At 45.6% G+C, this 121,239-nt stretch overlaps 5 protein-coding genes, 1 long non-coding RNA gene and 5 pseudogenes across 13 annotated transcripts; 5 read left to right on the forward strand and 6 right to left on the reverse strand.

Annotated features, from left to right (window-relative positions):
* Positions 1–1,453: 1,453 nt before the first annotated feature.
* LOC136552053 (uncharacterized) lies at positions 1,454–2,842 on the forward strand. Its single transcript, XM_066543602.1, has 2 exons — positions 1,454–1,781; positions 1,902–2,842. The coding sequence occupies exons 1-2, from the start codon at positions 1,614–1,616 to the stop codon at positions 2,508–2,510; spliced, it is 777 nt and encodes a 258-aa protein (XP_066399699.1). The 5' UTR covers positions 1,454–1,613; the 3' UTR covers positions 2,511–2,842.
* A 1,261-nt stretch (positions 2,843–4,103) lies between these two features.
* LOC136548786 (transcription factor TGAL10-like) lies at positions 4,104–8,822 on the forward strand (annotated as a pseudogene).
* A 1,647-nt stretch (positions 8,823–10,469) lies between these two features.
* LOC136549957 (uncharacterized) lies at positions 10,470–20,480 on the reverse strand (annotated as a pseudogene).
* Positions 20,481–26,275: 5,795 nt separating this feature from the next.
* LOC136548787 (pentatricopeptide repeat-containing protein At3g09650, chloroplastic-like) lies at positions 26,276–43,195 on the reverse strand (annotated as a pseudogene).
* Positions 43,196–45,478: 2,283 nt separating this feature from the next.
* On the forward strand, positions 45,479–53,746 carry LOC136549958 (probable mitochondrial adenine nucleotide transporter BTL1). 4 transcript variants are annotated; one of them, XM_066541391.1, is made up of 7 exons: positions 45,841–45,954; positions 49,101–49,256; positions 50,034–50,217; positions 50,971–51,125; positions 52,266–52,599; positions 52,715–52,952; positions 53,123–53,746. In XM_066541391.1, exons 3-7 carry the CDS (start codon positions 50,191–50,193, stop codon positions 53,377–53,379), a joined length of 1,011 nt encoding a protein of 336 aa, XP_066397488.1. In that variant the 5' UTR covers positions 45,841–45,954; positions 49,101–49,256; positions 50,034–50,190; the 3' UTR covers positions 53,380–53,746. The 4 variants fall into 4 exon arrangements, with proteins under 4 accessions (XP_066397484.1, XP_066397488.1, XP_066397486.1 ...); XM_066541389.1 differs by lacking the exon at positions 49,101–49,256 and adding an exon at positions 47,171–47,265 and having other exon boundaries at positions 45,910–45,954; XM_066541390.1 differs by lacking the exon at positions 45,841–45,954 and adding an exon at positions 47,171–47,265.
* Positions 48,206–52,023, reverse strand: LOC136549960 (uncharacterized; annotated as a pseudogene).
* Positions 53,747–56,163: 2,417 nt separating the features above from the next.
* LOC136549961 (uncharacterized) lies at positions 56,164–59,395 on the forward strand. Its single transcript, XM_066541393.1, has 8 exons — positions 56,164–56,494; positions 56,715–56,808; positions 57,058–57,177; positions 57,277–57,325; positions 58,008–58,107; positions 58,201–58,262; positions 58,362–58,423; positions 59,090–59,395. The coding sequence occupies exons 1-8, from the start codon at positions 56,334–56,336 to the stop codon at positions 59,195–59,197; spliced, it is 756 nt and encodes a 251-aa protein (XP_066397490.1). The 5' UTR covers positions 56,164–56,333; the 3' UTR covers positions 59,198–59,395.
* A 487-nt stretch (positions 59,396–59,882) lies between these two features.
* LOC136549959 (senescence-specific cysteine protease SAG12-like) lies at positions 59,883–61,413 on the reverse strand. Its single transcript, XM_066541392.1, has 4 exons — positions 61,009–61,413; positions 60,781–60,880; positions 60,494–60,697; positions 59,883–60,391 (listed from the first exon to the last, which is right to left on the reverse strand). Exons 1-4 carry the CDS (start codon positions 61,396–61,398, stop codon positions 59,976–59,978), a joined length of 1,110 nt encoding a protein of 369 aa, XP_066397489.1. The 5' UTR covers positions 61,399–61,413; the 3' UTR covers positions 59,883–59,975.
* Positions 61,414–61,980: 567 nt separating this feature from the next.
* Positions 61,981–65,385, reverse strand: LOC136549962 (uncharacterized). Of its 2 annotated transcripts, XM_066541395.1 has the most exons (6): positions 65,265–65,367; positions 65,021–65,179; positions 63,924–64,157; positions 63,403–63,551; positions 62,701–62,837; positions 61,981–62,438 (listed from the first exon to the last, which is right to left on the reverse strand). In XM_066541395.1, the coding sequence occupies exons 3-6, from the start codon at positions 64,151–64,153 to the stop codon at positions 62,271–62,273; spliced, it is 684 nt and encodes a 227-aa protein (XP_066397492.1). In that variant the 5' UTR covers positions 64,154–64,157; positions 65,021–65,179; positions 65,265–65,367; the 3' UTR covers positions 61,981–62,270. The 2 variants fall into 2 exon arrangements, with proteins under 2 accessions (XP_066397492.1, XP_066397491.1); XM_066541394.1 differs by lacking the exon at positions 65,021–65,179 and having other exon boundaries at positions 65,265–65,385.
* A 2,501-nt stretch (positions 65,386–67,886) lies between these two features.
* LOC136548788 (spindle pole body component 110-like) lies at positions 67,887–105,513 on the forward strand (annotated as a pseudogene).
* On the reverse strand, positions 98,782–102,144 carry LOC136552055 (uncharacterized). 4 transcript variants are annotated; one of them, XR_010782732.1, is made up of 5 exons: positions 101,461–102,144; positions 101,230–101,361; positions 100,873–100,960; positions 99,527–99,753; positions 98,782–99,019 (listed from the first exon to the last, which is right to left on the reverse strand). It is a non-coding gene; the product is annotated as an uncharacterized lncRNA (long non-coding RNA). The 4 variants fall into 4 exon arrangements; XR_010782731.1 differs by having other exon boundaries at positions 98,782–99,612; positions 99,710–99,753; positions 101,461–102,143; XR_010782730.1 differs by having other exon boundaries at positions 98,782–99,753; positions 101,461–101,724; positions 101,809–102,141.
* Positions 105,514–121,239: the final 15,726 nt, after the last annotated feature.

Below are 121,239 nucleotides of genomic sequence, written 5' to 3' on the forward strand. Positions count from 1 at the left end.
TCTACCCCTCTTCCCCTCTCTTCCTCCTCTCTAGTTCATGTACTAGGATAATCTACTTGTTTATGCCATGATTAGTGAAGTTTCCACTCGCTTATTTCTATCAGTAACATGACACATAGCTTTCGCATACCAGAATACTGGGAATAGCTTGCCGGGTTGTGACGAAGCTGCCCCCGGCTATTGGCAGCCAACGCAGACACGCATGAAAAACGACCGGACGGACACACAGCGGCAGGCGCGCCCCACACCATCTGCTACTCCAAACTGCATGCGCGCGTCGTACTTGCAAAGCTATCATAACGTATATGGATCTCTCCCGAATCCCGGCATCCGGTTCGGCCTGGCCGCCGGCTTTGAACATGCATGATGGATCGCAGGATCGTGGTCCTGGTCCATCACACTCCCACTGCAGGCTCCGGGTAGGCGATGGATCGGAGTTAGTGACGACTGACGAGCGAGGCAGCAGCTAGCTGATCGAGTGATCCCAGGGCGACCACCGTGGCGTGGAAGTCTTGGTCGTGACCAAAGTAGGAAGACGACTAGGGTCCCCATCCCCAACCAACGATCGTGGCTAAAGTGAAGTGACAAAGGCGCTCTCCTCTGCTTCACTCCTTTTCATTTCATTTTACAGCCGGCTTACCAGCCATGATACAGTATTTTTCTTTTACAACAAACCAGCACCAGCCGGGCTTATCAGCCTAAACCAACCAGCGTGTTCTTACAGTGAGACGAAGGTACCTACTAGGAAAGAATGCCCATATATATTTAGTTCAGATTTGAACCACATGACCCAGAAGAAGAAGAAAAAGATCGTCGGAGCAGTCCCCTCAATCCAAGCAAGCAAGCACCCTTGTAGTCGTAGCACAATGTCAGGTCTTAGTTACATCACCTGATGCCAGTGCCAGGAACGGAAAGGCGAAACGTACATGAGAGGAGAGCTGAAAGAAAATCCAAACGGAACCAAACATGGTGCGGCCATTCGGTTGCGAGCCAAACCAACGACGTCCGAAACGAAGAAAGGGTCACGTGATCGGATCGACCCGGCCGTGTGCCCGGGGCCCGGCACGGCAAGCATCGATGCTGCCTCCATGGCTCCATGGCGCATACGCGACGAGGAGATGGCATTCGTTCAGCCTACCTGCTTATCATCCGGCGGGCGGGCGCAGATTTTGCACTGATTACTGGAGCAGTACTCTGGTTTTCTCAAAAATGAGAGAGAGAGAGAGAAGAAGAAGCAGCAGCAGCAGCAGCAGCAGCTTACTACTCTGGCCATGGCCGGGTTTTTGCGTTGGTGTCGCTACTTTTAGCTACTGATTGCTCGCTACTAAGTTGGTCGCCTTTGTGTAAGATGCCACTACCTCTGCATCCTTCCTTCATTCACCGTATCTCTCTCTCTGACTGTGTGTGGAATTCGGCCGTTCCTGCTCTATATATATCGGCGCCCGGCCCGCACACAGACAGCTCCAGCAGACGCCGGATCGATCGGAAAGCAACGTTGCCCCAGTTGATCCGACGCTTAGCCAGGCATTCATTCTGCTTATAGCTAGCTAGCTAGCTAGCGTCGTTCCGTTGCTTGTGTGCGTTGCGTGCTTGCTCTGCTCGTTGGGTGGACCATGGAGTGGAGGGACAGCTTCTTGGACCTGGTGCTCATCCCGCTCAGCCTGCTCCTCCCCATGGCGTACCACGCCTGGCTGTGGCGCGAGGTCCGCCTCCGTCCGCTGCGCACGGCCGTCGGTATCAACGCCGCCGCGCGCCGCCTCTGGGCCATCGGCATGATGAAGGTACGCTACGCTACCGTTACGTTACGTATGCGGCGCGGCGCATTGTTTGTGAATTTTCTTTCTTTCATGGTTGGCTGATGATGCTAGCTCGCTCTCGCGGGAAATTAAATCTGCATGCAGGACAACGCCAAGAACGCGGTGACGGTGGTGCAGTCGGTGCGGAACGTGATCATGGGGTCGACGCTGATGGCGACGACGGCGATCCTCTTCTGCACGGGCGTGGCGGCGGTGCTCAGCAGCACCTACACCATCAAGAAGCCGCTGAGCGACACCGTGTTCGGCGCGCACGGCGAGTACATGATGGCGCTCAAGTACGTGGCGCTCATGCTGCTCTTCCTCTTCGCCTTCCTCTGCCACTCCCTCGCCATCTGCTTCCTCAACCAGGCCAGCTTCCTCATCAACACCTCGGGATGCCTCTTCTCCTCCGCCGCCGACGCCGACTCCGACTCCGACGCCGCCTCTGGCCTCCCGCTGCCGCACACCAGGGATTACGTCGGCGACGTCCTGGAGCGCGGGTTCACACTCAACCTCGTCGGCAACAGGCTCTTCTACGCCGGGGTGCCCCTCCTGCTCTGGATCTTCGGCCCGCTCCTCGCCTTCCTGTCCTCCATGGTCATGATCCCCATACTCTACAGCCTCGATGTCGTCAATCTCAGGGGGCACAGCGGATGCGTCGTCAGCAGCAAATCTGCAGAGATGAACGGGAGCGACTGCACGCATGCCGTCTGAAGCTGCCGGACTTGTCCTGAACAAACCATGCATGTGATCTGTATATGTGATTCAGTTGCGACTGTTGCCGCGCGCAACGGTCTGTGATGTGCAGCCTTCCTTGCCAGGAGACGGCAACGGCAACGGCAACTAGTGGGCCGTTCGTCGTTCTCATTCATGCCGGGCTAGGCGCGCTAGCCGCCGTAGTAGCTGATGTACTAGGAAAATCTTCGTTGCATGGATGACGTGGAACCCATACCCATGCGGTTCAGTTGCTTTGCTGCTCCTGATGCTCGACAAGTTGACAGTGTGTGCCACTACAAGACTACAACACATATTCCAAGTTCGCTTTATCTCTTCCTGCCCCTTTGTCTGGTTTATCTTGACATTTTTTTTGCCATGGCGGTTTGAACCAGCAGAAAGACAGCATGTGTTGGTGGCTGTTAGGCTATCTCCAACGGAGCCGACCTAAATTTCACCATTTTGGTCACGGTACAGTAAATAAGTGAGCTACACAAATTCTTTGGTTTCCAACAGCGAACGCAAAATATCTTCGGTCCTCTCTTCCTCTCTCTCCACGCGGCTGCCTTTCTCTCTTCCTCTCTCCCACGCGGCTGTGCAGGGCATGGCGACGGCGACGACGTGGGGCGCTGGCGCAGCGCCCGGATCCGGCCCCCCTCCCTCTCCTTCTTCTTCCCCGACCCTCCCTCTCCCCCGGCGGAGCTCGCCCCCGCGGCCCGGCCGAACTCGCGCCCGCGCCGGCGGATCTCGCGCCCGCGGCTCGGCGGAGCTCGCGCCCGCGCCCGACGGAGCTCGCGCCCGGCGGAGCTCGCCCCCGCGGCCCGGCCGAGCTCGCGCCCGCGCCCGCGGCTCGGCGGAGCTCACGGCCGCACCGGCGAAGCTCTTGCGTCGTCTTGCGGCAGAGATTTGCGTCGTCCGGCTGCCGAAGACGCTTATTTGTCTTTCCCTTCGACTGGTAGGCAAAATCGGTCGGCTGTTTGGGTCTTCTATTGGACAACATTTTTTGCCACGCAAACCACTGTTGAAGACGCATTTTGCGTTTGCGCTTGTTATTGGAGACAGTCTTAGCACGTGCAATGTAGAATTTGCACAATGTCAGTGAGTGCATGTCAGCTGTCGTCCATTACCATGCCCAAACAACAGATCATTGACGGGTGCAGCGTCAGCACGCTGGCACAGACCAGCACAGCAAGGCCCGTACGTGCGGATGCAATTTTTTTAAATATATTTTTGCAAAGCTAGGAAATCTCGCGAATAACATACTCCCTACATCATAAAATAAATAACTTTCTATGATTTAAAATTTATCTCAAAGACTCACAGGATATAAGGGAATTGGCACTCGCTCGGATTCATTTACCAGGTTCTAGGACTATATATGATCCAACATGCCTATAGTTTTCATTATAGTTTTATGCGGAGTAAATTATACGGCCGGTCCTTAAAGTATTGAACAGATTTCGTCTGGGTCCCAAACTATAAAATTACACTGTTAGCTCCTTAATGTACTTAATTCGGTCCATGTAGGTCCTAAACAGCCCAAGCAAATCTTCTCACTGGGTGTTGTAGCTCAGCTCGGTACGATTCTCCGTCTCCTCATGGCTTCAGATAATCATCACTGCGGGGGCCTTGGTTGGTTGCAGTTGTAGGCACAGCAGGACGACGTCCCGCCGCCAGTGGAAGAAGAAGCGCCGCCGCCGTCGTTGGATAGTGTCTGCCACGACGACGACGCCAGGCCAAGAGACAAGGTGAAATGGCCCCGACTGATGCATGATGGCCCAGTTGAATTATCCGCAGGGAAAATAATTCCTCGTCCGCTGATCTTCGCCCTCGCTCTGCTTTGCCTAGATTCAGAGATGGCTCGCGTAGAACAGAGAGGCAGCTCGGAAGAGCCGGCTACGGAAGAAGGTCAGCATCTCAGCCAAGAGCGATCACTCGTCGCATGCCAAGCAAATCTTCTTGCTTTTGTTCCTTCCAATTGTTACGTTATTCTCTACGTCAAATCATCAGTCGAATCAGCTCATCACTGATGATTGCTGCTTTTGTTGCATCCATTGATACGACACACACAGGCGTACATCCAAAATCTCGAGACGAGCCGTATGAAGCTGGCGCAGCTGGAGCAGGAGCTCACCATGGCCAGGTGCCAGCAGGTAGGGAATAATCCATGAGAGGGCATCGATCCGATAGATCACCACGCCGATGGAACAATCCAGGCGGGACGGCTAACAGCAACTGCCATTGCTGATGAACTCTGCTGCTGCAGCACGGCACGTACAACGTGGGAGGAGGAGGAGTCGCGCCGGCGGCGCCGGCGCCGGCACCCGTGGACCTGCGTGTGGCCGCGTTCGAGCTGGAGTATGCGTACTGGGTGGAGGAGCAGACCAGGCAGGCGACGGAGCTACGTGCGGCGCTGCAGTCGCACGCGCCGAACATGTAGCTGCGCGTGCTCGTCGACGTGGGGCTGGCGCACTACGGCGTGCTGTTCCAGGCCAAGGCACGTGCGGCGTGGTCCGACGCCTTCTTCGTGCTGTCTGGCGTGTGGCGGGCCCCCGCGGAGCGCTTCTTCCTCTTGATCGGTGGGTTCCGCCCCTCCGAGCTGCTCAAGGTGCTGGCGCCGCAGCTGGACCCGCTCTTGGAGCTCCAGGCCGCCGAGGTGCGCAAGCTACAGAACACGGCAAAGCAGCTGGAGGACGCGCTGTCGCAGAGCATGAACAAGCTGCAGCAGACGCTCGTCGAGACCCTGAAAGCTTTAGTTTGGTTTTGGTTAATCGATGAAATTCTAAGTGCTAACCTAGTTTATCAAAGTGATTATGAGATAGGTAGCACTACTTCAAGTGATGAAGCAATGGTGAAGATCATGACGATGGTGATGGCATGGTGATGATCAAATGCTTGAACTTGAAAAGAAGAAAGAGAAAAACAAAAGGCTCAAGGCAAAGATATAAATAGTAGGAGCCATTTTGTTTCGGTGATCAAGATACTTAGCGAGTGTGATCACATTTAGGTTAGATAGTCGTACTATTAAAAGGGGTAAAACTCGTATTGAAATACGGTTATCAAAGTGCCACTAGATGCTATAACTCACTGCATATGTATTTAGGATCTAGTGGAGTGCTAACACCCTTGGAAGTATTTTGTGAAAATATGCTAACACATGTGCACAAGGTGATACACTTGGTGATTAGCACATTTGAGCAAAGGTTAGGAACTTCACCGGCGGAGTGTCCGCCCGTAGAGTACGAACAGTCCGACGGTGCCACCGGCGCCCTATACAGAAAAGACAGAGGTTCACAGAGTAACCGGACGCTGGTGGTGCAGTGACCGGACACTGGGTTTAGAGTCCGGTCAGTGACAGCAGTAAGCACACGGTCTCGGTCTTGTGACCGGACGCTGGCATGTAAACTGACCGGACGCTCATGGTCTGAGTCCGGTCAATGCTGACGTACGCTGACGTGAGGCGCACAGAGAAAACGTTGAGTGACCGGACGCCGGGTGAGTCCGGTCGAGCAAGACCGGACACGTCCGGTCGTGAAATTTCATGTTTGGAACTTTACTGGAAACGACCGGACACTGGGGTCCCGCGTCTGGTCACTTTCTAACTGACGCATCCGGTCATCACTTGACCGTTGAGATCGGGCGATCGGCGTTTGAAGTCGATGACACGTGGCAAGCATCGGGCGACCGGATGCTAGGGTCCTGCGTCCGGTCGAACTGACCGGAGCGTCCGGTCACCCCGTGTTGTGCCCAGTGAAGGGGTACAACGGCTCTATTTCGTGGGGGCTTCTATTTAAGCCCCATGGCCGGCTCAAGCTCACTCTCTTGGCCATTTACATTGACATAGCAACTTTATAAGCTTAGTCAAAGCTCTCCCACTCATCTCCATCATTATTTCATTATCATTGTGAGATTGGGAGAGAATCCAAGTGCATTGCTTGAGTGATTGCATCTAGAGGCACTTGGCATTCGTGTTTCGCTGTGGGATTCACTTGTTACTTTTGGTGATTGCCGCCACCTAGACGGCTTGGAGCAGCGAGGATCGTTGAGCGGAGGTTGGTGATTGTCTCCGGTTCCGATCGTGGTGATTGTGAGGGGTCTTGTGCCTTCCCCGGCGGAGAGCCGAAAGGTAACTCTAGTGGATTGCTCGTGTCATTGAGTTACCTCACTTGAGGGTAGGTTCTTGTGGTATCCAATTATGTGGACGAGGTTCGTGCAACACCTCTTAGCCACCGAACCACCAAGTTTTGGTCGACACAACGGGGACTAGCGTGCCGGCAAGCACATGAACCTCGGAAGAAAAATTGGTTGTCTCTTGCCCTTTGGTATTCTCCTGGTGATTGATTTAGTATTCATCTTGTGATTGGTTCACTCCTCTACACGGCGGTATAATCACCCTACTCGTTCATTTATATTCTTGCAAACTAGTTATGGCAAACTCTTTAGTGTAATTAGAATTGAGATCTTGCTTTGTTATTTTAAGTTCATTTAGTGGAGCTCTTTAGAGTAGCAAGATTGATAGCTCTTAGTGAGTAGTAACATTGCAAGTTGTGTGCCTAGTAATTATTGCAACTAGAATTATTGGATAGGTGGCTTGCAACCCTTGTAGAGCTAGAGCAAGTTTGCATTTCGCTATTTGTCATACTAATCAAATTGCTCTAGTTGATTTGTAGATTTTAAATAGGCTATTCACCCCCCTCTAGCCATATTAGGACCTTTCAGACCCTCATGACTGTCGACGTCTCGCCGGACGGCGCCGCTGCCACCGGGTACGTGGTGCAGCAGATGGCCAGCGCCGTGGGCAATCTCGCCGGCCTCCAGCACCACGGCGACGCTCTAGAGCAGGCTGTGCATGTGCTACTACACGCAGTCGGCGCCGTGCGTGGCCGCGGCGGCGTGCGCCCACCGGCTGTCCCGTGGCTCCAGGCAGTGGCGGACATGCCCGAGGTCCGATTTAGGACCTACATATACTGAATTAAGTAGATTGAGGAGCCAACAGTGCGATTTCATAGTTTGGGGACTCAGACGAAATAAGCCCAATACTTTAAGGACCGGCCGTGTAATTTACTCTTTTATGCTTTAGCCTCCTTTTATAAGCACTTACTTGGCCCATGAGAGTCGATTTCAAGATGTCAACTTTGACTATCTCTCTCTTCTTACTTTACTTATCCCTTACATTACTTTACCTAGTAACTTTGAAATAGGCATATCCTGTCTACCTTCCATATACCCTAACATTTCTACTAGTTGTTTTCTTGCATATATCCAACCTAAAATACCATTTCTTCTTGTAGGTATTTACTTCTACTTTCTTGACTATAATTACCTATACTTGCCATCCCGTCTTTCTATTCCTTTTGAAAGTCAATTGTGACTGACCCAGCCCTCGAAGCTATGAAAAGACCTATTGTATAGAGCTTGACATGCCAAAACAATGTACAAAAACATGGGATTTTAATGCAAAAGCTATGCAAATGATAACTGCCAAATCCAGGAGATATTTTTCCAAAAAATGAAAAGAGATGAGAATACATATGTCATTTACCAGCGTCCTTAATCTACCTGAAATTTTACCCAAAGTTGTTTATTTTGGGATAGAGTAATGGACATAGTTGTCAGGATGACTTTGCAAAATCTTATCTTATGGAAGGATTAAATTGCTAAAGTCATATGCCCATAGTACAATTTTAATTAATTTAGTTCTATGAGAAAACAACATTTACTTTTGCAAATTAAAATGGCAATTTCTTAATGGAACTGTTTCCATCGGTAAGCAAAAACTTGAAGTCATTCTTTTTTTTATGGGAACTCAAAGTCATTCTACCACTGTATGACTTAGCCCTGTTCGCTTCGCTTCGCTGAAAAGCCAGGCTGAAAAGTATTGTTCGCTGATTTATTATGAGAGAAACATTATACCATAACTAATAAGTCAGGCTGATAAGTTCAAACGAACAGGACAATACCGTATGAGCACATTACCCCCAGCAGCCACAGACAGTTATGGAGGCCGGGACTAAGAGCAGCTCACACACTTTTTATGACACTTGATGAGCTTGCACAGGCCAAGGGGGAGGACCTGCCCCCTGACTCCCCTGAGGCCTAATTTGAAAACTCCAATCCCTCTAGGATCCTGGACTTTTCTCTAGATAGGTAATCCATGGGATATCATTCTAATTGTTATTCTAATTCTTAGTGGGGGTTTTTTATTCCTAGGTTTTGCTCCCCTTACTTTCAAAAGAGCCCTATGCTGAGGCTGGAGCCAGACATGCTGAGGCTGGAGCTGGACTTGCTGGTTTTCACTCTGACAGCGTTTAGCTGAAAAACAAGGTTGAAATGTATTCTCGCTGATTTGTTGTGAGAGAAAAACATTATATCATGACTAATAAATTCAAACGAACAGTGAGGTGTTCACTTAGGTCGTCTCAATGGTTCGAGCTGGGTGATGATCGCATCCCCCATCTTCCTCTTCCCTATATATCACTTGTATTTGATTCACTCCGGCAGGAAAGCTCAGTCGTATCCCCTGCGTGCATCAAATTTGGCTTATAATAACAGAACTCAACTCTGTTTCCTATTCTATCCTGTGCGTACATAAGTTATCGTGTTATCGAGGATCGCCAACGAGAACCTCACGAGTCACGTCCCAAGCCATCACCACCAGAGGCAACGAGAACCCCATGGGCCAAGAGCTTCGGTCGTAATTTGGCTGCACACCACACGCTATAACCATTCCATTTTAAGGACACCACCAGGCATGTTCAAATGCTAATCTGCGTTCTTGCTACAAGGGTGTTATTTACAAATATGTACAGTGCAAAATTGGCTTGGCTTCAACAAGCAGTATGATCGCTCTATTTGTCTCTGGTCCCATTTTGCTCGCATCCAAACGGATGAAAATGGGAAATAAAATGACGTAAGAAACAATTTACAGCCATCAAAAAAATTCCAGCACTTGGAAAAATCAGTTGCTACTGTATGGAGGGTGGGCTCCTTGGGGGGCACTGGATGTTTGTCAGTTGCTACACATACAGCTCCCAGAAAGCGAAACAATCCATTTTGCTGCATGACCAGTTGACCACATGCACTGAACCCAGCGCTACGCCCGCGCGCACTCGTCATGCTGCGGTCTGCACACGCTCAAAACCTCCTCCAACGGCACAAGCTTGCTTGGACCAAGAGATTTCGTTTGTTCTGACTTCTGACTGGATAATTGGATGGCGAATTCTTTCTTTCTAAATGATCAAATTCACACAGTAGATGGATCTATCGTCACCAGCTGGATTGTTGGGAGGACAGAAGGATCTATGCGGTTTCCATAGGGGCTCGCGATCGAACCGCACATCTACGGAACAAGAGGCTGTTAATGGCGGATTCATGCATCCATGCCGAGATCGACAACTAATTAACGACGACGACGGTTTCACTGCGGCTCTGGGTCATCCATCTGAACATCTCTGAACCTCTCGCTTGCTTGCAGGATCAGGAATTCAACAGGATGTAAAGTAGTGACGGACTGACGGCACGTACGCTACTACGGGTGGTGCTGACGATACGAAGCGACGGGCGGCGGCGGCGGTTAGCTTTTTCGTGACTGCTTCGTAATCATAGCAGCCAGACGACGCCGTACAGCTGCGGACTAAGGCTGCCGTTAAGCCGTTCATTTTCACCACGGCTGGTCGGTGCTGGACGCAGGAAAGGATGGTCGCCTTAGCTTTCGCCAAAAGCTGCAGCAGCCTGAGAGACGTTGTTGATTGATGAGGAGAGTCTCTATCTGACAGTCCTTGAACTGAATGATATCTCTTCGTTTTCATCTCACGAGTTCTGAATATATTCATTCCATGATCGACGTGTCTCACCGATCTAGCTACCATTTTCCAAGTCAGGTCAGCTTGCTAACTGCTACGCCAATCTGAAGCTATCTCACCATCTAACAGAATTCTTGCGCTTTTACTTTTTAGGCAACATTTTTCATCATGACGCATGTAGGACGTCAGAACAACTTATATATGTTTATTATTAAATCTTCATTATCATCAGTCCCCGCTCTGTCGGTTAACTGGGCCTTTGAGGAACACAACACAATATTCCTGTTGACCTTCTAGACCCAAGCTTCATCGAAGTCAGCTGATCCAGCCGAGTAAACAACTGCTGCTTCCCAAGTCAAACATGCTCCCTTCCCCTAGAACGAAGTAGAGAGTGCATATAACAAGCCTAATTAAAAGAAATGCAACTGACATCAACTACTCCAGGTGTAGCTAAGCTTCATTTGGTTGGACCTAGTAGCACCGCAATCCAGTAGGAGGCTAGTTTTAGCGGCATTATTCAGAACCAACGTGCTGTGCAAAGTCAACAATGCTAGTTTGTGCGAGTTCAAACTGCAAGCAGCATCAGCACGTATCAGAGAGTTGTCTGGTTCATTGACAGCGACTGAAGCAGTAGAAGCGGGTGTCGAGACATGCGCGCATGCCCATCTCTGCTGGCAAGTGAAATCATGCTTTACTTATAAGCCGTACTTTTTCGGTCAACGAATAGTATTTTTCTCTCACAACAAATCAGCCAATAGTATTTTCAGCCATGGCTTATCAGCCAAGCGAATAGGGCACAGGCAGTTAGCTTTCCTCTAATAGATTGCTTTGAAAGATGGAAAAACTCATAATCCAAGCACCATTGCTATACCAAAATTGCTTCACAAAAGCTGCCATACCCATGAGATTAGCCACCTGGTTACAATTTTACTGAAAAGTATGTTAGCTTCAGAATAGCATATCAAAACAATTGAAGTAAATCCGAACACAAATAAGAAGAGATGGAAACTTAGTACAAATACAAAGCTTCATTTTAAGGTATAAATATGTTAAATTGCTGTGGATATAGAATTACAAATGAATCAATTAATCAATCATATACAGTCACAGTATCAATGTCTAATAAAAAGAGCCAGAAATTTATAAATAACAAGCAGCAAAAATAAAAGATCAGACATGAGTACATGACAAACAGAAAAAGTAAGAGAGTTGCTATATTTAGGATGCCTGAATTTTTGGGAAACAATCTTACACAACCAACTGGTAGTACAATTAAAAGGACAATTCACAGTATTTTTCTATTAGCAAAACAATGACAATTGCCTGAATAACAACAAAAAAATCAGGCACCTAGCATATTGAAGTGAAAAATCAATGTGCAGCCTTCAACTATACTGAAGACATGAGTTCTGCACATAAAGCACAAGCGTCGGTAGACAACTTTTGAAGTCTAAATGGCAATGCACTGACTAGCAAAAAAGACATAAAACTAGTTCTGTTTTATCCAGAGCAAAGTTAAGGTATCATGAACTTGCCTTTGCTGGAGTCTTCTCATTTCAGTTTCTTAGTATGACAAGTTGAGGAAGGTTTCGTTGATGGTATAAGAGCTGAAGAAAGCAGAGTGTTGACATCCTCACGCTGTCGTTTCCTTTCTGCAACCAAATCTTTTTGACTATTTAACTTACTGGATTGGCTTTTTTTGAGTTCTGGCACATGGCTACTTGCTTCATCAAAATGAGATGGACGTGCAGGACCAACTGTCGTCGTACTGCAAGATTGGGTACGGCAATTTGTGTTGACCCTCTCATAGACCAGAGGAAGCAACTCAAGCAAACGAACACAAGATATCTGAAACAAAAGTTAGATATGAAGGTATAGGTGGAGATAACAACATGCACAATGTTGTTAAACTTTATAAGAAACACTGCTAGAGATTTATCCGACACTGTTTGAGACCTATTAGCTCCTTTCCTTCTCTTAGGCATGTAGAAATAAAAGGCCAGAGAGTTGCAGAAAGCAAAGTGCAGAACTTCTCCCAGTTAGTAATATCCACAGCATGTTCTGGTGGACTAGCTAGGACACTTGAATAGGGTTGTCGCAAGAAACCCGCTTCTGAAGGTTTTGCTGGCTGTGCAATTTGATGTCTTTGAACGACAACTTCCTTAAATAGTTTGCATATGACGAAAAGCAAGTGATGAAAACTATGAAAATCTGCCAAAACTGATCTTGTTCCCACCTGGATATTCCAACGAAGTAGATAATATTATTATTGACTATTTCCTACTCAAGGAGGGAAAAAAGGATACAACTGAATGAATAGGTAAGTGAAAAAATATGTTCTCCTTGATCCTCAAATTGAATAGAACTACAGCCCTTTAGAACTAAGAGATACCATAATTCCCATCTCAAAACTCAACAACAACAACAACAACAACAAAGCCTTTAAGTCCCAAACAAGTTAGGGTAGGCTAGAGTTGAAACCCAGCAGAAGCAATCAAGGTTCAGGCAAATTCCCATCCCAAAACTGTTTGTACAAAAATCAAATTTAGTGGTATGAGTATGTGTGTACTCAGGGTTCTTTAATACAATGAAACGCAGCTCTTCTACGTGTTCGAGAAAAACAGATTCTAAATATGACCAAATTGTTTCTGCTGGTATTCCTCCAGTAACTGCAAGAAACTGACAGTCTAACACCAACCAAACGAATTTCAAACTTGGGTTCATGCTTCAATTCCAAAGTCCAAAGTGATGATAAATACCAGAGACAAGGAGAGTCTGAAATTTTACCAGTTGCACTACATATCTTAGACCCAGAAAAACAGCAGTGAGTGAAGATGCACTCGAGCACAGAAATTGAAGCCCAGAAGTCAAACCCCGTGCTTGGGATACATGTTCCAAGATAGCTCTCCCAAATTGCCGCACGTCCTATAATAAGCAGAGTAATGAGTAATACTAAGCAGTTAGATGCAACAAGTAGGATTATAAAACATAATGGGAGTAACTTTACATCATTATTATCGACTAGCACCAATATCAAACTTTCTCCCATCATTGGTTCCCAAGTCCACAGCTTTTGGAGTCCACGTTGTTCAATTTGTATCATGACATGAATGGCTAACCTAAAAGATATTAATTTCATGTAAGTATGACATTCTGGTAGAAATACTTAGGACTTAAGGTTTGCAATCAGTAAATGGTATGCCAAATTGCCAGTGCAAGACATCAACATAGCATTTAAAACAAACTAAATAGATCGAATAAGATGAAAGATATAGATTTAATAAAATAGAACCAACCTTTTAAATATTCTCAGTAAGAGAGTGCAAAACTGTGACACCTTGAGAGCATTAACACAATCCTTCCCACCACCACCATCATCAGCACCATTTGGAACTTGCCATGTAAATGTTGAGGAAACTTCTCCAGCATGCGATGATAACCAAGCATTCACAGGTACTGACAACTCTGTAGCTAATTCAGGTTCTAAAACAGAAATATGAGATAACCCCCAAAGGACTGCTTTTGAAAATGCTATGGGTAGCTTAGAGGGTTCCAACTGAACCATTGTAAGATACCACAACAAAGGCACACATTTCCAATCCTTGCATTCCCGACTTGCCAACTTGTTCAGAACATTGAAGTCGTTCCAACAACTTTGAGACTTCTCTTCAGCATCATGCGAGAAAGGTAATTCATCATCGTCATCAACAAACATGACAGAATTGCTTTCATTGACCTTTTGAACAGCTCCATACTTCAATTTATAGTAAATCAAGGCAGAAGCATCAGAAATTATGATAATATAGATGAGAACAAGTGCAGGTTGCCGCAATGAATCATGTAAGGATGTATCCTCTATCGAACTGATCAAAGATGGGCCCCTATTAAAAATAGAGATCATAAGATGACATGAAAACAATAGATAAATGAAATTATCCAAAAAAAATGTAAGGATGTATCCACTATTGAACTGATCAGGCACTCTCTCCAAAAAAAATTCAGAGAAAATGGCAATCCAGAAGCAGTCCAAACATTAGTTTGCTTGAAACAAACTAACAAATATTAATCCACTATATTATTCAGACTAATTTGCCTAGTCGGAAATATGTGTGAGCAGTCAGTAAGACATAGACAGGGAATAGTTCGGGTTGGATCAGGTTATTTCACTCACGTAGCTCATCAAACCAAAATCAGTAAACTGGAACAGAAAAAAAAACCTAGCTCCGAAGACAATTAAATTCGTGAACAACCGGTAACATATATGTGTGTGGTGTTGCAAGTTTGCAACCCTGCTCAACCTGTAAACCCAGACCCATTTTATAATCCTGCTTTCCATATGGCCAATCTATATGCTAACTAAGATTAGTTCAGAGTGAAAATAGTTTGACAGCACATGTCCTAGGGCACCATACTATTTTCATACTGATTAATTTAGAAACAAGGCAGCTGAATAAGACATTTAAAATTAAAGACCAGGAACAATGTTCACCAAATAATATAGCACTTAACAAAAGCATGCATGACATTACAACATAACCCAAGAAACAATAAAAGCATATCTGCTATGAGATATTATGTGGGCAACAAATCATTGGTTTCCTCTCTGCTTCTATTAAATAGCATCACCATGAACTATTACCTCAATAGTCAATACATTATATAGCAATCTAATACATAAACTATTTGTCAGAATAAGCATCCGTGTTCATTACCACATATGGGCTCATTGTGTAGCCTCTTTGTACAATAAGAAGTGCAATCTGGAAGGTAAAGAGAGTTAGAAAAAACATCGCTAAGACCAACCAATCACAGTGTATGGTTTTTGCAATATCAGTAAATGCAATGAGAACCAACATAAAATTCGAACAACATAAAGAAAATCCTTTGGTAGCTTGGTTAGCTGTTTTTCCACTAAACAGTGATATACAATTTCAAAGATGGTTTAAACCTCCCATGACAGAATTTATTAAAGGATGGTTTATTTAAAACACCAAGATACTTCAACCATTTCATCACCAAAAGTCAATGATCCTGAATAGAGTGTTATTAATATGGAAAGTTGTCAAGGTCAATCATGCTTAATTTATTCCAAAGATCATGCTATTGCATGGATCTTCTGAAGCAAAAGGAAATCACCACACAAAAGTGTGTATGTGGGCATCGTGGATGACCTTTCAAACTAACACAAGAGGTGTTCTAGAAAGGTGGCACTCAATAGCCAGAAAAGAAAATGAGGGAATACAGGAAACAAAATTGTGAGGGGATTTAAATGGAAACTCAAATAACTTGAAAGGCAAAAAACACCAAGCTAACCTTAGTCGCAGTTTTTCTCATCAGAGCACTGAAATTATTACTCCTGGTAACCTGATGAAGAAGAAAATACAAAATGTTCCTCCTTTGCTTTTCATGTTTACCATCTTGTAGCGCTTCAAGTGACTGCATACAGATAACTGACCTATCATATTTACATAAACGTTTCCTAGATGAGGACAGTCAAGTAAAGGAATAACAAACATGCCTGAAGAAATGGGAGGAAAAGATAAAAAATTTCTTTGTGACTTTTCTCATTGCGCATATGAAAACAGTGACCCAGTAATGTGTTCCGCATAACACTAGGTGATAGTGTTGTTCTCAGCCAAAGCTTGCAACCTACAACAAGCGAATGTAAATCTTGCAACAGTGCAAGCATCACAGGTCAAAAGAAACTCAGCACACTTACCAAGCATTTCAAATGAAACCTTGAGGCAACTTACAGCACACGACAAATCAGATGTGTCAGTGTCATCACTGACATGGTTAAGTACAATATTCAGGAATGGGTACTTTTCCAGAACTCCATCTTCAAAAGCTGGAGCCTCAAGAAATCCAAGGCTGAAACAACCAAGTCAACAAATTAACAGGCATGATGTTTATAGAATACATATGCAGTGCGCCATGTTTTAAACTTGCATACAGTGATTTAAATCCAAGCCATATGTCGGCTCTTTTGAGCTGCACCCTAGGTCTCGAATGTTCTGATTTCTGAAGTAGATGGAAGAACTTCTGCTTCCAAAAAGGTAATATACTTTTGTAATAAGGGTTGCAATGGCTCCAAATCAACTGCTCTCCTGCAAATTATTGTCAACATATTTACATGTGATGACTTTATACTTAAACTGGAACAAAACAACATGTTAAATCCCAACTAAGTTAAAACGAGACTCAACATGCTTATGCCGAAACGTCATTAAAGCAATTGCTCAGGTACAGCTTGCATAGAGTTAAATAGTGAGTTGTATACAACAATAGTGTCATTGAATATAAGACCGTTATTTAATTGGTCTCGTCGAAGGATGGCTTGATGTGGATAGAGAAGCAGGAAGAGATGGGAGAATGATTTTCGGTTATAATATGGAAAGGATAAAGCAGAGGAAAGGACCATTTGTGTAACAGCAATATTAGATAATTACTAATTTTACCAATTCTCTTAATTTTTGTGCAAAGAGTTGAGGAACAACTAAATAGATGAAACAACTGAGGTGGTTTTAAGAAATTTATGAGTTTCCCAAACATTGTACATGAGTTCAAAGTCAGGGAAAATAGAGAATACATGTATAAATAAATGCAACGCCAATGCAACTTTTATCATAAGCTTTCCATTATATGAAAAATAAACTGAATTTGCCATGCTGTCATGACCATTTAGGGTCACTACCACTTAAGGACATGACAATTTATGTTCCATGGGTATTAAGACTTCAAGTATTAAGTACTAATAAACAATATGGTTGACAAAAAAACAGAAACTATCAACACAGTTAGGGCACCCGCAATGGTATAAGCTAATTACTAGCTCTAAGCCAACTTCTTCAATAGTGCCAACTTTTAGCATATAGCTTATAACATGGATAGCCCCACATGACACTCTCACATGTTCTTGGAATGTGTGTATGAGCCTAGCTCTTGATCAAGAGCTAGCTTTTCTCTCTCTTCTATTAAAATATGAAAAAAAATGCTTAGAGCTAGCTTATGAAGGGCGGGCCTGGTGCAAGCGGTAGAGTCTTACCACCTGTGACCGGAAGGTCCCGGGTTCAAGTCGCGGTCTCCTCGCATTGCACAGGCGAGGGTAAGGCTTGCCACTGACACCCTTCCCCAGACCCCGCACAGAGTGGGAGCTCTCTGCACTGGGTACGCCCTTTTTTAGCTTATGAGTCAGCCATTGCGGGTGCCCTTAACAGATCCTAGCACAGTTTCACCACCTGGACACCGTGCCCAACTAAAGCCCACATTGCCCAATTGAGTAGATCATTAGATGAATATTCCTATCTAGTACGTCCTTCAGAAATGTCTAGTAAGTTTTTTGGCTTAGGATGAACAGGCAAGTGGAGAGTGCGTTACCTCAGTTTCCCCATGGATCGAGCTAATCGAAGCCCAATAGCCCGAGCTGTACAACTTTTGAAGAAAAGTAGGGCATAGACACCCTAGATTTGAAAGTTTTAAAAACATTGTGAGATACAGGTGGAGAATCTTAACACTACTGTTTGAGCAATAGACTAAAATAATGGTGAGAAATATGTATCCTGAACTGCTTGATTATTCAGAACATATCCATCTTTTAAGGCTCCATTGCTCCAATACCCAACTGAGACATTATTAGCTGTGCTATGAGCAGGGTCAAGGGAAAAAGTTAGCTTACAGGGTATTGCTGATTAGTTGAAAGGCTCACTTCATACGTCTCATCGATTTTTTCAATGAACATCTGAAATTGATTAGCCAATGATTGGTCATCCAATAGAACAGGATACATCAAAACCTGCAAATATGAAGGAAATAGTATGTTATGGTTGTTACCGTATTGAAGAACCTGTGGGGTGGTTTTAAATATCTCAAAGAAAGAAAAAGGAAACAATAGTTTGTCATGGTTACTTGTTTTAAAAATAAAAGGACCAAGTTCATTGGCAGCAGCACACAATAAAAGAAGAGGGAAATAAGCTGTCATTTACTGGCCATTAACACAGTATAGCATATGCACAGGCTAATTATGTTCCCTATGTGTCGTCGATATAGCAATTGCATTGCATTTGATTAATTTGTTGGAATACATATGCAACCAATGGGTGTCAATCTTCACCTAATAACAAAAACAAAATCAGCTGCACAGATTATGTAATGATGGTAAGCATTGATAAATAATTGCCAGTTTATCTTTATACACTCTATGCAGTGTTGTGACCTGTTACTACTCCCTTCATTTCTTTTTATTGGGCATATTATAGGATTTGAAAAGCCTTTAAAATATATTTTGACCATCTGTTTATCTTATTCGAGTCGCGGTCTCCTCGCATTGCACAGGCGAGGGTAAGGCTTGCCACTGACACCCTTCCCCAGACCCCACACAGAGCGGGAGCTCTCTGCACTGGGTACGCCCATCTGTTTATCTTATGAAATATCATCAATTGCTACAAATAAATGCTGTATTAAAAGATCTGTGGAATACATTTATACAACTTTTGTACACTAAACATGCCTATAGTTTGACTAACTGTTAGTCCTTTTCAAATTCCAATGCACCCTATAGAAAAGAACTAGAAGTAATCTCAAGTTATAATTCATTGTTCATGTTCATACTTCTCAAGAAAAAAAGGTCAATAGAAGCAATCCATGTTTTACAAGAGGAAATCAATATGTTGCAAAAAGAGAAACTGAAAAGGCATCACACGAATGGAGCATACTTCGAACATTATGCTAACAACTTCTGCACCATGGCATGAAGGGTCATATTCTCTGAGCTGAATCTTTGTGTTGATCTGTATAAGATGTCCTGTTACCCTCTCTTCATCAAGAAGCCGCAATACTTTCAGAAGGGGGTCAACAGTATCTGACTGATATTCAGTATCAAAAAATCCTTGTGCCTGGTGGTGTTCACATACACATTGTGTGCAAATGCCCATTTCTCGGAAAACTCTTCTCCATATTATTCGAAGAGATGAGTTCTCATCTTCATCATCAAAGAAGACATGGAATGTTTCCAAGAAGGGGCTCATGATATCAGCATATCCACACCAAATATGATCTTCTTTTGGTATATTTATCAGAAAGGTATAGCAATGTGAAAACCTGCAGGTGATTAGACAAACATGAATGTAATATCTCATCTCAATGGGATAATAAGGGGAAATAAGAGGGAGCACCACAAAACTAGTATCTAAATGCTTTTGCTGTTCCGCCACAAGTCAAATTCTGATAGATGTCTTTCATTCGCAACCATAAATTACATCAGCTTTCACCCATGGGGGCAATGCCGCGGGGGCGGGTCTTTCACCCGCAGGTCAAGTTTTTTTTAAAAAAAAAGATTCTGTTTTTTTCCAAAAAAAAATCCTTAGTGCAAACGTTGTGTCGAATGGTCTACTTTTGAGCACATTACAAATGTCATATTATGTCTGCAATGACCGTTTAATAAAAAGTTAAGCTTCACAAAATCTAATCTAATTCCTATCAACTATGTCCCCAAACCAAACGCAACCTAAAAATACTGCCACTAGATATCCAACAGCATGGATTCCGTTACAACAATGATTGCATTCATGACGGTAATAGAACCTGAAACCTGCAAGTAATGTGAGAAGAAAGAGAGAAGCCATAGGCACATACATTCGCGTTGCACTATCCAACTTCCCAAAGCAAACCTCGAGCTTATTAAGGTCCAGCAAGCTGCTCGAATCATAATCTCAGTGCAATCCTAAACCCAGGACGACAACCCTAAACCCGCGGCCGATTACGAGTCGTACCAACCGCCACGCCGCCTTAAGAGGGCCTCAGCCACACTTACCACTCCTCCTTGGCGCGGATGAGTCGGCGGTGCTTGGCGGCGGACGACTCGCCGCCGTCATCGGCGTCCTCGTCCTCCTGGATCCCGCGCCATCGCTCGGCCAGGTCGAGCCGCCACACCGCCGCCATCGCCGCGGACGGCGGCGGTCCGTGATCGGCGCCGGCCCGGCGGGGTTCTAGGGTTCCGGCGAGGCGGCGAGCGCGCGCGCGATAGAAACGGGAATGCGAGAGCGCCGGAGTGCAGTTTCGGAACGGAAGGATTTGCGGAAGGTATCTGCCGGGCGAAGTTATAGGCAGTAGCTCGTTCCGAGGCCGTACCGATCAAGCAAGCGACGGGCTGAGTGGCGGCCTCTTGCGCGGAACCGCGCCTCCGTGCCCACCAGTTTGGGGAAGTACAATGGGCGTTCTCGCGCCTGGCGCAGTAGCCGAATTCGTGTTACTGTTTTTTCCTTTTTCTCATGTTTTTTTTAAACTTTTTTTCTCATCTCTACGGTAATCAATCAAAATTATACAGTTCCCTTCGAGAAAACGTCCCACGCTAAGAGCCTCCAACTATTATCCACTCAAAAAATTGTACACAAGAATTCGTCTCTATTAAAATTAAATGCTAATAAGATATCTAAATCAAATCTGATGGCCACGGTTTCATATGTGATGGCAGGCATCTCACCGTCTCACCCCGTGTGCACTCGCTCACGCGATCTCTGCACCATGCCCCACGCAAAACTTCACTTATAAACAGTAATTTTTCAATCAACAAATAATATTTTTTTTCTGCCAAACAATTATATGAACCGTACTTTCCGCCATGGCAAGCAAACAGGGCACTCGCGCGTCGCCCTCTCCTAATTTCCGGTTCAAAAAAATCTCTCCACTTCCTGATTTCCGGTTCCCAGAAGGGTGGCAGCTTGACGGCCACCGAGTTCGACACGATCAAGGAAGGCAAGGCCCCTGCGGGGTTCCCTGACTAGGCCAACAGCGTCTACGCCGCCGCCGGCGGCTGCGTGGGCGTGCAGTAACGCAAGCGTGGCGTGTTCAACTCTAGCGAGATGGTGGCGCAGATCAGGGAGGTGGCGGCGCTGGGGAAGGACCTCTTCGTCATGGGCAAGGTGCCAGGACTGCCGACGCTGCTCCGCCTCCGCTTTGCCTCTCCTAGGTTTCCGATGTCCGTGCCGCCGCCGTCACCTCACTCCTCGTCCCGGGCAAGAACGGTGCGGCTTCTCTTTGTTATCTACCGTTTGCTTGTGCTGTTGCGGCTCCGAGTCTTTTGGATCATGATGTTCTGTTCGTTTTCCTCCCAGGCGTTCTCGCTGATGTGGAGCTTGGATTCGACTCCCTGGATACGTACCTGGTGAGTTCTTGATAGATGCACGCTTATTTCTCGGAGACATCTGCTGGAGTGGAGTTAGAAGTCCGAGGGGATATCTTTTGTAAACACACAGCCGGCAGCGGTCACCAGAGGAATTTAGGAGGTGTTTGGTTTTCTGGACTAAATTTTAGTCCATGTCACATTGGATGTTCGGATGCTATTTAGGAGAACTAAATATGAGTTAATTATAAAATTAATTACATAGATGGAGATTAATTTACGAGACGAATTTATTAAACCTAATTAATCCGCCATTAGCACATATTTACTGTAGCACAACATTGTCAAATCATGGACTAATTAGGCTTAAAAAAATCGTCTCGCAAATTAGCCACAATCTGTGCAATTAGTAATTTTTTCGTCTATATTTAATACTTCATGCATGTGTCCAAACATTCGATGGGACAGGGACTAAAATTTTCATGTAGAAACCAAACACCCCTTTAGTTACTGTAGCTTGCATGGTGTTTGTGTACTTAAATACCACTGTTGGGACTCTATTTTACGATATTATACTACTTTTGTAAAAAAAATGGGCTTTTTACCCGTGTGCCATTATAAAAAATCCAAATGATATATGTACCATCGAATTTTTAAAAAGTTCCTCACCACCCTTGTTTAAAGTTTCTTTCGCCTGAATGCCAACAGAGCTGGCAGGCAACTAGACACGAAATGACTCCTTTGCCTATTACTGTGTCCGGTCAATTCCCCATCGTCCATGGGCTTCTTGTTGGACTCTCTGGTTCATTCCGCACTCCTATCCAAACCCTAAGCAGGCTAGCCACTCAGGTCGGCAGGGAGGGAGCTCGCGGGTGAGGCGCGGCCGCTGCAGGTGGTTCGCGCGTGCGGGGAGGATCCGCGCGGGCGCAGGTTTGCGCGTGGGGAAGCGAGTCGCGGCGCGGTGCGCTTCTGCAGGGCTTCGTGCGGGCGGGCGAGATGGCGTAGCGGCAGAGCGGAGACAGGCGAGCACGAGCGGGGGCACTCGCGGCCCCAGGGCACGAGCACGGTGCCCAGGCAGGCGGGCTCACGGGCCCTGAGGAGCAGAGGACCAGTGGAAGCACTTGGTGGCGCTCGCCATCGTCGCAATCCTCGGCCTCGTCCTCGTCGCCAGCCCCACCGGTTCGACGCCGCCCGTCGCGAAGAAGGTGAAGCCTCCCCTTTCTCACGCGCCCAATGCTTAGGAATGAGAGATTGCTGCCGCATCACCGGGCTGGCGGTGGCGGGGCAGATGTCCGGGCTGGAGCGGGAGGTGGGGCGCCTGCGGGCGGAGGCCGCAGCCAAGGACCGCGAGAATGCCGAGCTCCGGGAGCGGGTGGCGCTGCTCGACACCGCGTTGCAGGAGACCGACGCCAGGCTCCGCGCCCGGAGCTACTGGCCCTGCTCAATCTGTTCGCATTTGGCGTCTGCGTGCATTTGGGTTTCTGAACTTGGTGCTTGCAACGTTGTGGGTGCAGATTAAGCTCAGCAAGGAGTGGGACTCGCTGGCGCAGACGTCCAAGAAGCTAGCACGCGACCTGCTGAAGGTTCCTCCTGTCGACCTATCCTTCTCCTTGAGCATACATATTTGTAGGTGTAGTGTTGTGTTACTGTGTAGCTAGGATTGAAAATTCACGTATATTAGGAAAGTTATTAACCAAAGAGATTTGAACGGTTGGGTAAGGGTAACAATTGGACAATCTATTTGACCATTTATTAGTACAATATATATTTTGAGATCACCATGAGTGAGCTGGGTTGTCATTTCTTAGGCTGCCCAATGTTGTGGCTCAAGCGTTAGTCCTCCTTGATTGGGCTGGGGAGCTTATGGGATGGAAGGATATGTTCATGTTTTTTGGCCTGGTATACGGAAACGACGTAATTTTGGTTTTGGGCCTTTCGATCTGCATCTGTGCAGTTGAGGACCAAAGGAGCAGAGGAGGGAGGAATCGTTGTGGATTCATAAAAGATGGTGGACGGACGACCAGCTTGGCTTCCAGATGGGTGAGTGTCCCTTTTCTTCCTCAAATGCATACATTAGTTCTATGTTTTGGTGTTGTTTGGACTGAATTGAACTGCATAGATGTTAGTAAATCGTATTTGTTCATGTGTAGGAATGACATCGAGACCAGTTTCAATCTAGAAATCAGGATAATTAGTCCAACTATGCGAGGACCATGGTATGGCATTAATAAAGTTGTTGATTCAGACACCACAAATTTTAAAGACCTTGTTGATGAAATTCTGAATCAGTTTCCTTGCGGGTATGGTGATGTAGTGAAGCTGTTCTATTTTTGTGCTGATAGCAAGTTCAACATACAAATTCATTCAAACCAAGAGTTAATGCATATTCCCAAATGCAGAGCATAGAGTGCATGTGGCACTTGGTGCAGAATTTTAAGAAAAGGTTCAGTGGAAAAGTTTTTGATAAACATTTGTGGGCTGTTGCTTATTCTTGGAATTCATATATGTTTGAAAAGCATATCAAGGCCATGGCTGAAGCAAATCCAGCAACAATGACATACTTGCAGCAAACTCATACAAAACTATGGACAAGAAGTCAGTACTCTACATTATCAAAAGTTGACTATGTCACCAATAATTTAGCAGAAAGCTTCAACAATTGGATAAAAGCTGATAAGGGGCTGCATCTAGATGACTTGATGGATACTATAAGATAGAAGCTTCTAATCAAGTGGAACCAGAGGAAAAAAAATTGCACATAGAATGGAAGGAAAATTTTTGCCACACATCATAAGTCAGCTAAAGGAGCAAAGTAGGAACCTTGACATTGATGTTGTGACTAGCTCACTTGATGGCATTGCAGAGGTTATGGCAATGGGAGGTTCTACTTACAGGTTTGTTGTGAACCTAAAGGAAAGAACATGCTCTTGTAGAGCATGGGACGTTTCTAGATTACCATGTAAGCATACAATTGCCTACATCACCTCTATACCCGAAGAGAAGATAGAAGATCATGTGGACAACTACTACTCTGTACAGAGCTTCAGGGCTGCATATGATGGTACAATCCCTTCTATACCAGACAAATCCATGTGGCCCAAAAAAGAACTTGGTTTCTTCCTGCATCGTCCATTGTTGAAGTCAACAGCTAGTAGAAGAAGGCAAAATAGATACAAGGGCGTAGCAGAGGGTGGCAGCAAAGGAGGCAAGGGTAGGCATCAGTGTCCGATCTGTCAGCAATATGGACATCATTGGTACACTTGTAAGGATGGTGACCCAGCAGACATAGCAGCAATGCTTGCTGAAAAGGTAACATAGAAGTGCCAATTTATTCTACAATTATTTTCTTTTATAGTGCCAATTTATTCTGCAATTATTTCCTTTAGTGGTAGAAGACCATGTTCCTGTTCCATTTATGTTCGCAGCAAGTCTTGCTTCTACTTGTGCTCGTGCAAATGGCAATGTCTTTGTCTTCTAAGTTGCAGTTCAAGTACATTCTAGACATAAACTTGCATAACTTGAGGAACATAATAATAGTGTCAGTAACCTTTGTACCTAACCTGACATATGGGGCATAGAACCATGGAACTTGATCATCAGATTATGTTGTGGGCTTGATCATCCCAACTCTGCTTCTGCCCTTACTGATCTACACGGCCCCAATTCATAGTCTGTTATTTCATAGTGAGACTTTGTTGTTATTTTGACTGTTTGCTTACCCAGTATACTCTGAGGCTATATCCATTGTCTGTTATCATTTATGTATTTGAGACTATAATTACTGGATGTTTACATTGTTACTAACATATCTTTCCATGCAGAGGTCCACCTAAAAAGAAGAAGAAAAAGATAGAACTAGCTACTACTGAGACTAGCATTGTGCCTGCAGCACCACAAAGGATGGCCTTTCCAGTTCTACCTATTGCTGTGGATCTATCAAAGAAAAGGAAGAACAAATCATCCTCATCAACTCGTGCGAAGAAACAAAAAGAGTACTTCCAATACTTCAACTACTGAGGCTAGTGACCCCTCCGTGAGGTAAGCTAATTTTCTATAATTGTCTTTTCACCACTTTAATTGATAAGCCAACTGTTTTGTACTCATGTCTCTTTTTTCAGAGGATCTGGAACAGGATCAAATCAGCTAGACCCTTCAAGATCAAGTGAGCAGCACACAGCCGACAAAAGTGCAAGTCAGCACCAGCACAAGAAGAAGAGGGCCATTTAAAAAAAAATTGACTCCAAACAAGGGTAGTCCAGCCATGTCAACCCGTAGCAAGGCCCCTAGTTCCCCTTCTAGTCCGGCCATGGGAACTAGAAGCAAGAAAAAACTTGATCTATAATGAGTTTGCATCTCTGTGGCATACTTTTGTAGTGACCAGACAATGTTTAAACTAGCAATGAGGTCAATGTGACCATCTTTTGTGTGCAAACTTGATTCAGTAATCAAGCTGACTATGCACGTCATGATAAATTTGGACATCTATTATGTGTGAATGTACTTAGTTTAAATGTTTATTGTGGTTGTCGCAATTATCGAGTATTTTGTATGCATTTCAAATTTATTATAATTATTAAAGTTTACCACGTGCACACACAAGCTGTTACCGTGAATTTTTCATAATGGTATAGAGAAAAATGCGTAGTTTTTGGGATCACAGGAAGTGTTACAGTGGCATATGAGGAAAGAATGAAAATTTTGATGCATTCTATAACTGAGGGCAAAAGCGTCTTTTCCGCTGGCCGTTAGCTACTGTTAGAGGCAAAATAGACGGAAGTGGTAGATAGGTAAAAGAAACTTTAGACAAGGGTACTGAGAAACTTTTCAAAATTTTAATAGTACGTAGGTCATTTGGATCTTTTATAATGGCACACGGGTAAAAATCCCCAAAAAATAGACTGGTTCCAAATGAGTACCGATTTCTTTTCTGTATTTGTGCTTCTTAGTTCTTATTATTATGGGAGAATTGGTTCTGTAGCATCAAAAGATCACGAGAATCGGAAAATACCACTGAAAAAGCTATGTCACGTGAAATACCATCGAAAGATTTAAGCGTTAACCAAAATTAGCATTTTGTCACGTTTAGTCAATTTTGGGGTAACGACCATCATCTCCACCCGCACGAGCATGCGCTGTGATGCGCCCTTCTTCCTCCCCTGGCTTGCGCGCCATCGCGATGCCCTTCGCCAGGCTACCGTACGTCACCACGTCCAGCCGCACGCCGCGTTCCTTCATCCTCTCTACCACCTGCTTCGTCGTCTCCACCAGCCCTAGCTGGCAGTACCCTTCCACGAGCATGTTCCATGCCGCCCTGTCCACCGTCACCCTAGGGTCCCGCTCCATCTCCTCGAACACCTTGTGCGCCACCTTGGGCTGCCCCGACACAGCGAACGCCTTCATCAGCGTCGTGTAGCTCACCGTGGACGGCGCGATGCCCCGTGACCGCATCTCGTTGAAGAAGGCTAGCGCGACCGTGCTGTCGTCGCTGAGCACGCACCCGTCCATGAGGGTGTTGTATGTCACCACGCGCAGGCTGGATGCCGGCGTCCGTCACCATCTCCTCAAAGAGCTCCCTGGCCTTGCCGATCTGCAGCTGCTGGTAGTACCCCTTGAGCAGGACGTTGTAGGTGACACGGTTGGCTGGAACTCCAGCCGCGGCCATCTCGCCCAGCATGGCATGCGCGTGCGCCACATCGCCCGCACCGACAAGCGTTGTGTGTAAGTCACATGGTTCGGCCGCTTGCGGGTACCGTCAGCGCCTCTTGTCGCATCACGCGCAGCACGGCCACGACATCATCGGCGTGGCCTGCGTTCATGTATCCCTTCATCAATGTGGTGTACACCCTGGCGTTGGGCGGATAAACCTTGGGGAGCAGCGGCACCTCATCTGAGCCCTGTCCCTATTTAGCCTCAGCAACAATGTCGTCCAGCAGCGCGGCACCCTCCTCGACGTCAGTCGCACCGTCATAATCCATAGCGACAGCCCTAAGCAGTGAGCATATGTCTTTGCGCTCTTCCCGCATCGCCTGCACGATCCTCTCCGCCGTGGTGATGTCACCGAAGCCGACGAACAAGGCGACAAGGGAGTGGAAAGTGGTGGCGTAGGGGGCGAGGCCAGAGGAGAGCATGCGCTCAAGCACGCGCGCGACGAGGTCCTTTCGGTCGGCGCGCGCGCACATCTTGATGACGACGTTGTAGGTGAGTGCATCAGCGTCGGCGCTCCATTCGCTCATTGCGGGCAGTCCTCGGCGTCGGCGCAGGCGCTGAGCGCTGCATTGAATGCGGCCGCGTCAGGCAGGCAGGAGGGGTAGACGAGCTCTGGTGGTGCACGACGAAGGTGGTGGAGGACGGCGTCGAAGAGGCGGAGCGCCTTGGTGGGCGGCGTGAGGCGGGCGACGGCGGTGGTGTACGCGCGTCGGTCAGGGAGGAGGCCCTGACGGAGCATGTAAAGGAGGAGGGAGTGGGCGAGGCGGGCATCGCGGGAGCAGGCGGCGGCCGCGGCCGTGAGGGAGAGGGAGTTGGCGTCGAGGAGGTCGAGGGCGCCGTGGGCACGGAGGCTCTGGAGGAGGCAGGCGGCGCGGGAGATGTAACACCCCGGTGTTATGCCTGCATTTAGGCACTGCAAATCACGCATATCATGCATCTTCAAGCATCCAAATCATACATGCATAATCTTGCATATAACAACTGACACATTACTTCGAAACATACGAAACATGTTTGTGAAACGTAAATGGTACATACACTTATTATAGTTGTTTTGCCCTGATTTTGCTTGCTAGTTTAGTAGAAACTGTTTGGTTATGATTGTAAATCAGCTAGAATTGTTTAGCACAATTTTTGGAGCAAGGTTTGTATTTGAATTATTGCCAAATTTTGCTTTAAAAATAATTCCCCAAAATTAGGGTTTTGAGTTAAAATTTGACTTTGATTTTGTAATTCAAAATCTATAAGAAATTGGACTTTGGTCATGTAATCAAAGTTGTAGAGGATAAAATTTTGAGCAACTTTCATTTTTGGTCCAAAGTTTGAAACTGCTTTAATTTAGTCCAAAAATTCGTTTGAATGAAAAAGGGATTCAAATTAATTTGAAAAAAAAAAAGTCTGGTTTTACCTTCGTGGGCCTTGCGCCTCGCTTCTGGCCCGCCAGCCGAAGCCAGCCCAGCCCCGCACCGCGCTGGCCTGCTTCCGCGCTCCGCCTTGGCCCAGCAGCCGCCTCGCCAGCCCAGGCCCACGCCGCGCCCCCGCTCGCCCGCACTCGCGCGCCTGCGCCCTGACGCCGGCAGAAGCCGACCGCCGCGTGGCGCCACCCGTCGCCGAGCTCCTGACCGCGCGGCCACGCGCCACGGGCTTCCTGACGCTGCTGGCCGAGTCTTGAGCACCCCGCGCGCCCACCGCATTCCAGCGCTCCGCATTTCTCTCTCGCGCTGCCTCTCTGCCTCTCACCGCGCGCCCGTCATAGCCACCGCGCACCGCGCCTCGCCGGAGCAAGCTCGCCCGGCCGTCCTAGCTTGCCATTGAGCCCTCCATCTCGCCTGCATCTCCGACTCATCTTCGCGCACCTCGTGCTCGCCTCGGTAAGCAGCGAGAAGCTCCCTCTCCCTGGGAATCTCTCGCCGGAGTTGTGGCTGAGCTCACCGGAGCGCTCCGCTCCGTGGACCTCGCCCTCCGTCTTTCTTCCAGCTATCTTTTCGCACGCACGACCACCGCACGAGCTCAGTGAAGCTCCCGCTCCACTTTTCGCGCCCCTTCCTAGCCGGAGTTGGCCGGCGTACCTCGCGCAGCGCCGCCGCGACCGCCATTGCCGCCGCGCTCCATGGCTGGGGTGCTTGGGGGACAGTAGAGAGCAAGGGTAGAGTACCATTCGACGCGGTTCTTCACGTAGAGCACGCCGGTGCCGTCGGGTTCACCGGAGAGCTCGCCGTCGGCGAATTTCACGGCTGCCGCGCCGTCGTCTCCCTCCTTCCCCTGTTTCCTCTCGCTGACGCGCAGGTCCCGCATGTCAGTCGCCGAGCCGAGGAGAGCCAGGCTGGGCTGCGCCGTTCTGGGCCATGTGTGTGTGCGCACAGTAGTGGGCCAGTTCGTTTCCAGCGGGCCGGCCCAGTAGAGTTTTAAAGAATTGTTTTCCATTTATTCTTTATTATTTGAAAACAGAAATGGTTTGCAAAATGTTTGGATACTCAAACTTGCTCCAAATTTGTTGAAACAAATTTTGCTAGGTTCCTTATCAACAGATCTACTTGGGAAAATTATTGCATGTCATTTTTGAGATATTTTTCTGTAGGATTTTATTTAATCATGGATATTGCTGATAACTTGAAAAATATGTAGAAAAATCTATAGACTTCAGAAAAATATGATTTCAAGGTTGTTAATCTTATTATGTAATGTACTTCCTAGGAAAAATATATTTCATGCATGTGCTGTGGAAAAATTTTGAGGTGTAGTTCAAGCTCCTTTTATAACTGACTTTTGTTATTTTTGCTAGAGAGCAAACTTTGTATAAAACATGCATGTGGTAATTTTTGTACAGTCACTATATGCTATTAAGAACTTAGGAAAAATACTAATTCTGTTGTTTGATACTTTTCATAGTACAAAGTAATTTCATGCTCATTTTTATGCTATAGCTTGTCATTTTTGTGTAGGATGGTTTACTTATCCAAATGCCATGAAATTTTTATGGTAGTCTGTTTAGGGTAGTAGTATGCTACTGCAATTTTCTCAGATTTTTATGAGCATCAGAAATATAGGTTGCTATTCAAACCTATTATTAATTAGGGTTTAAGCAAGTGTTGCTTTAGGTGTGATTAAGAAAGTAGTAAAGCTTTGGTGTATCTTTGAAGCATTTCATAAGATAGGTTAACTTAACATATTAGTAGTAGAAGAGAGTGCAGTAGATGACATGTGCTTGTAGTATAGTTCTTAGATGATGTTGACTACCTTGCATTTCAACATATCCATTGCATTCATCTCCTTCGATGCACCGTTTGCATAATCACTTACACGCATTGCATCCTACAGGATCGCAAACCGAGAACCCAGTCGTCATCCCCGAGGAGCCCGAGGAGCAGCTCGAGGTGCAGCAGCAGGAAGTGCCAGAAGTCAACGAGGAGGACGTTGAGGAACTTCCGGAGTGCCCCGATCACCGTCCGAGCTCCTTCGAGAGAGGCAAGCCCCGGAGCATTTTTCTCCCGGTTTGCAATTAATCAATTAAATGCTTTACTTTAATTGATGCATTACGTTCAGGAGTTGTTTGCAACCGTTGCTGCATTATACCTTGTTTACCTTTGTTATACTATATCCTTGTTACCCTGGTATCCGCAGTCGAGTCAATGCTTAGCTGGCTTAGACCGGTAGAAGTCGGGTGATTTCCTGTCACCTGCGAGCTATAGGTGGTTACCTGGATCTGCTTGGATGACTATGAAGTCATAGTATAACTAAGTGTTAAATGAAGTTGAGACCGGACGGAGACTTGCAGAGTTTTGAACTGTAGTGTTTCCGTCTGTGTCGATTAAGGACCGACCGTTGTTGGGCCTCGAGTCATGTTGAACGCATGCCTTACATTTAGCTGGCCGGATAAAGTACCTTCCGACCGCGAAGCTGGGAGATTTTTCGGGCCGAGTAGATTGCCCGCAACGCACTGTACCGGAGCAGGTGTGGTAGGACACGGGGGCGGGATGATAAGACCAAAGTGCAGTCGGTCGGCCCCCGGGTACATGTGGTTCCTGGCAAACTCGAGATTCCTGGAAAGTTGACTCGGTGATCAATATCTCACTTTAGCGGGTGAGTGAGGTTTGTGTAAGGAATAAATCACCAGCTGGTTAGGAATCGATTCGAATCGCCATCGCTCCTGGATAGTGAGCACTTGACTTGAGTTACTTCATCGTAGTAAATGCTATGGAACACTTGGACAGTTATAGTGAATATGACAGTATGGAAGTTGTTTAATGATCATTGGTTATCATTCTCTGCTTAATCACATGTTTACTCTAGCATAGGTGCAAACCTAGTTGACAGGTTAATAATAATTAACTTGGCAATAATGCTTTTAGACAGGTTCTTGAATTGCTAAAAATGCTTCTTTTTGCAAATGAGTCAGCTACCCTACTATAAAGCCCTTCATAATCCTTGGTGTCATTATTTTCGGTTATGTCGGGTAAGTCTGGCTGAGTACATTCTCGTACTCAGGGTTTTATTCCCACTTGTTGCAGATGGGCAGATGTACTATGGCTACTGTGTCAACTGCCTGTATCCTGCGATGGGTGATGCTTAGGACCATGGGCAGGGTCATTCCTTACGTCTCATCTAATGCTTTTGTTGGAGATGATCATCCGCTGGCACTATATTTCAACTCTGTGTGTGTGTGTGTGATTTGAACAAAAGACTTCCGCTACTTTTTATTCGAACTGGTTTGTAATAACTATGTTGAAACTCTGATGTATCTGTTATGTGAACTTTTACGTAATATGTGATGGTGACCGCTAAACTTATTACGATCATGGCTGGGACACGAGTTGGTTTGAAATCCTTCGTGATTTCACGGACTACCGGGTTATACGGGCTTAAGTTTGCTCAATCGTCTGCTCTGGTGGATGATTTTCTTACTTAATTTCGTATAATTGGTCGGTTCTGTCACAGCTGGTATCAGAGCATGGTTTAGCGTGTTACTGTTCACAAGTGTATTTAAAACAAAAAGGCATTGGAAAACGTGATTTTAAAACTATAAAGTGTGCCAGTGATCATATCCTTTATGCCCAGTTAAGGACTTTAGGTGGCTTAATTAAGTACTGACTGGGGTTCTTGCATCATATTTCTCTTTCGTCGCTCATACGGCGTGCTATTGTATGAGTGCCACTTGTTTGAGTGGTAATGAATGGATCAATTGCCTCTACGCCTCGGTAAGTGTGAGTTGTGAGAGCATGATCGGATACACCGCCGATCTAGGGTGAATGCTTATATGATACTGGAGTAATTACATGTTCTACGCATGTTTTACCAAGGTATCTCATGTGAGGGTCTTCCGTCTGTGGAGGCGATGCCATCATTAGGATGATGATTCGGGTAGTTACTACCGTTGTACACGTATCTGGGGATTCGTGTAGAGCGTGTAGATAAAATTTTACTGCTTTTATGCATTCATTGGGAATTGGGCTGAAATGAATCTTCTGCAGGTACATAACAACGCTATCGTGTAGAACGTATTAGCTACGTAAATGAGAGATCGTTGTTATGCCACCGAATTTGTCGTTAGAAATTATTTATTTCCTAAGTTTGTGAGAACGTACGACCCGTACATACATCATGTTACTTGTGCATCTCATTCATCTCATGCATACCTCCCCTTATAAATTGATTATCTCATTTTGATAAAAGTTGTATCACCTAAAATATGTTTCCCCGAGGTAATAAGAGAACTTTTGCTACAGATGGCCCGCACGAAGCAGACCGCCCGTAAGTCCACCGGAGGAAGAGCACCCCGACGTCCGTTGGCCCTGAGGGAGCACCGCACCACGGACACCTTCTTGAGCGAGTTTGGCATGCCAACTTTGCTTTGGAGAGTGCTCCATGATGTGGGGTACCCAGAGGGTCAGGAGCCGGTGTACTCTTGGAATGAGAGCCAGTTAGCAGATGATGGACTTGCAGTGGTGGAGATCACGGTTCCTGCTCTCGGTGATGCTCCAGATTGGGATGGTTGGCATTTGGAGTTTGAGGGTCGCACTCCAGCTGAGGGTGCAGAGGGAGCAGCCTTCCGTGTCATCAGGGACATTATGAGCAGATTTCCCAGTGAGCTTGCAGCAGCTTTAGCTGGTACTTTTCCTAGGGATGATCCCCGCGATGCCATTTGGGTTCAGCCTGAAGGAAGCGCATTGGTCAGAGGTCCAGCTGAGGGACAGGCTAGCGACAACCAGGCAATGAGTGCTATGTTCGCCGCCATCAGAGCGTATGAGGGTCTTGAGAGTACCTACTGGACTTTGACTGGCTTGCGTAGTGAGGATAAGCTCAAAGGGAAGAAGCAGAAGAAGAGACAGGCTCGAGCTATAGCTAGCTTGCAGGAGCAGTTGGCTGATATGAATCTACAGCGAGATCAGGCGGTTGAAAGAGGTGATAGAGCTATGCAGCAAGTGCATACGTTGACTCAAGCCAACAACAATGCAGATCGCATGATTGGACAGTTGGTTCAGGAAAGGAATGAAGCCTGGAACGCAAGAAACCTTCTGTTGCAGAGAGTCGATGAGCTAGAGGAATACAACGGCTACTTGCACGAGGAGTTTCACGCGCTCTACAATGGGGTTGGCCCATATGCTCCACCGAACGCCGCTGGCATGGACATCGACGACGACAACCAGGATGAGCCTGTAGTTTCACCTGGAGGCGATGGTGACGTCTCCGATCCCGACGATGGCCCCGAGGAGTAGGCTAGTAGCTTTGCGCTAGTATCTAGGTCTTGTCGCGATGACCTTTCTTTTGTTGGCATGTAATCTATCGTATGTTGCTTCGAACGTATGAGAATTGGCATGTGTTTGGAACTTGATTTTCGAATGCGATATCTGAACGCATAAAAAGTCCAGTGTATGTATACTGGCAATGTGATTGTATGGACGCGATGTTTGCCGTTTAAGTAACTCGATTAAGTGCTGTTGTTTTAATTGGAATTGCGATTGTTGTGCCTCTGTTTTTATTGTATGAATTTATTCTCTCCAGTAAATTCAGTATGGCATAATTTTTCCCTCACTCGCAATTATTACAGCTTCACTCAATCATACTTGTTGCTGAAATATGCAGATGACAAACACTCGCCGAACCACGTATGAGGCCGCTGAGCCCGGTGCCAACGGTGCAGGGACCGGTGGTGGTGGTGGTGGTGGTGGAAACCACAGCAACAACAATGAACCTCCCCATGAACCGCATTTGCCACCTCCGCCCCCGTTTACCCCCGAAATGTTCCTCGCACAGCTACTCGGGAGTCAGCGCAACACAGAACAATCTCAGAAGAACATGGAGGATCTTCTCAGAACCATCGCCAACAACGTTCAACGTGGTAACAATCAAGGTGGTGGCATGGGAGTGAACCAATATAGTAGCTTCAAAGATTTCATGGACACCAGGCCACCAGTCTTCAAGGAAGCAACAGAGCCACTTGATGCTGAGGAATGGATCAACACGATGGAAGATAAATTCCGTGTGTTGAGAATGACTGAGGTGCTAAAAACGGAGTATGCTGCACTTCAATTGCAAGGACCGGCGGGAATGTGGTGGAAGCACCATCGCACCACCTTCCCTCCAAATGCTCAGATTTCTTGGAGAGAGTTTGCTGAGGCCTTCCGCGGAGTCTATATTCCACCCGGGCTGACAGAGATGAAGTTGGGAGAGTTTCTGGCATTGAACCAGGGTACCAAGACCGTGACGCAATACCTGCATGCTTTCAACAACTTATGTCGCTATGCTCCCGACATGGTTGACATAGATGCTAAGAGAATAGCCAGTTTTAAGAGGGGTCTCAATCCAAAAATGATGAAGCATGTTGGTACCAACAACCGCGTCAGATTCAACGATTTCATCAGTGACTGTCTGAAGCAGGAGAAGAATAACAACGCCAGCACCGCAGCCAAGACACGCAAGAGAGCCTTCGAAGGTGGGCCGTCTCAAGCTAGAGCACCTATGGGAGGTCGTCCTCCTTATCGCCCATTGGCACCTGGCGCTAGATTCAGGCCGCCTCAGCCAAGAAGCCAGAATTTCCGTGGACCTCAAAAGCCGTACAAAATGGCAGTACAGCCCAACAAAGCAGCCGTAACTGCGGTACAAGGCAGTTCTAAGGGAGCTGTGGGATCTGCCGGGACAGTGAGAGGACCCTGCTATAACTGCGATCAACCCGGTCATTTCTCGAGGTTTTGTCCATACCCGCCCAAGAAGAAGCAGCAGACTTATAATGCTAGAGTGCACAGTACAACAGTGGATGAAATTCCAGAGGGAGAGCCCGTCACTGCTGGTAAGTTTACTGTCAATGAAAACCCTGCAGTTGTTCTATTTGATTCCGGATCATCGCATTCTTTTATGAGTCAAGCATTTGCACAGAAATATGAACAACTATGCACAGAATTGAGTTATGGTTACCGTATAAGTTCAGCAGGGGCTGATGTTTTGACCAACCGGATGGTTCGAGGGGCAACCCTTGAATTAGGTAGCAGAAAGTTCTGAGTGAACTTGATAGTTATGCCTGGGTTAGTCTTGGATGTGATTATAGGGATGAATTGGATGAAGGATTGGGGAGCAGTCATAGATACTGGAGGTCGAGTACTTACCCTTAAGGATCCCCTGGGTGAGGGTACTTTCCAAGTACCATTGCCTCGAAGAACAGACCTTATAAGTGTTACATGCGCTACGGCAGTCATTCCTATTCATCAGATTCCGGTAGTGTGTGAATTCCCGGACGTATTCCCGGATGAGCTACCTGGTCTTCCGCCAGATAGAGAGATTGAGTTTGGAATTGAGTTAGTCCCCGGAACAGCTCCGATTTCAAGGAGGCCCTATCGGATGCCTCCCGACGAGTTAGCTGAGCTAAAGAAGCAATTAGAAGATTTGTCGAAAAAGGGGTTTATTCGGCCAAGCAAGTCTGAATGGGGATGTCCAGCTTTGTTTGTGAAGAAAAAGAAAGAGGGCACGTTGAGAATGTGCGTAGATTATAGGCCACTCAATGCTGTGACCGTCAAAAATAAGTATCCCTTGCCACATATTGATGTCCTGTTTGACCAATTATCCAAGGCCAAGGTGTTCTCAAAAATAGATTTGAGATCCGGTTATCATCAGATCAAGATTAGGCCACAGGATATACCAAAAACTGCATTTTCCACCAGATACGGGTTGTATGAGTATCTGGTCATGTCTTTTGGCTTGACAAATGCTCCCGCATATTTTATGTTCTTGATGAATACAGTTTTCATGCCAGAATTGGATAAGTTTGTGGTAGTATTCATCGATGACATTCTGGTGTACTCCGAGAATGCGAAAGATCACGAAGAGCATCTGAGAATTGTCTTGACCAGACTGAGAGATCATCAATTGTATGCTAAGTTTAGCAAATGCGAATTCTGGTTGAAGGAAGTCCCTTTCCTGGGTCACATTCTGTCAGAGAATGGAGTTTCAGTCGATCCAAGTAAGGTGCAAGAAGTTATGAATTGGAAAACACCGACCTCAGTTCCTGAGATTAGAAGTTTCTTAGGACTAGCGGGTTATTACCGTCGCTTTATACCAGATTTCTCAAAGATCGCCAAACCGATGACAAGCCTCCTACAGAAGGATCACAAGTTTGTGTGGACAGAGGAGTGTGAAGCAGCTTTCCACACTTTGCGGAAACTGTTGACCACTGCTCCTGTTCTAGCACAACCGGATATAGAGAAACCATTTGATGTGTTTTGCGACGCATCAAAGACTGGATTGGGTTGTGTTCTTATGCAAGAAAGGAGAGTCATAGCTTATGCATCACGTCAATTGAGGAAGCACGAGGTCAACTATCCAACACATGATCTTGAACTTGCTGCAGTTGTGCACGCCCTAAAAATTTGGAGACATTACCTACTTGGTAATGTGTGCAATATTTTCACGGATCACAAGAGTCTTAAGTATATCTTCACCCAACCAGAGCTAAACATGAGACAACGTAGATGGTTGGAATTGATCAAAGATTACAACTTGAATGTGCAATATCATCCTGGCAAAGCCAATGTAGTGGCAGATGCTTTGAGCAGGAAGTCACATTACTTGACTGTGCAGCCATTACTTGAAGATGGATTCGATCTAATGCATCCTGCTGTGTTAAATAGTATTCAGATTAGTTGCTCTTTGGAGAGTAAGATAATAGAAGGTCAGAAAACTGACAAGGGAATATTCCACATCAAAGAGAAAATAAAAGAAAAGCCGTCTCAACACTTTAAAGTGGATGAACAGGGCGTGTTGTGGTTTAACAACCGTCTTGTGGTTCCCAAGGATCGAGAGCTTAGGAATAAACTCATGGATGAAGCTCACCTGTCTAAGCTATCTATCCATCCTGGAAGTAGTAAGATGTATCAAGAACTAAGATCTCGCTATTGGTGGACCAAAATGAAGAAAGAAATTACAGCATATGTTGTCAGATGTGACACATGTTGTCGAGTGAAAGCCATTCACATGAAACCTACTGGTATGTTGCAACCCTTATCAGTCCCTAGTTGGAAGTGGGACGATATCAGTATGGATTTTATCACGGGTTTGCCCACTACCCAAAAAGGACATGATTCGATTTGGGTAATTGTGGACCGTTTTACCAAGACCGCTCATTTCTTGCCTGTCAAAACAGATTATCGACCACCTCAATATGTCGAGAAGTATATCGCAGAAATTGTGAGGTTGCATGGTATACCAAAGACCATAGTATCTGATAGAGGCTCACAGTTCACGGCTCATTTTTGGGAACATTTACACAAAGACTTAGGAACTAGTTTGATTCGCAGTACCGCTTATCATCCTCAGACAGATGGTCAGACTGAACGAGTAAATGCTGTTTTGGAGGATATGTTGAGAGACTGTGTATTGTCTTCTAAGGGATCATGGGAGTCATGGTTACCGTTAGCGGAGTTTTCTTATAATAATAGCTATCAAGAAAGCATCAAGATGGCCCCATTCGAAGCTTTATATGGCAGAAAATGTAGAACACCATTGAATTGGGTCGAGCCTGGTGATAGACGATATTATGGCATTGACTTTGTAGAAGAAGCCGAAAAGAAAGTTCATATTATTCAGCAGAATATGAAAGCTGCCCAATCACGCCAGAAAAGCTATGCAGACAAAAGAAGGAGACCCCTTGTGTTTGAAGTTGGAGACTATGTTTATCTGAAAGTTACACCAATGAAGAAGAAAAGGTTTGGAATCCGAAGAAAGCTTGCCGCGAGATTCGTAGGACCATACAAAATCTTGGAACGAAGAGGTCCGGTAGCCTACAGGCTAGAGTTACCTGAGACAATGAGTACAGTTTTCCCAGTTTTCCATGTATCACATCTCAAGAAATGTTTGCGTGTTCCGGAGGAAAGAATAGAACCTCGAGGTATTCAACTCAAATCAGATTTGGTGTATCGGGAACAACCAGTCCGAGTGTTAGACACTAAGGAACGTGCTACTCGGAATAGTGTGGTGAAAACTTATAAGATACAGTGGGATCATCATGATGAGGGAGATGCAACTTGGGAAACAGGAGAGTATCTACAAAAAGCTTATGAAGAATTTTATAACAAATGGTTCGTAACCCAAATCTCGGGACGAGATTTTTATAAGGGGGGAGGGCTGTAACACCCCGGTGTTATGCCTGCATTTAGGCACTGCAAATCACGCATATCATGCATCTTCAAGCATCCAAATCATACATGCATAATCTTGCATATAACAACTGACACATTACTTCGAAACATACGAAACATGTTTGTGAAACGTAAATGGTACATACACTTATTATAGTTGTTTTGCCCTGATTTTGCTTGCTAGTTTAGTAGAAACTGTTTGGTTATGATTGTAAATCAGCTAGAATTGTTTAGCACAATTTTTGGAGCAAGGTTTGTATTTGAATTATTGCCAAATTTTGCTTTAAAAATAATTCCCCAAAATTAGGGTTTTGAGTTAAAATTTGACTTTGATTTTGTAATTCAAAATCTATAAGAAATTGGACTTTGGTCATGTAATCAAAGTTGTAGAGGATAAAATTTTGAGCAACTTTCATTTTTGGTCCAAAGTTTGAAACTGCTTTAATTTAGTCCAAAAATTCGTTTGAATGAAAAAGGGATTCAAATTAATTTGAAAAAAAAAAGTCTGGTTTTACCTTCGTGGGCCTTGCGCCTCGCTTCTGGCCCGCCAGCCGAAGCCAGCCCAGCCCCGCACCGCGCTGGCCTGCTTCCGCGCTCCGCCTTGGCCCAGCAGCCGCCTCGCCAGCCCAGGCCCACGCCGCGCCCCCGCTCGCCCGCACTCGCGCGCCTGCGCCCTGACGCCGGCAGAAGCCGACCGCCGCGTGGCGCCACCCGTCGCCGAGCTCCTGACCGCGCGGCCACGCGCCACGGGCTTCCTGACGCTGCTGGCCGAGTCTTGAGCACCCCGCGCGCCCACCGCATTCCAGCGCTCCGCATTTCTCTCTCGCGCTGCCTCTCTGCCTCTCACCGCGCGCCCGTCATAGCCACCGCGCACCGCGCCTCGCCGGAGCAAGCTCGCCCGGCCGTCCTAGCTTGCCATTGAGCCCTCCATCTCGCCCGCATCTCCGACTCATCTTCGCGCACCTCGTGCTCGCCTCGGTAAGCAGCGAGAGGCTCCCTCTCCCTGGGAATCTCTCGCCGGAGTTGTGGCTGAGCTCACCGGAGCGCTCTGCTCCGTGGACCTCGCCCTCCGTCTTTCTTCCAGCTATCTTTTCGCGCGCACGACCACCGCACGAGCTCAGTGAAGCTCCCGCTCCACTTTTCGCGCCCCTTCCTAGCCGGAGTTGGCCGGCGTACCTCGCGCAGCGCCGCCGCGACCGCCATTGCCGCCGCGCTCCATGGCTGGGGTGCTTGGGGGACAGTAGAGAGCAAGGGTAGAGTACCATTCGACGCGGTTCTTCACGTAGAGCACGCCGGTGCCGTCGGGTTCACCGGAGAGCTCGCCGTCGGCGAATTTCACGGCTGCCGCGCCGTCGTCTCCCTCCTTCCCCTGTTTCCTCTCGCTGACGCGCAGGTCCCGCATGTCAGTCGCCGAGCCGAGGAGAGCCAGGCTGGGCTGCGCCGTTCTGGGCCATGTGTGTGTGCGCACAGTAGTGGGCCAGTTCGTTTCCAGCGGGCCGGCCCAGTAGAGTTTTAAAGAATTGTTTTCCATTTATTCTTTATTATTTGAAAACAGAAATGGTTTGCAAAATGTTTGGATACTCAAACTTGCTCCAAATTTGTTGAAACAAATTTTGCTAGGTTCCTTATCAACAGATCTACTTGGGAAAATTATTGCATGTCATTTTTGAGATATTTTTCTGTAGGATTTTATTTAATCATGGATATTGCTGATAACTTGAAAAATATGTAGAAAAATCTATAGACTTCAGAAAAATATGATTTCAAGGTTGTTAATCTTATTATGTAATGTACTTCCTAGGAAAAATATATTTCATGCATGTGCTGTGGAAAAATTTTGAGGTGTAGTTCAAGCTCCTTTTATAACTGACTTTTGTTATTTTTGCTAGAGAGCAAACTTTGTATAAAACATGCATGTGGTAATTTTTGTACAGTCACTATATGCTATTAAGAACTTAGGAAAAATACTAATTCTGTTGTTTGACACTTTTCATAGTACAAAGTAATTTCATGCTCATTTTTATGCTATAGCTTGTCATTTTTGTGTAGGATGGTTTACTTATCCAAATGCCATGAAATTTTTATGGTAGTCTGTTTAGGGTAGTAGTATGCTACTGCAATTTTCTCAGATTTTTATGAGCATCAGAAATATAGGTTGCTATTCAAACCTATTATTAATTAGGGTTTAAGCAAGTGTTGCTTTAGGTGTGATTAAGAAAGTAGTAAAGCTTTGGTGTATCTTTGAAGCATTTCATAAGATAGGTTAACTTAACATATTAGTAGTAGAAGAGAGTGCAGTAGATGACATGTGCTTGTAGTATAGTTCTTAGATGATGTTGACTACCTTGCATTTCAACATATCCATTGCATTCATCTCCTTCGATGCACCGTTTGCATAATCACTTACACGCATTGCATCCTACAGGATCGCAAACCGAGAACCCAGTCGTCATCCCCGAGGAGCCCGAGGAGCAGCTCGAGGTGCAGCAGCAGGAAGTGCCAGAAGTCAACGAGGAGGACGTTGAGGAACTTCCGGAGTGCCCCGATCACCGTCCGAGCTCCTTCGAGAGAGACAAGCCCCGGAGCATTTTTCTCCCGGTTTGCAATTAATCAATTAAATGCTTTACTTTAATTGATGCATTACGTTCAGGAGTTGTTTGCAACCGTTGCTGCATTATACCTTGTTTACCTTTGTTATACTATATCCTTGTTACCCTGGTATCCGTAGTCGAGTCAATGCTTAGCTGGCTTAGACCGGTAGAAGTCGGGTGATTTCCTGTCACCTGCGAGCTATAGGTGGTTACCTGGATCTGCTTGGATGACTATGAAGTCATAGTATAACTAAGTGTTAAATGAAGTTGAGACCGGACGGAGACTTGCAGAGTTTTGAACTGTAGTGTTTCCGTCTGTGTCGATTAAGGACCGACCGTTGTTGGGCCTCGAGTCATGTTGAACGCATGCCTTACATTTAGCTGGCCGGATAAAGTACCTTCCGACCGCGAAGCTGGGAGATTTTTCGGGCCGAGTAGATTGCCCGCAACGCACTGTACCGGAGCAGGTGTGGTAGGACACGGGGGCGGGATGATAAGACCAAAGTGCAGTCGGTCGGCCCCCGGGTACATGTGGTTCCTGGCAAACTCGAGATTCCTGGAAAGTTGACTCGGTGATCAATATCTCACTTTAGCGGGTGAGTGAGGTTTGTGTAAGGAATAAATCACCAGCTGGTTAGGAATCGATTCGAATCGCCATCGCTCCTGGATAGTGAGCACTTGACTTGAGTTACTTCATCGTAGTAAATGCTATGGAACACTTGGACAGTTATAGTGAATATGACAGTATGGAAGTTGTTTAATGATCATTGGTTATCATTCTCTGCTTAATCACATGTTTACTCTAGCATAGGTGCAAACCTAGTTGACAGGTTAATAATAATTAACTTAGCAATAATGCTTTTAGACAGGTTCTTGAATTGCTAAAAATGCTTCTTTTTGCAAATGAGTCAGCTACCCTACTATAAAGCCCTTCATAATCCTTGGTGTCATTATTTTCGGTTATGTCGGGTAAGTCTGGCTGAGTACATTCTCGTACTCAGGGTTTTATTCCCACTTGTTGCAGATGGGCAGATGTACTATGGCTACTGTGTCAACTGCCTGTATCCTGCGATGGGTGATGCTTAGGACCATGGGCAGGGTCATTCCTTACGTCTCATCTAATGCTTTTGTTGGAGATGATCATCCGCTGGCACTATATTTCAACTCTGTGTGTGTGTGTGTGATTTGAACAAAAGACTTCCGCTACTTTTTATTCGAACTGGTTTGTAATAACTATGTTGAAACTCTGATGTATCTGTTATGTGAACTTTTACGTAATATGTGATGGTGACCGCTAAACTTATTACGATCATGGCTGGGACACGAGTTGGTTTGAAATCCTTCGTGATTTCACGGACTACCGGGTTATACGGGCTTAAGTTTGCTCAATCGTCTGCTCTGGTGGATGATTTTCTTACTTAATTTCGTATAATTGGTCGGTTCTGTCACAGGAGAACGTATCGGGGCCGTTGGAATTGAAGGAGAGCTACGCGAGGAGGCGAGAGGCCATGGTGGGGGAGGAAGGGAGGGCAGAAGGCTTCGAGGAGAAGAGGCTATAGGCGGCATCAGTGTCATGGGCGCGGAGGAGCGCCAGGAGGGCGTCATCGGAGGCGCCATCTTCGTCATGGTCAGGCGTGTGGGTGAGTGGTGGGGTGGAACGGGAAGTAGCTGGGGACAAGGCGGCTGGCGGATGGAGCCTCTGGTGCTGGTTGCCGGAGGAGGAAGAAGGCGGGGAGCATGAGCATGAGCAAGAGCAGGTGGCGCCACCAGGGAAGGAGGGATGGGGTTGGAGGAGCTGGAGCGAGTAGCGCGTGCAGCATAGCATCCCTGGAGTACCACGTGGTTCCTCGACTCCAACGACCTCCAGCTCCTCACGGACGACATGTGGATGGCGGTGCGGCACGATGCTCGCGAGCGTGCGGACGGTGGCGTGGTGAGGCGACACTGCTCACAACTGACGAGCATGGGCAGCAAATGGACGGAGGAGGAAGAAGGGCACATCACAGCGCATGCTCGTGCGGGTGGAGATGGCGGCCGTTACCCCAAAATTGACTGAACATGGCGGAATGCTAATTTCGGTTAACGCTTACATCTTTTGATGGTATTTCATGTGACGGAGTTTTTTTAGTGGTATTTTCCGATTCTTGTGATCTTTTGATGCTACAGAACCAATTCTCCCAAAACACTATATCATGGTTGATAAGCCGGGTCAATAAGTTCTAAGGAAACAGGCGTTAAATGCCCGGTCTCTAGCTAAAGAACCTACCACAGGCGATAAAATATAATTTTGCGCATCACACCATTGTCGTTCGCTGCAACACGCCAACAATGTGCTGTTGACGGGTGAGGATAGAGGAGGCATCAACAGACAACCGACTCCAACGATTGCCTTAACAACATCCGGTGGTGGGTGGGGAATGGAGCAGGCTTAGGGGGCGGCTGGCTCTAGTGGCAGGTAGAGGGTGGAGGAGGCATCGATGATGGCCCTGGTGACCTTGGGTGCGTATGGAGGACAGAGGAGGTGTGGGCCGGTGGGGGCATAGGATGAACGACATGCGCCGAGCTCAATGTGTGGAGACAAGGCTTGTGAGTGGAGGCAGAGGAAATAGGGCCACCGAGATAGGCCTGGAGACGGGGTGCTAGGATGGATGAATGCCTGGAAGAAAACGAGAAGAAGACATGTGTGTGTAGAGCAATATAAAATTAGAGGCGTTTTTTTATAGTAGATATATAGCCATGTGTTGCACCGTTGTCGTAATTTTTTGAATTGGACCTCAGTGATCGGACACGTAAGCTCTGAGGACTTCACATCGGACGCACACACGTGTATCTGGTCTTTGTATCGGAACTACGTAGGACGTGCATGTGTGAGCTCCGAGTAGAGGATGATTCGTATCGGTCGTAGGCGCATGAATAGGGATCAAGATTTAGTATCACCGGGTACATGATGATGTTAGAGTCTTTTTAGGTGTAGAGTAGAGATAAGTGAAACCATATGTACTATGGGGACATGTCTTATGACATATGGAACCTAGCTCAAAGCTATTGAAGGTCTTAAGGCTTTGTTTGGACCCCATGGGCTAACAACTATTTACCTCGAGGATCAAGCAGGAGGACCGGTGGGCTAAAGTTTAGCTAAAGCCCCAATTAGTTGTTAGCCAACTTGTCCATCGAACCCAGCTAACAGGGCTAAAGTTTCACCCGATTGTGAAAAAACATCGATACCCCAACCCTATCCACGTGCACGCGTTTCCCCATCCTCCCGCAACCCTCGCTTCGGTCCTCTTCCAGACGAGCGCGCCTTTGTGCTTCATCTCCCTCGCTAGAGTCGCAACGTGGCGTCATGTGATCTACAGTCGTGTTGCGCCGTCGCTCTTCCTCCTGATGACCGCGCCCACCGAGGACGACTTACCGATGGGCGCGCTCACTGTCAGAGTTCCTACTCACGGCCGCGCCGACTGAGGAGGTGAGGATAACCTACCGACGGCCGCTACTGCCGCTGGAGTTCCTCCTCATGTCCGTGCCCGCCACCAGAGTTCCTCCAGGAGGCCACGCCCACACCTGAAGTTCCTCTAGGCGGCCGCACCCGCAACGACCTACCTTCAGTCGCCGACACCGACGAGCTTCCACCAACATCGAAAATAGACAACACTTCAGGGGTATAACAATATTTGTATTGAGATAGTACTACTTATATTAGCCAGTGGATCCAAAGAATGCCTAAATGATACGGATGTTGTAAGGTTAGTGTTTCTTTTTCGTTTAATTAATCGGATGCCACATAAACAATGGCACATCACTAAATTTGTAGAGACCAGAAATGAGAGGAGTTTCACCTAAAACCGGTGAACACTCTTTCCAAAACTTAGAAAATGTTCCAGCCTAGAGTTGAGGAGCAATTTTGTTTCATCCAGCAATCAGCTAATCCTATGTCACACGTAAATGCTACATGTATTTACATATGAAACAATAAAATTGAAACTATATATTAGAGGAGGCGGATTTATTTACCATCACAAATAATTTAACAAATAATTCTAGACGATGAGTATCGTTGGAAACACCGAAACGAAATTCCCATTAACATTATACTCTGAGGCGAGTTGCGCAGCCGTACCCCGTACGTGGGAGTCGGGCCTCGGGACTCGGGAGGAACCCGAACATTCGCACCCCTGCCCAAAACAGTCGTGCACACTCTTTGCTTCGTCTCTTTTGCGATCGCACCCCCCACAGGTTAGTGATTCACGCATCACCTGCCCACCCGGGACCGCAAAGCAAAGCAGTGCGCTGTGCGCGGCTGGGACAACGTTTGCACTCGCCACCCTGCATCCCCGTTATTAACACCTCTACCCCCAAAATCCAAAAGCAGCACCGCGAGGGAAGCGGTCACGCGCCGGCGCCGCCATGGGCTACCAGGATGCGCCGGGCGGCGGCGGGAAGCTATCGTTCGCTAGCGTGGGCTTCGCCGGCCCCGGCGCGGGGGCAGGAGGCGGGGGCGGCTACAAGGAACTGCTCGTCATGGAGCTGCCTATGGACGACGGCCTCGACAGCGCCAAGGTCGCGGAGGCCATCGGCGTCAGGCTACCGGACGTCGGAGGGGCCGTGAGGGTAAGGAAATCCCCACCTGATTTTACGTGGTTGCCATGTTTCTGGAGCGATGGAAGGGACGCGGCTTTCGATTTTGGCCAGTTATTTTTTTTTCTGAACTAATTGAAACTGGCGTACTGTGCTTCCCCCATTGGTTGCGTGGAGTTTTAGGCTTTTGATGCGATGATTCGTCACTCGTCAGAGAGTTTCAGATTCCTACGTTGTCACAAGGGCATGCCTTTTTTTTTTTTGCTGCTAAAGTGCTAAGTATGCGAACTGTGTTTGATCTAGGGAGATCTTCTCCCACCGTTTTTGCAAGTAAAACTTGCTGCGGTGAAGATGCTTTTGGTCATCTCAGATGCCGCCTCGTTGCAGAGTTTTGGCCCAGTTCAGCTTCCAACTAGTCTTGTGAACTGTAGGTGCCTCCTGTTCCTGTCGATATGGACTGTGCTTCTACGGTTCTACACCTACAGTACCTTTTATGCTTACATTCATCTCGGTGGCTTCATCCAAATAATCGTTTCCATTTTATTCTTTTCTGAGTCATAGGCCTTCTGTTAAATTTCCATTGATGTGCAACAATTAAGGTATGGATGATGCTATATTATCTTTAGGAGTTAGGACCACATCGTGCATACAATCCATGCGCGTGCACCTTTCCTTTTTTCTGTTTTTTCCTCAACCTAGGTCGATAGTTGTTTATCGAATCCCAAACGTAGGCTACAGTTGGAAATACTAATATTTTCTACTCACTGGCTAAGCGAAATAACTTTTACTCTACATACTCTTTACACCCATACTAGCTGGTTAAGATTGAAAACCTTGAAGAGAAGGTCAAACAGGCTTCCAGAAATCAAACGGAATAAACATATGTTAAGCCAAGTTAGAAAAAGGTATGGTTTGGTTTGAGATATCCGTTACAGGTCTGGACAAAATGTCTCTTTCACAGATGGCATGGTATCTGTCCTTCTCTGTTCATGCCTTCTGTGGTCTTCATCCACATACTTGGAAGATGTTTACTCATAAAAAATCAGTTGTCTCTGTTCCCCTTGCCCTTTTCATTCTTTAGTACATTGACAACCATACAATGCCAAAGCACTTGCAGTTGCAGGTAGACTTTCCGTAGAGAAGTTGCTTCGATTTCTATTCTCATAGATGCCTTATGAATTTACTTTGAAGCTAGTGATGATTTTTGACGGATTATTTAAGGCCTTCCCTTTTATCCAATTCACTGCAGACTATTTTGGAGAGCAGAGAGTCCAGAGAATTTGCCAGTGGAGCACTAGCTGGTGCTATGTCAAAGGCTATTCTTGCCCCTCTAGAGACTATTAGGTAGTCACTAACTTTTATCTCTACCTTTAACCTTTGCACTTGGCCAGTTAATTTATTTACGCATTACAACTCTAGATGCAAATCCTACAGCTAGTTTGCTCAACGTTGAAACTTTAAGCTTGGTTTTCATTGCTTCTTATGATGGACTTCATAGATGAGATATGCCACCAACCTGATAATTACCCATAGCACATTTATCTTTTGCATGATGCTTTGTTCTATAAGATGACATATACCGATAATTCACAAATTACTTAGTTTCTCCAGAGCACTACCTTAGTGATGTGCTAGAGATGTTTCTGGTATTGGGCCGCTTACACATCCAATTTGGAAAACAACTCTTTCTCTCTCTCCATGCAGTTTCTCATTATATTACTGCTGCATATAACCAAAGCTCTATACTCCCTCTATCCTGAAATATAAGGTATGCTAAGAATTCTAGGACAATTTTTGGGGTGAAACAAATGACAAATGCAACCTCTGTTAATCATGGAGAGATATTGTGCTTGCCGTATTTGGAGCCTAGTGGTTTGGTTGACAATAGACATTAATGGTAGGTAAGCATGTGATTGGGGCCTGGGGGCGTTATAAGTGAGGAGGAGTTAATTAACCTAAAATCCTTTATAATTTGGGACAAATTTTGAATAAGGATGAAGGGAGTATCAGTGAAAAGGGAGGAGTTTCTTGTCATGTATAAATATATTATTTTGTTTTGCGCACAGCAGATATTATTTTTAAAAATTTGCAGGTTATTTCAACTGTGGGTCTGCTTGGTTCTTTCACTGGCATCTTGCCTTGCTTAAAGGGCGTAGCCAGTGCAGAGAGCTCCCGCTCTGTGCGGGGTCTGGGGAAGGGTGTTAGTGGCAAGCCTTACCCTCGCCTGTGCAATGCGAGGAGACCGCGACTCGAACCCGGGACCTTCCGGTCACAGGCGGTAAGACTCTACCGCTTGCACCAGGCCCGACCATCTTGCCTTGCTTGGATGGGCAAAATGCCTTGCTTGGCAAGGTTAGCTGTGCCAAGAGGGTTGTTTGGTAGTTTTGTCAGGATGAGCAAGATTTCTTGGCAATCTGTTTGGTAACGTTGCTAGAAGCTTGTTTTTGCTGTCCAGGTTACTGTCACGCTTGTTTGGAACCCTTGCCCCAATAGCTGCCACTCAGCACTTTACCCTTTTAGGTGAGGTTACCACCATCCATTTAATATACAAGAAGACTTCAGCTTTAACACTAAATATTTGCAAAGTTAATTGTTCAAGAGTTAACAGTACAAGAACATTTCAAATCAAAGGAAACTTGCAACTCCATTGCAATCTTTACCACCAACAATTTCATATGGCCAAAATATGACATCTGCCATACTTGCATATGGCCCAAGTACACAGTGCTGCAAGTGTAGTTACATAATACCAAAATATATAGCATGCCATACACATATATTTATATGAGGCCAAAATATGCAACTTGCCGTATATAGTTAGACACTACTGCAAATACCGATGAGTCATCAGTAGACTTAAGCTTCAAATAACAATCACACAAGATAGTGATCCAAGACCCATCGTGCCACCCATTGCTTGACAGCTTCCTCCGGGCGCCCCTTCAACATGCTAGCAATGTGACGATTTTCAGCAAGATAAGTCTGTAAACCAAGCTGTACCAGCAAAGGATATTCCTCCATGGCATCGATGGCTTTGTAAATACTCTCATTTGGATCAGTGACATGAGTAAAGCGCATTGTTTTCTGACATAGCCTGCATGGAACCAGCAATTTCATGAACCATCTCATATTCTCATCAGCTTGCTTAGGCCACTTTCCTTTCTTCTCCTTTTGTTCAGGTTTGCGCTTAGAACCTACTGAGTTTGGACTATCATACTCTAGGAGGGTATCAGAATCATAGTGCTGAGATGGATCAATATCCAGATTCACTACTTCTTCAGCTGCTTTGACATTCCCAATGAGATCATCCTCTTGCCTTGCTGGGCGATCAAATGGTACTTGAAGAACACTAAACTCTCCAGTAGCATGTTTTCCAGTGAATACAAACTCCATCTCATCAAACAAGGGAATTGGAACATTGTAGTACTTGGCTCTCTTGTCACCATTCTACATTTACACAAAAGAAAAAAAAATTAAGATACAATCCAGTTTGCAACTGTAATTTATGTCACAATGATATTTAACATGTATACTTACTGCTTTCATCTTGACAACCTCTACATCATCATGGATTATCTTCTTTTGAATATCATCAAAACTAGCACCATTAGCAGAGTTTGCCTCCATGATCAGCTTCCATTCTGCTTTGAGCTTATGGTACTTGTTGAGTTGTTGTAGGTTTGTTTCCATGTGAAGTTGGTACCATACTTTTCATTAAGCCTTCGAGCACACTCTTCATGATGGGCCTCCCTTAGAACAAAGGCCCTCCCTGACTCTTGGATTTTCTCCTTGTGGTATAGAAGGAGATCCTCCACTTCCTTTTGCTGCCACATCACACTGTTCCCAGACATTCCTACAAATGACATACTTAAATTTGCAAGAATAATAAGAACCGTAGTACAGATAATTTTTAAATATGGTCCCAAAGCAACATACATCTCACATTACATCCAAATAATAGTCTTAATTTTCTGATACAATAAAGGCACAATAATAGTAGTACAAATGAAACTAATATCTCAAGCATTATCTCTAATAACTAAATGCCTATTCTCAATCATTTTATTAGCAATAACATCCCTAAGCTGTCATTTGCCTTTGTTCTGCTCCAGTGTGTTGACGGAAACGGTTTGAACGAGGATATAACTCTCTCCATAATTGTTCAGTGTATACGAACTGGTCAGCTCCACCATTTTGCAAAATCCAATTGTGAAGTATGCAGCGTGCTATGACAACCCTTGTGAAGGAAAGGGGTAGAATGGTCTACTCATGAGTACTTTGAATCTGTTCTTCAAGGTACCAAATGCTCTCTCAACAGTGGCGCGCAAAGAAGAGTGTCACAAATTGAAAAGTTCTTGTGGGGTCTGAGGCCTAAATGGTAACGAACTTGGGGATATGGTGTTAAAAATCCCAGCATTGCAGCATATCCAGCATCTGCGAGATAATACTTACCTAACATATGATTTGTTGTATGCACAAATGCATCGAAAGGAGCAACCAAACCTTCTGGAACACGGAGCCCATTTGGGTGATCCAGGGAGTGTCTCAAGACAGTAGAGTCATGTGCTGAACCTTCCCAACCAGCACTCACATATGTGAACAACAAATCAAAATCAACAGCTACTCGGACATTTTGGGTTGTGAATGGTTTTCTACCACGAAAACGATCTGCCATAATTACTGGAACATTGCAGGGGATATGGGTTCTGTCGATAGCACCAATGCAATAGTTTGTATAAATCAGAGAAGTTAGCACTTATATAAATTGATTTGTTACTTAACCAATCGTGTGTTTTTATTTTATTAGAAATGGTGAAGCATACCTCAAAATATGGGTAGAATCTTGTGTTGTTTTGGATTTTGGAGAGTACATCTGTTGATCTATGTCTAAGTATCTCAGGTCCAAGTTGGCCAATAGCATACAGAACTTCGTTGAAATATCTACTAATAGTTTCAGTAGATCTTGAAAAATGAAACTTTTTGTCCCTGTTCTTTTTCTTATGGCCAACTGTTTGAAGAAATGTGGCTACTTGTTCCTCAACTGAGCAGTGCCAAGTGTCACGAGGTGTATCATGGCTGATAAGCATGGCTGATACGATCAAGCGAACAGGGTGTAACTTTGTGCATAGATTGAAGAAGACATCTTTACTCATTCTAAGAAGATTAGTAGTGTCTGAATCTTGGCCGCAATATAATTTCTTTAGGTAAGCCATCATGTCCCTATTTTTCTCCAAAATAGAGTACCTTACAGGACCACTTTTATTGTGTAGGTAACAGATGACTGTCCAATTTGCCACCATAGATGCAACCATAAAAGCCAGTTTCCTACGGAAATCTGAAGTGTTGTCCATCTATATGAACAATAAAATCAGTTCTTTAGTTGCTCTTGCATGGGAAATAAAAAAGCATGAATTCATCCTAAAAGCTAATAGTCTCAAAGCAGGAATATCATTGGTCTCTCCTATTTCGTCCAAAAATTAAGCCTCTAGTACAGACTGAACTGCATTGTACTTATTTGTCCTACCACGAAATGCGCTATTGAGTTGTGCTTGCTACTACTTTCAGGCTTTTCCACTAAAAGAAAAGTTTCCACCCCCAAATCTTAGTACCCTTCAACTATATGGAAAAATAGATCTGTGCATCAAATCACAAAAGTCTTGAAGGGAAATACAAGTTTGTAAGTACAAGGAAAGAATCTGTGCATCAAATCGCAAAAAAAAATGGAGGAGAAATGCAACTTGAGTTACCTCTCAGGAAGGGCAGCCGGCCGTAATCTGCGATTGTGCAGAGATGGCCCCCAAATCCTAGATGTGGAGGACAGAGTGCACCAATCCAATCAACCTGATTAGTGATTTTACAGAGAGAAGGGATTAGAAGGGGAAAAACAGATGGGGTCATGGGGAGAACACAGAGAGGAGCAGAGAGCCCGAGAGGGAGTACCTGTGTTCTGCGAGTTGAGAAGAGGCGGAGAGCGGTGAGCAGACGCGTCCCGCCTTTTCTTCCTTGCTCGCGTGCTTTTGTTCACTCGACGCGCTCGCCTTGTCTGCGCAGGAGAGCCAATTTGGCTTGCCCAGGCTGTCAAGGATTTTCTTGCCAGCGGAGGTAAGCTCGCCTGGCATAGCTAGTTTTCTCTATGCATACCAAACAGGTATCCTTGCCTAGTTAGGCTAGGCCAGCAATTGTCTGGCTGAGCCAAGAAACCAAGCAGATCCTGTGTTGTTGAAACATGTAGTTCAACAAATGCTGTTGGCTGATTTGTTTCAACATCATACAAATATTTTCATAATTATCTATTGATTAAAGCAAAAGGAATGGTCACATATGCCATTGTGTACTAATTTCAGGACAAGAATGGTTGTAGGAGTAGGATCTACGCATATTTTTGGTAGTTTGGTGGAGATCATTGAACAAAATGGGTGGCAAGGGCTTTGGGCAGGAAATACAATCAACATGCTCCGCATTATTCCAACACAAGCAGTTGAACTCGGAACATTTGAATGTGTCAAGAGGAGCATGACAGAAGCTCAAGAGAAATGGAAAGAGGATGGATGCCCAAAGATACAACTTGGTAATCTGAAAATCGAGCTTCCACTTCACTTCTTGTCTCCGGTCGCTATTGCCGGTGCTGCTGCTGGAATAGCTGGCACATTGGCATGCCATCCTCTCGAAGTTATCAAGGTAATTGCTAAATTGAGCCCTTGTTGACAGATAGCGCTAGTTCTTCATCCGTATATTCAACTGTGAAAGTCTTATTGCATTGTTACTTAATGTCACATTATTGATGTTCTCACAGGATCGCTTGACTATCAATCGAGAGGTTTATCCAAGCATTAGCCTTGCCTTCAGCAAGATCTATCGGGCTGATGGTATAGGTGGTCTCTATGCTGGGCTCTGTCCAACACTAATTGGCATGCTTCCTTACAGCACATGCTACTTTTTTATGTATGATACAATCAAGACCTCTTACTGCCGCTTGCATAAGAAGTCATCTTTGAGTCACCCTGAGCTTCTAATTATTGGGGCTCTTTCAGGTAAATGAATCAGCATCTCATTGCATCTAGTTTCAGTCAGTCACCTGTGGCTTAGTACTTCAACATTTTGTCTTAAATTGACAACGAGATAGAAAAGTCAGGGCCATTCCGTTTCATGATAACTTGGAGTCTGAGCAAATAGGACTGACATTTTACTTTTGGATACACAGGTCTCACTGCAAGCACAATCAGCTTCCCGCTGGAAGTAGCAAGGAAGCGGCTGATGGTCGGCGCTCTGCAGGGGAAGTGCCCGCCTAACATGATTGCTGCTTTGTCAGAGGTGATCTGGGAGGAGGGGTTCCTGGGGCTTTACCGTGGGTGGGGGGCGAGCTGCCTGAAGGTCATGCCGAATTCCGGCATCACCTGGGTGTTCTACGAGACATGGAAGGATATTCTTCTGGCTGACAGGGACAAGCGGCGTGCTTAGCGAACAAGCTGTTAACATCCGGGAGGAGGGGTTCCTGGGGCTTTACCGTGGGTGGGGGGCGAGCTGCCTGAAGGTCATGCAGAATTCCGGCATCACCTGGGTGTTCTACGAGACATGGAAGGATATTCTTCTGGTTGACAGGGACGCTTAGCAAACTTTTTTTTTTCAATGGAAGCGGTGCCGTAGATGAGTTTGCTCCTTTGCTGGGATTTCTGATCCATTTTCAGTTTTGGAATCCCGCCTGTGCCGAATGGGTAGATAGGATGAGTTTATCTTTTTGGCTGAGTGGAAGCATTTGTTGCGTAATCGATTCTGAATATCTGATTGATTTTTGTTAAGTTAAGAAACGGATTTCATGAACTCCTAATCTATATCTATGTATCCTATATAAGTGGAACCGCTAAGTGTCTCTTCTCTGGTTATGCTATGTCATCACCATTGGTGTAGCTGTCCAAGCTTAGATGGAGCTCGTCGAGAAGTGGATGTGGACTCCCTTGAATATCTTCATTGTTCCTACAACCAATTGAAAACAAACAACTCGGAAACAAATGATTAGCGTTAGTGTTAGTGGTTAGCGTTGACGTAACTGCCTTGTGCAGAGATACATGCAGTACAAGGTACCTTATACAGGTCTAATATTAAGATTATAACCATTGGGCACATTTGTACAACTAACAATATCGTTTACAGGGTGCCAGACAATAAGAGACGGGAAGGTTGATGAGGTCTGGGTACAACGATATGGCAGTGAAGATGTGTTCATTGTATGAGTGGCGCTCGATCAACAGGGGTATGTCATGGACGATGAACACAGCGAACATCATGGCGAAGAAGCACCCGAAGGTCACGTTGAAGCTCCCCAGGGGACAGTAGGCCTGGCAGGACCCAAATATACTGAGTGAGATAGAAACGCATCATCAGGCAGGTAAGGAACTGTTCAAAACATTATGAAAGGAAAGAGAACCTGAATAATCAAGTAGAACAAAAACATGAGGACGTGGTTGATCAGGAAGGGGCAGTAGGTGGTGACTTGGTACTGCCTCATGGCTGCCCATAACGTGTAGATGATGAGGTTAATCATAGCAGCTCCTATAAGGACCGTAAATTGCAAAACCCCCCTACCTGGTAACATATAAAAATTGCAGATCATTAATAAGACAACAAACCTCCATAAAACATTAGACAGAGATACAAATAACATTTCAGCATTGCCTGAAAGCCACACAACTAAATTTTATTTGAATCTATACAATTGTGTAAGATGAACATGCGGTCCATGAGTTTCATAAACAAAAGTCAACCTCGACAGCCATGAAGACTTAATAAAACTCACACTTAACCTCAAGGCATGCCATGATACAGTAATGGTTTCTGCATGTAGATTTTATGTTCTATTGTCGAGTTGCTAAGGAGATCAAGCAACCGAGACTTAATCATCATCTAGATGAGAAATTATATTATTAGTTACTGCTGCAACAAAAAGCTCCTGACCAGTACAATTACTCACTAGCTAGCCTGGATTTTATGCATGCATGCATGTGTGTGTGTGTGCGTGCAGACAAAAACTACAAACCAATCTTAAACAACAAATAAACAAATGTCAATTGCTTAAAATTGAAACAATACTATGAATTTTCACTGTGTTTACCAAGTCACGAATATTTGAATGTATAGGACAAAAAATAGGCAAACCATCGTACGAGTTGTCCAATGCCCCAAGATAACCATAGATCAGGTTCAACCTCCGACATGGCGGCGAGCGAGGGTTTATGGGTTTGGGGCGTTCGGCCGGGGTCCTAGATGTTCGTAGCGTAGGGATCGACGTGAAAACTGAACTTTTTTTTTGAGGGGACGTGAAAACTGAACTTGCAAAGAAACAGAAAGGTGATACAAGTAACAAATAGGCGCGGGGGATACTGGAATACGCTACGGACTCGGCTATCGATCGGGCGATGATTTTCCAGTTGGTAAGTATAGGAGTATCCCAAAGATATAGAATAGTTTGTACTTCATGTTACCTGAATATATTTCCATTTTTCTCTCTTCGTTAATGTGGAAGGGATCACCTTCGGGTCTACATCATCTCCCTCTTCTCTCAGCGTCTGTCTTGCAGCCTGGATCGGCATGGCTGCCTATGGCCTTCCTCAAGGGTCGGGGGTCGGGGCACGGTGGCAACATGCCAACATGGCCTCTCTCTTGGCCCGTTCGCACGACGTGCTGGCTCAGCTCGCCCACGCGTTCGGTCGCCCGTGTGGCGCGGCGGCCCGTCCGTCCATGCGCACGTACGACGCGGCGCGCGCGGAGGCGGAGCGGTGACGCACTTGGCTTCCGGAGGAGCTCTCGCCTGCGTGCTTGGTCGCTTGAAGGAGCAGAGCGGCGCGGTCGCCGCGACAACTTCTTTGGTGACGAAGGAACCTCGCGGTGGCGGGCAACCCCGTTGCGGGCACGCGCATTGGCTACGGCGTCACTTACAGTGGCACGGTGGTTGCCCATGCGTGGCAGCGTGGGCTTGCTGCTGCGCGCTGTTGGGAAAGGGTAAGCGGATGAACTGCTCCCCCTTTCTTTTGAGGAACTGAGTGGTGTTTTTTTCCCCTCCTATTATTGGAGAAAGAGAATTGTAAAGGGTTCTCGAAAAGGGAAAAAAATGGAAAAGAAAGGGTGCTCGTGATACATGCAGCATGGGCCTATTTTCAGCGGTTCAATTACCTCTAAATGGGCCTCAACCTACCCGACCCAATGAACCACCTTCGTTTCTTAACCGAATCGGAAGACCGAAGACTTCTCCTTTTCTAATAGTCGTCACCTCAGCCTCGGCCCATCGATCCGCACTCGCACCGCCGCACGTGTGCCCACGCACACAGACCGCACCCTACCCGGCGAGCTCGCTGCCGTCCGCTGCTCTCCGCTCGACGCCGCCATCGGCCGCGCAGCTAGCGCCTACACTACCGGCGGCGATGGCGGAGGAGCTGGTGCTGGACACGGCGATCCGAGACTGGGTCCTGATCCCGCTCTCCGTGGTTATGGTCCTCATCGGCGTGCTCCGCTACTTTGTCTCCAAGCTCATGCGCTCCCCGGCGACCTCCCCGTCTCCCGACCCCAAGCTCGTTAAGGAAGGGTATGGCACTTCTCTTCTCCCCACGTCAATTCCCTCCCGATCTGTTCCCCGGTTCTCTTGGAGGGTTCGTTGGATCCGAGCGATCTAGATCCAGGAACCTCGTTTGGGGCTTAGTTTATAGTCAAATTTGCATCTGCGAGTGTATGGGAGGTTGTGACCTTAAGCTGCCGGTGCTCAGCTGTTGATTTACTAGCTGACGTGATGGTTTTGCGATCTGCAGGCAGGTGGTCATCAGGGCGAGGAACCTGAGGACCAACGCGCAGTTCATCCCGGCCAAGGCTTTCAAGGCACGCAAGGTTTATTACACCAACGAGGTAATCTTAATTCAAGTTCACCAAGGTCAATTAAGAAAGGATCAGGGAAACTGTTCAGCTTACCCTGTTTAGTGATGATAGAGTGTGCACAAACAATAGGTGTGGTAACAGGAATCACAAAGCTGTATAATTGCCACGGTGGTCCTGATGATGCTTAGTTATTATGATTTGAAACACTGATTGGACTATTCCACATGACTTCTCCAGTAGTCTAGTGTATATTGTGCTTACAATATCTAGTGATTGTAGGAAAATGGATTACTTCATGTTCCAAAGGAAGAGGCGCAGAAGGCTCAGGCAGCCATGTTTTCAGATCCAAACATGGCCATGGACATGATGAAGAAGAATCTATCCATGATAGTTCCTCAGGTCCTATGTTCTGCACATTGATTTATTTGTGTTGCAGTATAGTTGGCTATCTGTGTGGCATTCTACCTTATATTAACATGCTGTTTTGTCTTTTTGCAGACACTGACATTTGCATGGGTGAACTTTTTCTTTTCAGGTTTTGTTGCAGGTATGTCCATATTTGCTTAATATATATATGATTTGGGATACCTGATCTTCTCATATCTCAGCTACAAGTTTAATCCTCATATTAATTCCAATTCCATGCTATTATAAGATCACCTCTGTTAATTCCAGAAGCTCAATTCTACCTTTCGAGTCTCTGCAAAGTTATTGTATATAAACACACCTCAACTTTATCTTATGGTATCATCAATAGATGATGAAAATGATATTTTTTAACACATTTTGGTATGGCAATTTGCAATCTTTGGAAGAAACCTGATACCAAAACTATGTTCTGAAGTCGCCATTTCTTTTCACTTTTAAATTGAAAATGATAGGGTAAAATGCTATTTTATTGTCACGTTCTCAATCTAGCACTTTTCAATTCCTGGCTTGTGATCCCAATAAAACTTAGAGATGCATTGTTAAGAATTAAATACTTTTGATGAAATTAGTAGTTAGCAGATTTCACGTAATAGAGCAGACAAACACTGTTCTGGCTGATTTGTTGTGAGAGAAAAACACTGTTCTGGCTGAAAAAACAAGCTGAAAAGTACGGATTATAAGAGAAACGAACAGGGCCATATACCCATGTGTATTATTTGCTTTTGCTGTTTTGTTATCATGTCTTATCTCCAATTGTATGTAGTTGAAGCATGCTCACATATATGCCAATCTCTTTTCAGCGAAAATCCCCTTTCCGTTGACTCAGAGATTCAGGGGAATGCTGCAAAATGGGATTGACCTGAGCACTGTTGATGTCAGCTATGTCAGCAGCCGTTCATGGTATGTATAGAATTATTATCTTTGTGTCAAGGAATTACCTTGATGATAGTGACTAGGAGCTGTATGATCTCTAACGTTTGCTGTTATTGATAGGTATTTCCTCAATTTATTCGGCTTGAGGGGTCTTTTCAGTCTGATCCTTGGTGAAGAAAATGGTAATGATACTCACCTTTATCTCTGGAAAACTTGTTAGTGGTGTTTATTTATTGTTTTGCATTGCCTGGTGGTTTGATTATCTTTGCCTGGATGTGCAGCAACTGATGATGCACAAAAAATGATGCAAATGGGCGGTGGATTTGGATTTAACCCAACAATGGTAAGATGCTCTCTGTTATTTATGCAAATTCTTGGTGCTTGTTCCTGATTGATACATGATGATGCATGGTACATCACACACCACTTATTTTCACATTCAAAGGAAACAAAAACAGCTCTGCTTAGCATTTAGTCCTTCATTTTTTTTATTTGCCAGTCTCGTATTTAATTCAGCATTCTTAAAAACTAGATTAATTAATCTTACATAGAAGTTTGTGGTTAGGTGGAGTATTTGTGAATGAATTTTGAGTTGCATGTATGGCTAGTCGTTATGGTATGCAATTACAGTCAATCATCAACCTCCTACGAACGTTGCTCCAAGGATCCTATTGTACAGGGGAAATTGTAGCTGATTTCCTCTTGCTCTGGTGTCAAACATCTGATACTGCAAGAACTTGATGGCTCCTATGTCCAGCTTTTGGCATCTTTTGCATCTTGAGATATCTATTTTATGAACTTGGAAGTTTTCGTTGTTGTTTTTATTCTTCACTTAGTTGTTGGTGTCTTGCTGCCGTAGTTACCCAGAGCAGATTTCTTGATATGTACGATTACTGCATTTTGTTTGTTTATTTCACATGTCTATATCTGTGTCAATATAATTATCTGTTCTGAACTTGTGACTTGACAAGATTGAGACCTTACCTTTTTTTTGATTGGCTATTTCCAGAGTTTGGGTGCAGAGAAAGACAGCCTGGATATCATCCAGCATGACTGGGCTCTACCTAAGATGGAGCGGCATGCAGAAGATGTGTTGAAACAATTGCTGAAGAAATGACATGAATGGTGGCTTATGGGAAGTAATACTCGCGTCTTCCAGTTTTTGTTGTAGCCTGTTTGGACCAGGAATTTTACACATTTCAAATTGTATTATTTATAACTGGCTACGATAACACCCTTAGAAACTGGAGACCTAGGTTCACAAGAACTTTGGTGTTGTGATACTTATATAAGTAGAAAAGATGTAATTCTGTAACTTTCTTCTCCTGATATTTAAGAGCGGAAGGGCGGGCCTGGTGCAAGCGGTAGTCTTACCGCTTGTGACCGGAAGGTCCCTGGTTCGAGTCGCAGTCTTCTCGCATTACACAGGCGAGAGGGTAAGGCTTGCCACTGATATCTTTTCTCAGACCCCGCACAGAGTGGGAGCTCTCTGCACTGGGTACGCCCTTTTTCTTCTCCTGATATTTAAGAGCGTTGTTTTAGCAGTCCTGTTGTGATTTCTTCTGCTCATGGAATCTGCCAGGTTTCTTCTGCTCATGGAATCTGCCAGTTTTTTGACGGGATCTTAATGTTTACCAGTAATCTCAGCTTGATCGGTTGGCTGGTTCGTATCGTTGCTGGTTCGTTTATGTGAGAGAGAATTAGTGCAGGCTGGTTTATGTGAATAGTATCCATGTGAGGGGGCTGGCCGGCCAGCCACAGCCGATCGGGCTGCTTATCGATCGCCAAGATAAAACTGCATCTTATCCGAAAAGACGAACGCCCTTTGTTCAAAAGATGGCCAACATCATGATTGATTGTTCTTAGAGCTGCAGTTCTCAACTCTGGCAGCCGGCTCACATGACCGGGTAGCTCGGGAGCAGAGCGATGCCGCAGAGGCCGGACGCGACGCTGGCCTCGCGCTGCACGAGGATGTAGCCGGCGTCGCCCCACTCGGCCCCCCACGAGTTCTTGACGATCCAGTACTTCTGCCCGGGCACGCCGCTGCCGTCGCCGTCCGTGTCCCCCCCCTGGGTCTCGCCATACCCGACCACCGTGACGCCGTGGTTCAGGTCGGCAGTGCAGGGCCCCGTGAACACCCCTCCGCCGTAGAGCTGCCACACGAAGCTGCCGGCGTCCACGGCCACGGACACCGGCTGCGCCGCGGCGGCCCGCAGGAGGTCCGTCTCGCTGCTGGCCGTCACGTTCACGTACCCGGAGATGCTCACCGCGCTCTCCTTCAGCTTCGGCGTCTGGCAGGCGCCGTTCATCCCTGCACGCGAACGCAACGAACGTGGAGCTAGAAATGCAAATCCTTGATCTCTTGGTGCAGTGAAATGGAAGAGCATGAGCTTTCCAGTTTCCATGTACGTACCTTGGTAAGGGTAGTTCCGTTCGGTGGTGAGGCCACCGTTCTTCATGACGAACTCAAAGGCCCAGCTCATGTATCCACCGGCGCAGCCGACGGCCTTGGTGTCGCAGTCCACCAGCTCCTGCTCTGACAGGGACACCAGCTTCCCGTTCTTGATCTGGTTGATGCCCTCGATGGCCGCAACGGCAGAGAACGCCCAGCAAGAACCTGCAGACACGCAAAATCTCACCAAAAACAGGCGTCGCATCCATCATCCTTCAGATCATTTTTTCACTGATACTACCACTCACCACACTCCCCCTGGTTCTTCACCGGCGCGACAGCTCCTTTCTCTCGCCAATCGACGCTTTTCGGTAGTTCAGAATAACCTTGACCCAGTCCACTTCCAATCTATAACCAGCACAAACATCATGGGAAAACATAGCTGAGAAACTTTCGACGGCTACAGTCAATGATTGCTGTGATGCTGTTATTACTGACAATGCAAGCTCGTAGTTTCAGAGAAACAGAATACAAACACAAGCCACGGTGCTCGGCGTCGTGGTGTGCCCGGCTCTGCCGTGAGGCCGTCCGAAGCCCAGCATCTTGGCCCTGAACTCCTCGTTCGTCAGGTCGGCGAACTTGTTGTCAGCCAGCTTGTACCCGCCGTTGCTCATGGAGTTGAACGACTCAACCAGCTCAACGTTCCTCCGGTACACCTCGAGCCGCCTCTGCTTCTCCCCCGCGTCGGCGTACAGCCGGCCATGCCTGCCCATCCACTGCTCGAACCTCTCGAGCATCGGCTCGGCACGCGCTAGGGCCGCGCCGCTTATCCAGACGGCAGCCAGCAGCACGAGAAGCAGGGGAGACCTCGCCATTGCTGGAGCTTTGGCTTGGCCTGGGGAGGACGGCGATCGGCGATGGTGCATGCACGGACGGAGGCGCGATGATTGTGGAGTGTGGAAGTACTTATAGTCGTCCGTAACTTGCGACAGGCTGGGGACATTGCGAGAAGGTCGTTATGGACTGTCCTCATGCCGCGAGCGTGATTTGGGGGATGATCTGTTGCACAAGCTAGCATGCACCGTTGCATTGCATGTGAAGTGCGCTGGAAAGAAGAATGGTGCACAGGATTTTCGTTTTGTGACGGCAAGTTGTCTTGGCTGTTCCGTTTTTTTCGACCTTTACCTTGTTTCGTGAAGACATGCTTGCATTTAATAGATAGATTACTGTGCTTTGCCATAAAAGGAAAGGCAAGGACCCGGTATAGTAGTGTACACCGCTACATCTGGATTGCACTATTCCAGTAGTAATGAACCCTACAGTATAAAATACAGTGGATGCCCAAATATACTTTTTTTTTGCAATCAATCTACCTTCAAAAGACTGTAAATCATTCAGCATAAAACAATGTGGAAATAAGAATGATGTACTCCACCAGAACTTTTACTTACATCAAACACAAGATTGCCTATAAGCAGATGAGAGAACAATCCGGCAAATTATTCTGAAAAAACAAACCAGCAGTACTATTGGAAGCTCAAAATATAGAAACCAAGTATTGCTGAAAGTGCAGTATACACTGAACTAACTGTACAGGTGGCGAGTTGTATCAAAGGAGCTTCAAGGACTTACAAGAACACGAGTATTCCCAGTTTCCCCCTCAAACAACAGTTTAATGCTCTTGAAAGCTGTCAAGATGCTACATGTACATGAATCGTCCACTGGAATTGCCACTCTATGGCATCAGGCCTTGCCCTATGATACTTGTAAAGTGCACAACAGGAGCAACAACAGTGCATTAATGGCCAAGCCATGCAGAAGGCACCGGCTGAAACCTAGACTTAGCAGTTGATAGAGCATCATGGTACTCAGCCCCACTGAAACAGTCACGGAAGTCGGTGAACAGCTTGTCAAACACCCTCCACAGTACCTTATATGATCTGGAGTATGGGAATGGAAGGAAAAACTGCACATGAAAGGAGTACATAAGTGATCTGCTATGAATACTAGCATATCCAAACAACCATAAGTTGTCTATGATACGCCTTATCATACTATTATGCCAGTACTAAAACATGAACATCTACGTTAAAAAAAAATAAAACATGAACATCACCATGCATCAGAGTAGTACTTCTAGGGAATTTTATGCCTGTGTCCATTGTAACTGGGAAAGAGTGGGTATTGTTTTTTGCGAGTTAAAGAAAATGCAAACAAAATTATCTTACTTCTCCTTCTTGTGCAATGCGTTTTAACAGCACGAAAGTTTGCTGGTTTTCTTCCAAGCTGTCAATGACTGCAAGCCATATTTTTGAAGCAAGATCATGGGCCTTTTCTCCTGTATTACCACAAGCAATGAACTGATCTGTACAGAGGAGAAGGAAAGGCATGTTAATTCAGAGTTAGCATAAGCATGAGTATGAGCAATCCTCTGGGAGGATTATCTTAACTATTAAGTACAGAGAAGTATTGTGAACTCCAATATTTCCACTGAAGCAGCTATGGCCTATAAGAGAACTCAATGAGCCTATATGACAGGGGAAGGGACATGAATGCCAAGTGATGTCCTGTCCTCACAACCCTAAAACACCTGCAGTTGCTAATAAGCTGTGGTGTACATATAGCCCATGAACACCTCATTTGCTCGAGAATCCATCCAGCATACCTTAGACTGGAGCAGATAAATACTGTCTTAAAAGCACACTGAAGTATGCTTATACATTAACTCTTCTTATGGCACCAGACATATTCTATCAAAATATTCCACTAGTTGGTATGATTTCATTGCAGGATACCATTTTCTTTTTATCTTTGGAGCATGCTTTTGACCACTAATCCACTATCATCATTAAACACTGGAAGCGCACTGTCACTAAAAAAAAAATACAGATGAACTTCACTCTTGTGCAAGTTGGAACAGAAAACCTCACCAATGATGGTGCCATGAAGTATGCTGGAAGGAGGCATGGTATGGCGCTCAAGCTGTTCTTTTAAGTAGAGATAAGTATGACCAACAAGCTCATCAATCTCCCCACCAGATGGTACTAAGTTCTCACTGACATACAGTGCTTGAAATCTCCTAAAAGGACCCAAGAAACAATTTTCATTGGATGTTAAAGACACTAGAGCTAGATGATATCCCAAGAGAACGACTCCCCAGTTCTGAATTCTGTTCTAGCGAGTATGTATTGCATAAGCCAGTTCTTCTTTGTTTTCTTTTACTTTTTTTTTCTGAATGGGAGAACATGCTAGCTTATTGCGTTATACTTCACTTCAAAGTGAAATTGCCTAAATTAAATTCAAAGGACATGTAATCTAATAATGCAAGGAACAGAATTCAGGAATTCATGGAAACTAGAGAGAGCAGCATTTGGCAGTAGTTTGACTGTTTTCAACACCAACATTTAGGAGAGGACAGTAGGACACAACAACATTATATTACAGAACTCACCTCCTAGCAGAACCTCTAGGAATTGGACCAGGCCAGCGTTTTCGGAGACCAGCAGACGGCCAGTTCCTTGCAATAGCAGTTTGCCACATGTATTCTCCTTGGAATATGCTTGCCCAATGCTTGTTGACACATGCTAATTGCACCCACTCATAGACCGGTAAACGAATGAATATTTCTACGATAACATGTTCTGGGAGCCTCCCAATTGGTCCATCACTTTTGTCTGCCATAAGGCTATCAAACAGAAAATGAAGGTTAAGCATACATGCTTTCATGCCTAGTTCAACATAAAGATAAATCATTAAAATTCGCTTGTGACATACACCGAATGCCAGGTGCCAAAGACAAATGTACAAACTTTGGAACAAGATGCATCAGATAATAAATAAAATTTTAAGTGTGCAGGAAAAAAAACTAACAGCCTGTGTAGTCTATTTAATCAATGGTGGACAAATAGCAGACAATGTCTGTTGTATGCCCTTCCCTTAGCAAAAGGGACCCAAGGAAGTTGCCCAGCATGCTAAAAATGCTCCTACAAACAGAAATGCATTGTACCACGCTTGTGTGAAAGACAAAGTGATTGCAATTTTCAAGCTCTCTTTCTCACATTAGTAACCTAAAGCAAAGTGAATCTGAAAAACAAATTTCAGTTGTGCCAGATTATTTGCTGAATATATGCCCAAGGAGCCAAGCAGTGCCCTCCCTTTGTAACTAAAGAGCATAACTCAACTCCCTGTCTTCCTACAACTACAGTTAGGCTAGACAAGTATGGTACTGTGTAATTGGCACTACAGTCTAAAAACAGTGCCACACAGATCAACAAAATGAGCATACCATAAGAATCTAATGTCAATCACTCGGTCAGAAAAGGTTATAACTGATCTAAACTAGAGGAGATCAAATTGCAGTAGTGGGCAGGCTTCTGATTACATCCACACCAACAAATAAGAGACCCTGTACAAGTAAAGGACTATCCAAAAATAAAGCTATCTTGGTCACCACCCATCAGTCCAAGAAGGCGCCACAAAAGCTTAACCAAGATTGACCCCTATGACTCTATGAGAAACCGGAAGAACATCACCTGAACATACACATACCAGGTGCACTGACGGAGCAGAGCTGACCAGCCAACCGACCAACTAACAAGAGCCACAAAGAAACTTTATACTAGGCACCGCACAAATCCAAACAAAGTCACCGAGAAATCCTATCAAGATTCTCACTTCAGGTTGAGTCCGGGACGAGCGGGAGCATGTCTATGGGGATCAAACAACCACACTTCATCCAGACAGCTGAACTAAAATCAGACGATGGCACAGGCTGCAAGAACCAAGCGAGTACCTGGGGGGGAGAAGCGGTTCCTGGATCCTCAGACCGGTCTGCGGCCGGCGAAGAACGGGCGGATGAGCGGAGGCCGCCGAGTCGGGTGGATGGAGGAGGTGGAAAAGAGGGAGGTGCAGTCGTGCAGACACTGACGGCTCCGTTTTAGCTACCGCTGTCGTCTTCTCGTGGACCATCCTTCCTGCCCTGGGGGCGCGTACCGTCTCACCGGCCCAACCTGTTGGGCTGTAGCGCACTGGCCACGGTCCGTCCAACCTTCCGCGTTCGTTCGCGTGGTGGGCTGTGTCTGTCTGGTTGGGAGCATCTGTAGGCCCATCCACGGACTGGGCTTTATGGCCGGCATCAATTCGTCGCACGCCCCCACCGCACAACACCACGGCGTTTCCACACTTAAAAAAAAAGGGCTTTTACCTATGTGCCATTAAAAAAGTTTGAAATTATATACAAGCCATTAAAAAGTTGAGCTCCCACGAGTGCTATCGTTCTAAACTTGTTTGCTCTCCAAGCTATTCCGTCCGTTTTTTCTATTTAACGGTGTCAAACAGACATGTTAAATAACCATTTTACCCTACAGTGGATCCGTTTGTCAGTCACCTAAACTTTCTCTCTCTCTCTTTCTCTTGTGCCTCCATTCCGCGCTCCCCATGTTCCTGCTCGTCGTCGCGGCGCGGGCGGGGGCCGACGACCTCGCGAGCGATGCGTGGGCGCTCCTAGAGTTTCGTGACGCCGTGGGACGGCGCCTAGCGTGGAACGCCTCGGACGCCGCGGACGCGCTCGTGGACGGGGTCTCCCGCGAGAACGGCCGCGTGGTGGTGCTGCGGCTCCCCGAGGCGACGCTCCCGGGGGCGGTCCCCGCTGGGACGCTAGGGAACTTGACGGCCAGGCACCACAGGTAACAAGCAAGAGGATCTAGTCCAGCCAGGCACCTGCGCCTGCACGTTGCTCCCGAATTCCATTAGTTGCCGAGGACGGACATCTAAGCAAAGCCAGCAGGAGCAACAAGCAAGCAAGCGCAGGATGCGAGCCGGCGGCTGCGCGGTGCAGCAGGCGCTGGCCGTGGTGCGGCAGGGCGTGGCCCTGGCCCAGCGGCGCGGCCACGCTCAGGTGACCCTGCTCCATGTTGCTAGCGCCATGCTCTCGGTGGCGGGGCTCCTCCGCGCCGCCTGCCTCCGCTCCCACTCCCACCCTCTGCAGTGCAAGGCGCTTGAGCTCTGCTTCAACGTCGCGCTCAACCGCCTCCCCACAGTCGGCCCCCACCGTCGCCGTCATGTTCCACCCCCACCCCTCCACCATGGCGGGCATGGGAAGCAGCACACACCCATGCTGTCCAACGCGCTCGTCGCCGCGTTCAAGCGCGCGTAGGCACACCAGCGCCATGCCTCGTGGAATGAGGGCAGGCACAGGGACAACCGCCGCAGCCGGTGCTCGCCGCCAATGTCGACATTGAGCAGCTCATCATCTCCATCCTCGACGTCATGCGCGAGGCTAGCTTCTCCAGCTCCTAGGTCAAGGCCAACATTGAGAAGGCCGTCTCATCGTCGTCGTCACCGGAGCATCAACCGAACACGACGATACCATCCAGCGGCCACGCAATGAGCTCTCCTACACTAGGTTCTGGTCACCCAAGCAGCAGGCACCCCAACAAGTCCGACAACGATGCCATGCGCATGCTCTACTGCATGGCGAGTGGGACCAAGCGGTGTGTGGTGGTCGTCGGTGAGAGCGCGGCCACCACGGAGGTGGTGGTGAAGGCGGTGATGGACAGGGTGAGCAAATGGGAGCTGCTGCAGCGGCACGAGTGGCTCAAGAACCTCCAGTTCGTGCCCCCCCTCGGCTGTGTCCTTCTGACAGAAGCCGAGGGAGGAGCTCCGCCCGGCTGCCGCGAGCGTGAGCACGGGCGAGCGAGCTTTGCCCTGGTGCGGGCACGGGCGAGCGAGCTCCACCCCGGCATCGGCGTGGCGCGAGGCTGGAGCGTGGCGAGGAGGAAGGTGGAGCCGGGTGACTGACAGTTTAGCCCCACTAGACAGAGAGAGAAAGAAGCAAGATGATAAGACGAGAGAAGGGTATTTTGGACGTTTATGCTGATCGGGACCATATGTAAAGGCTGTCAAACGGTAAAAAAACGAATAAAAACAGACGGAATGACTTGGAGAGCAAAGATGTTTAGAACGACGACACTCGTGGGAGCTCAACTTTTTTAATGACTTGTGCGTAATTATGACTTTTTTTAATGGCACACGGATAAAAGCCTTGAAAAAACCGCTTCCCCTAAAAAAACTAAAAAAACAGCTCGGCCGGCACGGGGCACGGGCACGGGCACGGCGATCACGTGACACCCACCTCGTTGTCCCTTCCGCGGCCAGCCAGGCAGCCAGGGCCGGCCGGCGGAGGCAGCCGCGCCCACGTGCATCCCTCTTGGACGAAGCAGCGGGCCATGACGTGGCTTGGGGCGAGTAGGCGACTGACGAGTAGTAGAAGTAGAAGAAGTAGGCGAGCGACCGGCACGCCGCCCTGTCTCACCTCCCGACTTCTCCCTTCATCGTAGTAGTCTCCCACGACTACTCATCTCAGCGCTGAGGCGGGCGAGGAATTCGTGGTTCGTGCCCTGCTCACCTCGTGAGGATGCGGATCGCGAGGCGGCTATTCCTCGTGGCGCTGGCGCTGCTGTTGGGTCTGCTTCTGCTCGTCGCGGGGCCGGTGGCGGCGCAGGACGCGGCGGTGGAGGGCGTGGCGCCGGCGGCGGATGAGATCATGGCGAACGCGAGGGCCAAGGAGGCAGCGGTGCTGGCCGCCGAGCTGGGCCAGCTCAGGGCGAAGATGTCCGCGTTAGGTGCGTGCACGCTTACCTGATTCCGGCTCCGCTTCGTGCTATTCTGCTACGTTGTCGGTGGGGTTTAGCTGACTCACTAGGGTCCAGGTGGAAATTGAACATTATGTCGTGACGGAACGGGGTAATGCGAGATAGGGCGAGTTGGGTTGGGGGAGGGATTGGTGAGTACCTGATGGTTTGGCTGTTGTTTCACTGGGTTTACGTTTCGACTTGAGACGATTTCAAATGCTTTGACGAAGGCCAAGTTTATCTGACAAATGTTTCTGTTCAAACCTTGCAATTTAGAGCAAAATCCTTTGTCATTGTGCCTACATTCCCCTTGCAAGTTAGAGCACATTATGCTCATACCAATCTATCGTGTTTTGTAAGCTACAGTTTCAGCCTTTGTCTGAGAGTGAAGCAATTTGGGGGAAAATAGCCTGTGTAGCTGAGTGCAAGTTTGTACCAACTTCTAATCAGGACAAAATGCTTTGTCATTTTTCTTCTTAACATTTTGAACGGTGAGAAACTGGCATGATTGTTTTCATTCTGCAGAGTCGCATTGCAGAGCAGAACCTGGAGTTGAAGACCAAGAATGATGCAATTGAAACACTGGATATGATTGTCAAGGAAAAATCACAGAAGATAGCTACTATGCAGAATGAAGTAACTTCCCTCGAGGTTTAATAACAACGAATACACTATTGTAGCATTGTTTTATACCTTATTGGAGTAGCAATATTCATTACCTACTACCTATACAGGCCAGGGGGTCTTCAGCTAAAGAGGAGCAGGCAAGCAAGGCCAATGCACGGGCTATTGAGCTCGAGAAGCAGGTAGTGGGCTGGTAGAATTCCATGAACTGTTACTGTGACAGAATATTGTGGTTTCTGATCTAACTTCTTCTAGATTGAGAAGGTCAAGAAGGATATTACAACAACAACGACAAAGCCTTTAAGTCCCAAATAAGTTAGGGTAGGTTAGAGTTGAAACTCAGCAGAAGCAATCAAGGTTCAGGCACGTGAATAGCTGTTTTCGAAACATTCCTATCTAAGGCTAAGTCTTTAGATATATTACATCCTTTCAGGTCTCTTTTTATTGTCTTACCTTAAGTCAACCTCGATCTTCCTCTGCCTCTCTTCACGTTACTATCCTGGCTAGGGCTGTGGAGGCTAGGGCTGGTGATGCTGATAAGAAGGTGCAAGAGCTGAATACGAAGCTGGAGAAAGTAAGTGTGCAGCTGTGGTTGCGGAGTTATCTTCATTGCTACTACATTAGACTACAAATTTTTTTCTCTACTTCACTAAAATTTGCAATTACTTTTCATTGATAGCGGTCATGGTGAATCTTCTGTGGTTAGACAGCGAGCATACTTTCTGTGTTACGCTTACTGCTATTTTTTTTCCTTGTGTGAGGTTCCAGTACTGGTAGTGGTATGGTTCTTCTAATTGTAAGTGAATATGTAATTATACTACACATGAGTGACGAGTCATGGAAATTTGTGGTTGAATTACTCTTATCACTATTTGGTGATTGTAGTTACTTGATAAAAGAAGTTCTGACAGTTGTCAGAGTTCCATGGAATGAAAAATAGAGACCAGCCTAGGAGGAAGTTGGTGGCTTTATATTAAGAAAATAGGCACCCAAATTTGCCTCCGTAAGTTGAACCTAAGGTGGTCTAGGCATACATCCACACCCTCAACCTACCGAGTTAGGCTCAGTTTCCTAGAGTTCCATGGAATGACAGCGTACCACATGTTAGCATTTTCTTATTTATCTTAGGCCATGTTTAGTTCTACCAAATTCCTAACTTTGACACTATGTAAAAAGAAGATTCCCCGTCACATCAAACTTGCGGTACATGTATGGAGTACTAAATGTTGACGAAATCAAAAACTAATTGCACAGTTTGGTTGCACTTTGCGAGACGAACGTTTTGAGCCTAATTAGTCAACGATTGGACAATTATTACCAAATGAAAACAAACAGTGCAGCTACGGTTCGTTTGACGGCGCCGATCCGGCGGAACTAAACGTGGCCTTAAGTATAAATGGGGCTCATGTCTTGTTGAGTTGCAGTCAAGCTGTAAAGTCAAAAAAACGTTTGAGGTTATTGACGGACCAGATGGACTCTGGGATGGTCCACGATCTATTGAAGGACGCGAGATAAGGTGGCGTGGACTTCAAGCTATTCCAGATCAACTTAGTCGGTTTACTATCAAAGCTAGATTCTGTAATAGGACTAGAACTCCTCTTGTAATTGACTAGGACTAGATACGTGCTCTTACCCTCTCCCCTGTATAAAGAGGTATGGCGCACCCCTTATAACCCTAACAATCATATAATCAATCCAACACAAAAGGCTACACGTTGACTGGACATAAAGGCTATTACTCGATAAGAGGGCCCGAACCAGTATAAATCGTTCGCCTCTTTGCGTTTACTGTCGAGTTCTGCGTATGCCGAAGCCCTTCGAACATCGTCCTGGGTAACCCCGCGATGAGTTGCCGGTCATCAAACACCGACAGCTGGCGCGCCAGGTAGGGTCTTTCGGCGACTTTGCGATCGAGAGCTCGGCGGACCTTGACGACATGATTTTCTCGACGGGAACCACCTTCTTCTTCGGCTCCTGGACGACAACGGCAAGCTCCAAAGTCGTCTCATGGAGATCCCGACACCTCAAGCTTCCCCAGATGCCTCGATGATCACACTGATGTCCCTAATATTTGTAGATACACTAAGGAAAATAGGCTAGAATTTTACCAGCCTACTCACTCCCACTGACGTCCCTTTCTAACCCGGCAAGGCTACCATGCCACTCGGACGGATCACGCTCCCAGTAACGTTTGGTAGTCAACACAATTTTCAAATGGAGTTCATCCAGTTCGAGATAGCTGACTTCGAATCATCATACCATGCTATCTTTGGTTGACCTACTTTGGCCAAGTTCATGGCCGTACCTCATTACCGTACCTCTTGCTCAAGATGTCGGGTCCCAATGGCGTACTCGCCTTTTGAGGTGACCTCAAGCGCTCATATGACTGCGACACGAAAGCCGTCCAGATCGCAGCTAGAACATAGCAAGCCTATGAAGCACAGGAGATTGCCAACATTACACAACAAACTAAGCCGGAAGACATGGAGATCCGACTAAGAAGGCGGGAATCATTGCCCCACCCTCTAAGACGGATACCATCGAGATTGATCTAGGTACTGTTGATCCCTCTAAGACGGCTATCATCAGCGCCTATGTGGCAGAACCGCTTAATCTAATGTCTCCCAGGAGTACTCGTTTTCCATTAGACACTAAGTACTCAAGGGAGGACACCAAATCACGTGGTTCCGTCGAGCACACCCCAAGGGAGAACCCAAAAATCCACATTTTTCCATCAGGATCACAAATGAGAGAATAAAGCTTACAACATTTTTAACTATTTCTTATATCACTTTTAATACAACATCAGAGTATAATATATATTGTTATAACAATGGAATGTAATCATGTTATCAGAGCTATAAACAATTTAATTGAACAACAGGATATAAACATGTGATTAGAATTACAGCGGAAATAAATATCTATTCCTGACATGATGAAGTATTGATATATAAACTATGACAACAGATTATAAAACTTCTATTTATAAAAACATTTAGTGAGAGTTATAAATAAAAACTATGATCGCAGCATAAAGGAATCCTCTTTGAGCCCATCAGGAGGAATCCACACACAAAGGTCAGCTCTAGCATCCACCTGTCACCTACAACAGGGGGAAATGAAACCCTGAGTACGCAATTGTCCTCAACAAGACTTACCCGATAGGAGGAAAGAAAAAGACTCCAAGGATATGCAAGGCTATCTGCCTTATGGGTTATTGCATTTGTTGGAAGCATTACTAAATGTGCATCCTTATATTCGATTTTTATTAACAGCCACATTAGTTCATTAACTAACTATTCTATGTAAGCACCTGTGCTACTTTCAAGCAGGTGGTAAGCAATCAGAATTCTTTTTACCATCTTTCATCTTCCAGTTCTTACTATGATGCTAGAGTTTAGACAAGTCGTACCAAAACGCCGGCGATTCATGAATCAATGCCCCCAGCTAGGTACCCCGAAACCACACGCCCTGTAATGGGGACAGGGATCCCGATCTTCCGTTAGGTAGAGGTAACTATTGTTGTGGCAGAGAATGACACACCGATTCAGCTTTAGATCGAAAGATCGAACCCTGCAATCTTAGCACCACAGCTCCTCTAGTTATCAACCAAGTCACGGACCAGGTTGACCTCACCAAGAAGGCTAATCCCTACATGCACAATGAAGAACACAAGCAAGAACAAGAAAGAACACAACCAAATTATAGATGAATGATTAATCTCACGAAGTTGGGGTCTCACAAACCGATGAACGACGAAACTATTTTTGACAGAATAATCTAAGCAAAACCCAAAACCTAATAGCGGTAGCGGCGTATGATTATAAAGGTCTTAGGGTCGTAGCCTACCCTAGATGCGCCCCTAATGGGCCCAAACACGATACACGGTCCAACGGACCAAAAGACGGTGTCGCAGCACCTTGGCAGATTCTAGACGCCGATTTATTTTGACGATTCCCGTTGATTCTGAAGGGCTTTTGATGTGAGACCACTTGGATTGGCTTCCTTATCAAATTATATTTCCAACCATATATGGATCGTCGAAAATGGAGACCGGATACATCCTGGGTGACTAGTTTAAGGCAGACTGGTCCTGTAGGCCTAGGTAGACTCGAAATCATGTTGGACCGAGCCTTCGATTTCTGTTGGACGTCCTTGCTGGTCATCATCGCCTCCACCTCTTCCTCTAAGTCCCTCATGACACTCTCCAATGCTCCTAATTAATATAACATCATTAGGTAGCAATCTATTCTCAAAAGTATGAAAAGGATCACTTAAGAACAAGCTCACCTCTAAATTAAGTTGTCGCCGACGGTGGAGCAGCACCCTGATAGATTCTGGACGTCCACTTGTTTCTATGATTCCCGTTGACTCCGATCGAATTTTAAGGTGGGACTGGTGCCATTGGAAGCTCCATGAAATTATCTTTCCATCCATATAAAGAACACCCAAAACGGACACTATATACGACCTGGGCATCATTTTTAGTACTTGCTGCTCCTGGACTCCAAGACGGGCTCGAACTGTAGTTGCTTTGGGCCTCCACCTCGGAGACTCAAACCGAATTAGCCTCAGGCCTCCTTCTTGACTTGGACACCCTTGCTGGACTCGTAACCCTCCATACCATGCGCCAAACATGGTCATATGCATGGGTGTCATATCCTCATCATCCTCCCCTTCTTGACGAAAAGCCGTCCTCGATGTCGATTGTGCTTGAAACTGATCCTGCATAACATAAAGGAGAACGGGGTTGCGAAGATAAAGAGAACTAAAATAAGTGTGAGAAGGAACATGACCATGTTTTCAAGAAATTTCAGTAAGCATGTAAACTCCATGATCCGAATGCACACAATGTATGTCAATAGTATCCTACAAAAGACTTGAACTAACCAAAGACAATACAGGAATAGATGGTCTAGCAGACATAGGTAGGCACCAACAATGCTCCCCTTCTTGGAAGTAAACTTGTTTCTTTGAGGAACATGAGAAAATGTTTGTATTATTATGGCTGCCCTCTAAACGATCATAACCTTGTACAATAAAAGGAAAATTTATATTACTATGAATGTATACTCGATGTATCATATATTGTCCCTTATTGTTATATTTGCCAATAACATGATATGTGTGTTTAGAAAACCAAGGCAAATCAGCATATTTAAAAAGGCTCTCCTCCAAACAATCTAGGTTACACAAAACATCAAATTCAATGTAACCCAAAGTATGTAAAAAAGACAACAGTTTAAACTCATCCGTTTTAGTAGCAATATGAATAACATGTTTATTTTTAGCACAAGTGACTAGTTCTAAAACATGTAAAACTAAAGCATCATCAACTAATTCATCTTTATCACAAGGAACTTCAAGCACATTATCATAGGATAGAGATAAATCAAGAGAGGGTTCCACTAACAGTTGCTCTATGATAGCATGGTTTGTGAAAAAAATTAGTACATTAAAACAATTCTTACCTTTCGTGAGTGTAGCACCATGGGTATTACCTGTGTTCTCAGCAGGAGTAATAGGTGCATTGTGAAGTGATGGTTCTGAATTTGCATATGAGGTTGTGAGCTCCTCATTTTCTTCCATGTCATCCTCTCGCTTATGTATATTATCCTACAGAAGGTTAGTCATAGCAAGAGGAATAACAACAGACTCTTCCTCTAAATGGTGCACCTCAGCATATGAAGTCAAAATAGAAGGTGGATTAACAAAGGTTTCTCGTATAAAGAGTTTCATATCATTCCAAGTTTGAGATTTATCAGAAGGATCTAAAGACTCCCACCAAGATAAAGCAGAATGTCGCAAAACATTAGCTATATTTTTTACCTTCCTCCTTGTACACATAAAGCGAGTAGCAAATCTGTTATCTATGGCAATTTCTCACTCCATGTACTCATCAGCACCTATACCATCATAAGTCGGTGGATATGAACAATCTATCATTGTTAGAAGACAGCAAAAGACAATACAAAAGTATTATCCCTATCAAATGACTATGTGGTTGCAGTGGTGTCACTTTTCACAGCAAGTGGAAGCGTCTTACCAAGCTCTTATAATGTTCTTACCAACGCAAGCAGTGGACGGTACAACCGGCGGCTGGTTCGTGATACCTATGAGGCAGTGGTACCGAGATTGCAAGACTCTTTTTCTGTACTGATCTGAAGAGTTTGTGGAGCTTGAAAGGCACACCAAGAATAATATGTATATCTAGCACATAAATTAGTAACAGAAAGTAATACTAAATTATAGTCCAAAGTACTTGTTCTCGTTGCTAGTCTAAAATGTTCCAAGTACTAGGTGTGTGACAAACAAGTATGGTGGATAGCAAGGTGACAGGTGTGTGAAAAATAAGTATGGTGGATGGAAACAGCAACACAAATAAGGAACCAGACAGCACACGCTAACACAACTCATTTTGGTCTTCTCTTTGTGCTCCTCTAGATATTGCTCCTCTTTTGCCTCTATCTGTTTTCTATTTTTTTGGGTTGTCGTTGTTTTTTTGGGAAATTTTGATTTTTTTATTTTATTTTTTGATATTTTTTCCTTCACTTAGGAGCACAAAAGAAGTAACCACAGAAAATATGAGCTTAAAAAAATGAAAGACGTGGCCTGTGGAAATTTCAGAAGACATGCTCAAAATCGACAAAAAGCTTGTGACCACGAAAAGAGGATCTTGTGACCAGTTTTTGACCAATTTAAAATTTTCCAACCCCGGCAAAGCTTGGGATGGACAGATCCAATTTTTTTTCTAATCGATTTGGATATAGGGAACGTCGAAATCGGAGTTAGTATGCAAAAACTAGACCAGTTTTAAGAATTGGCTCCGAATTAGAGGATAAAATGGGAACAATATGCGCAAAATTGGTCACAGCAGCAAAGATTTGATGGAAACGATAGGGAAAACACACAAACTGGACTCTAACATGACCTAACTAGCAATAAGACCTTGACCCGGACACAAACTCAACACGACAGACTCTAAAACTGAAATATACAAAGGCTATGGCGTAGAAGGTTCTAGGACAAGAAATAAAAGTATGGCACTGAACTATGGGACGAATGTAAAACACTCAAAACTAGGGAATAAATGTGAACCTAATGGTATACCTTAGCTCTGATACCACTTAATGGGGACGGGGATCCCGATCTTTCGTCAGGTAGAGGTAACTATCGTTGTGGCGGAGAATGACACACCGATCCAGCTTCAGATCGAAAGATCGAACCCTGCAATCTTAGCACCATAGCTCCTTTGGTTATCAACCAAGTCACGGACCAGGTTGACCTTACTAAGAAGGCTAATCCCTGCCTGTGCAACAAAGAACACAAGCAAGAACAAAAAAGAACACAACCAAATTGCAGATGAATGATTAATCTCATGAAGTTGGAGTCTCACAAACCGATGAACGGCGAAACTGTTCTTAACAGAATAATCTAAGCAAAACCTAAAACCTAATAGCGGTGGCAGCGTATGATTATAAAGGTCTTAGGGTCATCGCCTACCCTGGACGTGCCCCCTAATGGGCCCAAACATGATACACGGTCCAACGGACCAAAAGACGTTGTCGCAGCACCCTGACAGATTCTGGACGCTGACTTGTTTTGACGATTCCTATTGATTTTGAAGGGCTTTTGATGTGAGACCACTTAGATTAACTTCCTTATCAAATTATCTTTCCATCCATATGTGGATCATTGAAAACAGAGTCCAGATGTATCCTAGGTGACCAGTTTAAGGCAGACTTGAAATCATGTTGGACCAGGCCTTCGGTTTCTATTGGACGTCCTTGCTAGTCATCATCGCCTCCACCTCTTCCTCTAAGTCCCTCATGACACTCTCCAATGTTCCTAATTAATATAACATCATTAGGTAGCAATCTATTCTCAGAAGTATGAAAAGGATCACTTAAGAACAAGCTCACCTCTAAATTAAGTTATCACCGACAGTGGAGCAGCACCTTGATAGATTCTAGATGTCCACTTGTTTCTATGATTCCCATTGACGCTGATCGAATTTTAAGGTGGGACTGGTGTCATTGGAAGCTCCATGAAATTATCTTTCCATCCATATAAAGAATGCCCAAAATGGACACTGTATGCGACCTGGGCATCATTTTTAGTACGTACTGCTCCTAGACTCTGAGACGGGCTCGAACTGTAGTTGCTTTGGGCCTCCACCTCGGAGACTCGAACCGAATTAGCCTCGGGCCTCCTTCTTGACTTAGACACCCTTGCTGGCCTCCTAACCCACCATACCATGTGTTAAACATGGTCATATGCATGGGTGTCATGTCCTCATCACCCCGCTTATACCCTAGGCACAAGCAGGACCAACCCACTATCCTCCTATCATGGGGTCTAGGTCCCCATCCAAACTGGGACTCTAAGCCTCCGCCCCTAAGTCCTAGACTCAATGCAGTGCAAGGACCTCCAATACCCAAAAACCACCATAATAGTCGGTCCGAAAAAAGCCAAAACCCATGACAAGAGAGTAACAAGTCTTCCCTACGCCCATTTCCATGTATGTGCCCAGGATAATAAGTCTATGACTTGCCTATCATCCAATGCAACGGCCGGTCCTTAACCGACACAGATAGGGAAAATAGTGTAACCAAGCTATGCTCCATTGGCCACAGGACACGACCTCTTACACCAACCAATACCCAAACCATATTCCTGCCCGGTCACCATTTATATTTTTCAAGTGATAATAATACAGTAATAAATTTTCTATCTCTCTCGAGTGACAGGCAATCACTCGACTTCTATCAGAGTCCTATAACATAGCACTCTACATGATCCTGTCATACTAGTAAGACTCATAGGATAAAGATATATATATATATATATATATATATATATATATATATATATATATATATATATGCAAGTGGGTTTCATTCAACTCCTTAAAACTTAATGCACAAATTTAATTTAAAGTATAGAAAAGTAGGGGTTATGCACCAGAGCTTGCCTGGGTAAGATTTAATCAGAAGTTAGCTCTCCATCATGGCGACACGATCTACAAAAGCACTATTTTTCTAGCAACTCCTGATGACTCCATGATCCATCGACGTCCCTATTATGATATGCAATGCGATGCAATGCAAAAACATAATTAATCGACTACAACCGTGACTTATAAAATATGATTTACGTCTCTCAAGTTAACAAGCTAGTTCTAACGACGACCGTACTTAGACTACACATCCACGCTGTCGAATAAGGCGTTATTTCCCAATAAATATTTTAGTTATACAAACTCAAGTTGTTTCTTTATCCCATTTATCGATTTAATCTTTATTCGAAATAAAGCATCATTATCTATCTAGCAACTATATATTCTGGAGCAACAAAAACTATAGTGAGCAACTAATAATATTAGTAATTTACTGTAAAATTTTTAGAGTCAACACTATCACCAATTTATCGCGGAAATTCCTACAAGTTCACCTTTTAACAATATTAAGCATGTTAAAATAATTAGAGCAACCCTAAAAATATATCAAACCTATGCGAACAAAATACACTTTCAGATAGATCATGATTTTAGGAGCCTAACAAAATTGGTTTAGCATTTTTATGATTTTGTATGATTTACAACGAATTTTACAAGTTTCAGCCAATTAGAGGGATTAATAACAGTGATAAAAAAGGAAAAAGGCTTCGCCATCCATTTCGGCCCAAGTCGGCCCAATCCGACGGGCTCGGAGGCCAGCCCACGCAGCCAACCGGTGGAGCGTAGCCGGAGCAGGCCGGCCCATGCAGGGCACGTGCACCAGGCCTAGGCGTGGGCGGTGAGCAGACCAGCCCAGCGCGTGGGCACGAATGGCGGTCCATGAGGCAGGTAGGCCGCAGCCCATCAAGCTAGCCCATGGGGCCAGGGCAAGGCGACGATGCTATGTTTTGCGAAAAGGCCCCTGAGCTTACCTGAAATTAACTACGCCCTTATTCGTAAACCTATGAGTCTAGTGTTTTTGCAAAACGAACCCTAAAACATTCTCTATTTTGATTTCTCACCTTCTCTCCTTCCTCAAAACAGAGCACGATAGGGGGAAACCAGCTGGTGGCCAAATCTAGCCGTGCGCTCATCGATAGCGATGGGGAGGCGACCTCATGGCTTGCTCGATGCTGGGCACACCCACTGGAGGACGCGGCTCGGCTAGAGCAGAAGCATGGTGCCCCAACCACTTGCGCCGATGCTTGGGACCGGGCGGCTCCACAGTGAGAGTGCGCCGGTGGTGAGGTGGTGGTGCGGCTTGCCGGTGACGACCGCCAAAAAGCAGGCTGTGCGCTCGGTGGGGCGGTTGCAGGGCAACGCGGGCCCAAGCGTGCTCGCACGCACAACGGTAGTCTAAAAGGAAGCGGCCATGGCGGGCGCGGAGGAGCGAGGCAAGGCGAAACCACGCGCGGGCTGGTGAGCGGTAGGAGAGGAGCATGGTGCTGCAGCCGTCAGGCTTTACGCGATGGAAAACAAGGAGCCAAGCAACGGACGGTGCGACCACGGTGGGATACTGCGGACGTGGCAGCGGAGATGGAGCGGCACCGAGGAGATGGAGGAGGTGCTTCGCCGGCTCTAGGTAGCAGGCGGACCCACACAGATGAGCAAAGCGCTCATGCAGTGCGCCTAGGCAGCGACGGGGCATGGGAGGACAGCGCTGAGAGCTGTGGTCCAGTGCGGGGACCATGGGGCACGCTCGTGAGAGGGGAAAGGGGAGAGACGACGGGCGGGCGGCGCGACATGGCAGGGGAGGAAAAGAAAAACTGGCAACGGGTGGCCCGGTGTAGGAGGCAAGCAGAGAGACCGAGAGAGCGAGCGAGCGGGGAAGGGGGAAGGCGGCGCTGCGGGCATGGACACATGACGCGGGGAGGAAAATGGAGGGGTGACGCTACGGGCACACAGAAGAGGCAGCGGTGCCTGTGGCCTCCAGCGGCAGAAACGCAGCGTGCGCATGCCGAGAAGAGAGGAAATGTTGTGGGTCCAGGCGTACCAAGCAGGGAGGGAGGGGATGCAAGGAACGTAGTACATGGCAGCAGCTCGACCATCTTCATTAAGACACTCTCCAAGAAAGGACGCGAGGTAGCATGTGCACATGGCCTACTGTGTTCGTCCAGTATGGCAGCAGTACCTAGCAGAGAAAAGATAAGTAGAGGTAGGCAAGCAGAGAAAATGAAAGAGCAAGCAATTGGCTCGACAGCGCGGTGCAATGCGAGTAAATCAGGTGATTGATTCCGCATAGGGACGCACCACCGACATCTAGCGGTCAGGACGGTAGTGAGGTGTCTCGTCGTCCTAGGAGCCAGAACCGACAACCACTATGCGACGACTGCTAAGCAGCACAGATGCACGATGGGGTAGATGGATCAAAAGGCGAGGAACGCACCACTATCACCAGCGACAATGTCACAATGGCCATGCGCATTTTACCATTTTCTTTCTTTTTTGTTTTACCAAAATATATAAATTATCATGTAATTACAAATATGTCATTATTTCTTTATCACTAACATCCATACACACACGCATATATTTATTGTATGTTTAAACGTATAGTTATCTATAGAGATACACTCGAAAAGAAATAAGTTTGTATACTACTTTAATTAATATAGCAACCTACTTATCAAAACGAAATGCGTGAGTGTATATATACCTATATGTATATATCTCTTTCGGTTTACTAATTTAGACAATTAGCAACATGTAAGCACAAGAAAAATTTCAACAAAGCTCGAATTTAATTTATATTCAAAAGCTATATATATATAACGTTCTATTTAATAATGTATTTTATTTCATTCTATTTTTGAATTCTCTTATACTCTAATCTTGCTCTAATTTATTAGGGAAAACAGTGTTTTTGCCCCTGTCCAGAGGTTCAATTGTGATTTTACCCCTGTTTTTTCAACTTTGTGATTTTACCCCTGTTATTTTGAAACGAAGGAGCCGTTTGCCCCTAGTTTGGATGTCCGTTATTCAGAGGCTGATTAAACAATTAAAAAAAACAAAATACATAAAATCAGATGCGAAATGACTGAAATGCCCCTTCCTCTTTATTCTTATCCGCTCGTTCTCTTCATTGCTATCTGCTCGCGACTGACGCGAAAGCTACGTGCGGACAGAAGACCGGCGGCCGAGCACCGTCGCGCCCGTGCGCCCCTGCGCCCGCCGGCCATGGCGCTCCAGCAACCCCGCGCCCGCACGACGGCGGCCCTCGGCGACCTCGCCCACCGGTCATGGCGCTCCGGCAACCCCGCATCGGCGCGAGATCCTAAGCTTCGTCGCTTCTCAGGCACGCCTCCCTCGCCCGGATCTGGGCCGCGTGCGTGAGATCCTGAGCTCAGGGTTGGAGAGCTCCCGTGCTCCGGGTGGGAATTTCTTTGGTTGGTTGATGCGTGTTGGTTGCGCTGAACTAGTGCTGATTCGCGCTTAACTGGTCTGCTGGTTGAGTGGCAGCTCAGGTGACAGCGATGGAGCCCACGGTGGCTACAGCGGGTGAAGGGCAGTGATTCAAGCGGATTCCGCGGCAGGCGTGGTCGGGGAACCTCAAACTGGATCCTTTGGTACGTCTCGCTAGCTCCCTGCTCGTCCGTGCTTGTGACCCTGACCCGGGGTGTCTGATTTGATGGTGCCGGTGTGATTTTATTGGTTTTTTTTGGGGATTGCTGTGTTGTTGTGTAGTCAATGTAGTGTCGAGGGACGCCTGAGGTGTTTGAAATGTGGTGGAATGGTGTTCAGGATCTTAATGTCATGCTGCTTGGCGGTTAGGGTTTAGGGGTTTCTGAATGCGTTAATGCTTTGGTGAGAGCTCAGGAGTGTAAACTGATGTTAGTGACGCTTAGTGGTGCAGTGCCATGAGTATCGCATTGTTGAGGTGAAACCTGCATTGTGCTGCACAAGAATCTTCGAATTGCTTCGAGTCTTCAGTTGGGTTATCCATGTTGGATAAATAACAGCTTTATGTGCTCGGTACCCAAAGGGTGTATCATTAGTTTTGGATTGGCACTATTTGGGCACTATTTTCTACATATGGATAATTTTAGCATGAAAACCGAGGGCTACACCATGCCTTTTTTTGCTTTGTTGTGCGCATGGCATTTTGAGATAGAATTACCCAACCGTTTCAAAAGTTACTTGGTGTTATGCATTGTGCTCGCGCATGTGTTGGACCAGGATCGTCGAGGCAGCTTGGGCGATTTTAAAAGCATTTATTATTCCCTGCGTATTAGTGTAGTCCATTCTGTCGCTAGTAATTCATTTTCTTCCTTTTTATTGTAGCTCCAAAATCAAGTAATGATGCCTGATTTTAAGAGTTTCAGGTGATGTCAAGAGCTAAGTATCTTTTCATCTGAAAAAACTAAGTGCCTTTTCTATTTTCAGCTTAATGAAAGCTTAGATCAGTGGCCACATCTAAATGAGCTGGTACAGTGCTACAAGGCTGATTTTGTGAAGGATGACTGCAAATATGGATGCTATGAAAGTGTTGCACCACCATCTTTCCAAAATCAAAATTTTGAGGGACCTGATACTGACATAGAAACAGGTAATCCATCTTCCTTGCCGCTGAATGCCTGTATTAATTTCACATGTATCTTGGAAAAGTTTGATATTCTTGCTCTGTGTTACAGAATTGCAGCTTTGCAATGCAAGGCATTCCAAGCCTGAAGATGCTACCGAAGATGATACGCCAAGCACCTCAGGGAGGCAAATATATGAAACCGAATCATCTGCTTCATCTTCAAAAGTGGTAAGGGCATCCTCCCTGGATTTCTATACTGGATAGATTTGTCCTTTGCTTCTCAGGTTTTCTGTTGTGCTGGCCTATAATCTGCAATTAATCTTAGTGCTTTTATAGTGGGCTATTCACATTGGATAAGAACTATTTCATGCTTGATTCTTTAAGTATTTTTTGTCTGTGATCCTTCGCGTCCAATCACTTTTAGTATCTTTTCCATCACTTTCTGATTTCCTTTGCTTCCCGTGCAAACAATTTCTTTCAATGGAGCTATAATACTGGTTGAAGACTGGCAAAATCATTTTATACCTGCATACGGTGGCAGGCGACGGCTCTCATCCGATCCTCGTCCTTCCAAATCTCGGAGGCCGGCGGGCTGCTGCGGCGCGGCGCCGTGTTGGGCGGCCGGCAGCGGGTGGCTAGTTGCGTTGCGCGCCTGCGCCTGGCCGCTGGCCCGCATGCGGCTGGTCAGGGCGTCCAGCGTCAGGCTGGACCGCAGGAGTCGGACGACAACAACATGCAGCAGGAATATTCCATTTTTTTCAGTTTACATCTTATGGCCAGCATTGCAGAAGGAAAGAAATACTTCTGTGTAGTTTTAGGGCTTGTAGTGTTACATGAACCAACTTGTATGGCGATTATTTTTGCTGAAAAAACATGTACTTATGACATTCCTATGTGGTAAGGCACTAAGGTTATCAGTGCATGCATCTACTTATACAGTTTGTTAACTGATGTTCTACATGCATTCTTATAAATTGAAGATTTTTTGTCCCACACAAAAGATTATATCAAAATATTTCTTATGGCGTTACATCTGTTATCAATATTAAATCTGAGTTCAAATAATTGCAAGTTGTGCCAAATATATTTGACCAAATTTAATCAATTGGCAGCATACAATAAAAAAATATAATTCTAAATCAGGGTAAAATCACAATTAGGCATAACAAACAGGGGCAAAATCGCATGGGCATTCATGTCCTTTTGTACAAAGTTTAACACTGTTAGGGGTGGATGACGGAGCAGGGGCAAACTGGTGCTTCGTGAATGGCACAGTAAGGGTAAATTCACAAAGTCAAAAAAACAGGGGCAAAATCACAATTTCGATACAAAATAAGGGTACAAACGCAAGAGCCCCAATTTATTATTAACAAGTTAATAATTACATATTTAGTGCTAACAGAGCTCATGTAACACAGGAGGTATTATAGCCCACCTCTAAAGAATAGGAACTCACGCTCACCAACTTTCTCAGGGAAAACAAGGATATCTTTGCATGGAAACCGGCTGATATGTCGGGTGTTTCAAGAGAGTTGGCTGAGCACAAATTGGATTTAAATCCTGGCTCAAAGTCGGTTAAGCAACGTCTACGACGGTTCTCACCTGATAAGAAAGCGGTAATCAAGAAGGAAATCACCAAGCTATTGACAGCTGGGTTCATTGGGGAAATTCTTCACCCCGACTGGCTAGCCAATCCAATACTCATCCAGAAGAACTCAAAAGAGTGGCGCATGTGCGTCGACTACACAAATCTCAACAACCACTGCCCGAAGGATCCCTTTGGGTTACCTCACATTGATCATATCATAGACTCCATGGTATACCATCGGATTGCCCTCCGTAAAGAAGATCAGAGTAAGACATCCTTCATTACTCCGTTTGGTGCCGACTGTTACACGACCATGTCCTTTGGGTTAAAAAATGCCAGGGCAACCTATCAATGGGCTATCCAGGCGTGCCTAAGCGAACAGATCGGTCATAATGTAGAAGCCTACGTGGATGATGTCTTCGTCAAGAGTAAGGATCCCACTACTCTGATCGTAGACCTAAAGCAAACCTTTGATAATCTGAAGGAGTACAAGTGGAAGCTTAACCCAACTAAGTGTGTGTTTGGAGTTCTTTCCGAACAACTATCGGGTTTCCTCATGAGCCATCAGGGTATCGAAGCTAGCACGAAATAGATTCGAGCAGTCACTCAGATGACTCAACCTCACTACGTCAAAGATGTTCAGAAACTGACAGGGTGCATGGCAGCCCTCAATCATTTTATCTCATGACTTGAGGAGAAAGGTCTACCCTTCTTTAAGTTGTTGAAAAAGACAAGCAAGTTCGAGTGGACAACCGAAGCTGACAAAGCCTTCCAGAAGCTCAAAGAGTACTTGTCCACCTCTTCAATACTTACTCCACCCGAGAAGCACAAACCACTCCTACTTTACATTACTGCTACTACTACGGTAGTCAGCACGACAATAGTCGTGGAGCGGGCTAAAGAAGGGCACGCATATAAGGTACAACGACATATTTATTATATTAGCGGGGTGCTATCAGAATCCAAGGCCAAGTACACACATGTGCAAAAGCTCCTCTATGCCCTCTTAATCACTTCATGCAAGCTACGCCAATACTTTGACGAACATAAGGTAACAGTGGTATTCGACTTCCCACTTGGTGATGTCTTACGCAATCGGGATGTAACAGGACGCGTATCCAAGTGGTCAGTTGAACTCGGAGCTCAGAACATTGAGTTCGTCTCCCGCAAGGCTATCAAATCTCAAGTCTTGGTTGATTTCATAGCTGAGTGGACCGAAGCCCAATAGTTATCCTCAATCATTGGAAGATGTATTTCGATGGTTCCCTCAAGCTAGGAGGTGTAGGCGCTGACATTCTCTTCATATCTCCAGATGGAAAGCAGCTTAAATATGTCCTACATATACTTTGGCCTGCTACCAACAATGAAGCCGAGTACGAGGCCCTCCTTCATAGCCTCCGAGTAGCAGTCTCACTTGGCATCAAGCGTTTACTCGTCTATGACTACTCCTCGGTGGTCATCAACCAGGTTAACAAGGATTGGGACCGCACCAAGGAAACCATGGATGCTTACTACGCAGAAGTCCGTAAACTTGAGAAACACTTCCAAGGTCTAGAAATCCTCCATGTTATGCGAGATCTCAACGTTGCAACTGATGTTTTGGCCAAATTGGGATCAGACAGAGCCCAGGTACCCCCTGATGTATTTGTACGGGAACTCAAGTCCCTTCAATCAAGCAAGAGGCTTCCACACCCACCAGTACTCCCTGATGTCCAGGTACTAGTGGTCAACCCAGCATGGATGCTAGCATTTATTGATTACATCCGAGATCACAAGTTGCCCGACAATAAGGTAGAAGCAGAGCATATCACACGCAGAAGTAAGAATTATGTCTTAGTCGGAGACAGGCACTACCGACGGGGTGCATCATCTGATGTTCTTCTAAAATGCATTACACCCGAAGAAGGGCAACAGATCTTGGAGGAAATCCACTCTGGGTGTTGTGGTAATCACGCAGCCTCCATGGCTTTAGTCGGCAAGGCTTTCAGATCTGGGTACTATTGGCCTACAACACTCAAAGACGCAGAAGAGCTAGTGCGACACTATAAGGGCAGTCAGTTCTTCACCAAACAAGTCCACGTCCTAGCTCACAACCTTATCTGCATTCCTCCATCATGGCCTTTTTCATGCTAGGGGCTCGACATGGTTGGACCCCTTAAACGAGCACTGGGTGGTTTTGAGTACATCTATGTGGCTATTGATAAGTTTACCAAGTGGATAGAGTACAAGCCACTCGTCAAGTTCAATGCTACAAAGGCAGTTGAGTTCATGCAAGACATTATGTACTGGTTCGGTATGCCTAATTGGATCATTACAGATCTCGGCTCACCCTTTATAGCTATCGACTTCAGAAGTTGGGCTCAAGATTGTGGCATCAGCATCGATTATGCTTCCGTAGCTCACCCTCAAGCAAACGGTCAAGTTGAGCAGGCTATCGGGATACTTCTAGTCGACTAAAGCCTAGGCTATTCGATGAGCTTAAAGACTACGACGGCAAGTGGATATATAAGTTACCCAAGGTGGTTTGGGGATTGCGCACTTAGCAAAGTAGAGTGATAGGGTACTCTCCCTTTTTCCTGGTTTATGGCTCAGAGACCATCTTACCAGCAGATTTGATATGGAACTCTCCCAGGGCTGAATAATACGATGAAGGCAAAGCAGACAAAACCCGACAGCTAGAAATTGACATTGCCGAAGAAATTAAGCTTAACGCACTTGTCCAGTCTTCTAGGTACCTGCAAGGTCTATGACATCACTATGACAAGAACGTGCGCCTTCGTACATTTCAAGTCAGAGATCTAGTTCTCAAACGTATCCAGAATACCTCAGGACGCCACAAGCTACTCAGCTCATGGGAAGGCTCCTTCATCGTCTCCAAAGTTACCCAACCAAGTTCCTTCGAGTTAATCACAAAGGACGGTGATCCCGTGCCTATCTCCTAGAATATCGACCAACTCCTGAGATTTTATGCTTAATATTATTAAGTAGTTTTCTTGTCTAAGTAAATTCAGTGTTCTAGCATTAGTACTTAAGATTCTTTTTAATACAGAATCAACGTTCTTCGCTAGATAAATCTATCTTTTTACTTTTTTACATAACTTTTTAGTTGTTTCTCTTTGTTGAAGTTTTTGTTACGAGATATACAGCTGACTTATTGTGCAGCTACACATCTCTCAATATGATCAATTCACTCAACACACAGTTCTTGTTCTGTATACCAAGTACTAAGCTATGTTACACGAGATACGCCTCCTACCTGGATGGCTTATATCTCCTTGGCTGGGAGCCAATTACCAGCATTTAGTTTAATTATTGCATGTTGTCCAAGGTAGGGTGATTTCCAGAAGCGAGTAACCTGATTCATTCGCTATGGGACGGGATCCTAACAGACAATCGTTACATGGGTTCCTTGGACAAGTGACTTCGAGCACTTAACATCAACATAAGGGTCCAACATGATTTTAATCATGAGACTACCTTGATCTCCTTTTTACTTGGCTACTCAGTCTTCCGCGCCTTTCTAAAGGACTCGACAAGACAAATTTACAGCCTAAGCAGACTACAGTCTTACTTGAAAGATTACTGAGAGTAAACGATTTGAAAAACCCGTCTTAGGTGCTTAAGTACCCTGACAAGATGGATCTTATTCACAAGAATATAGGCTAAGTTTTGTCATTAAACTAACAAGCCTACACAAGTAAATGAACATTATTTCTTACAACGTGCCTACCCGGCACATGTGCTCAATAAGTTTTTTCAAACTTACACAGCCTATTCATCAGGCTTCTCCATCCTAAGGTCTAGTTCATCAGTTATGGTGGTGGCGAGTCCATCGAGTTCCTCCTGAGCTCTCTCCATGGTAGTAAGATGGCCCTCATCATCATAGTTCGTGGTTATCTATTGGAGATCGATAGCTGGGTACACTCGGAGCGTATCGAGTACATTCTGGACACAGACCTTGGCAACTCCACACACATAGCTTTCGAAGCAGTTGGGGATATCTTTTACTATATCCACCCACCTCCTTTCATGATCTTCTGGCTTACGGAAGAGGAGGGCGAGTGGCTTCATAGCTTCCCAAAGCATGTTCTGCTCCAACTATGCTCTCTCTAGCTGAGCCTTCATGTCATTCATTGACTTGAGAGCCTACATCAGATCACGGGCTTCAGTCAGCTCCTTCACCTCGCCTTCCAACCACCGAGTTCTGATCGGCTCTTCTGCAAAAATGACCACAAATGATCATCATTATGATCACCGACTACTATGTGTCATGAACTACAGAGAAGTTGTACAATTCTTTTACCTTTTAGCTTGGTATCAAAGAGCTCGACCTTCTCTGTCATCTTCAACAAAGAGTCAAAGGCATCATTTTTCCTTGTTTCAGCGGCCGCTTTTTGCCACTTGGCTTCACCGATCTGAGAATGGAGGATACAGAGGGTTTCATCATGGTGCTTTTGCACAGATTCCTACTTGGCCTCCTTCTGGGCCTGCCCCTCCTTCAGTCTGGTGAGCTCTGCCTAGATCATTTGGACCTTGGCAGAGGCTTTCCGCTCCATGCCCTGAGCATATGACTATTTTCGGAATGAGGATTTGAAGTTATTTACAATAGGAAATGACAAAATGTGTTTACTTACCCTCAATTGGCCGTCGAAGGCGGAAGCCTGATTCAGCAACCCGAACCTTGACTTCATCAACCCGGCGAACTTCGGGCTATAAACTTGGAGCTAGGTACCCGATCCAGTAACTGGGATGACGTCATCCTCCTTCGCTTGCTGGGCACTCATCGTCGACACTTCTAGGGTAGGAGCACTCAGTGCAGCAGCGCTTAGGTTAGCCCTTGCGCTCCGCACTTCTTCAGCAGTAGCCTCCGTAGGCTCTGGCCCCAGCGGCTGATGTGCTTTATCACTCACAAGCACCGCTACCTATGGCTATGGCACCTCCACACTCTCCACGGTATTCAGCTGCACGGGTTGCTCTGCCTCACTAATGGCAGACTTCGGACCCTACGCCTAGGGCATTTCTATAGACCCGGGTGGAGACACAGGATCGCTTATCTGGCCTTTTTCCACCCAGTCGCCCTTAGTTTGTGGGTTCTCTTCAACCTGGGGCTCTTGACTCTATGCCCGGGTACTCGGTGCCTTTTGTACCCTGGAATGAGCAGCATACAAGTGATGTCCTGAGAACAAAAATAACATACAGAGGAATTTTTTGACACTTACTACTAGATCTCTTCTTCAAGGTGGGCTTGCCTAGCGACATCCCACTAAGCAATAGACCTAGCCCTAGACTCGACACTAATGCTGACAACACTGAGTCCTCTAGATGACTCACAGTACTAGCATCCTATCCAAGTGTGATCCCGTCACCCTAAGTTGGCACTCGGGTGCTCAACAGATCTGGTGGTGGCATCCTGCCAAGAGCAGTTCAACGTCACCAAATACATCTATGACAAACTTTAGTAATAGAATTTTACTTGGAAAAAATACTTACTATCTGACGGAAAACGAGGTGTCTTCCTCCTCTTCCGCCTGTTCCTCCTAAGGATGGCAATGGGTAAATCCCCATCGGGTATGGCCACCTCAGACCCATTCCCACCATAAAAATTTGGTACCGTCAGAATACCCATACCCGCCATGGGTGGGGAATTTTCCCCATACCCATACTCAGCCGGGTAAATCATACCCGATGGGTCACCCATACCTGCCAATAATTTATTCATGCACATGAAAATCAACAATTCAACAGCAACCACCACTAACCAAAGCGCATAAAATTAGACAAATAATAGCATATAATAATATCTTCTGCAACCAGCAGTCACATTACACCATCACACAAAGTCATTCTGTCATAAATCATTATATTACATAGCCAAAAGGGGTACATAAATAAATCTCCAAGTTCATTGCAGTGAACATATGTAGGACAACAATTCAACAAACATGATGGTCGCTTGCAAGTGCAAAGAATATGATATAAAGGGGATTAGGGGAAGGAGAATAGGGCAATCACCGTTCTTGCTCGAGTTGCTCCATCGCCAGCATGGCGTGGCGAGTTCTTGGTGCTTCGATGCGATGCGAATACACGAGACATCGAGACGAGGTCACGAGGGACGGGCGGGTGGTGTAGTTTTTTTTCGATGGTGGTGGTGTTTTTTTTGCGAGTGGTGATTGCGGTGCCAGGCTGCCAGCGCCGAGACGAGGTAACGACGCGCTTTACTCACGCGCCTATTTTTTCGACGGTGGGACCACGGGAGGCCAGGCGTTGAGCCTCCCTCGAGCGATCAAGGGCTCTAGCAGCCAAGTCGCCAGGCAGGATTGGCAGGTGAACCTAGGGTTTTACATGGGCTGGTGGGCTTATTTAGTAATGGGTCGGGTATTTTTCATCCATGGGTAAACGGGTACGGGGATTGTTGGAACATACCTGTCGGGTACCATAGAACGAGGTACCCTGAGCGTATACCGAAAGAATCACTTAGACCCCATAAAAAACAAAGCCAAAAGGCAAACCATTGGTTAGCCCCCAGCCTCGTTTGAGCCCATCGGCTCTCCGCCTCGCTCAAGGCCTCGCACGGGAGGCCTCGACGGCCTGCCAAATCTCCACCTCATGCGAGGCCTCGCACGGGAGGCCTCGACGGGAAACCAATTCTCCGTCTCACCCATGGCCCCATGCGTAAAGCCTCGAACAAGACGATGATTCTTCGTATCGCTCGAGGCTGGCTCGACAATAACTCCCACGATATCAGCCAGACGACGGTTCGACACTATGGAGTGGCCGACAAGATGGGAAGTCATGTCAACACCATACCATCCAGGACAGGACGGGGCATGGGTTACTGGCTACTATGCTCTGGTGCTGTGCCCATGACCAGCGCCCGCACTACACTGTGCCACCTAACCCCTGCCCCAGGAACAATGCGGCGTAGGGAGTCAAGTCTGGGTCACCATAGCCTCAGAATCAATGCACAGGACCAACTGCTCCCCCCGAGCCTCAGCAATATACTTTAGGGTCTTGGCAACCTTAGGATTCACACCTGCCGAGCCTCCCATGATGGCTCGGCCTCGGCACCAACTGAGCCTCAGCTTCTCACACAGTCAACACACAGTGACCAGTACGCCGACCGCCACGCCCGCTTCAAGATAACACTGGAGCTCCCACGACACACAGGATCGGATGTGACCGGCGCGTCGCCCCAGTAGTTCAAGGATGGGACCACTCCATTGACCACGCCACCATAGTAATAGGCTATAGGGCTCGGACATGCCGCCTCTGTTTGCACGACGCCATGTAGCTAGCGCATGTATCACCCTTGTCCCCCCTTCAACTATAAAAGGGAGGGACCAGGGCCGTTTCTGGGGCACGGACGTTTACGATTAGGCCTACACCCACGCAATGAACTCACACATAAATGCATGGACGAACACATGAGCTTCCCCACTGCTTGAGATCAACATCTCGAGCGATCCACGCCACTCCACGCAGAGACCTGGGACTAGCTCCCTCTCTCGCCCTATTTGTAACCCCCTACCATGAGCATTTCGGTGCAAGGAATACAAGATCAAACTCTCAGACTGGACGTAGGGCACCCATTGCCTGAACCAATATAAACCTTGTGTCTCTTTGCAATACCATCCGGGATTGGGCACACACAATACAAATTTACTAGTTGGTTGAGGGCCTACAGGTCCGAAACACCGACAATACCCATACCCGCGTACCCGATGGGTGAAGGGTTTGGTCTATTTACGTACCCATGGGTAGTGTGTTTAGTCCATATTTAGACCCTAATGGAGTAAATACCTATCGGGTATCGGGTTGCGGGTCCCCATTGCCATCTTTAGTCCTCCACGGCCTCATCTGCAATAACTATTCACAACTTGGATTCAACACAAGGTACAATTCCGACTACACAGAGATAATTCAGACATCTTTTACCTAGTCTTAGTGTACAAGACCGACGGGGCCTCTTTGGTACTGGCCCACTCACGCTGGCAGCAACGTCAGCCTCCAAGGACCGCTTCCCGCTCGTGGCTACCTCCCCAGCACTCGGATTAACCTAGACCATGAAATCGTCCGGGTTCCCTGAGTCGCTGTCACCCTCTTGCTCCACTAGGATGGCGGAGGCGGCGCTCTATTCGCCTACTCTGCTGGATGCCGCTCCGCTTCCGCTAACTCCTCCAAAGCCAGGATGCGGAGGCAGGGCGGGTAGGTCATTAAAGTTGTGCCCCAAGTGCTGTACCAATAGTTATCAATCCACAAGAGTTAGTCCCCACAATATCAAGACATTGCAAAGTTACAAAGGTTCGAATACTTACGGCAGTAGGTGGATTTTCATGGTCCAGTTCAGGATACTGGTATGATATCACCAATACCACCTAGAGTACATCCTGAATCCTCTCTAGGACTTCCTCTTCTGTTAGCTCCTTAGTTGTCACCCGGGCTGGATCCTACGGCTTGATGTACTCGAAGCCGTAGTGCACCCTCTCCTACAGCGACTGCACTCGGCACCTAATGAAGCTGGCAACTACTCCAACTCTGTTCAGGCCTTGATCCTTCATGGCCAAGAGTTGCTTGAGGAATGGGTGAATTCCTTCAAGCTCTGTTGCGCTCATCGGCTCCTTCTTCCAGCGGGCATTGGGCACTAGTGTGGCGTTGCTATGGATCTTTAGCGATGGCCACATATTCCCTACATAAAACCACTTGGCCCTCCAATTCTTTACAGAATCAACAAGGGTATAGTGGAGATAATCTTTCTTCTTCCCCACTCAGAACTGAATACCGGCACCGCCCAAAATGCTTGGGTTTGCAGTGTCTGGGTGTGTGAAAGCTCTAGTTTGGTTTTGGTTAATTGATGAAACCCTAAGTGCTAACCTAGTTTATCAAAGTGATTATGAGATAGATAGCACTACTCCAAGTGATGAAGCAATGGCGAAGATCATGACAATGGTGATGGCATGGTGATGGTCAAATGCTTAAACTTGGAAAAGAAGAAAGAGAAAAACAAAAGGCTCAAGGCAAAGGTAAAATTGTAGGAGCCATTTGTTTTGGTGATCAAGACACTTAGTGAGTGTGATCACATTTAGGATAGATAGCCGTACTATTAAGAGGAGTGAAACTCGTATCAAAATGTGGTTATCAAAGTGCCACTAGATGCTCTAATTTATTGCATATGCATTTAGGATCTAGTGGAGTGCTAACACCCTTGAAAACGTTTGTGAAAATATGCTAACACATGTGCACACGGTAATACATTTGGTGGTTAGCACATTTGAGCAAAGGTGAAGAAGATAGAGGAGAAAGAAACTCAGTCTCACTGTTTTCACTGTGACCAGACGCTGGCCTTGGGTGGGCCGGCGCATCTAGTCAGGCGTAGCAGTGAAGATGCCAGCGTTGGTCTATTGACCGGACACTGGGTCTAAATTGATCGGATGCTGGAAGTCTGGGTCCGGTCGAACTGACGAGTCAGCACAGTGTCTAGGGTTTTGCATCGGACGTTGAGGTATGTCCGGTCGAGGTTGACCGGACTCGTCCGGTCAAAGAAAACCAGGTTTGGAACCTTACTGTAAATGACCGGACGCTGGTGGTCCAGCGTCCGGTCACTTGTGCTGGAGCGTTTGGTCGCTACTTAGCCGTTGCAATCGGGTGGTTCCTGTTGAATAGACAATGACACGTGGCTTACATCGGTTGACCGGACGCTGGGTCTAGAGTCCGGTCAGTCTGACCGGAGCATCCGGTCAGTCCACGTTGTGCCCAGTGAAGAGGTACAACAGCTCTATTTGATGGGGGCTTCTATTTAAAGCCCCATGGCTGGCTCAAGCTCCAACTCATGCACATTTTCATTGACATAGCAACCTTGTGAGCTTAGCCAAAGCCCTCCCACTCATCTCACATTGATCCATCATCATTGTGAGATTGGGAGAGAATCCAAGTGCATTGCTTGAGTGATTGCATCTAGAGGCACTTGGTATTCGTGTTGCGCTGCGGATTTTGCTTGTTACTCTTGGTGGTTGCCACCACCTAGATAGCTCGGTGCAGTGGTGGAGGATCGGCACGAGTTGGTGATTGTTCGTGGCCACCTTCGGTGATTGTAAGGGGAGTTGTACCTTCCCTAGCGGAGTGCCGAAAGGTAACTCTAGTAAATTGCTCATGTCATTGAGTTACCTCACTTGTGGGTCGGTTCTTGCGGTGTCCTATCGTGTGGACGAGGTTTGTGAAACACCTCTTAGCCGCTGAACCACCAAGTGTTGGTCGACACAACGGGGACTAGCGTGTTGGCAAGCACGTGAACCTCGGGAGAAAAATCGGTTGTCTCTTGTCATTTGCATTCTCCCGGTGATTAGCTTAATCTTCATCTTGTGATTGGTTCATCCCCTACATGGCGGTATAATCACCCTACTCACCTATTTACATTCTTGTAAACTAGTTGATACAAGCTCTTTAGTGTAATTAGAATTGAGAGCTCGCTTTATTATTTACATTCATCTAGTTGAGCTCCTTAGAGTAGCAAGTTTGAGAGCTCTTAGTGAGTAGTTACATAGCAAGTTTGGGTGCCTAAGTAATCATTTCAACTAGAATTGTTGGATAGGTGGCTTGCAACCCTTGTAGAGCTAGAACAAGTTTGGATTATGCTATTTGTCATACTAATCAAATTGCTCTAGTTGATTTGTAGATTTTTAAATAGGCTATTCACCCCCCCTCTAGCCATATTAGGACCTTTCAGTGTGGTTTCAGTTTGAAAAAATAGCGGAAAAGAGTGATGGAGGGGGGAATACCAAGAAAAGTTTCACAAAAATGAACAAAAATCAAGAGATGCAAGATGGAGTTAGGGTTCAGATGGTTTAGGGTTATGCCATAGTAATGCAAAAAACCCATGTAAAAACGGACAAGCTGGCAACCGTAACCCATGCTGGATGAACGGAACAAAGAGCACAATTTCACCCGGCTCAAGATTGGGAATGCGATGCTCACATGGCGCCTTCCATTCCTCCAGCTTCTGGTTAGGCAAATAGCCCTGATCGCAGAGCTTCTAAAGGTGCTTCGACTTCGTGCTTGGCACCGGCCAGATCTAGGCGGTGATGGCCATATCTGGCACCTTCAACGCCCTCCTCTTGGCAACCTTCTTGGCGGCGGCGCTCATGTTCTTGCCCTTACCCATCAAGCAGAGCTCTTTTTCAGATTTAGGGTTTGAGGGAGACGACGCTCACAACAGGTACGGAGGCTTAAGCAGAATGTGGAATGCGATGGAGGAAGAAGACGCACGGGGTGGTTACCCTTTATATAGGGATTTCACTACCGCGTGGCCCAATAATCACGCCAACGGGCACGTCATTTTGGCTTCCCTTCCATTTTAATGACGCAACGTGGATTAATCCGACATTTGCACGCCTTTTCATGATTTCCAACGTGTTAGAATGTGTTCAGACTTATTCGTTGGATTTTCTCTCTTCGGGTATCGGCCACGATACGGCCGTTATCTACACGGCCACATCGTGTAGTGCCCGGATGATTCTGCTATACTTGAACAATTGCTTGACAATATGCACTACATAGCACAGTACTCGGATGAATATTTTTTATTCAACAACAGTACAATGGATACAAAGTTGCACACTTTACAAGATTCAAGACCACTCAGCACAAGATTTTTTCAGTCAATAACAAAGACAATATCTACTCGGATATAACAGAGTACTTATACTCTAAGTGCTTCTCAGTAGGTACTTTTCTACCCGATGCACCTGGATCCAAGAGAAGAGTAATGCATCCGGGTAGATAATAGAAGTGCAGTGTATCCTAGTCTAGAACCTTGGGTAGACTGTCCAGCTATGAACATTTGTTGGCCGCCTACCCTTGAGAGCGTAGCTACTGCAAGAGGAAGCCTGTAGGCTAGTATGTAGGATGAGCTACTCGCACATCTTGCCACCCAACCGACGCCATCTGTACACATTCAGGTCCGGGTACGACCCTTCATGGATAGACGTTGACATGCACCCTAGAAGAATTGACATGGGACTGCTGGATGTGCCACCCTACCAGCTGTCACAAGACTTCTTCTAGTTGCAGATCCAGACTACTCTACTGTGCACAACTGCAGGTTTGGTCTACCTCTAAACACTCTCACAAGAATTTTTCTAGTCACTACAGCTCTTGGCTATGCCAATCGAGTACTCCCGGGGGCTGGTCTACTTCGCTCACTACCATATTTGCAAGCTACAAACTCTGAGCCACTTCGCTTCTTCTACAACTGAGGTTCAAGTGCTCGCCATGAGGGTTTTTATAGGCGTTTTGACAATGTCTATAGACCAGGTTCACGCGGAATACACGAAAAAGCTACTGACTCTTACGCATGTTCACGTGCTACACTTTAAGGATACAGTGCACCCCACTACACCTTTTTAGTGTACGGGCAGCCTTTTTCCAGCACATGTGAAGTTACAGTACACCCGGTAGCATCTTGGATGGCATATTCTCATGAATATATTGAGCATCTTTGGACCAACAGTACTAAAGCTTTGCATGTGACTTCGACAGGTCCTACCTACTTCTATACAAGCAGACAAGGCAATAATTTTTGTTGGCACTCTCATCCTCGAAGTATATTCTTTTCAGATCCTTGTCTCGAATACAAGTACTCGGATACAGGCTCGGGGGTTGCAGGGTACATATCCTCTATGGATCTTTTTTCTTTTGGACACTCTAACTCTTTGTTTTGCAAACAGCAAGAGGCTCGGGGGCTACACTCAGTGAGTGCACTTTCCTGAAAAGTGCACGTCACCCAAAGGCTTTACTCACGAAAGCACTTGGATTACACTTGTTTCTACTCGGCAAGACCCAGAAGGAACAAGAAGGCTTCCGAGTTCAACCATGACGTGCTCGGGGGCTTGACAGACCAGGGTCCTAGGGGTTCCCTACGGGAGTACTACCCGGATGGGCTCTAGGATGGCCCACGATCTTTTGAAGGATGCGAGATAAGATGGCGTGGACTTCAAGCTATTTCAGATCAGCTTAGTCGTTTACTATGAAAGATAGATTCTATAATAGGAATATGACTCTTCTCTTATAACCGATTAGGACTAGATACGTGTCCTTACCCTCTCCCCTATATAAAGAGAGGTATGTCGCACCCTTTTGTAACCCTAACAATCATACAATCAATCCAACGCAAAAGGCTACGCACCGACTGGACGTAAAGGCTATTACTCGACAAGAGGGCCCGAACCAGTATAAATCGTTCGTCTCTTTGTGTTTACTGTCGAGTTCTACGTACGCCGAAGCCCTTCAAACCTCGTCCCGGGTAACCCCGCGAAGAATACCGGTCATCAAACACCGATAGTTATTTCCTATTGAGAGACAGGCTAGATTGTCAGATCTTGTGTGCTTTCTTTCTTTTTTGTCACCTGTTACAGTTTCTGTGTAAGTAGGGTTAGGCCCCTCAAAAAGAAAAAAGGGGCTTTTACTCCATCTTTTTATTTAGCAAGCACTGAGCAGTGTCCTTACTTCTACACTTTTCTTAATAGCTCCAGAGGACAAGCAGTGATCAAAAGCGCAGGATTCAGAAGACTGAACACACTCTTAAAGTTGCTGAGGTTTGAGAATATGCGACTACTGTGATGCTTTGTTCTGATGTAGCATGTTTGCATTCTGTTCAACCTTTGTTTCTTATGTCTCTAGGAGGAGCTGATGAAGGTGCAGTCGGAAGCAACAACAAAAGCTAAACAGCTGGGAGAGGTAAATATGTATTTAACTCTTTGCTATCCTATCAAGGTTTTTCAGGTGGTTGTAAATTCATTGCAAGTTCTTTGGTGAAACTATCTGATTCACATCTTGGTGCAGTATATCAATGATTTTTTTTAACACAATTCAAATGTAACTTAACTTGTCAGCTCGGCTGCTCTAATTGTGAATTTGTGACGAAGTTGCATAGAATACTAAATTCATGTTTGTCAGGTTAATGTAAATTGATTGTAAAAGTTTAGTAAGCATATCTGCTTCGCATCTTGGTGATGTGTTCCAACGACCTTTCTGACAACACAATTCAATATAATTCACCTTTTCAGCTGAATTGCTCTAATTGTGAGGAAGGTGAATAGAATAACAAAGTTCCTTTTTAGTATACTCCAGTTCTTGGGATAGAATAACAAAGTTCCTTTTTAGTATACTCCAGTTCTTGGGCATGTAGATCACTACCGGATTCAGCTTCTTTGCCGGGTGCCTTAGGCACTCGGCAAAGCTTTTGTCGAGTGTTACACTCGGTAAAGAGCGTTCGGTAAACAGTTTATCAGCAAAGACCTCTTTGCCGAGTGCACTTTATTGGGCACTCGGCAAAGAAAAGTCGCCGTGACGGCAGCTTTGCCGAGTGTCAAGGTCAAGCACTCGGTAAAGGTCGCCGCTTTGCCGAGCGCCGTTGACTCAGACACTCGGCAGAGGTAGCCTATTTGCCAAGTGTCCTGTCAAGACACTCGGCAAACAGACGACCTTTGCCGAGTGCCTGGCCCGTGGCACTCGATAAATCTGTGATGTTTGCCGAGTGCAATGGCCTTTGCACTCGGCAAAGCATGTTTCCAAGTAGTCACTTTGCCGAGTGTCATGACCATTGCACTCGGCAAAGTGACTGAAAACAGCCTTTTTTATTTGTTTTTTACATTCCATCTAAACAAACAAAAGATATATATAACAAACATCACCAACATCACATATATGCCTGTGCGTTGCTACGGGATCCAATGATTAGAATATAATTAATAGGATCAAACAAAATGGTCAAAGATTATGTCACCTACTTTTAAAATATAACAGATAGATGGGATGCATCATTGAACAATAATAACCATCAACATCACATGAAGGCATATACGCTGGAATTTTTGTTTCTAAAAAGCACACAGCTTTGATATCTATGGTCCCATACATGTTTCTAGAGAGAAAAAATAGTACATGCATCTGTTGTGGTAGGTCCTTGTAAGATCTGCAAAATATTTTATCGATACAATAACATACCAAACCTAGAACTTTGCCAGCTAACACTACAAAATTGAATGAGATACCAAATCTAGAAGACACAACACGGTTCCCACCCCAATCTGCCTTTGGGTCATTGGGTGTTTGACGCCACCATAAAATCTCAACGCCATCCTTTCAGCCAGCTTAAGCATGCTCTTCCTCCCCTCCGTGCTGGCCATTACTGCAGCAAATGATTCTATCACAAGGATCTGAACTTTTTTGGGATCCAATAGGATAGAGAGCACCATGCACACGGCAACAGAGAGCAGTCAGATTAATAATACTGTGGCTACTGATTCCAACGCTAAGATGTGGCCACTGACTCCAATGCCCAAAACAGAGTAGGGCCACGTTTAGTTCCGCCGAATCGGCGCCGCCAGACGTACTGTAGTTACAGTGTCGTTTTATTTTTATTTGGTAATAATTGTCCAATCGTTGACTAATTAGGCTCAAAACGTTCGTCTCGCAAAGTACAACCAAACTGTGCAATTAGTTTTTTATTTCGTCAACATTTAGTACTCCATGCATGTACCGCAAGTTTGATGTGACGAGAAATCTTCTTTTTACATAGTGTCAAAGTTGGAAATTTGGTGGAACTAAACAGGGCCTAGAGTGAAAAGACCATTGTGCAAACACCACCATGGCACCATCGCCATGGGACAAGTTACAAGATTAGCTTTTGAATTACCTAAATATCTCTGAGCACCTCCACGCATTTATTGACCTTGAGAAGGAGGCTGTCGAGCATAGCTGAGTGCTGCGGGTGACCAACCCCTTCAGTTTGTTTTGCATAAGAGTAGAATCATACAAAAGGCTACAGTGAAATCGGCATCACCTGGAGGCTAGAAGAGGTAGATATAAGACAAAATACCTTTAACCACACCACGAGGGCGGCCTTCTGCTCCTCTGTGAGCTCTGCATTAATGGAAAATAAAAATGTCATTGCAAACTGTAAGGCCTGATTTAATCCTAATCAAACCAAAATGCAACGTGGAATGAATTTCCAAGAAACTAACAGCAAACTGATATGACATTAAGCAAAACCAAATACTGGGGCTTGCAGATCCATGACGACTAACAAAATCACCTCAAGAGCCCTCTTTTGACATAGATTTGGGGGAACAAAATCTTGAATGTCTAACTAAATTTCTGAAAGAAGACAGAAAACAACAACTTAATTGTCAGAAATGCTAACTACGTCAAACCTTCATTCCAAAAATTCTGAAATTTTGTGAGCATACTATGGCCTCCAAACCTACAGCTCTGTGAACTAATGGTTTCTGATTTGAAGTCATTCTTATCCGGTAAAACCAGAGGGGGTAAACATCGTCTCAACTTAGCTGAAATCACCTGAGCACAGATTTCTACCCCTAAAAACAAATTCGTATCAGGATTCCAGAGCTCCTCTAAAGATCTAGTTTGCCAATCTAGAAAGCTTAAGAAAAAACCTATGACTCTCTAGGCAACCAAAAAATAATTTGAGGTCCTTAAAGGCATCTAACGAAAGGTTTAGTACAAACTGTCAGATGTAACAGCAAAGGTCTGTGAACACAACTTGCTGAAAACTGAAAGGAAGGGAAACCCCATTCCCTCCACTGATTCCCCACACCAAAACTCATCTAAACATGAAAAATCCTCTATCCTACATGGCAGTACCATGAATGTTAATATGACACCCTATCTAAAAGTTGAGTTTACTGTTTTAGTTAGAGTTGCAGCAGGTATTCGGTTGATAAATAAGAAAAAAAAAATTGGTTACGGTATGGTTTGAAGTTGTTTAGATCCTACAATAATGAGTCCCGGAGGTTCAAGTGTTGGGACCACTGTTGCAAGATCCTACAGCATGAACCTCATGTCAGAGTAAAAAATGGTAATCACTGCAATGTTGAATTACCAAATCACTGAAAGTTTTCAAAAAGGAGATCTCAAACTTATCTATAACAGCGCAAAACACTGAAAGTTTTCATCCACACCCACAACTCAAATCCTCATCCCACTATTTGCAATAATAAAACGAACTTGTTTATTACTTACCACGGGTGGCCGCTTCGGAAAAGTTGACTTGTTATCAAGTAATGAAGCAACAGGTGGCCAAGTTCCTTCATTTGGAGTGCTCAGAATTCTGCATTAACAGAAGAGAATGCACATCCCAAATAAGGTATTTTTTTCTGCACCATGCAACAAACTAATAAAATAATGACATGTTCTTCAAAAGGAAAGGAGCAGATATAGAGCATCATGTTAACGACGGTTCTTCCATATAAATGCCAGCCAAGATAAGATATTTTGAATCACTGAAGCACTGATTCATCTCATCAGCGAGGGTCAATGCAACAACCAGTACAGAACTGCTTAGATTGAGTTTAAGGGGCATTTCATCAAACGGCTTACCTGCATACCGTGCATTGAGTAGGCTAGTGCAGCAGATACAATCCATCCTTAATTCCTTATTCCGCTCAAGTCCAGCAAATACAGATAGTACAATCCAACACGCCTAGCAGGCTAGCTTGTACAATCAAGGAACTAAGCAATATATAAGCAAGCAACACATAATGTTAATAAATCATGATCAACGAACTGAATGCATGGAGTGGGCAGTGACAGAGAGAGCAGCAGTAGTACAATTACGCGGTAGGCTGCCGCCTGGTCCAGGAAGAAGTGAACGTCCTTCTCCACCAGTCCACCCTGTACATGGGCTCCAGCTGCAGCGCCAGATGGATGTTGCTGCCGCCGTGGCCAGGGTACAGGTACACCATGACGTCGATCTTCTTGTTCCCGCCGCTACGGACGCGCTCGGGCCGTCCGAAGCCGAAGTCGACGACCTTGAACCGCAGCGAGCTGCCGACGTCCACGTAGTTGGGCAGCGGCGTCGTTGTAGTGGAACGGCTTGGGCGTCACACAAATACTTAAGGTTAGTAGTAGATCTCAAGCAAAGCAACATGTCAAAATCAACCTGGGTCAAGATGCCACCTCGCCGGATCCACCGAGAGCGAGCGCCTCCACCCTAGCTGCTCCGCCTCGTCGCTGGATTCGCCGAAGGGCGACTGCCGACAGTCTGCTCCACCCACGCCCTCGGCCAGGACATCCTCGGCGTGGAGGGGAGAGGGCAGGGGCGACGACGGCTGGAACCGTCGGGGCGGGTGGGAGACGCCCCGGCAGAGGGCGTGGGTTCGCTCGAGGGCGTGCGGTAACCGCGATTAGGAGCGGAGCGGGGCGAGGGAAGTCACGGTCGTAGGAGTGAAGCCCTCGAGCGAGCGAGGCATCGCATGTCGGCTCGACGATTCCCTTACAGTTGTAGAGCGGCGCTGGCGCGGTCAGCTGCCTGCGTGCGTGTGTGCGGTGTGTGTGGACCGGTGGGGTTAAATCCTGCCTTTATCGAGTGATCCGATATAGCACTAAAGTTTTTTTTTATTTTGAGTGTCGCCGCACTCGGTAAAAAGTTTTTTTTTAAAAATTTTTTTTGTCGAGTGTCCCCGATCTAACACTCGGTAAAGTTTTTTTAATTCTTTGCCGAGTGCCACTCGGCATGGCACTCGGCAAAGAGATTTTTTTTTTAATTTTTTAAAATTCTTTGTCGAGTGACAGCCATCCTGGCACTCAGCAAAGAGGCTCCTTTGTCGAGCGTCAAACACAGACATTCGGTAAATCGTTTTTATTTATTTTTTTCTGTCCTCAAACTTTTTCTGTAATCCTCATACAATACCTGGTACTCCATGTTTTAATGTGGCATATTTCTCGGATTTTTTTATATTTCTTTAATTTATTTCATTTCATTGCATTTTCTTGGATAATTCAAATTCTAACCGCTAGTCATTCGAATAATAAAAAAATGAATGGAAAAATGATATTCATGTTATTTAGTATAATGTGAGGCCGTATTCAGGAACAGACCATCAATTTCGAACATCTTGTTCACGAAACATGACCACGAACTTGCGGTCGAGTTATTTTTAAATTCTATAAAAAGTAAACGAAGACCGAAAATCTTGAAACTTGTCGAGATGTCATGATATCATATGTGGAGGCTGTAATAAAAAATTGAGGAGGTTTCGCGCAAGTTTGTCACGTACGATGCTTACCACCTCGTCGACCTCTTCATGAAATCATGAAACTTCTTCGGAGATTCTTCGGTTTGCGAGCATCGTACGTGACAACTTGCGTGAAACCTTCTCAAATTTTTATTACAACCTTCACATATGATATCATGATATCTTGACAAGTTTCATAATTTTTGGACTTCGTTTGCTTTTTATAGAATTTAAAAACAACTCGACCGCAAGTTCGTGGTCATGTTTTGTGAACAAGATGTTCGAAATTGGTGGTCTGTTCCTAGATACGGCCTCACAATATGCTAAATAACATGAATATCATTTTTTCATTCATTTTTTTATTATTCGAATGGCTAGCAGTTATAATTTGAATTATCCAAGAAAATTCAATTAAATGAAATAAATTAAAGAAATATAGAAAAAGTCCGAGAAATGTGTCACATTGGAACATGGAGTATCTGGTATTGTATGAGGACTGCAGAAAAAGTTTAGAGGTCAAAAGTGAAAAAATATGGTTTGTCGAGTGTCAAAAAATGACACTCGGTAAATCACCGCTTTGCCGAGTGTTAGGAGAAGACACTCGGCAAAGGGTTAACGGCGGCTGCCCTTTGCCGAGTGTTCTGGTTTGCCGAGTGCCCAACACTCGACAAACCTGGTCTTTACCGAGTGTTATTGTTTGTCGAGTGCTCGGCACTCGGCAAACCACCTCTTTGCCGAGTGCCAGTTGTTTGCCGAGTGCTTTCTCTCTGGCACTCGACAAATAGCATTTTTACTGAGCGCCCGATAAAAAGCACTCGACAAAGTCTAGGACACTCGGCAAAGAAACCGTCTCCGGTAGTGGGGGCATTTACATATTTAGCACTATTACGGATGACATCTTACACTGTGTCACTGATATAGTATTTCTTATACCACTCATATCGCCATGATGGTAAATATGTAAAAATTCCCCAGTAGTGGATGCTATCATGGAACTTCTTGTTCAGTGAGAACTTCCAAACCGCTATGGTTGCCATGAGCAGTTGAGCATGATACTCTTCTATGTTTCATGCCAACCTTACCCCCATCTTTGTTTCGTGATTATTGCAATGCATATTATACTGAATGTTTTTCTTCGGCAGGTTCATGGAGCCTGGTTGCCACCTTGGTTAGCGACGCATGCAGCCCACTCTATGGTACGAGTGGACCTAAAGACTATTCCTCTTTGGTTGCTTTCTCTCATCACATTCATTGTGTTACTATGCAGGAGGTGATGTCAAATCACTTGAAGGAACATGGGAAACCTGCCTTTGACAGTTTGTTGCAGAAGGTGCCATATATCTTCTTTGTAGATCTTTTTATTTATGTATGAAACAACAACAATAATAATAAAGCATTTAAGTTCTAAACAAGTTGATGTAGGCTAGAGTTAAAACCCAGCAGAAGCCATCAAGGTTCAGACACATGAATAACTGTTTTTTAAACACTCGGGCTAAGTCTTTGAGTATATTCCATCCTTTCAAGTCTCCTTTTATTGCATCTACCCAAGTCAACTTCGGTCTTCCTTTATCTCTCTTCACATTATTATGCTGGCTTAGGATTCCACTACGCACTGGTGCCTCTGGAAGTCTCCGTTTGACATGTCCAAACCATCTCAACTGGTGTTGGCCAAGCTTTTCTTCAATTGGTGCTATCCCTAATCTATCATGTATATCATCGCTCTGAACTCGATCCCTTCTTGTATGACCGTAAATCCAACGCAACATACGTATTTCCGCAACACTTATCTGTTGAACATGTCGTCTTTTTGTATGCCAACATTCTGCACCATACAACATAGCAGGTCTAATCGCCGTCCTATAAAACTTACCTTTTAGCTTCTGTAGTACCCTTTTGTCACGCCAGATGTTTGGCGCCACTTCTTCAACCCTGCTTGAATTAAATTGATACTTTATCTATCCATTTGACATTTATACCCTGTGAACTAAACAACTGCAGGCATCAGAAAAATCAGCACAGGCAAAGAAATGGGCTGAACCCCATCTGGAAACTGCTAAGACAGTAATATTCTTCTTACATATTCCTGAATCTGTAGTAAATGCATTTGTAGAAAATTCCTGACATGTATCATGTTTGTGAATCTGTAGTTGAATAAAGTGTATTTGAAATGTTAAAACTACAACAGAGCATGGTATCATGCCATATATATTGTCTTAATATTTCTAATTTTTGGCATCTTGATCGATTCATTTTCCACTAAAAATGGCATTTCTCTTCTTGAAGAAATGGATGTCTGTCGCTAAAGAAAAATGGGTTATCTTGAAGAAAAATGCAAAGCCTTATGTCCAAATAGTCTCAGAGAAATCATTGGAGGTTTATCAAACATCAAGTGACTTCATCAGGCCTCATCTTGTAAATGCACACCAAAGTTGCTGACCCCTATTTCCAGGTGCATCTCCAGCATTGAAGATTTTATGGTTCCGTGCCACAGTTTTTTCACCAGGTAACCCGGCAAAATCATTGATATATAATTGTTTGATCATATGTTTTTCAGGAAACCAAGAAATTTTCCAGACCATATATTGATCAAATTGCTACAGCTACTAAACCACATGTGTCGACGAAATATGGTCAGCAGTCTACCTAGGGTATGCCTAAGGTAGTAGATTATTGGCACACAGGTGCACAAGCTACAAACGAGATGGTGACGCAAGACAGACACAAGGTTTTATCCAGGTTCGGCCACCGTGAAAGCGTAATACCTACGTCATGCGTCTGATTGTATTGCTGTATGTAAAATGAGATGATTTTCGAGAGGGGTCCCCTGCCCGCCTTATATAGTCTGGGGGGCAGGGTTACAGATCTGGAAACTAATCCCAACTAGTTACAATTGTCATAGGTAGCCGGATAAAGATTCCTATTCTAACCGACTAGGATCTTGATTGATCTCCAAGTCTACCTTGATTTTTTGCACGGGACTCCGATCAAGTCTACCTTGCGTCGTCTTCTAGTGGGACTTCTAGTGGGCCGGACCCCCTGGTCCAGGCCGGCCCAAACCTAGCCGTAAGAGTATAGGGGTTAATACCCCCATAGCTAGTCCCCGAGCACCATGTATTATGTTGCGACACACCGTTTGATCTTCTTCGGCTAATGCGGTCTGTCTCCATGTCATCTCCAACTGGTTGAAACATTGACCAAGCAAATGTGTCAGTATTCTAGTCAGCACAGAGAGCAGTAGACCACGATTATAGCCGAAGATTCCGGTTGTCCGAAGAATGCATGGTGCTCTAAAGAAAAAAGAAAAAGATTTCTTTCCTGATCAAGTGTGCCCACTTGTATTTCTGAAAAGAAATGTAAGTGACCCTTGTACAGTAGTAGTTATGGCTAACAGTCAGAGCGTAGGGGTCGATAAAATAAGCACATTCACCACAAGGTGAAGTGTGCCCACTTAGTCCCCGAGCTTGGTAGTAGGTGACATAGGCACATGGTGCCAAGGTCTAAAAAGAATTCTTAGTTAAGTTGAGAATCCAATCGTCGTACAAGCGATACGAGCTGCACCGGCAGGTGCATCGTACCAATGTAGTCCCCGAGCTTACTGGAAGGCGAGGTATCAGCCTTGTAGCAAGGTCTAAGTGAGAAAAAATAAATGCCTCTCAACTGTATGTGAGTACAAATCACATGTAGCCGAGGAGAGCGGTCCCCAAGCGATGGTCGGAGAGTGGTCGGGGCAGTCCCCGAGCGTAGCATGGAGAAAAAACGAATCCCCAAGAATAACCGTAGTTGGGACAGTCCCCGAACACGAGGGCGGTCGAGACAGTCCTGAGCATGAGAGTGGTCAGAACAGTCCCCGAGCACGATGGTGGTCGGGACAGTCCCCGAGCACAAGGATAGTCGCGACAGTCCCCAAGCACGACGCAGTTGGATGACCCAACTAGACTTGTCGGAGAGTGGTCGCTACAGATGCCCCAGCTGGACTTGTCGACGAAAATAATTGACGATATTAACCTGTGTGGAGGTGCGACACCACCCGTACAAGGAACGCCGTCAACAAGTCAGCTAGGAGCGCCGTTATCTTCAAGCCAACCGGCGAAACCTGCGGTCTCGACCAGCCAGGCATCGACGGGGCCATCTTCTTTAGCTCGATCAATGCCAGAGTCCCTAAGACCCGAGCACGATGTCAGGCCCAGCGAGCAGCAGGCGCCGTGTGCCCCGACCAGCCAATAGTGTAGGCTATAGCTATAGAAGAAGATGTAGTTGGGTTATTGTAAACTTGGACCTTTTCAGGCAAGCGTGTAATAACGTACTTGTATATCAACATAAGCTTGTTTGTTGTGTAGAAAACGTGTTTAAGCATATCGGCTATAGGCATAGGATACTCATCTTTCGGAGTAGCTCTATTCAGATCTCTAAAATCAATACATACTCTTATCTTCCCAGAATCCTTCTTCTCAACAGGCACAATATTAGAGACCCACTCCACATACCTACATGGCTATATAAACCCTGCTTGCAATAGCTGATTAATCTCTTCTTTAATCCTATCATAAATTGTAGAATTAAATCAATGGGGTTTTTGCTTGAAAGGCATGAATCCTTTCTTAATAGGGAGCCAATGCTCAACAAGCTCTCGGCTCAATCCAGGCATCTCTGTATAATCCCATACAAAACAATCAACATATTCCTTGAGAAGCGTGATTAACTCAACTTTGTAATCGGCTTCCAAATTTTGATTAATAAACGTCGGCCAGGGCACAGAGCCATCCCCAATATCAACTTGTTCTAAAGGGCCGGCCGACGTAAAACCTTGGCCCAACTTATCGAGCTCATCAAAATCATCAATAGCCTCATAGGCATCGGTCTTATTAGCCCTATATTGGTCAACACGATGTTTTAACCATTCAACGTTAGCATCCATTACAATAATGATTACATGATGATATTGAGCCGATTATCAATTAGCTTCAAGGGCATAGGAACAAAACCTTGCCTGGTAACACTAATAAATTCAAAACTAGAAAGATCTCTACCAGATAAGCAAGCAATAGCATCATGCCCCCCGAGTGTAGGAGCATCGGCTGCAGCAACATCAGCCGATGAATCTGAATGCACGACCTCAACAGCATCTCCCACCCATTGGATGAGAAATTGGTGCAAGCTAGACGGCACGCAATGATTGGCATGGATCCAATCACACCCAAGTATCAAGTTATAGCTACCTTGCACGTCGGCGACGAAGAACACCGTGGCCAAAGTCTTGCTTCCAATGGTGAGCTTTATGTTAGCAACTCCTCTGGCCGGAATGGGAGCACCTCCTCCAACAGCGCTGATCATCATGTTGGTCTTGATCAGCTCCTCATCAGTGCCACCGAGCTTCTTGTAAAGCGGATACGGCATCAAGTTCACTATCGCCCCCACTGTCCACTAACATGCTATGGACCAGTGTGCCATTGATATAACCCTTCACATGTAGAGGCTTGAGATGGTTGATGGAGTCATCTAGTTTCTGAAATACAGCGCTTTCCGTTGCAAAATTAAATTCTACTGCCATGGAGTCATCTACCACAATGTAGTAATCAACATATAAAACAACTACATTGACCTCCACTCTCTCTCGAGTAGGCTCATAGTCAACCATCTCCTCATCAGGAACCTCAGGAACCTCCATGCCAACTAGAGTAGCAACAGTAGTAGCAAAATCATCAGAGGATACCTCAGAGGCACCCGGGACAGCAAGAATCAGCTCAGCTGACTCGGAAGCTGACTTAGTTGACTCTGGACCTTCTAAAGCAGTAAGAGCAGGCAAAGTCAGCTCAGCTGACTCAGGAGTTGGCTTAGCTGATTGGCTCAACACAGGAGTTCGCTTAGCTGACTCAGACTCAACTTAGCCGACTGGCCGGTAGTAGTAGTGGCGTTTTGAACTTTTGGAGGGATTTTGACCTGTACGGGGTTGAGGATTTCATTCTCCATCTTGGCATGCTTCTCCCTCTTCTGTTGCTTATGTCGGGCACGCTGCAATTTGCGCTGTTGAGTTTTATTCAACCCACAAGGACACCATACGGGTTGCCGGTACTTGGAATCTCCTTCGATGCGTTTCTTCTCTTCAATTCTAAAAACATCTTTAGGATCTTTGTCTTGCTTAGATGCCAGAATTTCTTCGATTATAATTGGCCCATCATGATTAGTGACGGGAGCTTCCATGGAGCCGATTGTGATAACCGATTGAGGCCTAGCTCTTGGTGGGGGAACGACAAGAATCTCAACCTTCTTAGGCACATAAACTTGCTGCATTGGTGCCTTTCTCGACTCTTGTGGAGTCAAACTCCTAGAGGTAATCACACGATCTTGACTTGTACCGCTAGAGCTTGATTGACAATTGTTCAATTGGCTAAAGACGGAGGGTCTTGGAATTGAACCAGTAGGATCTCCCCACCTTTGTTGGCTATGCTCGGGTGCTGCCAGAGGATACGGCACCCAAACTCCTTAAGGGCCCCATTGCGGTGTAATCGGAGGCAGAATCAGGGGACCCCAGTGAGAAACATGAGGAACAACTCTCTGGATGGAGTTGTTGGTTGCACCACCACTAATTGCTTGATCTTGTCATCTTTCTGCTTAGGCGGAGTAGACTCTCTTTTTTTTAATGACCGATTCTGGGAATCGGACTTTTGCTGCTTATAATTGGCCATGAGCCTATCAAAGGTGCATTGCTTCTTCATGAACTCTCCCTAGTTCTTCTTCTCATTTGCTTCTAGGTGCCAATCTCTGGTCGCTGTGGAACAAATGTACGCAAAACACGAATATCAGAGGCGTCGGAGCTGTTGGAACCAGGAGAGTTGGCTAAGCCGACTGGCGCAGTCGGCTTAGCTGACTTGGCTGAGATGGTGGCAGAGTCAGCTATGCCGACTTCTTGAGTTGGTTGAGCTGACTGGCCCTGCTGTGTACTGGAGTCGGCTTGGCCAACTGGTGGAGTTGGCCTAGCCGACCTCTGCTATGCCACTGTTGTTTCATACCACCGCTGCCTTTTCAAATATTGCGTTGATCCAGCAGTGATCTTCAACTTGATCTTGCCTTCATCATCCTTCTCAAGCACCACTTTGTGCCCCAAATTTGTTTCGACATTCGGTGCCACACGTGGTTCGCCGATAATCACGTTCTTGCCTTGGGCTTTATCGGCTTGCTCTGGACGAATCAAAACAGTGGGCACCCCTGCTTCAACCATGTACATCAAAAAAGGGGTCTTATCAACTTGCATTTTAGTAAGACTCAATCGTCCCTCATTAAGGGCCAATTGGACCTGCCGACGAAAAACATTGCAATCATTAGTGGCATGAGAAAAAGAATTATGATATTTGCAATAAGCCCTTCTCTTTAACTCATCAACTGAAGGCAATGTATAATTGATTCTAATATAACCGAATTTCAACAATTCATCAAAGATTCAGTCACATTTAGAAAAATCAAAAGTAAATTTCATTTCCTCATTCCGATTTTTATGAATTGGCTTGAGAGAAGGACAAGTAACCAACTTATTCTCTGCTGGCCATTTAATTTCAGCAGCTAAACATTCTTTATCATCATCATCAGAATCATCGGAACAATCACAAAAAAATGCACATTCTGACGATGAGATTTATAAGCATCACGAGACTCTTTAAAGCGCGATTCAATTGAAACGGCCTTTTGCATAAGTTGATTAACATTGTGAAACTCATAATGGTTAAGCTTTTCTCTAATACTAGAACGTAAACCAGCAAAGCATAAATTAGTTAAATCTCTTTCAAAAATATTTAAATGGAAACATCGGTTCTTAATCTCTCTAAATCGTTTGAAAAAATCATGGATGGACTCATCACGCCCTTGACGAACCGATGCAAGATGAGACAATCTTGTTTCATGAGCACCGCTATAAAAGTGATTATGAAATTTCTCTTCTAATTCAGCCCATGAACCAATAGAACAAGATGGTAATGAAGTAAACCATGCAAAAGTTGTGCCAGTAAGAGATAAAGGAAAATTACAAACTTTCATAAAATCATAAGCACTAGCCTCACCCAATTGTGCAAGAAACATGCTAATATGCTCCATAGTTGATTTACTATCATCACCACTAAATTTTTGAAAGTCAGGTACCCTCCACCCATCAGGTGTTTTCATGAAATCATAAGTAGAAGGGTACGGCTTTTGATAAGTATTCCTACTAGATTTAAGTTACACTCCTAAACTACTCTCAAGAGATTTAGCCAATTCATCCTTAAACCGATTCAAAGCATCATCAAAATTGGTAGTAGGAGCATTAGGAGTAACATTAAATGTAGGAATTTGGCTAGGTGACTTCGGTGGGTTTGGTAAAACATTATGCCCCGCTGAAGCTCTATTTGTTGATGCTCCATAATCGGTTCGAAGAGCTCGACCCAAACTTTGTGCACCAACACCTGTATGTGTAGATGTGCTAGCACCAGGTTGACCGGCCTTATCGATTTCAGATGCCGAAGGGGCCGATTGAAATTGGCTAGCGGAAGCATGAGAGGTTTGATTTTCATAAAAATTCAAAGGCATACCGAACTGAGGTTGCTGCATGGCACCCGATTGATCACAATTGGTTATTTTGCCCTCTAACTTATCCATACGTGCTTGAAGTAGATTAGAAAGATGATGAAGGTTATTACTATGCAATTTTCTTTCATCTATCAACATCTGAGCAAAATTGGCATGAGTAGGATAAGCATCAGTATTTACCTCCTCGTCATACTTAGCTTTTCCGTTGCCCTTCTCCTCGGCGCCTAAAGATTCAAAAGTGGTAGCATCGCCATAGGAGGGTTCATGGAACTGAGTGACCTTGTCGTGCTGATTCTTGGTGCAGCTCTCCAAGAAAGCCTTGACATCGGCATCAAGCTTGGCCTAAAGTTTCTGGCGCAACTCATCTGGAAGCTTGTCCATGGATTGAGGAAAGATCATGTTAGCCTCATTGAAGGGGCTAGTCTTGTCACCCTTGTCGGTGGTAGCACCATCGTTGCCTCCCATGTTGCTAGTAGATTGATTCTTGATTCGCTTCGCTGTCCCCAGTGGAGTTGCCAAAAAGTATGTTGACGTTGAGGATGATCCCAAACCAACACACCAGCAGGGCCTTGGACACCCAAAGAGGTTGCACATAACCTGCAACACAGCAAGAACACGACGTAATCGATCAAACCAATCTAAAGATCGGTGAGACCGATGTAGAGCTTGTTCTTGGCCGGAAAAGCTCCCGAACTTCTCCCGGGAAGACCCGTCAGGGAGGAGCATGTGGAGGATCTCCTAGGACCAGCAAGGCCACCTAGGATGCCACTGAATCTCACCAGGAAACTCAACGAATAGCAAGAGGGGTTGAGAGAGGGGAATTAGGGTATAAGGAGTTGATAGATTGGTTTGTATGACGATTGGATAGATGGGAACTCAATCGGCCATGATCCTCTTATATATATAGAGGGGGTGGTCTTATCCCAGTAGAAAACCTCTCCAAGCCTTATTTTCCAAGTTTCCTATGAGTTTAATACAGTTTGGATCGGAATCCAAAAGGCTAGATCCGAACAGGATTTTCTGTCAGGTATGTCGAAAGTCCAGTCGGAAGTCCCGACTTGGGTCGGAAGTCTCGACTTGGGTCGGAACTCCCGACAGTTAGAACTTCTGAATTTTTTCTAAACTCCTAACGTAGGGATAAGCCCAGACACCCAAGCAGATTTCTTTAGGCTTCTCGGAAGTCCCGACACAGGTCAGAACTTCCGACAGTCGGAAGTCCCGACTTGGGTCGAAACTCCCGACACCGAGGCATCTTTTCGAGGGCATAACTTCTTCATCCGGACTCCATATTAGACATTCCATATATGTTTCTTGACCATCTCAATGAGAGGAACACAATGGTGAAGTCCGTTTCACATTTTAACAACTTCACAAAATGAACATTTTTTGTTGTCAACAATGGTCATCGGAGACATAAGCTTCGGTATGCTGACAAATAAACCATTGATAAACATTGTCTTTGGTGTGCCGTATTATAGTTGAAGAAGGTACGACCATTATTGGTTCCCTATAATACAAATCCATTTTATTTGCTGGTTTGAAAACAAAATGATTTTGTTGTTGTATAAATATTGTTTGGCTTTCCAAGGCACTTTGAGTTCTTGACTTGAGTATTTGATTCTGTACCGTGTAGATCATGGAAGTTTGACCATGTTACCTTTCACTGATGAGTTCATTGTCAAGTATAGACACAATGATCCATCATCGTCGAACCTTGCTGTGTATATACGAACTATACAATACACACAAGAACTGTGTTTCTGCCCCCATTGTGTGTGAAGAGTTGTGGTTGTGGTGTTTTTCATCAGATTAGGGACCACGAGCTTAAATCTGTGGGTGTTCATTTCATAGGTTATTTGTTGTAGCATTGTGCATGTGTTTGAGCTTGTGTAATTTTGATTCTTTTGTCTCGCATTTGTTGATAACTTCAGCTGTAGCTTCCACTCGCTGTAAAAGTTTATCTTCGACATTTGGATGTTGTGGTTTGGAGAAACTCTAGTACCAAGAAACCTTAGTTTTAGAAACAAGAGAAATGGAAAAGAGGTCTAGAGTGGAGTGATTAAAAGTTCAAAAGACTATAGTTTTAAAATACTTACTGTAGTTTTTGAATGTACCATCCAAATATTTCATGGCACTTCAAAACCATGGTAGTTGCATCCAAACAGCGCGTTGCTGCACTACATGGCTGTATATATTTGTGTGAACTGTGAGTCTAATGTTTACGCATAATTGCGTAAGCCCCTAGTCTACCTCGAATCTGCTTGATGTTTCTTCAAGGGAAAATCCAAATCGAAGCTACGAGCATGTCCCGGTGTTGGAGCAAATCTAGTAGGCGGCACTACCACAAAATCGATTTTTAGGGGCGGCTCATAACCATTTGTAGGGGCGGTTTGGCTAGCCGCCCCTACCAAACTGTCTCTATAAATCATGCATTTGTAGGGGTGGTTCCCAGGCCACCCCTACAAATCAATTTGTAGGGGCGGCTCGTATTACCAGCCGCCCCTACAAATCGATCTGTAGGGGCGGCTGTAGTACTAGCCGCCCCTACAAACAGGTATTTGTAGGGGCAGTTCAATCTAGAACCGCCCCTACAGTACGTTTTTCCGCAAAAAAATTCAAATTTACAATTCAAAATCTCATTGCCGAACGTCCCACGACCAACGTTCCAAATCGCGTTCGCGTTGCCGAACGCCCCACGACCAACATTTCGAATCGCGTTCGCGTTGCCGAACGCCCCGTGACCGCGACTACAAGTACAAGAGTATTCTATAAACTACAATTACAAGTCCAATTCACAAGAATATATACAATCCATCATTAAATATACAAATTCCATACACATTTTTATCAACGTCCTAGAGCTAGCCTTTCAGTCTCATGAAGATGTTGGTACTGAGGATTTGTACCTAACTCAGACTCTCGGTCATGGTAGGCGCCTCTGACATGTACAATCTGGTCCAATATGAAGTTGCAAAGGTCATCGATGAGCTCTAAGAGTTGGTCATCCTTGTATGGGTCTCTTTTCATTCCTTTCTCTTCTCTCCACTACAAGAGAACAAGTTTCGGTTTAGTATTTCATACCATATATGAAGTTTTTATACTACGGGTGAAGAGATTCAAACTTACCCTTAAGGAGTGTCTCCTGTAGGCACCGGTGTTACTCATCATAGAACATATATAGTATCCACAATGTACACTCCTAGGCTTCTACTTGGGGCACTGTGTGTTTTGCATATGAAAATGTTAAGTAATGCTTTTGACAGCCATGTAATGGAGTACTAAAGAAGTAAGTTACACTTACCGCACATAGTGTTTTTATAGCCAGCTTTTCCTTCCTTGCTGGATCATGCCTTCCATGATGATTAGTGACATAAAACCTAAATGCCCTGTTCGAATTATTTTAGCAAATACAACTTGTTAGTATCTAAAAGTGAACGTTACAAGTATGTATACAAACATATAAGCTAATGAGGATTGTTGATATGTATACGTCTTGAGAATCGATATGAAGTCTTTGTATGAGATCTATGCTAGTGGGGAAGCATGCTTGTATGAGATCTATGCTCGTTGGGAGAACATGCAAGTACCAATCATGGAACCTTCTCATTCCAAGTGGTAGGCGCTGGATGTCCTAGTTTGGTAGGAAGGGCTTGCCTCTTTCATATGTTTTTAGACAATCCTTTGACCATTTGATGGCATCAATATTTGGATACTGTTTTGTAATTTGGTGGAGTTTGCTAGTGATGGCCTCCTCAGAACCCTGTAATGGGACTTTTTTAACTTGGTTCTCAGGCTTGAACTGGTCATGGGAAAACCACTTGGACACCGACGAGACGTCTTTGATCGGAACATAAACTGGCCTTATGGTTATTGGATGCTTCTTTCAAAGTTCCCATTCAGGCACGTCCTCATCTTCTTGTGCATCACCTTCTTCAGGAGGCACTCGCTGTTCATGTATCGCTGTGCTTGTTGAGAAGACTGTGGTATCTCATGATGCACTTGCTCGATACGAGATGGAGAAGGTTGTGGCATCTCATCAGGCACATGCTCGCTAGGAGGCGGGGAAGAATGTGGCATCTCAGGAATATGGGGGTCACAAGATGGTGAAAATATCTCCCCGACCTCAACAACTCGCTCCAAATTTGGGAGAGAGGGATGCGGCGAAGAAGTAGTCAATATAATGTCCCATTTGTGCCAGAGGATGAACTACCCCATAACATCTCCGAGTAACACCAGCCCCTCGGGAGTTGCGTAGTCTATCCTCCACTACATGAACTTAGGCTTCACTATATGCACCTCAACCCTAGTGTAGTCCAGTGGTATCTTATTATTGTGGTGTAAGCCACCGGGAGGATGTGCCACACCCGTTGCCACCTCCATCATAGTGTTCTACCGGCCGCTGAGAAACACCAAGGTGCAACTAGTTGGTTCCCATATGCGATCGATGGGGGTTGTAGCTGCAGTGGAACCTTGGCTACTAGGAACTTTCGGAGGGTTGCCAACTAATGCCAGTTCTCCCAGCGGCGTCACTAATATATGTGGCTCCGTAGACAGTCCTTGCTCCTCCAGCGCCTTCGCAACTAGAGCCTTCACTTAGAGCTCAAGACTAGTCTCTCGGTCTCTACCATGTTTCTTGTACATATGCCTATCCTCTTCGAATCCTTGCTTCTAGGTCATCCTTTTCCCTAGCCTCCTAGTGCAGCCTGTGTGCTCCTTGTTTTCCAAGCCAAGGCTAAGCTCATCCCTCTCTCTAGAAGGATTGAATGAGCCCTTCTCCTTATCTTCAGCATATTTTAGTATCCTTGATACTGCCTCTTGGGTCTCTAGCTTATCAAACTTAAGATTACCGCCGAATGATTCTATACTCCTCGCATATATCCAATTTCTTGAGCGTACCTTCAAATTCATCACATCGATATTCCCAGCAGCTACGGCCTCTTTATCCATCTTCCTAAACTACTCTTCCTTGCATAGTAGCTGTGGGGTGTACAACCCCGGATACCCACAGCAGACTACATGGGCTACGCCCCTAGGGGTGGCCCAGCCCACAAGAAGAAGCCTTGCGAGGCACGACTCTGCTCGGTGCCTTCTGTAAGACATCGGAAAGATATCCTGAAGATAATACGAGATCTATTAGGATATGTATGATCCCAAGATTCCTATAATCGGTTAATACTTTCTAGTTATCTCTTAGATCTAACCGACTTGTAACCCTGCCTCCCGGACTATATAAGGCGGGTAGGGACCCCCTCTAAAATCATGGCATATCATACGATAGCTAATACAAACCAACAGACCACAGAAGCAAGGTATTATGTCATACTGATGGCCTGAACCTGTATAACTCGTGTGTCTCTGTTGCCTTCTTGTTCTTGATCTCGTGCTCCTCTACCGATCAATCTACCTTCATGAGATACCCCTCAGAGGACTGCTGACGATAATCTATCGATAGTTGGCACGCCATTCACTCCTCGGTACACTCCTTGGTACACCTGAGAAGTATACGACTCTATCCTGCAAGTTGATCTTTTTACAGGTGAATGAGTCCAGATGTTTGGAAATGACGATAGATTAAAAGCATCGGGAATATAATGCTGAGACATTTACCTAGGGTGGCTGGTTTCTGTAGTTAAAGGGTTTTGAATACCCTAGCATGTTCAACAAAACATGTGAAGTGAACAGCTCTGCAGCTCGCTCTTTGATAACCTACTTCAATAGCATATCCGGTTTCTCCCGGGTACCATCGGTTTTCCCTTTGAATTCAAAGGTAGGATGAGCTCTCTCCTTGCAGGGTTGGACACGGCGTGATATAAAACTCACTGCTACCAATCCATTATTGATATTCACACCCTAGGTTAAGTCAAGAGCTCTTTCACTTGGTCCATATCAGTGTTTCTTGGCATCTTCGACCAGCTCTTTTGGTTCTTCGGGATGTGATCAGGGTCGCAGCGGATGGCTAGGTCAGTCTGCCTTATGTAGAACCATCTTGTGTTCCAGTTTTTCAACAATGTGTTTAGTGGCGCAGTAAGATATTCACCTGCCATTCCGTCACGCAGTTGAAGGTATACTCCGCCGACCACTTTGGAACCACCATCGCCTCTCTTCTTCAGCCAGAATAGATAACGGAAAAGGTTGAAGTGGGAAAGGATACCAAGGAATGCCTCACAGAAGTGGATAAATATAGAGATGTGAAGAATGGTATTTGGGTGGATATTGCACAAACTGACTACCCATAGATCCAACAAATCCCTAAGGAATGGATGAACAGGGAATCCCAACCCACGCCAAAAGTAATCTTCAAATACCACAACCTCGTCGGTATGAGGTGTTGGGAAGGGCTCACCAAGGGTCGGCCACCATCCGGTGGTCGCGCGGTCAGGAAGAACGCCTGATTCAACCAGCCTATTCAGCTCCGCCTCTCCAGTGCGCAATAGCACCCACTCTTCATCCCTCCGAGCTTCGGTGCTCGCTTTCTTTGGGCTCGTCTTCTTCGGTTTCATGGCTCCCTTCTTCGGCGCCATCCTTCAGATTCCGATTAGGGTTTGGCAGCGGAGGCAGTTGTGCCTGTGAATCTAGAAATGCGAGACTATTGGAGAAAGATGAAGTGGTAAGGGTGGGAGTGGGGACTATGGCGGCGCAGTTATAAAGCACTTTCCTCACCCTTTTTTGCATCTGAGGGTTTTTGGGAAATCGTTCCCACGATCTGTGCCGCTCCAAATTCTCCAACGCGGTTTAATGGGCCGCACCTGGCTTTCACGCACCCATAGCCCATGTCATTCATTTATCGCTGCCGTTTGTTGTTACTCGCCGAATGTCCATAGATTTCTCCGCAATTTATCAAGGCTCAGTAACCATTACTGTACAGCCGTTACTCCAATTTTTTTGCCAACGTTTGGTTGCTCCGGTATATCTGCTCGTAGCTCGGGGACTGGCTGACTGCTCGGTTGGTCGTCTTTTACTTCTTCTACTTTAGACCCTGGCACCACGTGACTACATCACCTACTGTTAGGCTCGGGGACTAAGTGGGCACACTTCACCTTGCGGTGAATGTGCTTGATTTTTCTGGAAGACTCCGTTACTCTGAAAACCGAAGAAGATTATCTCCTTTCCTCGTGGTCGGACTCTAAGTGGGCACACTTGGTCCACTAAGAGGAAATTTTCAATTCTAGACTTGAGCTCCTTACACCCTTATGGCAAGCCATGCTTGGGCCACGCTGCTCGGCGATGGTCCACGCTGCTTGGCTATGATGCACGCTGCTCACCAATTGCTCACAGCTGCTCGGTGGCTCATCACGGTGGTCAGACCATGAGTTGGACTGCTCGGCTTTGGTTCGCACTTGCTCGGACAAGCTCAAGATGGCGTTGCACAATGGGTATAAGGTGCTCGGAGACTAGCTGTGGGGTGTATGACCCCGCATACCCACGGTAGACTACATGGGCTATGCCCCTAGGGGTGGCCCAACCCACAAGAAGAAGCCTTGCGAGGCACGACTCTGCTTGGCGCCTTCCGCAAGACATCGAAAAGATATCCTAAAGATAATACGAGATCTGTTAGGATATGTATAATCCCAAGATTCCTGTAATCAGTTATTACTTTCCGGTTATCTCTTAGATCTAACTGACTTGTAACCCTACCTCCCAGACTATATAAGGCGGGTAGGGACCCCCTCTAAAATCACGGTATATCATACGATAGCTAATACAAACCAACAGACCACAGGAGCAAGGTATTACGTCATACTAATGGCCTGAACCTATATAACTCGTGTGTCTCTGTTGCCTTCTTGTTCTTGATCTCGCGCTCCTCTATCGATCAATCTACCTTTGTGGGAAACCCCTCGGAGGACTACCGACGATAATCTGTCGACAGTAGCCATCGAGGCCTAGATGATGGTGGTATTTGTTCCTCTTCACCAGCTTGGTGTTACGGGCACTGAGCTCTAATGCCTCTAGTGAAGTCTTCTAAGCCATGAGCTCCTCCCATTGACTAGGAGTTATTTTGCTGAACTCATTGAAGGGAGTTAACCCCTTTTGGATATACTTCGTGCTGAGCTTTGACCTTCAACGTCGGAATGACTCTCCCATCATCCTGATAGCATTTTTTACCAGTTTGTGCTTACCCTCTGAAAATCTAAAATTGAGCTTCAGCTGCCTATCCCATAGTGCATTCTTTGTGTTCTCTGGTACCTCTTTCTAGTTAGGGATTGCTGGGTTCAATTTATCTCTTACTAGGGCCCTGATCGCATTACAGAATCATCCTCTTAATTCCTTTGGCTCAAGGATCTCCCCTGCTGGCCCGACCTTTGTTATCACATAGCTTGCCTTATCTGGATATAGATTTCCTTTTCTATCCCCTTGTTTCCTCTTAGGCTTGGTAGTCGTGGTTGTGTCTTGAGGTTGTGGAGCAGAGGCATCGTGGTCCGTCTCTGTGGCTGTTGCCTCTGCTCTCTTTTTCTCTACTTCGTCTTGTCTAGCGAGATGTCATGGACGTCGACGTAGTCTTTTATGAGTTTCAGGAGGACCCTATATATACGATAGGTCAAAGTGTTAGCAGAGGTAACATAGCCAAAGCTTTAGCAAAATTTATAAGCTAAGACTTTTTCCCTACCTCCTCGTTCGGGTCAAAATCCTTATCTAAATCTTCCTCCGTTGGCCTCCTTCTGGCTTCACATGGGAAAGGATCACCAGGACTTTCATATCCCTCTTCTGAGTCATCATCATCATCATCCTCTTCTTCGCCTTCAGCAGCCTCTCCTGCTCCCCCTTTCTCCTAGTCACACAGCTCCTGAGTAAGCATCACTTCTAGATCCTTTTCTACCTCATTATCGAACTGCTCCTGAGTAAGCTAGTCCTCTAGTGCTTGCTCCTCATAGGTTGGCTGCTCATCATGCTCGGGGCATCGGGCTGCACTATCTGGTGTCCACGACATTATTTCGCGCTTTGTTCTAATAGATACAAGAAAGTGTGTTTTAGGTACGCGAGAAGGTATAAGAAATCAAAAAGGTCTATAAACCAAAGTAGTCCTATAAAACAACAATATATAAAAAAAATGAGAAGTAGTAGTGGTAGAGGCCTCAGAAACATGTCAATCATCATCTGATCTTGAACTTGGAGCATCAAGGCATCATAACAGAGAAGAGAGGAGAAGGTAATATAGGGGTGGCTGCTAATGATGCCAAGTTCCTCATAAGTTCTTGATCATCAGCTCATATTCCATATAATGTATGGACTTAGACAATTTCATCATCGACAAAATAAAGGAGAGGAGAGGAGAGGGGAGATTTGGCAAAAAAGGCAACAGCTGCTTAACAAACATAGAGAGGAAAATATGTAAAAACAAGCCGCTGCTGCTTTCCAAACATAGAGGATAGGAAAAATAACCAAAAATAGTTGACTGCTACCACATGGTTGGAAGACCCCTACAGATCAAAATCTGGTAACTTAAATAGCCAGCTAGTAGTAGTAGGAGAGTAGCTAGCAGTAAGTAGAGTACCTAGCAGCCAGCTAGTACCAGTAGTAGTTTCTAAGAGTATAGGGAAGAGGGCAGAGCAGCAGCCAACACTAGAGTAGTATAGAGTAGTAGTAGAACAGCAGCAGCAGTAGGAGGATAGTAGTTTCTAAGAGTATAGGGAAGATGATAGCAGTAGTAGTAGAGCAGAGTATAGGGAAGAGGACAGCAGCAATAGAGCAGTAGCAAGAAGACTCACTGTGCATATATAAAACAGTGGGCATATATAAGCATATATTAAAACAGTTGGCATATATAAAAAGTCTATTTTCAAGAGTTCAAGAGCCATCTAAGTTTCATGCTGGAATTAAT

This window comes from Miscanthus floridulus, chromosome 4 (assembly GCF_019320115.1).
Source record: "Miscanthus floridulus cultivar M001 chromosome 4, ASM1932011v1, whole genome shotgun sequence".
Lineage (NCBI taxonomy): Eukaryota > Viridiplantae > Streptophyta > Magnoliopsida > Poales > Poaceae > Miscanthus > Miscanthus floridulus.

Bases quoted from the DNA above. Each gene is read 5' to 3' on its own strand.
- LOC136552053 (XM_066543602.1), top strand. From the start codon at position 1,614: ATGGAGTGGAGGGACAGCTTCTTGGACCTGGTGCTCATCCCGCTCAGC. The intron at 1,782-1,901 runs GTACGCTACGCT...ATCTGCATGCAG, and splicing joins GGGCCATCGGCATGATGAAG to GACAACGCCAAGAACGCGGT.
- LOC136549962 (XM_066541394.1), bottom strand. From the start codon at position 64,153: ATGGCAGACAAAAGTGATGGACCAATTGGGAGGCTCCCAGAACATGTT. The intron at 63,552-63,923 runs GTGAGTTCTGTA...GGGTCCTTTTAG, and splicing joins CCTAGAGGTTCTGCTAGGAG to GAGATTTCAAGCACTGTATG. The intron at 62,439-62,700 runs GTAAGATAATTT...TTTCATGTGCAG, and splicing joins GCATTGCACAAGAAGGAGAA to TTTTTCCTTCCATTCCCATA.
- LOC136549958 (XM_066541387.1), top strand. From the start codon at position 45,751: ATGGGCTACCAGGATGCGCCGGGCGGCGGCGGGAAGCTATCGTTCGCT. The intron at 47,266-52,265 runs GTAGTCACTAAC...TACTAATTTCAG, and splicing joins GCCCCTCTAGAGACTATTAG to GACAAGAATGGTTGTAGGAG. The intron at 52,600-52,714 runs GTAATTGCTAAA...ATGTTCTCACAG, and splicing joins ATCCTCTCGAAGTTATCAAG to GATCGCTTGACTATCAATCG.
- LOC136549961 (XM_066541393.1), top strand. From the start codon at position 56,334: ATGGCGGAGGAGCTGGTGCTGGACACGGCGATCCGAGACTGGGTCCTG. The intron at 56,809-57,057 runs GTAATCTTAATT...TAGTGATTGTAG, and splicing joins AGGTTTATTACACCAACGAG to GAAAATGGATTACTTCATGT. The intron at 58,263-58,361 runs GTAATGATACTC...CTGGATGTGCAG, and splicing joins GATCCTTGGTGAAGAAAATG to CAACTGATGATGCACAAAAA.
- LOC136549959 (XM_066541392.1), bottom strand. From the start codon at position 61,398: ATGCACCATCGCCGATCGCCGTCCTCCCCAGGCCAAGCCAAAGCTCCA. The intron at 60,881-61,008 runs GTTTGTATTCTG...TGCTGGTTATAG, and splicing joins CGCCGAGCACCGTGGCTTGT to ATTGGAAGTGGACTGGGTCA. The intron at 60,392-60,493 runs GTACGTACATGG...GTTCGCGTGCAG, and splicing joins ACGGAACTACCCTTACCAAG to GGATGAACGGCGCCTGCCAG.